General features: G+C 49.9%; 4 protein-coding genes, 1 long non-coding RNA gene, 1 other non-coding gene and 1 pseudogene across 8 annotated transcripts; 2 read left to right on the forward strand and 5 right to left on the reverse strand.

Annotated features, from left to right (window-relative positions):
• Window positions 1–270: 270 nt before the first annotated feature.
• On the reverse strand, window positions 271–380 carry LOC142427011 (U6 spliceosomal RNA). The gene has a single exon (XR_012779857.1). It is a non-coding gene; the product is annotated as a U6 spliceosomal RNA (small nuclear RNA).
• Window positions 381–17,579: 17,199 nt separating this feature from the next.
• LOC142426151 (uncharacterized) lies at window positions 17,580–49,369 on the reverse strand. The gene is made up of 3 exons (XR_012779728.1): window positions 49,261–49,369; window positions 25,940–26,181; window positions 17,580–19,758 (listed from the first exon to the last, which is right to left on the reverse strand). It is a non-coding gene; the product is annotated as an uncharacterized LOC142426151 (long non-coding RNA).
• SORD (sorbitol dehydrogenase) lies at window positions 38,700–70,802 on the forward strand. Its single transcript, XM_075531618.1, has 9 exons — window positions 38,700–38,863; window positions 52,109–52,142; window positions 54,203–54,367; window positions 57,178–57,337; window positions 61,825–61,943; window positions 63,565–63,630; window positions 64,924–65,099; window positions 69,527–69,648; window positions 70,493–70,802. Exons 1-9 carry the CDS (start codon window positions 38,801–38,803, stop codon window positions 70,656–70,658), a joined length of 1,071 nt encoding a protein of 356 aa, XP_075387733.1. The 5' UTR covers window positions 38,700–38,800; the 3' UTR covers window positions 70,659–70,802.
• Window positions 70,803–86,455: 15,653 nt separating this feature from the next.
• LOC142426743 (actin-related protein 2/3 complex subunit 5 pseudogene) lies at window positions 86,456–87,712 on the reverse strand (annotated as a pseudogene).
• A 13,961-nt stretch (window positions 87,713–101,673) lies between these two features.
• Window positions 101,674–120,149, reverse strand: DUOX2 (dual oxidase 2). Of its 3 annotated transcripts, XM_075530753.1 has the most exons (34): window positions 120,080–120,149; window positions 119,767–119,856; window positions 119,404–119,568; window positions 117,815–118,002; window positions 117,510–117,711; window positions 117,244–117,410; window positions 116,907–116,967; window positions 116,682–116,778; window positions 116,021–116,111; window positions 115,656–115,758; window positions 115,060–115,223; window positions 113,751–113,926; window positions 113,412–113,530; window positions 112,813–112,956; window positions 112,491–112,604; window positions 112,012–112,214; window positions 111,574–111,759; window positions 110,552–110,777; window positions 110,370–110,463; window positions 108,325–108,512; window positions 107,920–107,928; window positions 107,734–107,803; window positions 107,387–107,470; window positions 106,687–106,865; window positions 106,359–106,586; window positions 106,137–106,236; window positions 105,469–105,518; window positions 105,110–105,237; window positions 104,712–104,865; window positions 103,066–103,298; window positions 102,691–102,849; window positions 102,221–102,376; window positions 102,010–102,138; window positions 101,674–101,796 (listed from the first exon to the last, which is right to left on the reverse strand). In XM_075530753.1, the coding sequence occupies exons 1-34, from the start codon at window positions 120,147–120,149 to the stop codon at window positions 101,674–101,676; spliced, it is 4,650 nt and encodes a 1,549-aa protein (XP_075386868.1). The 3 variants fall into 3 exon arrangements, with proteins under 3 accessions (XP_075386868.1, XP_075386869.1, XP_075386870.1); XM_075530754.1 differs by lacking the exon at window positions 107,920–107,928 and having other exon boundaries at window positions 119,767–119,875; window positions 120,090–120,149; XM_075530755.1 differs by lacking the exon at window positions 107,920–107,928.
• A 976-nt stretch (window positions 120,150–121,125) lies between these two features.
• On the forward strand, window positions 121,126–124,489 carry DUOXA2 (dual oxidase maturation factor 2). The gene is made up of 6 exons (XM_075531620.1): window positions 121,126–121,272; window positions 122,433–122,490; window positions 122,762–122,896; window positions 123,137–123,350; window positions 123,785–123,999; window positions 124,296–124,489. The coding sequence occupies exons 1-6, from the start codon at window positions 121,126–121,128 to the stop codon at window positions 124,487–124,489; spliced, it is 963 nt and encodes a 320-aa protein (XP_075387735.1).
• Window positions 124,490–125,610: 1,121 nt separating this feature from the next.
• On the reverse strand, window positions 125,611–128,737 carry DUOXA1 (dual oxidase maturation factor 1). Its single transcript, XM_075532301.1, has 6 exons — window positions 128,591–128,737; window positions 128,199–128,256; window positions 127,451–127,585; window positions 126,960–127,173; window positions 126,482–126,699; window positions 125,611–125,867 (listed from the first exon to the last, which is right to left on the reverse strand). Exons 1-6 carry the CDS (start codon window positions 128,735–128,737, stop codon window positions 125,611–125,613), a joined length of 1,029 nt encoding a protein of 342 aa, XP_075388416.1.
• Between the last annotated feature and the right edge of the window lie 5,678 nt (window positions 128,738–134,415).

The following is a 134,415-nucleotide window of genomic DNA, read 5'->3' on the forward strand; positions in this document are numbered from 1 at the left end:
CCGTCCTTTGAAATAAATTCTTCTGAGGGGAGGAGCAGGTGTCCACTTAGTAGTTGGTATTGGGGCCGGCCCCCCAGACCTCTCCACTGGTTTCTTACTCCATGCTGGCATGTTGCATTCACATCTTGGAGCATCAGGTTGAAGTTTGGTCCCTCTTTCCCTGTGAAGACACAAACAATACCCTCCCCTTGGGTAGGTTAGTGCCCTGTGCCCCCGCTACCCTTTTCTTTTTTATTATTTTTTTTCCTTTCCCCACTTCCTTTTTTTTTTTTAATAATGGAACGCTTTACGAATTTGCATGTCATCCTTGCGCAGGGGCCATGCTAATCTTCTCTGTATCGTTCCAATTTTTTTTTTTTTTTAGTATATGTGCCACTGAAGCAAGCACTCCTTACCTCCTTGTTAGTTGTCTATTATGTATATCCCTGTATTTGGTCTGGTCCCTGCCATATTACCTGGTCCTCACCCCAGGAATATTTGTAGCTTTTTCCCTATGCCCCATTTGCCTTTTTTTTTTTAAGCTTACCTCAGCAGTCTTTCAAGGCTTTCTATATTTAAGTCAATGCTATCTTGAGGTCTGTTTTCTCTTTTTTGCCCTCTGGGTGAGGTTGTTCTATGTGGTGGTCTCTTATTTATGCTTGGTGAGTGTTGTTCTTCTGCCCATACTGGGTCGACAAAGATCTTTTGTAGGGCTGGGTTTCTTCTAACGTATTCTTTGAGTTTTTCCCTTGTCTGGGAATACTCTTACTTCTCCATCTATCTTGATGGATAATTTTCCTGGGTAGAGTATTCTTGGGTTTGCATTGTTTTCCTTCAATTTTTAGAATATGTTACTCCACTCTCGCCTCTTCTTCATAGTTTCTGCTGATAGGTCTGAGCATATTCTTATTTGGGAATCTTTATATGTGATTGCTTGTTTTTCCCTAGCTGCTCTCATAATTTTCTCCTTTTCCTCAAAGTTGGATACTTTAACTATTATGTGCCTTTGTGACTTCTTGGGATTCAGTCTAGCTGGTGTTCTTTCAGCCTCCTGAGTGGTTGCCTGGTTTTCATTCATTAAGCTGGGGAAGCTTTCCTCCAAGAATTCTCTCACTATTGTTGCAGATGACTTCTTTGTTTTGTCTTCCTCCGGTAAGTCAATAATTCTAATGTTGTTCCACTTCATAGTATCAGACATAGCTCTTAAGTTTCTACAGCTTCTCTGATGATCTTATTAGATTTTTGTTCGTGTTTGTTAAAGTCTGCTTGGCTGTCCTCCACATTACTGATGTGGTTCTCTGATTCCTCCAGTCGCTTCTCAAGGTCCATGAGTCTGCTACTGGTTTTTGTTATCTGTTCCCTAAGCTCCTGTATTTCTCTTTGATTTATGGCTTTTTATCTCTTCTATCATTTCATCCTTTTTCTGTATTGTTTCCCTCATATCCTCTATGACTCCATGTAGCATTCTGAAAATTTCTGTGGCAGCTCAATGTCTGCTTCCTCTATGCATGTCATTATGTTCAGGACATCTTCTGGCATTGCCTTCTGTTTCTCCTGTTTTTTCATTGAGGTCGTTGGGGCTAATGACTGTTTGTGTTGCGTTGTTTTAGATGATCCAGGTGCCATTTTCCAGGGAGTCGAAGAGCACTGGCTCTCTTTGGGAGACTTGTAGGAGTACTTCTTTGAACTGCCAATAGCTTATTTCACTATGGAATTAACCTACCACTTTATCCTCCTGTGGCTTCCCTCTCAGGGGAGTGATCCAGAAGGGTTGCCTGATTTGGTGTTGCCGAGGTTGGGCAGAGGTTCCTGCAGCAGCTTGGAATGTTGATGAGTTATGCTGCCTTATGCTTCCAGGCACACAGGCAGGAATTCCCAGTAAGAAGTTGAGCAGAGTATCCCCTGGTGGAGGTCAGCAGGGTCTTTTCCAGCCTCAGAGCTACATAGAGTGGAGCTCATCTATCTGGGTGTGGCACAGGCGTAAATGCCCCAGGCTAAGGGGAGTGGTCTGGAGGTTAGCAGTAGAGTGTGAGAGACCAAGAAAGAAGCAAAGAGGAGAGAAAAAAAAGTTAAAAAGCAAGCCCAATGAACCTGTGGGGGGAGGGGCGGGGAAGGTGGGGATACTGCAGCGGCAAGCTGTGGCTGTGTTGAGAAAAGGCCCCTGAGCAGCCCTCCAAGACCGAGGGGGTGGGGCAGAGAGGAGCTGCAAGGGTCTAGTTCCTGCCCCGAGGCAGGTGGTGGCAAACTGTGGCTGTGTTTAGACCAAGCCACCCTACAGGTTCCAAATGATCCAGGCTCTGGCAGAGACAGTGCCGGGGCCAAGATCAAGCCCCAGCCGGCCTCCACCGAGGTAAGCGAAAAGCCCCCAGCCCCTCAAAACCCCATGGGTCTGTGCCTACTTAACTTTATGATGCTCCTCCTGTATTCCATCAGTGTTGAATTTCTCTCTAAGCAAATCTCCTTGGCTGAATTCTGCAGAGTCCCTTTGGTATGTGTCACTCCATCGCCATCTTGCTGCAAGTCCCCCCAACTAAAATCTTTACAACTGGATAATAGATAGTATTGTGATCAACAAAGACAACATTGAAGATGTGAAAGATTACGTGTTACTTGGATCCACAATCAATGCTCCTGGAAGCACCTGTCAAGAGATCAAACAACGCATTGCATTGGATAAATCTGCTGCACAAGGTCTATTTAAAATGTTAAAGAGCAAGAATGTGACTTTGAGGTCTAAGATGCTCCTGACCCAAGCCATGGTATTTTCATTGCCTCATATGCATATGAAAGTTGGACACTGAATAAGGAAAACCAAAAGAGAATTAATATATGTGGATTATAGCACTGGAGAAGTATATTAAAAGTACCATGGACTACCAAATGAAGCAATACATCTGTCTTGGAAGCAGAACAATCAGAATGTTCCTTGCAAGTAAGAGTGGTGAAGCTTCTCTTATACTTTAGACATGTTCCTAGGTGAGAACACTCTTAAGAAGGACGTCGTGCTTGATGAAGTGGACGGGCAGTGGAAAAGGAATACATTCAACAAGATGGATTAACACAGTGGCTGTAACCATGCGCTCATATAGAACAATTGTGAGGCTGCTCCATGACTGCGCTGTGCTTTGTTCTGTTGTGCCTGGGGTCGCTATGAGTTGGAACTGACTTGATGGCCCCTAACAACAACAAAATCAACACGCCTAGCTCCTTTAGTTAATTATTGGGAGGCACTCCAGTCTACTCCAGCTTCCTGCCCAAAGGCACTCAGCTTTACTTGCTCTGTGAGCTGGGAAGTCACTGCTCTGCTTCATGCTCTGGCTCTTGGGTCTATTGCTGCTGGGCTTCTGTCACTCCTCTGGTGTCAAAACCGTTTCCAAAATCAAAGAGGTTCACTGTACAAGGATCCTGGGGTCTAAAGGACAAGCTCCACTTCCAGCTTGTCTCTCTTGCTGGTAGTACTTTAGAGCAGTTAACCACATGAGAGCAACAGGGCAGCATTCACCAAAATAGTCACTCAGAAGATACGAAGAGATAGGAGAGATGGATCAGAAATGATAACCAGGGAGGCAATGGGAAGAGTGCTGTTACATTGTGAGGGGTAATATGAATGTCACAAAACAAAATGCACATGAATTGTGGGATGGAATACCAGTTTGTAAACTTTCACCCACTTCACAATAAGTTAAAAAAACAAATGAGAGAGTAAGATTCAGTTGACACTATTTATGCATACAGGTCTAGGTGCTGATACACTTATAATGTGTGTGCCCATTGTCCCCAACAGATTGTTGGGCTTCTTCCTAGCAAAAACTTTGTGGGACTATATCTGGTTTCTAGATTACCAGATACATGTACATCAGCATCTGTTTTCCACATCTCTTTCCCTTTCAAAGCCTTACTACTTAAAAACCTAGTTTGTCTCAAATGTTCTCTATTGGGTATTCCCTAAAGTCAACTCCAGGGAGGGTAGCTATGTGCTAAGTGTCTCTCCTGGAGGCCAAGGTCAGCTGTAAACCCAAGAGCTCCTGGCTGAGGACACCCCCCCACCTTCTGTAGCAGTAATTTGACAGCTGACCGATGGCTAGGTGCTCCTGTGGAATATTGGGAATGGTTCACCGGCATGACTGTACTACTACCCCTCTATTCTTGCCAGAAAAGTGGGCTTTTCTCCCCATCTCCGTGTTGAATCTCTCTCACCTCATAATTGACATGCCATCTCCACCTGCTTGGTAGACAACTCAACTCTTCCCAGTTCTGCTCCTTTCTCCCTCGATGCCCCAGGTCCTTCCGCACGTCCTTGCATTGGGGTCCCAGTCTGCATTTACATAAGTAGAACCCCTGACCAGACTGTCCTTCCTTACAAGTCTCCTAATCTAACGTTTTCCGGTTAGCTGCACCCCACTGTCACCACCATCACCACGCTCCAAAACACCCATCACACATTGATGGAGGGTGCTGGCTCGACCTCAAACCGACCTGGTTTTAAATCCCAGCCTCCCTAGTCAGCAGCCACATGATCTTGATGAGCTGTGTAACCTGTTTCTCCATGTAATATCTGAAAATATATAACGCCTTAGGTAATTGTAGGGATTAAAATTGACAAAGTCTGTGAAAGTGTTTTTATACCTGGTTTAGCTCTTAGCATTTCCTCCATGTATGCCAGCCATTTTCAGTCTTCTTTTTCTTTTTCTTTTAACATTTTCACACAATTTTTATATGTCAGGAAATGGCATGGAGGTCATATCTGTTGTCTCTTGTTTAATCATTTTATTGGGGGCTCCTACAACTCTTATCACAATCCATACACATATCCATTGTGTCAAGCACCCTTGTACATTTGTTGCCATCATCATTCTCAACACATTTGCTTTCTGCTTGAGCCCTTGGTATCAGCTCCTTATTTTTCCCCTCCCTCCCCGCTCACCCCTCTCTCATGAACCCTTGATAATTTATTATTTTGTCATGTCTTACACTGTCCGACATCTCCCTTCACCCACTTTTCTGTTGTCCGTCCCTGAGGGAGGAGGTTATATGTCAATCCTTGTCATTGGTTCCCCGTTATCAGTCTTCTTCATAGCTCTCACTGTACGCTGCTGAAAGCAAAGCATTCCTTCCTTGGGATCATGTATATGCATCTGCTGAAGAGTAAAAGGGCCTGCCTTTTCTTTGCAATAAACATACTCAGAGGCAGTAGGTAAATGTAAAAATAAATTTAAAGCAACTCAGTCTTATCCTTCCATTCCATTCTCCTGCCCGTTCTTTCCCATGTGTGTGCTGATTCCAATCTTGGAAGATTGTCTGCTGTTGTGGGTCCGAGTTGTTGGGTATTCACACAACCACAACCAGGGCTCCAGGCACAGAGCCTCACCTTAGTGGCTTGGAAAGATGATCCCAACTTGTAGTTCAAGCTCCACCCTAATCAGTGTCCCACCTAGCCTCAATCTGCCTCCTCTGGGGTGGTTTCCCAGGCCGGTGTTGCGTTTCCTGTTCCAATTGAGGCCTGTAGCACTCACTGGCTGGCCCAAGTCACCTCTGTCACACAAGATTTTTTCAGGCTTATCTGATCTCATCTCATCCTTTCTCTGTCACTTTGGGGTTTTGCTCAAATCTGGTTGTGTCACATTCTTTAGGAAATTCCACCTTCCTTGATGAGAGGTATTGCTGTTCCTCCAGTCTCTACCTCTGCAGCCTTGCGTGTGGCACACACCTCTCCCTGGAACTCTCCAGTAAGCTCCCAAGAGTGCTGACTGAAAAGGGGTAGGGTGGGGGGCGGCTCTCTGTGCTCTCTTCTACCTTGCTCGGTCCTTTCCGTTCCCTGTCCTAACTAGGCCTTCACTACCCCTCTGCTCCATTCTGTTTGTTCATTTGCTAAGTTTTTAAATTCTGTTTCTTTCCCTCTCCCTGTTCTGATCTGTCCAAATCCTGCCTTTCAACAAGCAGCATCTTAAAAGGTAACTCTGAACGAAGCCTCCTGTTCTTCTGTCTGTCCCTTCTCCCCCAGGACTTTTATTCCACGTACAGCAAATACACTACTCAACCTAACAGTACAATAATTATCTATACCTGTTCAACTCCCCCCACCCCGCCACTAGATTGTTAGTTGTTAGTGATATAAGGGCCATGGTTGTTTCTAAATCATCATTGCAACCCCGAGCGCACACTGGGTAGTGCTGGGGATATGTACTGTTCAGGAACTATGTGTTGAAGTGATCAAGGCAATTGAGTCCCTTATTTTTCAGGCTGGGGACAGTCTTACCATGAGGAAGCAGCTTGAGTTTTTAGCAGTTTATTGCATATCGTTGCTAGATGAAGTACCTGCATCCATTGTACACGTTCATCACCTCACTACAGTTATTCAGTCATCCACTGATCCAACAAACGCTTATTGATGACAGAGATTTAAGACCACTGGGTTTGTTTTTATTCTCTTCCTGTTAAGGACCGGAGAGATCACAGAGAGACGCCCTGCCATTAAAATGTTTGTAATCTTTTTTTAAAAATCATTTTATTAGGGACTCATACAACTCTTATCACAATCCATCCATACATCAATTGTGTAAAGCACATTTGTACATTCATTGTACATTCATTTGTACATTCATTGCCCTCATCATTCTCATCTCTTTTAAAATCATTCTATTGCCTACAACTCTTATCACAATCCATATATATCCTTTGTCTCAAGCATGTTTGTAATCTAAAAAAAGACATCTGTAATCTAATTGGAAAGAGTAAAACACAAATCACTGACTGGAAGGCAAAATGAAGTGGGTGCCATATTATAGTAAAGCCCCAATTCATGTTTTCATGAACAGTTGTTTACTAGTTTCACAAAGCCAAGTTCTTTGAAAGCACTCATTCGTGATTCCAGGAAGGGAAGGAAGAGGGAAAGGGAACAGATGGGAGTGATTCAGAAGAGCAATTACATATTTCCTGTTGGACTCAGGACAATAACGAGACCCCTGAACTTTTCTGCCCCACCCCTTCAGATCTCTGGCACTGCCTTTGTCCCTGATCAGAGCAGGAGGAAGAGTGAGAGGGGGTGCAAAGCAAGTCATTCTAGACTCGTGGTACTCAGTTCAGTCGCCATGAGCTAGATGGAGCTGTTAAGGTGTGTAAAGGTGTTAAAATAGAAGGGAGACATCGGTCAGTGTAAGACATGAAAAAAAAACAACTTGATAAATTATCAAGGGTTCATGTGGGAGGGAGGGAGGGTGTGGAAGGGAGGGGAAAAATGAGCCAATACCAAGGGCTCAAGTTGAAAGAAAATGTTTTGAAAATGATGATGGCAACAAATGTAAAAATGTGTGTATGGATTGTGATAAGAGCTGTATGAGCCCCCAGTAAAATGAATTTTTTAAATGTCAAAATGCACACCAGATCATGAAGACTAGTTTTTTTTAATATTTCTACTGATGGTATATTAAAACAGTATTTGGGACATATTGGTTTAAATAGAATATATTGTTCAAATTAATCTCATCAATTTATTTTTACCTTTTATGTGGTTATTAGAAATCTTAAAATTGAATACAGTGTTTCAACTGTTTTTATGTGTCCAGGGTCTCTTGATCCCTCAAAGCGAAGAACAGACTCATAGACCACTAACGGCCAGTAGAAAGCAGAGTTTATTTGGAAAGGAAAGCGCCTGGCGCAGCAGGTAGGGAACCCAGTGAGTTGCCACTGAATGAACTGTGTATCTAACTGAACTGGGGTTTTATCAGGTGTCTGCATCTCCAGGTAATGAACAGACCAACTCCGGGACTCATCCTATTTCTCAGGTCCGATCATAAACCCGCCCTTGCTCGCCCCATGGCTGGGTCTTACCTGGGCCAGACAGGCAAGGAAGCATGCAAGGGTGAGCCAAAAGAGTCTGGTTTGATGACCCTGGAGTTTGGTGTCATCCTAGGGTCGGATGCCTGGACCCTTTCAGGTAATCCTGCTGTTCCCAATGCTTCCCACTGCTGGGCCTGTGTCCCTCCCGCTGCCTGCGGGCTCTCTATCTCCTATCAACAGGACTTCCATCTTGTATCATACTTCTACGGGACAGCACTACTCAGAAGGCTTCTCCTCAGGTTTGACCCGCCTAGGGTATTTGGAAAACCCTTGGAGGAAACAGATGTTGACATCGAGTCTGACCTAGTGATTCATGAGTTCTGATCTGCATGCAAATTTCCATAGTCATCTTTTAGGACTGTACTGAACAAGAACTGGGCCTCGGATAGGAAACTTGGTTCTTGCCCACGGTTGCCTGTGACTCAGGCCCACAGGGACACACGTGACAGGGAGTTGGTTTGTTTTCTGTGGTTCTTTCTAGCAGTTTCCTTGAAGCTCTCAGCAGCTTCTTGAACAGATGAAAGAACAGCTGATCTACTCGAGATTGCCATGACAACAAAGGAAGCTATCTGGTGGCAACCTGCTCTTCGAGATGGCGCATGATGTTCAATTGTTAGCTGATCTTTAGAATGCTAAAGAGGATATGAAGCATTCGAAAAAACTCCCAAGGGTGTCAGAACAGCAGAGGGGGCTTCGGATGGGGTTCTCACCCCTCAAAGAACTGCTGGCCTTGGGCATTCAGACTCTTCCTCAGCTCTGCCCACTGCCCCTAGAGCTCGGTTCGGGACTCTCCCAACCCCCTGACTCATTTTGCCACCTACCAATACTTGGACGCCCACTGAACCTGAGCCTTTACTCCTAAGATTCCCATTGCCAAGAATATTTTCTGCTGCCTTATGTCACACCGCCTCACGATCCATTTGGGGGACAAAATAAGATGTAATTACCACTCAGATTTAAATTTTTCTATTTAAATTCATTCTTTTTTTGGGGGGGGGGCAAGGGAAAGCTTCTTCAACTAGCTCAGGTAATGGATGTTTATATTAGGACTACCTGTGGCTCTCAGGGAGGTGGGGAAACTCTGGAAATCCAAAGAGTGACATTCTTCTAGACCAGAGGTTCTCAACCTTCCTAATGTCCTGACCGTTGAAACACAATTCCTCATGTTGTGGTGACCCCCAACCATAAAATTACTTTTGTTGCTACTTCATAACTATAATTTTGCTACTGTTATGAATCAGGCGACCCCTGGGAAAGGGTCGTTCGACCCCCATAGGGGTCACGACCCACAGGTTGAGAACTGCGGTTCTAAACCCAAGCTGGCTCTAGGAAACGCAGCCGCGGAAGTTAATGGTGATTCTCTCTAGTACACTAAGGCTCTGCTTGGTCTGGGAGTTCCCCATTTCTCCTGGCTTCCTTAGTATCTAATCTAGACTTTCTTCTTGACCTCACTGCTTTGTTTACTCATAGTTTCTACTTTCTCGTCACTTAGCCCTACTCAGGAACTACACCCTGCTTTTAGCCCCACCTGTCCTTCCCTCTTTACATCTCTTAGCTTAGTTCCTGCCCCTCCTTACCCCTCATCCTTATTTACTGTTTCTGCAGAGCAACCTGCTACCACCTTACTACCTGCTTCTACCGTGAGGCAGAACTTGCTGCACCCACCTGCATCCTTAGTTACTGGCCAGCCTGCAGAGTTAGCTGACCTTGGGGTGTCAGAAGCTTACACATGATTCCATTAACTATGGACCAATATGGCTTCCTGTACGCCCTTCCCAGCGGGGCCTATGGGCAGGTCAGGGATCCTGATTGCCGTGTCTAGGATATTTTCATTTCTATCAATCATCTCATTTAATCCTTAAAACATCTCTGTTAGTAGGCATTATCCTATCTTCTACAGATGAAGAAACTGGGGACCAGAAAGATTACCCAAGGCAAAATCATCATTCAGTCCCAAACAGAAATCACCATGCAGCAGCCTCAGTGAAGTATGTTAGCAGGATTCTTTTTTTTAATTATTATTTTTAATTTTTTTAAATTCTTTTGAAACAAAATTATGAGAGAACACCGAGAAGTAGGATGCCCATGACCCCAAACCAAGAAACTCAATCCGTGAGGATTTGGTATGTACATAAACAGCCTCAGCCACTCTTGTTGTGGTTGTAAATATATCTAACACACACTTTTGCCACTTCAGCTCTTCACAGGTGTGCAACTTATTGGGAGCCCTGGTACCACAGTGGTTAGACATTGTGCTGCGACACTAAAAGTCAGCAGTTTGAAACCACCAGCCACTCCTCGGGAGAAAGATGAGGTTTTCTACTCCCGTAAGCAGTTACAGTCTCAGAAACTCACTGGCAGTTTCTTCCGTGTCTTGTCTTTTTATATGAGTGAGGTCAGACAATAATTGCCTTTTTGTGATTGACTTAATCTTACTCAATGTAATGTCTTCCTGTTCCATCATATTGTAGCTTGTATCAATAGTTATTTCTGCTGCTGGCTGCGTAAGATCCTATCGTGTGGACATGTATGGGTCACATTTGGTTTATCCATTCATCTGCTGACGAGCATCCAGCATGTTTCCACCTTTTGACTATTGTGAATAATGCTGCAATGAGCATGGATGTACAAGCCTGTTTTCAAGTCTTTGGGGGCATACACCATGAGTCGATTCTGGGGGTCATATTTTAGGAGCCCTGGTAGCTTAGTGGTTATGTTTTGGACTGCAAACCACAAAGTCAAAACCACCCGCCTCTCCTTGGGAAAAAGATGGGACTTTCTACTCCCACAAGCACTTGCAGTCTGGGAAACTCACAGGGGCAGTTCTACCCTGTCCTAGAGGGTCACTGTGTGTCGGCATCGACTTGATGGCAGTGGCTTTGGTTTGTTTTTCTATGGCAGTTTGAGGAACTGCCCATGTGTTTTCCACAACACCTATAGCATTCTGTATCCCCACTAGCAATGGTGGTTTAGGGTTCCAGTTTCTCCACATCTTTATTTATTAATCTTAAAATCTTAGCCATCCTAAAAACAAAAACCCTACTGCCATCAAGTCAATTCTAACTCATCGCTACCCTGTATAGGACTTCTTAGGCTTTAGATCTTTCTGGGGAACAGATAGCCCCATCTTTCTCTGGGGAAGCAGCTGATGGGTTTGAACCACCAACCTCAGGGCTAGCAGTCCAACAGTTACCTGACAGCACCACCAGGATGCCTTCAACGGGTGCGTTCCTTGTAGGAGGGAAATGATATCTCATTTGTAGTTTTGATTTTCATCTCTCTGCTAGCTAATGATGCTGAGCACTTTTTCCCGTGTTTGCTGGTCATTGAATATCTTCTTTGGTGAAATGTATCCCAGTCCTTTGCCTGTTTTGTGACAGAGTTATTGTTTTTTGTCGTTGTTCTTACTCACTGTCCCCGAGTCGATGCTGACTCAGGCTGAGCCTATGACACAGGGTAGAGCTGTCCTTTGAGTTTCTGAGAAGAATTCTTTACCTGGTGGGAAGCCCGTCTTTCGACTGCGTTGCTGGTGGTATTGTGCTGGCGATCTTGCAGTGAGCAGCCCAGTTCATACCCACTACCCCACCAGTAAAATGCTTGATGAACCAAAGTCTAAAAGTGTTATGAGGTCCCCTTTATTTATTTTGTCTTTTGCTGTGAGTGACTTTGTTATTCTATTTGATGATCCACTGTTCAAAGCTAGGCCTAATGGCATTTGCCCCTGCTTTTTCTTCTAAGATTTTTTTCATCTTAGTTTACATGCTTAGACCTTTCATCCAGTTTGAATTTGTTTTTGTGTGTGGTGTGAAACATGGATTCTGGTTCATTTTTTTTCCCTACGTGGAAATCAATTTTTAAAAAATCTAATTTTTCCAACATCATTTTCTGAAGCCACTCTTCTTTCTCCATCAAATAGAATTAGCACTCTTGTTAAAATAATAATAAATCAGTTGTTCATAGAGATGTGGTTTGTTTCTGGACTTTATATTCTACTGGTTTATGTGTCTACTGTCATATAAGTATAGGTTGTTTTACTTATTATAACTGAATAATGTGTTCTAATAATCGGGAAGTGGGAGTCTTCCTACTTTTCTCTTCTCTGCCAACATTGCTTTACCTATTGGGGTTCTCTTGCCGTTCCATATAAAATTGAGGGTTGTCTTTTCTACTTCTGTAAAGATGGCTGTTGGGGTTTGAACCTGTGGGTTGCTTTAGGTAACATTATAGTTCTCATTGTCTTGTCCCTCAGACCCTGGTTATATTTATTCGTTGGCATTTTAGTCTCGTGAGTGCGATTACAAATGGAGTGTTACTCTCATTTTAAAGCTGAAAACACGGATGGTGAGAGGCCTAGAAACTTCTTCAGAAGCACAGAGTTGGTAAAGCATAGAAATGTGTCTCTACCCCAAGTCAGTCTGACTCAGTTCAGACCACCTACACGATGTAGAGTGACAATGAAAAATCAAACTTCCAAATTAATATTTCCATTGGGAATTTACTATTACATATCCCCAGGCATGGGGACAAAGCTGGTTCTCAAAGCTGACTGCACATCAAATCTGGTGGTTAAGTTTTTCAAAATTGCATGTGTTTTATGTATTACTAGCATTAGACTCGAGAAGCTATGGTGGTACAGTGGTTAAGCACTCATCTGCTAGCTAACAGGTGGGTAGTTCAAAGCCACTAGCTGCTGGGTGGGAGAAAGATGTGGCAGTCTGCTTTGGAACATGAACAGACATGGAGGGCCTGGAGGGGCAGTTTTACTCCATACCTTATGGTCATAGTGAGTGGGTCTAATTCAATGCAAAAGGCAAACACACTACAAGCCAGTGGGTTTCACCTTATAGCAACCTTACAGGACAGAGGAGAACTTCACTAGTGGGTTTCTGAGGTTTTAAATCTTTTTGGAAATACGCAGCCTCATCTTTTCCCCTTGAAGTGGCTGATGGATTTGAACAGTGGTTAGCAGTGTGGTGAATAGCACACTAGTCCACCAGGATTAGATTTACTAAAAATAATAATAATGATACTTTTTGCATCTATACTGATAGGAGAGAGAGGCTTGTAATTTTCTCTTTCTTGAAATGAATGCCCTTTTCTGGTTTTGGTATCAAAGTTTTGCTGGTTTCATAAAACTAGTTAGGGAGTGTTCTCTCTTTAGCTGTCTTCTGGAAGAATTTGTCTAAGAATGATATTGGAAAAATTCGCTTGTGGAGCCATTTTGACCTGGAGTTTTCTCCAGAAGGTTTTAAATGATGTCTTAAATTTATTTAGTAGTATATAGGCCCAACCATATTTTTAAATCTTATGTCCATTTTGGAAAAATGTATTTTTATAGCAAGTTATCCATTTCTATATAAATTTGTTTGTTTTTAAAATCATTTTATTGAGGGCTCATACAATTCTTATCACAATCCATCCTTCCATGGTGTCAAGCACATTTGTAACATTTGTTGCCCTCATCATTCTACTTGAGCCCTTAATATCAGCCCCTCATTTTCCCCCTCCTTCCCTACTGCCCCCTCCCTCCCTCATGAACCCTTGATAATTTATACATTATTTTTATTTTGTCATAACTTACCCTGTCCGACGTCTCCCTTCACCCACTTTCCTGTTGTCCATCCCCCAGGGAGGGGGTTATATGTAGATCCTTGTCATCGTTTCCCCCTTCCCACCCCACCCTTCCCCTCTTATGATCTTTTTAATGTTTATATAAGCTGCAGTGGAATATTTTACACTTCCAAGTTGATTGTTTGTGCCTCTTCCTCCTCTCTCTCTCTCTCTCTCTCTCTCTCTCTCTCTCTCTCTCTCTCTCTCTCTCTCTCTCTGTTTTATCCCTTGATTCATCTGACTAAAAGTTGATTGATCTGTTAGTCTTTTAAAAGAAGCAGGTTTTTAGGTTTTTCACTCCTTTCATTGTGTGTTTGTTTTTCATCTACTATGAACTTTTCCTTCATTTAGTATGTCCCTTCCTTCTGCCTTCCTCGGGTTTGTTTCTTCTTTTATGTCCTGGACAGGGCATTTAGTCATTCTTCTTATCTAATAGGTGTATTTAAGACCTTTTAATTACTTTATTTTTGGTCTTATTTTCTAACATAGGCATTTCATCTGAAAGCATCCCCTGTTAGCCCCTACCCATGCTAAAGTGGCTATGAAAATCAAACTTTCATAGCTGAGCATTTCACCCTTAGCAGTCCACCCTATATTATTATGTATGGGAGCAATTCAAACAGGACAGAACCCACAGTCATCTGGTGGGGAGGTTTGACACATGTCCTCTGGGAATCTCATACTGCTCTGGGATGGAATGCCAAAGGTGGTCCCCCAAAAGAGGAATTCTACCACTGTTTTATCTTCAGTATCTAAAACAGTATGTAAAATCACTGAAGATAAAACTGGGTACATGAACAAATATGGTCAGGAGAGAAAATGGTGCCCAGCTATTAAAAGATACAGCATCTGGGGTCTTAAAAACTTGAAGCCAAACAAGCGGTCATCTAGCAGAGAAGCAACAAAGACCACATAGAAGAAGCAACCAGCCTGTGTGATAATGAGGTATCTATGGGAACAGGCATCAGAAGTTCAAAAATAAACAACCTCATTCAGATGATGGAGAGAGGGGTCAAGGTAGAGACCAAAAGCCCATCTGTGGATAATTAGAACTTCCCACACAGAGGGGCTTCATGGAGGAGAAAATGCATCCAGGGGGAAGTTTAGCGCTGATGAAACACACAACACTCCTCCAGTTCTTTAATCCTTCCTCCCCCCACTATTATAATCTCAATCCTACTTTGAAAACCCCTCTAGACCAGTGTATATACAGTGGCACAGAGGAGAGCTTTCAATATATGGAATTCTGGAAAGAAAAGCCTCAGAATTAGTAATGAGAGTAACGATTCCAAGAGGCTAGTAGAAGGGAAGGGGGAGGAAGGAAGGGACGGGGGACAGGTAGCATTGATGGCAGAAAACCCTTCTTGAGGAAGATACTTTCAGGATAGGATTCCTGATAGAAGAATGGGCAGTGGAAAACAGGTATAAATAATAATAACACTACATAATATATTAAGGGTTCACAGACATGCCTGGGGGGGGGGGAGAAGCTGTTATCAAAGGGCTCAAGAAGAAAGATAATGTTTAGAAATTGTTGACACCAACAATTGTATATGTCTGCTTAATCTAATGGACGTATGGATTATTATATGTAAGAGCTCCCAATAAAATGATTTATTAAAAAAACAAATACCTCACTGACCCATAGGCCTACAGGGGACAACACTGGAGACACAGTGTGGGAATTACACCTGATCTGATCCCACAACACCAAGGCAAAACACTAAGGGTGTGCAACAGAACAGCAAGAGGAACATAGCAATAAAGTCCCCAGGGAATACCAAAAATAGACCTTGGGTCAGGGCATGGTACCCCATCAGACTTGACTGGAAAACACTACTAAAGGCCAACAAACAGTCCTTGAACTAAGCCTTGAGGCTTTTCTTTTTCGTTGCTGTTGTTGTTTTGTTTTCTTTTTTTTTCACAAGAGAAAAGCTTGTAGTTAGTTCAGGGATCGTTTGCTGGCCCTTAGGAGCGTTTTCCAGTCCAGTCTGTTGGGGCACCACGCCCTGGCCCCAAAGTCCACTTTCAGCATTCCCTGGGGACCTTGCCACTCCATTCCCTTGCTGTTCCGCTGCACTCCCCCAGTGCTTTGCCTCCGTGTGGTGGGATCAGGTCAGGTGCAATTCCCACACTGTGTCTCCGGTGCTGTCCCCTGTATCGCCCTTAGTCACTGAGGGGCATCATGTCTCATAGTGGGGCCAGCCATGTTGTTCTCTCTGTGGACTGGCTGCTCTACTCAGGAACATCATCCTCACGGCCTGGTGGGCCAGGCTGTGCTCCACTCTCTCCTCCTGCCCCTTCATCTGCTCCCATGTGCTCTGATCAGATATGTTCATCTCCCAGAGCTGCAGAGTCAATGTCGTCCTTTGGAACAAATTCTTTTCGGGGGAGGGGCAGGAATCCACTTAATTTATGGTGCTGGGGCCAGCCTCCCAGACCTCTCCACTGGGTCCCTACTCCACGCCGGGATATTGCGTTCACACCTTGCGGCACTGGGTTGAAGTCTGGTCCCACTTTCCCTGTGGGTTTTGTTTTCTTTTGTTGCTTTATTTATTTTTTTTTCCTCTTTTCTTCTTTTACATTTTATTAGGGACTCAAACAGCTCTTACCACAATCCATACATATACATACATCAATTGTATAAAGCACATCTGTACAATCTTTGCCCTAATCATTTTTTCTCTTTTCTTCTTTTACATTTTATTAGGGACTCAAACAACTCTTACCACAATCCATACATATACATACATCAATTGTATAAAGCACATCCATACATTCCCTGCCCCAATCATTCTCAAGGCATTTGCTCTCCACTTAAGCCCCTTGCATCAGGTCCTCTTTTTTGCCCCCCCCTCCCTCCCCATTGTTGCTTTATTTTGCTCTGTCTTGTTTTGCTGCATGTTATTATCTCTGGAGGTCTGTCTAAATAAGACAGGCTGGATGAGCAATCTGAAGGAGAAAGTGGGACTGAAAGTTCTGGGGGGACATGGGAGAAGGGGAGGTGGGAGAAAAGGAAGTGGTGTTAACAAACCGAGGGACAAGGGAACAACAAGTGATCCAAAATCGGTGGTGAGGAGGGTGTAGGAGGCCTGGTAGGGCATGATCAAGGGTGATGTAACCGAGAGGAATTACTGAAACCCTAATGAAGTCTGAGCATGATAGTGGAACAAGAGGAAAGTAGAAGAAATAGAGGAAAGAACTAGGAGGCAAAGGGCATTTATAGAGGTTTAAATAAAGAGCATGTACATATATAAATATATTTATAGATGAGGCTGGGGAAATAGATCTATGTGCATATATTTATAGGTTTAGTATTAAGGTAGCAGATGGACTTTGGGCCTCCACTCAAGTACTCCCTCAATGCCAGAACACTTTGTTCTAATAAACTGGCATTCCATGATGCTCACCTTTCCAACACGATCACTGAAGACAAATGGGTGCATAAGCAAATGTGGTGAAGCAATATGGTGGTGCCCAGCTATCAAAAGATATCGTGTCTGGGGTCCTAAAGGCTTGTTTACCTTCAAGCCTTTAAAACCCCAGATGTGATATCTTTTGATAGCTGGGCACCACCATATGGCTTCACCACATTTGCTTATGCACACATTTGCCTTCAGCAATTATGTCAGGAAGGTGAGCATCATGGAATCAACCTAGTATATTTCTAAGGAGTCCTGGTGACATAGTGGTTACTGGTAGGGCTGTGATCCCAGCAGTCAACTGTTTCCCAGGATGAAAAAGGGCATTCTACTCTCATAAAAAGCTTGAGGGTAAACAAGCGACCATCTAGCTCAGAAGCAACAAAGCCCACATGGAAGAAGCACACCAGCCTATGTGTTCACCAGGTACCAAAGGGATCAGTTATCAGGCATCAAAGGACAAAAAATCATATCATTGGGGGCACACCTCCATGATATGATCGCTGAGGAAAAATGGGTGCATAAGCAAATGTAGCGAAGAAAGCTGATGGTGCCCGGCTATCAAAAGGTATAGTGAGTGTCTGGGGTATTAAAGGCTTGAAAGTAAATAAGCAGCCATCTAGCTCAGAAACAACAAAGCCCACATGGAAGAAGCACACCAGCCTGTGCGATCACGAGGTGTCGAAGGGATCAGGTATAAGGCATCATCAGAACAAAAAAAATCTTACCATAGTGAATGGGGGGGATGCACAGTGGAGACCCAAAGCCCATTTATCGGCCACTGGAGATCCCCTTGCAGAGGGGTCTAGGGGAGGAGACGAGCCAGTCAATGTGTGATGTAGCATCGATGAAAAATACAACTTTCCTCTACTTCCTAAATGCTTCCTCTCCTTCCCCCGCCCCCGACTATCATGATGCAAATTCTATCTTGCAAGTCTGGCTAGACCAGAGGATGTACACTGGTACAGATAGGAAATGGAAACACAGGGAATCCAGGGCAGATGATACCTTCAGGACCAGCGGTGTGAGTGGCGATACTGGGAGGGTAGAGGGAGAGTGGGTTGGAAAGGAGGAACCGATTATAAGGATCTACATGTGACCTCCTCCCTGGGGGATGGACAACAGAAAAGTGGGTGAAGGGAGTCGTCGAACAGGGAAAGATATGACAAAATAATAATTTATAAATTATCAAGGGTTCATGAGGGAGGGGGAGCAGGGAGGAAGGGGGAAAAAATTGAGGACCTGATGTCAAGGGCTTAAGTGGAGAGCAAATGTTTTCAGAATGTACAGATGTGCTTTACACAATTGATGTATGTATGGATTGTGATGAGAGTTGTATGAGCCCCTAATAAAACGATTAAAAAAGAGTCACAGTCTCAGAAACTCATGAGTCTACCCTGTCCTATAGGGTTGCTATGAGTCAATATCAACTCTGTGACACTGAGTTGAGTGTATTTCTAGTTTACCTGCATATGTACACTTATCCATGTTTCCATTAACACTATACTGGATTTCCTAATCAGAAAAGATGATGTAAACACAAGAGCATATAATAGAACTGTTGAACTGCACGATATGTGGGTTGTGTGCCAATAAAACTGTTATCAATAAATAAATAAGAGATATAAAGGTAGGAGAGTGTTTTAAAATTTTGTTTTCATTACTCAGAGATGACATGATGATTTATTTTATGCGTCTAAGACTATTAGGACTAATAAGAGAGATCATGACATGTAAAATTTAGAATCTTTCCTCCTACAAGTTCAGGTTACCCAAATAAAAGCAACTTAAACAATGAGGAAATTCTCTAGATCACGTAACAGGAAGTCCAAACTTCTAAAAGCAGCTTTGGGTTTTATTAATTCACCAGTGTGTGTTTCTCTGAAAGGGCTATTGATTTATGTGTTTGTTTTAAGTCATTAAATTATCTTGCCTTTACTAATTCCTTTCTTCTTCTTTGCTTTATTTGTGCTGTTCCTTTCTATCGTCTCCAGTTAAGTTAAGTAGAATTTAGAAACAATAGATGAATAAATCTAAAGTGTACGGTCAATATTGCACGTCCCTTTGTGAGTAGCGTTCTTGGAGTCCTGGTAAAGACTGGACTACTCATTTTAAGATTGTTAGTTCAATCTCACCAGCCGCTCTGCAGGAGAAAGATGAGGCTGTCTGCGCGCATGAGGATTTATAGTCTCAGAAACCCTATATGGGGTCACTATGAATCAGAAATGACAGGATGGCAGTGGACAGGGGTGATAGTGTTCTTGGACAATGCAAATGATCAACCTAATTGGTCTCTAACAGAAAGGTTGGAGGTTCAAGTCTACCCAGAGTCCACCTCAAAAGAAAGCCTTCTGGGTCTCCTTGTAAAGAACCAGCCTTGGAATTTCCCATGAAGCACAGTTCTGCTCTGATCCCCAGGGGCCAGCCATGAATTCCACACCAACTGGCTGTAGTGATAGCCTTCTCCGAGATCGAGATCCAGCGCATACTTGTCAGCCCAGAATTCTTTTGTACCTCGTTACTGTGAAGTGCTCTCGAGTCAGCTGCGACGTAGCGACCTTACAAACAACAGAGTGAAGCACTGTTCAGTATCCTGCCAGTCCCACAGTGGTTGCTGGGTTTGAGCCCATTGTTGCAGCTTCTGGGCCAGCCCATCTTGTTCAGTGTTTCCTCTTTGGTGCTGTCCTTCCGCTTTGCCAAGCATGACAGTGGTCTCTCCTGACAACACGTCCAAAGCATGCAAGGACAAGGCTCACCATTCTTGCCTCTGAGGACTATTCTGGCGATGCCTCTTCCAAGACAAACTTGTTGGTTCTTTTGGCAGCCCATGATGCAGTCCATATTCTCCAGCACCATAATTCAACTGCATCGATTCTTCTTTGGTCTTCTTTATTCTATGTTCAACTTTCACCTGCACAGGAACAAATGGAAAACATTATAGCTTCTGTCAGAAACAATTTAGTCCTCAAAGTAGCCTTCTTGCTTTTCAACACTTTAAAGAGGCCTTTTGCAGCAGGTTTACCCAATGCGTTGTGTTGCTTGATGGCTTGGCTGCTGCCTCCATGAGCATTGAGCGTGGATCTGAGTGTGATGAGCTCCCGAACAGCATCAACCCTTTCTCCATTTATCATGATGTAACGTACTGGTCTACTTGTGAAAAGATGGTGGTCTTTTTATTATTATTATTATCTTGGTCTTTTTTACATTGAGTCATAATCCATCATGAAGGCTGCAATCCTTAATCTTCATCAGCAAGTGCTTCAAGTCCTCACTGTCAGCAAGCAAGGTCTGTCATCTGCATACGTCAGGTTGTTAAGAAAACTTCCTCCAATCCTGAAGCTGCGCTCTTCTTCCTATAACCTAGCTTCTCTGATTATTACTTCTTAGTCAATATCTGTTCCCAGGAGAAATCATTCTGACTTCTGTCCTCACAGAGTGCTTTTACTGGATTTTGGAACTTATATAAATAAAATCAGTCAGGATATATTCTTTTGTGGATTATTTCTTTAAATGCATGTGATTAGTCCATGCGTGATATTAGAATTGTGTACTTTTATAAGAGTTGTACAAGCCCCCAATAAAATGATTTTTAAAAGTGTACTTTTGGGAACCGATTACAAGGATCTACATGTGACCTCCTCCCTGGGGAATGGACAACAGAAAAGGGGATGAAGGGAGACGTCAGACAGGGCAAGATATGACCAAATAATAATTTATAAATTATCAAGGGTTCATGAGGGAGGGGGAGCAGGGAGGAAGGGGGAAAAAGAGGACCTGATGCAAAGGGCTTAAGTGGAGAGCAAATGCTTTGAAAATGATGAGGGCAAAGAATGTACAGATGTGCTTTATGCAATTGATGTATGCATGGATTGTGATAAGAGTTGTATGAGTCCCTAATAAAATATTTATTTAAAAAGTGTGCTTTTTTTCCCCCCATTCTTATTTTTTTTTCTTAAAAAAAGAGATTTTAGTGGGAGCTCTTACAACTCTTTCTTTCTGTTTGGAATTTGCTTATTTTCCTTTGTAAAATTTTATTCAGCTGTAATTAGCATATCATACAATTCTTTTTTTTTATTAAAACGTTTTATTAGGGGCTCATACAACTCTTATCACAATCCATACATATACATACATCAATTGTATAAAGCACATCTGTACATTCTTTGCCCTAATCATTTTCTTTTCTTTTTTTTTTCCTTTTCTATTTTTACATTTTATTAGGGACTCATACAACTCTTATCACAATCCATACATATACATACATCAATTGTATAAAACACATCCATACATTCCCTGCCCCAATCATTCTCAAAGCATTTGCTCTCCACTTAAACCCTTTGCATCAGGTCCTCTTTTTTTTCCCCCTCCCTCCCCGCTCCCCCCTCCCTCATGTGCACTTGGTAATTTATACATCGTTATTTTGTCATATCTTGCCCTATCCGGAGTCTCCCTTCCCCCCCTTCTCTGCCGTCCCTCTCCCAGGGAGGAGGTCACATGTGGATCCTTGTAATCAGTTCCCCCTTTCCAACCCACTCACCCTACACTCTCCCAGCATCGCCCCTCACACCCTTGGTCCTGAAGGTATCATCCACCCTGGATTCCCTGTGCCTCTAGCCCTCATATGTACCAGTGTACAACCTCTGCCCTATCCAGCCCTGCAAGGTAGAATTCGGATCATGGTAGTTGGGGTGAGGAAGCATCCAGGATCTGGGGGAAAGCTGTGTTCTTCATCGGTACTACCTCGCACCCTGACTGACTCATCTCCTCTCCTAAACCCCTTTATGAGGGGATCTCCAGTGGCCGACACTTGGGCCTTGGGTCTCCACTCTGCACTTCCCCCTTCATTTAATATGGTATATATATACATATACACATATATACACATACATACACACACTTATATCGTTTGTTTTTTTTTGCATGATGCCTTATACCTGGTCCCTTGGGCACCTCGTGATCGCACTGGCTGGTGTGCATCTTCCATGTGGGCTTTTTTGCTTCTGAGCCAGATGGCTGCTTGTTCACCTTCAAGCCTTTAAGACCCCAGACACTATCTCTTTTGATAGCCGGGCACCATCAGCTTTCTTCACCACATTTGCTTATGCACCCATTTGTCTTCAGCGATCCTATCATGGAGGTGTGCAGTCAATGATATGATGATTTTTTGTTCTTTGATGCCTGCATATCATACAATTCAATAGTTCAAGCATATCAAGAAAGGTTGCATAATCATCTTCGAATCTTCCTCATTTTCCCCCTCCCTCATGAGCCCTTGATAATTTATCAATTTTTTTCACCCACCCCTATAAATTATTATTTCGTCATATCTTGCCCTTAACCCTTCTCCCTTCACCCCCTTTTCTGTTGTCCATCCCCCAGGGAGGAGGTCACATGTTGATCCTTGTAATCAGTTCCCTCTTTCTAACCCACTCTCCCTCTATCCTCCCAGTATCATCACTCACACCACTGGTCCTGAAGGGATCATCCACCCTGGATTCCCTGTGTTTCTAGCTCCTATCTGTACCAGCCAGACTTGCAAGGTAGAATTGGGATCATGATAGTGGGGGTGTGTGTGAAGAAGCATTTAAGAACTAGAAGAAAGTTATATTTTTCATCATTGCTACTTACACCCTGACTGGCTCATCTCCTCCCTGAGACCCTCTGTAAGGGGATGTCCGTGGCCTACAAATGGGCTTTGGGTCTCCACTCTGCACTCCCCCTCTCATTCACTATGGTAACATTTTTTGTTCTGATGATGCCTTATACCTGATCCCTTTGGTACCTAGTGATCACACAGACTACTGTGCTTCTTCCATGTGGGCTTTGTTGCTTCTGAGCTAGATGGCCATTTGTTTGCCTTCAAGCCTCTAAGACCCCAGATGCTATCTCTTTTGATAGCCAGGCACCATCAGCTTTCTTCACTACATTTGCTTATTCACCTGCTTTGTCTTCAGCGGTTGTGTCAGGAAGGTGAGCATCATAGAATGCCAATTTAATAGAAGAAAGTGTTCTTGCATTGAGGGAGTACTTGAGTGGAGGCCCAATGTCCTTCTGCTACCTTAATACTAAACCTATAAATATATGCACATAGATCTATTTCCCCATCCTCATATATAAATATATTTACATATATATATATATATGCTCTTTATTTAAAACCTCTATAAATGCCCTTTGCCTCCTAGTTCTTTCCTCTATTACCTTCCCAGTCCCCTCCTGATATAGCTACTCTCATTATTGGTCCTGAGGGATTCCGTCTGGATTCCCTAGCCAGGGACTTTAAAGGCTATGGTGAAGTTAAATTTCTTTTTTTGTTTGTTTTTGAAGCGACATTTCTTAAGGTGGACTTTCTATGTCATTGTAACTCCCACCAAATGATTGGGTGGTGTCAGGGGAAGCCAGCCCCTAACACATCATTACGGGTCCGGTAGGCGCAATTGTACAGCAATAATAAGTAAAGATCATGGTAAAGTTATAGAGAGCATGAGAGATAGAAGTATTGAAATAAATGGGAGTCAGACACGTTTCATGGTAGTATGCTCACCTCAGCCCCACTCGATAGTCCACGTGGAGGGAGAGAGAGAGAGCTTAATGCTAGCCCAGGCCCCTTTTATATTCTCTGGGGACATGCAAGCCCCCTAATTACAGGTGAGGACATTCGTCACTGGAAGGGGCTGTCCTATAGGTAATACAGTAATGAGAGGGAGGTGGTCTAGGGACATACACGCAATAGAAAGAGGAGGGATTGGGGTTATACATGTGACAAGATGGGCAGACCCTAGGTTTAGGATGGTGGCTTAACTTTGACCTATTCCCTAGATCTCCATAGGAACCATTATCAGTAGGGTGTAAACTCCACCTACTGTAACCAAATAGATGACTGCAGGCATCCATTGTCTTTAACAGCAGGGAGTGGGGCCTGCCATATAGTCTGGCAACTGATCTGTGCTCTGGGAGGATGTCTCAGCATCTGGCCTCCCCCCACAGGGTGGGATTATGCAATGCGGTGCATGTAACAATATTGGAGGAGATTGGTCAGTTTTAGTCACTCCGTGGCTATAAGGAAGAGCTGTCTCAGAAACAGGAACAGAGAGAAACCCCAGCACCAACAAGGAAGACAGGCCACCAGCGGAACACCGTCAGCTTTCTGTCTGCAGGAATGGAGGCCAGAGAAACCAGAGACTGTAGCACAGAGACCATGGAACAGATCCAAGGCGCCTGGTTGAGATCAGAGACCAAGACAAGAAGATGATGAGATAGGACAAAAGAGCAGTGCTCAGATGTGCACCAGTGGGGCAGAGGGGGTTCCTGGTCCAAGGAAGCAGAGGTCAAGAAATCACGTGGTTGGGAGGCTCAGGAGGGGTGGGGGTAGGGTGAGGGAAGGGAGACTTGGCTATTGGTTAAGGAAGCATTGCTGTGGACCAATCTGACAGTGATGTAATGATAAAACAACTGGTGCAGTCTGTGAGCAGGATGGCATGGTCATGACCACTGACTTTGGATCATCTCATGGTGAGGGCTACTCTTGACTTGCTCATTGGTCCCAGTCCACCACGAGAAGGTCTTGGGGTGGAATTGTTGGCTGGTGGTGAGTTGTACACTAGCCAGTATTGCTTATTGCCGTGTCTGCATGTCTCTCCAGACCAAGAACACTCCTCCAAAGGAACAATGATAATTGGCTAAACCAGAAGGCTAAAAATAAGCCCCAGCTCGGGCTCATTTTAAAGCAACAGAAGCGATGGCTTAAGCTGTGCTTTTGTGGGCTTGGATGCTCTGGCGTATTTCTGGGAACAGCCTGTGTTTGGCAAAGTTCTATTCCGGGGAACCGTCACTTCTTAAGCATTGATCTTTATTATAATTTGGGCAGAACCCTGTTTTTGTTTTGTTTTAATGGGTTCCAGGTGTTCTTTGTAATTGGGGGTGTCAGTTGAGTTCTAGAGAGACTCAGAGGGATCACGTGGATTAATGATCTACCCCCAGAAATCCCACTTGAAGCCCTTGTGACGTCTTGGTTACGAGTTGCGCTGCTAACTTCAAAGTCAGCAGTTCCACCAGCCACTCCACAAGAGAAAAGTGAGGCTTTCCACTTCATAGAGAGTTACAGCCCCAGAAACCCACAGGGGAAATTCCACCCTGTCCTATAAGGGCACCATGAATTGAAATCAACTCAATGGTAGTGAGTTTGGTTTTTAATAACCCATTTGGGTTGTGAAAGGTTTGGGGGTGATGAAATGTCAGGCACAAATGGGCTGCATACTAAATGGGCAGGTGCCTGATCTCCAAGACAGTATGAGTCCCAGGTCCCAGGAAAGGATTCACGTTCAATCTGGACTCCCTTATGGAATGGGTGAAGGATCAAACATTCTTCAAGATAGGAGTAGACTCATCTTTGTAAGCAATTACATCCTTGAAATTAAGTACAACCATAGCATTGTGAATAAGGGGGTGTGTGAAGTGGGGACCCAGGGCCCATCTGTGGGAAACTGGACATCCCCTTGCAGAAGGGCCCTGGGGAGGAGACGAGCCAATCAGGGGACAGTATAGCAATGATGAAACATACACTTTTCCTCTAGTTCTTGAATGCTTCCTCCCCCCTCCCACCATCATGATCTACCATAAACCCAGCTGGACTGGAGGATGTACACTAGTACAGATAGGAACTGGAAACACAGGTAATCCAGGACAGATGAACTCCTCAGGACCAGTGGTGAGAGTGGCGATACCAGGAGGGTGGAGGGAAGGTGCGGGAGAAAGGTGGAACCAATTACAAGGATCTACATATAACCTCTTCCCTGGGGAATGGACAGCAGAGAAGTGGGTGAAGGGAGATGTCGGATGGTGTAAGATATGACATAATTTAGAAATGATCAAGGGTTCATGGGGAATGGGGGAGTGGGGAGGGAGGAGAAAAAATAAGCGCTATCAAGGGCTCAAGTAGAAAGCAAATGTTTTGAGAATGATGAGGGAAACAAATGTACAAAAGTGCTTGACATAATGGATGGATTGTGGATTGTGATGAGTTGTACGAGCCCCCAATAAAATGGTTTTTTAATTAAGTACAATCTAAATATGCTAAAAGATGTTGGACTTACATGTCCTTTCTGAGGATGTCAGATGAATCTGCTGGGAGGCTGGCTGTCAGCAGTGGAATGCCACGCCTGTGCTCCTGGAGAAAGGTGGATGCAGGTGTCTGTAAAGATTGTTGGTCATGGCAAGGCTGCCTAGGTGGCCCGTATGTAGCCTGGTCAAGTTGCACCGTGTTCCATAAGAGGTGAAGGCAAACTGCAGCTGGGAGGTTGTTGAAATGGACACGGAACAGAACATCTCAGCCGATCTGTAAGAACCAAAGATGAGCTCTGGTGGTGCAGTGGTTAAGCACTCAGCTGCTAACTGAAAGGCTGGCAATTCACACGTTCCTGGGAGAAAGAGTTGCTGCCGTCAATGTACTCAGCGTTGGAAACCCTGTAGGGAAGTTCTACTCTGTCTTGCACCGTTGCTATGAGTAGGAACCACCGCAGCAGCAACAGGGTATGAGTTAATAATAAAATACGTAGGGGTTGCTGATTGGCTATAGGCAGCGACTTCAATGATACTGGGCTTTGGGCATTGGGGGTGGGGATTTTCCTGGATGAGACCATAGTATGATTAGAGTGAGTCATCATTTTTTTACCACAGTTTTACAAGTCAGGAAGGTTGAGCTGTCACATGGAAATGCAGTGATAGTAAGTGATAACTTTCAAGTCTTAAAGACCCTGATTTAATTCACATTTGACCGTGCTATTTTAACTGGAGACCCATGGGCCCCGTCAAGGCAATCTGTAAGTGCCAGAGACATAAATATTGACTGATGCAGGAAGCATCAAGAGAAGATGGGAAGGATACCAGAGTTACTGAACCAAAAGGAACCAGTCGACAGTCCACCATTTCAGGACGGAGGCAGCATATGAGCCAGAACCTGCTCCTATGCTGAAGGAAGAAGTCCAAACGGCATCGAATGCATGAGTAAAAAACAAGGCTCCAGGAATTGACAGAAAGCTCGTCCACATGTTTCTGAAAGCCGAAGAAGCACTGGAAGCATTCCCTCATTTACGCCAGGAAATCTGAAAGAGAGCTGGCCAACTGCATGAAGAGATCCCCATATGTGCCCATTCCACAGAAAGGCACCAACACCATGCTCAGACTGTAAAACGATATCCCTGACCGCACAGAGTGAAATTTTGCTTAAGCTCGTCTGTGATCGTTGAATAATTTCATGTCAACTTGAAGGTAGAAGAGAGAAGGGGGGTGGGCTATGATAGGTAGGGTTTTTGTGCCAACATGTGGGTGGAGTTTAGCCTGTCAATCAGGCCACTGCTTGATTGGAGGGCAACCGAGATAAATGGCTGTCCAAGGCTGGCCTCTCTCCCGGGAGGCAGGTCATACTCTCTCTCTGCTTCCTCTTCCTGTTGACAAGCCACATGGAGCCACACTGAGACCTGTGAGAGCCCTGAACATGCTTCCACTGCCACGGGATCCATAAGACTTTGCGCCCACTGGCCTGTGATCTTCCTGCATTTTGCATCATTGCATGTGCTGTGTGAGTCCGATGAGGAATTTTTAAAAATCATTTTATTAGGGGCTGATACAACTCTTATCACAATCCATACATACATCAATTATGTAAAGCACATTTGTACATACATTGCCCTCATCATTCTCAAAATATTTGCTCTCCATTTAAGTCCTTGGCATCAGGTCCTCATTTTTCCCCTCCTTCCCCACTCCCCCCTCCCTCATGAGCCCTTGATAATTTTTTTAATTAATAAATATTTTTATTGAGGCTCATACAACTCTTATCACAATCCATACATGCATCAATTGAGCAAAGCACCCTTATACATTTGTTGCCCTCGTCATTTTTTTTTTCTTTTCTTTTTTTACATTTTATTAGGGACTCATACAACTCTTATCACAATCCATACATATACATACATCAATTGTATAAAGCACATCCATACATTCCCCGCCCCAATCATTCTCAAAGCATTCGCTCTCCACTTAAGCCCTTTGCATCAGGTCCTCTTTTTTTTTTCCCCTCCCTCCCTGCTCTCCCAATGTGCCCTTGGTAATTTATACATCATTATTTTGTCATATCTTGCCCTATCCAGAGTCTCCCTTCCCCCCCTTCTCTGCCGTCCCTCTCCCAGTGAGGAGGTCACACGTGGACCCCTGTAATCAGTTCCCCCTTTCCAACCCACTTGCCCTCCGCTCTCCCAGCATCGCCCCTCATACCCCTGGTCCTGAAGGTATCATCCACCCTGGATTCCCTGTGCCTCCAGCCCCCATATGCACCAGTGTACAACCTCTGCCCTATCCAGCCCTGCAAGGTAGAATTCAGATCATGGTAGTTGGGGGGAGGAAGCATCCAGGATCTGGGGGAAAGCTGTGTTCTTCATTGGTACTACCTCGCACCCTGACTGACCCATCTCCTCTCCTAAACCCCTCTATGAGGGGATCTCCAGTGGCCGACACTTGGGCCTTGGGTCTCCACTCTGCACTTCCCCCTTCATTCAATATGATATATATGTGTGTATATATATACATATATATAGACACATACACATATATATACATATACACACAGATATCTTTTTTTTTTTTGCATGATGCCTTTATACCTGGTCCCTTTGGCACCTCGTGATCACACTGGCTGGTGTGCTTCTTCCATGTGGGCTTTTTTGCTTCTGAGCTAGATGGCTGCTTGTTCACCTTCAAGCCTTTAAGACCCCAGACACTATCTCTTTTGATAGCCAGGCAGAGCCCTTAATAATTTATAAATTATTATTTTGTCATATCTTGCCCTGTCCCACGTCTCCTTTCACCCACTTTTCTGTTGTCCATCCTCCAGGGAGGAGGTCACATGTAGATCCTTATAATCAGTTTCCCCTTTCCAACCTGCTCTCCCTGTACCCTCCCAGTATCGCCACTCACACTGCTGGTCTTGAAGGGATCATCAGCCCTGGATTCCCTGTGTTTCCAGTTCCTATCTGCACCAGTGTACATCCTCTGGTCTAGCCAGACTTGCAAGGTAGAATTCGGATCATGATAGTGGGGGAATGGGGGTGGAAGCATTTAGGAACTAGAGGAAGTTGTATTTTTCATCAGTGCTACATCTCACCTTGACTGGTTCGTCTCCTCCCCCTGAAGAGGAATTTATTAACTAGTACCAGACTTATGGCTAATATTGGACTTAGGACTTGATCTGGACTGGGCTGGCATGTTTTCTTAATATACACTTACTCTTTGATGTCAAGCTCTTATACACCTATGAGTGTCACTGAATTTGTTTCTCTGGTCCACCCAGCCTAACATATCATCCAGCAACAGTAGTTGCAGTCCATTGACAGGGAGCTGCCAGAAGTTCAGGCCAGATGCAGAAGAGGGCGTGGAGCAAGGGCTATCACTGTTGAGGTCAGATGAGTCTTGGTTCAAAGCAGAGAATACCAAGAAGACGTGTACTTGTGTTTCCTTGACTATACAAAGGCCTTTGACTGTGAGGACTATAACAAACTGTGGATGACCTTGAGAAGAAGGGCCTTCCAGAACACTTCACTGTGCTCATTCAGAACTTGTACACGGACCAGGAGGCAGTTGTATGAACAGAGCAAAATAAGGGAGTATCGTATCGTAGGGTTTAAAATGAGGAAAGGTGTGCATCGGGGTTGTATCCTATCACCATACGTGTTCAATCTATATGATAAGCAGAGAAGCTGGATCATATAAAGAAGAGTGCAGCATCAGGATTGGAGGAAGGTTTATGAACAACCTGTGTGCGGTATGCAGCGGACACAACTTTGCTTGCTGAAAACAAGGAGGAATTGAGACACTTGCTGATGAACATCAAGGATTGTAGCCTTCACGTACGGATTAGGACTCAATGTAAGACCCAAATTCCCCCAACGGCATGACCAGGTCAAGTCACGATCACCAGAGACAAGGTTGACGTTGTTGAGCATTTCTGCTTACCTGGCCTCACAATCAGTGCCCCTGGAAGCAGCAGTCAAAGATGCAAAGATGGGTTTCGTTCGGTCAATCTTCTGCACAAGATCTCTTGAGAATATTGAAGAGCAAGGATGATCCTTTGAGGTCTAAGCTGTGCCTGACCCAAGCCTTGGTATTCTCCGTGGCATCAAATGCACGTGGAAGTTGGACATTGAATAAGGAAGACTGCAGAAGAATCGATGCATATCAATAGTGGTGCTGGAGAATATTGAAAGTCCCATGGACTGCTAACAGGACAAACGGACTTATACTGGAAGAAGTACAGCCAGAGTGCTCCGTGGAGGCAAGGATGGCAAGGCATTTTTTCCGTGCTTTGGACTTACTGTCAGGAGAGAGAGCAGTCCTAGAATGACGTCATGTTTGGCAAAGGGGAGGGGCGGTGGAGCAGAGGAAGGCCCTGCAGGAGATGGTTGCCACAGCGGCTACATCAATGGGCTCAAGCACAGGAGCAATTGTGAGGACGGCACAGGACCGTGCAGTGTTTCCTGCTGATGTGCACAGGGCTGCTCTGGGTCACCCAACAACAACAAAGACATAAGTTAATGTATTACTGGTTATGTCGAGGTACCCATACCCACTAGAAGATATTTTAGGAGTCTGTGACTAGGGGAAATTAAGGCAAGACGATAGTTAAAGTGACCAAATGGAGAAAGATTCCCTGACTTTTGGGAAACACAAGGCCCAAGTCACACGGATTTTTCTAGTGAGTACAGCACCTGGTAACACAATGTCTGAGTGGCATGTCTCTTGGGGTAGTGTCTCCCTCCTAGATAGGTGATCCCAGATGAATTCACCTGACCCAGGTGGGCTAATCCAGGTTTAGCACCCACCCATGCCTACCGGCGGGAAACCTGAGCCTCTGAGCATGTGCAGTGCACCACTCCTTGTTCCTGTGCTTGGCTCTCTGGGAATGCTTTAACGGACATTCCCATCCCTGCGCTAGTCTGCCTACCAGTTTTCCCAGCAGAAAGTTAGTGAGAGTTTGGTGAAGTTGATGTATTCAAGGAAGAGAGTGTCTGAGAGTGGGGTGCTGCTTGTGAAAAACAAGCAGTGGCCCAGAGAATCTGATAGTCACCCTATATGCTCGAGTATAAGCTGACCCAAATATCAGCTGAGGCACCTAATTTTACCACAAAAACGGCACCGAAAAATACTCAGAAAAACTCTGCTTATACACGAGTAAATGCAGTAAGTGCTCCACTGCTAACTGAAAGATCAAGGGTTCAAACCCACCAACACCTCCTTGGGAGTGTATTAGAGCACTGGGTGTGTGGAGGATGTGATTTACTTGGAGAGCCCAAAATCCAATTTGGGGTTTCTGTAGATTCCGTCTCCATTGAATTCTTTTTATGGTTAACCTCCAATGTGAAAAAACCTTGTCCTCAGGCAGAGTGTATTTGAAAGCGGAATGTTATCACGCCCCTAGCTCGCCCAGGGAGGGTTGCCTTGCCTTGCCTTAGGAACTTGTCAGGGGATGTCCTTGATGGAATTTGGGCTCCTTGGATCCATATCATCAACCTAAGTCAGACCCTGACTGCTTTGGTCAGTGGGCCCTGAACCAATCTTGTGTTTCCATCTACAGTGGTTAGGTAGCCCCGTCATGGCCCCTTTCCCACTTCTGTAGTCCCACCTGCAGCTGTGCTCCCCTGCTCTGCCACCATCATGATGTTGTGCCTGCTTCCTCTCTTGTCCATGCGCTATTTCAGTGGCTGCACTTCTCTCAGCCCTGGGACATGATTATAGCCTGTTCTTGGACGTCTCCCTCATCCCAATGATGTATTATTGTCTTGTTTTTCACCTCCTTAAGGCTTTACAATGTGTCTCCTTAAATGATGCTGGAAGTAAGGGTCTCTTCCTCCCCAGCAGGGTGCCCTGGTGGTGGAGTGGTTATGTGTTGGGCTGCAGTTCAAAGTCCCCAGCCTCTCCTAGGGGAAAGTTGAGGCTTTGCTAGTCCTGTAAAGAGTTACCGTCCCGGAAACCCACAGGAGCAGTTCTGCCCTGTCCTACCACCGAGTGGCTTTGAGTCAAATCCATTCAATGGCAGTGAGTTTGATTCCTCCCTAGAACAAGAGTCTTGCAAACAGTAGAGGCAAAGATGGTGAGACTTCTTATGAACTTTAGACATGTTTTCAGGAAAGACCCGTCCCTGGAGGAAGACATCATGTTAGGTAAAGTAAAGGGGCAGCGGAGGAGAGAACAGGCAAAGTTTTGTTCGGTTGACCCTATGGTTGATGTGGGTCAGAACCGACAAGGGCACCCAGATTCCAGCCTTGGAAACTATGGGGTAGTTCTACTTTGTCCTATAGGTCACTGAGAATCCACATCCACTCAACACACAACACAACACACACAACACCAGTAGGCTGCCTGGACAAGTTTGTTTGTTTTTTCTCACCACTGTGAGTGAATGGTGTTCTCTGTTAGAATATTTATATTATGTCGAATGTGATCAGTTGTTTAAGTAAAGTATGCCAACTTAGCTTTTTCGTTGTAAAAAGTCAGTTTGTTAAGAACTCTCACCAAGTCACCCTTTAAAAAAAGCACCCCAAACCCCCACCAATTGTCATGGAGCCCATTTCAACTTGGAGCCACCCATAGGTCCCCCAATGGTGCAACTGGTCACAGGAGCAAACAGTCTCATCTTTGTCCTGCAGGGTGGCTGACGGGTTGAACTGCTGGCATTCCGGTCAGTCAGCCAATGTTTACTCAACAGCCGCACACAGGGACTACCCGGGATAGTGAAGGAGGTACACACAGAAGAGAAGAGTGATGACTGGGACATGCTGACATTGGACTAAGCACTACGATGACCTTGGATACTGGCCTTGCAGGCAGCCTGGCATCCGCTAGGGGCCACCCCAGAGGCACTCAATATAGAGGCCCTGTCTCCAAGCTTGCTGTTCCCTTGGACTGGTGACTGGGATACTCTGATGGGAGAGGAAGCAGAGGGTGGCCATCCCGGGCCTGGGGAAGTGGCGACCACTGGACATTGTTTGGCACCCCTGGACTGGTGTGTGTCAAATGGAAAGGGACACAGAATCACCATATATTTAGTATCTTGACGCTCCCCTGGCCTTGATATGACAGGTTTGGAAATGTTGGGCAGGAATCTGCGCTTGTAGGAATTGGTACAGGGAATTTTTCTCTGGAACCAATCCCCATTCTCATTGTAAACAGAGTTCAGTCCATTGGGAGAGTGACCTGTGTAGGCAACAGCTCCTGGGTTGCAGCTGACAGAGACTCCTCATATCGAGTGTCTTAAGTTCTGTGTAATTAAAAAAGTTGTTGATGTTATCAATGCAATTGCCTTATACCCCAGGGGGTGATTGACAATGTGTTTCTTTTATGTTTCTTTCGGGTTTTTTTGTTTTGTTTTTATGCCTTTGTTTGTTGGTTTGTTGCTGTTGTTGGTTTTCTGGGGTTTTGTTTTTGTCATAACACATCTGCCAATGTAAACCAGAGTCATTCCTAAACCGTGCACAAGAAGATGGGTGTGGGGCTCCCATTCAACTCTAGCCCCAATCCAAGAACAGTAGTCAGTTCTTACAACATGACCCTGCTCGATACTAACGTCTATGAAATGACTACTGAGGATAAGGGTGCTACAGCAAAATGTGGTGAAGAAAGCAGATGGTGCCCAGCCATCAATCGGAATAGTGTCTGGGATCTTAAAGGCTTGTATTCAAACAAACAGCCATCTAAGTGAGGAGTCAACTAAGTCTACATGGAACAAGCACACCAGTCAGTGATTCAAAGACAACAGTAACAAAATCCAAACAATGAAGGGAAAAATCCAAATATGATGAAGGGAGAAGTATCAGAGCTTAAATTATGAATACCTAATTTGTAGAAGGCCTATGGAGGACAAAGGGAACCCAAAACGTATCTGAAGACAAGAACAGCTTTACAATCAGCTTTACAATCAGCCAGAGCTCATTGTAAACTTGATTCGCTGGATTTAGCTTGATACTTGGTCAGTTGACCTCCCTCTTGACCCAACCTGAATTTGTTCTAGACGCAAGTATTTTTGCTTGTTTCCACGACAAAAATCTCTTCCCTGAACAACTCCATGGATGAGGGAACCACTAGGGAATTAAAATCAACAACAAGGAGGATGTAGAGATCCTGGGGGTGTTGGAACAACAGCTACAGGAAAGGAATTACTAAGAGGCAGAAGAAGGGCAATAGTGATGGTGTTGCAGGAGGAAAGTAAAAGGAAACAGGAGATATCTAGGAAGCAAAGCTATGGATAGAGGTATAAACATAGGTGTGTACATATATAAATATATTAATTCATTAAAATAGAGGTATTGGCCTATGTACATATATTTATATGGCAATCCATTGAGGAAGTGGATGGACTTTGGGCCTTTGCTCAATCCTCTCTCAATGCAAGAACACTTTGTTCTAAAAACCTAGCATTCTGTGATGCTCACCCTCCTGACGCAATTGCTAATGGGTGCATAATCAAATGTGGAAGAAAAACGCTAATGGTGAACAGCTATCAAAAGATATAGCATCCAGGGTCTTAAAGGCCTGCAGTTAAACAAGCAGCCATCTAGAGAGAAGCAACAAGCCCACATGGAAGAAGCACATCAGCCTGTGTGATCCTGAGGTGACAACAGGATCAGGTAACAGGCATCAGAAGACCCCAATTAAACTAACAAAGAAACCATACTGTTGAGAAGGAGGAAGTTTGGAGCAGAGACCTAAAACCCTTCTGTAGACAATAGGACATCCCCTCACAGAAGGGTCACAAGGAAGGGATGAGTCAAACCAGGGTGCAGGATAGCACCAATGAAACACAATATTCCTCTGGTTCTTTGAGGCTTCCTCACCCCCCACTGTCATGACCCCAGTCCTGCCTTTCAGTTCTGGCTATACTGGGGCCTGTGCACAGGTACAGATAAGAGCTCACAGCAAAGGGAATCCAGGTCAGATAAACCCCTCAGGAGCAGAAATTTGGGTAGGAAGACCATCAGAGTAGGAGGATGTGGGGGGGGGGGGGGAACCTGATTGCAGTGATAAACACATACCCTCTCTCCCTTCTGAAGGGATCGAATAACAGAATTGTGGGTGAAGGGAGGCAGCAGTCAGTGTAAGATATGAAAATAATAAGAATAATGTATAATTTATCAAGGGTTCAGGAGGGTTGGGGAAGAAGGAAGGAGGGTAAAAAGAGGAGCTGATACCAAGGGCTCAATAGAAAGTAAAAGTCTAGACAGTAATGACGGCAATGTATGTACAAATATGCTTAATACAATTGATTGCTTTAAAGCTGTAAGAGCCCCCAGTAAAATGGTCTTTAAAGAAAAATGAAAGAAAATACCATGGCTTGGGTCCGGCTCACCTTAGCCTCAAGGTAACTCCTTTGCTTTCTAGCAGAGGTCTTTTGTCGCAGATTTCCCTAATACGTCCTTTGATTTCTTGACTATCACTTCCATTGATGGTGACTTCTGGATACAAGTAGAATGAAATACTTGACAACTTGTAGGTAGATAGCTAGATAATAAATAAATAATTATTGGTGTGTGTGTGTGTGGGGGCGGTCTTTTCTTTCTTATTCTTTATGTTTTTACCTTTATTTATTTTTTGTCACTTTATTTTGTTTTATTCTTTTATTGCTTCTGTGGGTTTCCCAGTTTTTGAAGCACATAAGGTGTAGGTGCGTAGAGGTAATATCTGATGCTAGGGTTTATTGGGGATTTAGCAGGCGGAGATAGGGAGGTGAGGGGATTTGGAGAGCAAACAATGAATGTAGGAGGGAGGAGGGAACGCTAGAACGGATTGTGATGATGTATACAACTCATTTTAAATGCAATTTAACCAGGGAAGTGTATAATATGTGAATATTATATCAAGAAAACCACTTATAAAAAGAAAAAGAAAGAAACCACACCTGACCAACAGTTACCATGGGTGAAGGGGAACGAATTGTTGCTTAGGAGACATTGAGTTTATGTCAATAGTGGTAGAATAATTTGGAAAAAGATATCAATAATGATCATACAACACGAAGAGTATAATCAATGGCACTAAATTATACAAGTAAAAGTTGTGTAATTTGAGAATGTTTGTTGTATATATTTTGCCACAATTAGAAAAAATTACATGAATAACAATGAGCACAGGAAGAAGAAAATGCCCTAGAAATAAATATGGTGACAATTGTACTACCTTTCTTGATATGACTGAATTATTGAATTATACGACATGTGAATGGAGTGCTTATAAACTTGTTTGTTTGTTTTTTAAAAGCAAGCACATTGTTGTAGATGTAGTTAGGTTAAAATTTAGCACCTATTATTTGATCTTCTTTATGATCCATTTAAACTTGTTCTAGTTTTTAATATTTTCGCTTTCTTTTTTATTGAAGTTTTTAATCTGTTTTAGTTTGTTAGTGTTGCTTTTTGTTTTAGTTAGTGTTTTTCTGTGCATGAAATCCAGGATAGGGAAATCTATAGAGATAGTAACTGGATTGATGGTTCCTTAGAGGTATGGCAGGGGAGGTTGGGGGCAAGGGGGGAGCTAATATTGATGAGCACAGAATGAAGAAAATGTTCTAAAGCTGATTATGGTCATGATTGTACAACTCTTCTCTTTTTTTTCTTGTTCCTATATAATGTTCAACTTTTCTTGATGTGATCAAACTATTGAATTGTATGATATGTGAATTATATGCCAGTAAAACTTTTGAGGAAGAAAGGAAACCCACAAATTCATAGTTGGCAGAACCCAGTTAAAGGTGGAACTGCAGGAGCAGGGACAGGACCATGACTGTATCACCATTATGTTAGAAGGGCTTACAAGATTGGTTCAACTGATGAAGTCAGGGTGAGACTGATAAGCCATGACTCATGACTATGTGACCTCCCTGCTCCCTCTGTCCCCAGTACGGTGACCTCCATCAATGACACACCCAGGCAAGCCCCTAAGAGAGAGACTGCTCCTCTCTGCCCTTGACTGGCTGGAGAGGGTGGAAATAATCTACTTTCCAATGCACTCTGCCTGAGGGCAAGATTATTCGTAGCCTTGGTTAAAGATCAGGAAGACTCCAACAGAGGCTTCATCTGCTTGGGAACCCTGCAAATGGATTTGGGGCTGCCACTGCCATCCACAGCCTTCTGCAAGCCGGGCGCTCAAAGTTTAAGTCTAATACATGACCCACAGCTCCTAAGCTCCTGGGGCCTTTACCATTCTCAGTTTCACCCATGGAAAAGACAGGACTGGAAGACAAGAAAACTCACAAGGCAAGGAAGGGAAACGGGATTTTGTTTTATTTATTTTTGAAACTGAATTTTAAGTTTTAAGTGCAAGAGTGAGGCCCAGTCCACAGCTTCTTTTTACTGATGGGATGATTCATTGATGAAATTCATTCACTCTTACCCCTGCCTAGATCTCAGCTGGATGCTGGGACAGTCAACCAGAGCTCTGCATCATCGTAATGCAGAGTGTGGTCTGTGCCCTGGTCTGCCTGCAGCCTCAGCATCCCCACTGTTAGTAGTAGACCCTCCCACAGACCCAGGGCCTTGACCATGTCGGATCTCAGAGTCTGCATTCTCATGAGCTCCCATCCCCATCCTTCTGTAGCTCAGGTATCAGAGCGCTGGCCTGGTGGCTATTTTCTAAGTTCTCATCTCAGAACTGGAAAAAGATGAGACTTTCTACTGCCCTAAAGATTTTGCAGTCTCAGAAACCCATGCAGCGGTTCTCTACCTTCCTAATGCCGCGATCCCTTCATACAGTCCCTCATGTTGTGGTGACCCCAAACCACATTGTTCTGGTCGCTGCTTCTTTTTAAAAAAATCATTTTATTGGGGGTTCATACAACTCATATCACAATCCGTATATACATCAATTGTGTCAAGTACATTTGTCCATTCACTACCCTCATCATTCTCCAAACATTTGCTCTACACCTAATCCCCTGGCATCAGCTCCTCCCTCCCCGCTTTCCCCTCCCTCGTGAACCCTTGATAATTTATTATTTTGTCATATCTTGCCCGGTCCCAAGTCTCCCTTCACCCACTTTTCTGTTATCCACCCCCCAGGGAGGAGGTCACATGTAGATCCTTGTAATCAGTTCCCTCTTTCCAACCCACTCTCTATCTACCCTCCCAGTATGGCCCCTCACAACGCTGGTCCTGAAGGGATCATCTGTCCTAGATTCCCTGTGTTTCCAGTTCCTATCTGTACCAGTGTACATCCTCTGTCTAGCCAGATTTGTAAGGTAGAATTGGGATCATGATAATGGTGGGGAGGAAGCATTTAAGAACTAGAGGAAAGTTGCATGTTTCATCTACACTGCACCCTGACTGACTCGTCTCCTCCCGCGACCCTTCTGTAAGGGGATGGCCAGTTGCCTACAGATGGACTTTGGGTCTTCACTCCGCACTCCCCCTCATTCACAATATGATTTTTTCCCTCGTTGCTACTTCATAGCCGTAATTTTGCTACTGTTATGAATCGGGCGACCCTGTGAAAGGGTCATTCGGCCCCCAAAGGGTTTTCAAGGAGGCAGTTCTACTCTATTTGATGAGTCTTATGAAGTCGGAGTCGACTTGTTGGCAGTGAGGCGGTTTTGCTGTTGTTATTCAATTCGGAGCAGCTATGTCAGCTTGAGTGTGAAGCAGGGAGAAGCTGCACGGATGGCCGAGGCCAGGCACAGGCTGGGTCCCTGGCCACCAGGCTCCCCAGCTGCTCGCAGCTCCTGGGGCTCAGGCTGCCGGGAAGCTCCGCCCCCGTTGGCCCCGCCCCGTCTGTCAGTGGCGTGGAAGTCCCGCCCCGCCCCGGCGCGCGCCGCCGAGCTCAGGCCCCGCCTCCCGCCCCTTACCCTCGACCCTCGGACCCGCGGGCATCCGAGCCACGGTACCCTGCAGACTCCAGCTTGGACCTCCGAGGGGTCGCACGCCATGGCCGCGACCCGAGCGGAGAACCTCTCGCTGGTGGTGCACGGAGCCGGCGACCTGCGTCTGGTAAAGCCGGGAGGGGGATGGGAAGCCTAGCGGGACCCTGGCACTGTGCCCTCCCGGCTCAGTCAGTCCCTACCCAGCCCCCAGTCCCAGCTCCGCTGCAGCCCCAACCTTGCACCCCGGGCTCCCCAGACCCGAGCTGGTTTCCACGGCGGGTGGGCGGTGGTCGCTAAAGGCAGAGACCTGGCGCGTGCCTGCCAGACCCAAAGCCCGTGTCTGGCACGCGGCGGGCATCCGGGGCGTGCTGCAGAATGACTAAAGCCTGCTCCCCACCTTGCCAGCTGCACGTGCGGGTCCATGGTCTTGTCATGATGGCATTTTAGGATCTGCACTGGGGGATGGGGGGTGTCCCAAAGGGATGCCTAACAACTGTGTGACTTCTTGGTACCGATAGAAGTTCCCTAGAAAGCCTGCGATCAGTCAAGTGCCGCGTGCTTAGAAAGCGCTGCTCTCTTGCAGCGCAGGCCTCTGGCCTCTAACTAGCATCTTGCACATTAGAAGTCCTCAGAGCGCCTTTCCTCCTGAGTGTAGTTTTTCCAACGCGTTCCTTTCAGGTCCTGCTCTCTGATCCCTCTAACACTGTTATGCAAGTCTCCGCCAGGGTTTGTGGGGCCAAGGTTCAGTGAGCTGCAGTCAGTCAGCTCATGCCAGGGCTCCTGCCCCTTGACCAAGTCCCCCGCAGAGGGGCCTGTGGGCAGGGGTCCCTCAACCCTCTGCTGCCCCCAGGGCTTCCTCACCCACCCCTCAGAGAGCTCATACACAGGATCTAGACTGGAGGAGCATGGACATAAGCTATGCAGGTCACAGTTCTTGACTCTTTGGGAGCCTTTGAGGAGGCCGGGAGCCCTGGTGTCGTGGCTGGTACACACGCATTGGGCAGCGATCCGCCTGGGTCTGCTTGGTTGGCAGTTCGAAACTACCAGCAGCTCCATGAAAGAAAGACTGGGCTTTCTACTCATTAACAGTTACAGTCTCAGAAACCCACAGGGGCTCTGAGTCAGAATTCCCTGGATGGCACTGAGTTTGGTTTCTTTCTTTGTTTTTGGTGTTCTGGTAAAGGAGCCTGGTACCATAGTGGTTACCGAAACCGCCAAGTCGGCAGTTCCAAAGCAGCAGCGGCCCTACTGGCCAAAGACAAGGCTTTCTACTTCCGTAAAGAGTTACTCTGGGAAATGCACAGGCCTTCCACCTTGTTGTGTAGGGTCGCTGAGTCGGCATTGACTCAATAGCAGTGAGACTTTCAAAAGGAGCTCTGGTGGCCGAGTGGATTACTCAGCAGTTCGAATCCACCAACTGCTCCACTGAAGGAGCGCTGAGATGAGGCTTTCTGCTCTCGTGAAGAGGTACAGCCTCAGAAATCCACGGGCAGTTCTTTTCTGCCCTGAAGGGTAGCTATGAATGGCGAGAACATACCAGTGAGATTGCATTTTCTCCAGAGTGTGCCGACTGACTTTGGTAACAATGTTGGAGAATTCATGGACTCCCTAGGTAGTGGTTACCTGCTGGCCCGCTAACCACGAGGTTGGCAGTTTGAAACCACCAGCTATTCTGGGGAAGATGAGGTTTTCCACTCCCCTACAGAGTTGCAGTCTAGGAAATCCAGAGTGGCAATTCTAGTCTGCCCTATAGAGCCTTGGGTCTCCATGAGTCAACTGAAGGCAGTGAATTTGGTTGTTTTTGTTGAAGATTATCTAGCAGTCTGGACTTTAGACTAAGCATGGCCATGAACCAAATCTTCATTTCTCAGATAAGGCAAGTGCTCCCATGACATATTCTTCTTCCACTTATCTTAGCGCCTGTGCCCGAGGCCCTGAAAGAAAGCAACTTTGGTGGTACAGTGGGGCCATGTACCCAGCTGCCAACCACGGCCCGTGGTTCAAATGCACCAGCTGCTCTGTGGGAGAATAAGGCTGTCTAGTCACATAAGCATTTAAGTCTCAGAAACCCAAAGGGGTTTCTAAAAGCAGAGAGTTAAGGACTAGAGGGTTTACACTGTGGGGTTGGTATACTAGCTGGATAAAGGGTTCAAGGTGTCGTGTAGGCTGACTTGAGGCTGGAGAAAATTGGAGGCGTTAAGGTTGCTTACTAGATACCAAGAAGGGTCCACCAATTTCCTTGATCATCCTGAGGTTAAGGTGTCTTTGGCACAGGGCCTCAAGGTGCTTTTGAGGAATGACCTTGGATGCAGATATCATAGATATCTGGGATGGAAATGTGTGGGGTATCAGCCCCCACAATCTAATGGGTCCAAGGCGCGGTTGTGTAATTGGGTAAAATTAAAGAGACATCAGATAAAGCATGATGCCATTGCTCACAGTCATGACTTCATGAGGCAGGTCCCTGCAGAGAGAGGCGTAGTGTAATTTCATGGATTTATATAATCTGGGGCATGCAGGCCATAGTAAGCACATGTAACAAGAGCAAACATATATGTAACAGGAAGGGATTGTACAGTAGGCATATGTGTAACAGAATGTGAGGGTGAGCCAGGAGTATAAAGGCAATGGGAAGGGGGTGCACTAGGGGCACACACGTGACAGAAGGCATACAAGTAACAAGGTGGGGGAGGGGCTGTAGAGTCAAGATGGCAGCCTAACCTTGGTTGTCCCTGAGTTGGTTTGACTTTAGGAGTCTTTGGGCTCTCCCTCAAGGGAACAATCCATTATCAGAAGAGCCCTACTTTGGGTGGGACAGACAATAGGGTCTGATTGCCTTAGATGACTGACAACTTCCAGGCAGATAACCTTCAAGCAGTTGACCTCCAAGTGATTTTGCAAATAGCACCTAGATTTGGCATTGTTGGGGGGGGGGGGGACATTGAGGGGAATAACTTTTACATAGGAGAATGTGAGTGGAATGCATCTCCAACCACGAAAGTGAAGGTTTCCTCCACAGGAGCCTTGGCCTCCCAGACTCCTTAACGTATGAATGTTGAGCATTTGTCTGCATGCACTCTCTTGGTCTGTTTCCCACAGAGCTGTAGCTTCTTTGTTGAGCTGTGCTGTTGTCTCTCCTCCCCTGCCTCAGGGAATGTTTGGAAAAGGGGGTTGTCTTGGTGACTAAGGGGCACAGTTGAGGACATCACTCAGTACATGGCACTCCCCCGAAAAACAAAGAATTGTCCTGTCTGAAGCTGGGTGAGCTTGCCTTGGCTGAGAGGGACATGGAACGTGAGAAGAGGTGTTGAGAGCATTGTTGGAAAGAGTCCCAACAATGGTGGGAAAGAGGCAGAAATATGCTTCTGCCCCCCGCCCCCACTATCATGATCCCAATTCTACCTTACATATATATCCAGCTGGACCGGAGGATGTACACTGGCACAGATAGGAGCTGGAAATACAGGGAATCTAGGACAGATGAACCCCTCAGGATCAGTGGTGAGAGTGGTGATATCGGGAGGGTGGAGGGAAGGTGAGGGAGAAAGGGGGAACAGATGACAAGGTCTACATATAGCCTCCCTGGAGGACGGACAGCGGAGAAGTGGGTGAGAGACGTCGAATGGTGTAAGATATGATAAAATAATAATAATTTATAAATTATCAAGGGGAAGGGGGAGGAGTAAACAGGAGGGGAAAAATGAGGAGCTGATACCAAGGGCTCAAGTAGAAAGCAGGTGTTTTGAGAATGATGATGGCAACATATGTACGAATGTGCTGGACACAAATGATGTACATACAGATTGTGAAAAGAGTTGTATGAGCCCCTAATAAAATGATTTGGGGAAAAAAAATGACCAGAAAAAAAGAGGCCTGCACTGGCTGGCTCAGAGGTATCTCCAACCCAATACAGACCCTCGTGGGCCCTTGCCTGCCCCTGAGGGGTAGCAGCCCCTAGGCTTTCTTGCACAGGGTGGGTAGGCTAAGTGGCTTGGAGGGTGGGAGTCTGTGTGGTACCAGTAGAAAAGGAGAGATGGCAAGACTGGACAGCCCTGGGGAAGTTTCTCCACCACCCAACTGGGGTGGCATCCTCTCTTGAGAGAACCAAAATAAAAACCAGGATTTTTGGAGCCATATAAGTTAAGTCAGTAGCTGCTTTTGAAAACTAACTGGATGTAAATTACAAAGGAAAAGTACTTGGGCAGAGGGTTGAGAGAATGAGAATGTTTTCTTCACTGTTGGGTTCTATGCCCACTAACTAGTCCCCTTCAAGTCACTTCTGTTCATTGCAACTTCACAGAGAACAGTACTCCAGAGTTTCCAATGACTAGTGTTTTTTCTCCTGCAGTTGATCACCAGGCCTTTCTTTGGAGGCACCTCTGAGTGAACTTCTAACCTTTTGGTTCCTGCTGAGCATATTGACTGCATCACCTAGGGACTGCAGACCTACCCAAGCTCAGGTTAACAACTTCCACTCCTGACTCTTCCCTGTGACCTCGGAGACCCTTGGAGGTCTCCATGTGTGTTGACATCAATCTTTCCTTGAGTCTAGCAGGTTCTCAACACAGAGACCCTGGGTCAAGAGACATGTTCCCCTCCTAGCTCTTCTTTTTAAGATAAGAGGTGATGTCATGCAGGCCAGGCCCCAAGCAAAGTCCTCTTACATGGGATCAGTTGCAATCCCCTCACAAGTGATTGATCACTTCAGATCACACCATAAGAACAATCATACCACTTATATAACTAACAAATCACTGAGAATCATGGCCCAGCCAAGTTTATATATATATATATATATATATATATATATATATATTGCTGGAGGGAGGGGGGAGAGACCATCAATCCATGACAGATCACATGCCAGTGCTTTAGAAATAGGCAAGTGCAGGCACCCAAGTGTTTATTGCTGTGAGCAGCCAGTGTGCCATAAGGCAGCCCTGCCCAGTCCTTAGAACTGATATTCCTCGTTTTACTGCCTGTGACAGTGAACCTGAATGTGCTTGGAAACCTTCATGTTTGCTGAGATCTGAATGTGCACTCAAGAGGAAAAAGCAGGTCCAATTTTAAGGGACTCGGCCTTACTTCTCCCCAAATCTCTCATTAGATTGTGGGAGAATGCAGTCATAGCCTCACCAAACTGAATCGGGAGCCCTGGTGGTAGGTACGGTGGTTACGCCCTGGGTTATGATCTGCCTGTCCAAAGGTTGAAACCACCTGCTCCACAGGCGAAAGACCGGGATTTCAACTCCCATGAAGAGATAGTCTCAGGAACCCAGAGGTTCGCTATGAGTCGGCATTGACCTGATGGCAGTGAAAGAAACTGAACCTGGGGATTGATTCACAAAACTTTCAGCGCATGAACTGGGAATGAATGGAGAAGAGGTGGTCAACAGTAAGCTTGAAGAGTGCCAACACAAGAAGGCGGAGTTCCGTTGGAGAGGCTGCTTACTGGCGATGACTCCCCGGAGGCTAGGGAGGAGGAGGGCCCCCCCCCCCCCCCGCCCCGCAAGGACACCCAGCTCCACGCTCCTGAGACAATGCACTCTGCAGCCTACATAGCCGGCCATAAACGTGTAAGACGAAGGACACGTGCTGTCTTAAAGTAAAGCAGAGATATAATACAGGCTCAGAACAGTTCCAACCAGGGGTACTCTTGGTCTCCCAAATAAACGAAGCCGGGAGCCCCCGAGGTTGAAGCAGTCACATGTACAGTAAACTCAGGAGCTGGAGGTGCGATGTCCTGGTGGTCTACAAATTCGGTAAGTTAGGGCAGGCCAAGATGAGACAGGGCTTTGTACTGATTGGCTTACAGAGCATATGTGGGCTTTCTAGATTGGTTACATGAGATAATTACAGAAGTACTTGACTAAAGGAAGGGGGGGGGGAAAGCGTCCAGGTTGGTCACAGGGCAATGACGGTTGGAATCTTTTCTGAGAACATTCTATGCAAGTAGCTTCTTAAGTCAACCAGTTTCCATTTTCCAAGGGCTGCTCATGCTGGAGAGTTACGTGTCTGATGTCAGCGTGCCCTCAGGAAAGCTTCATTGTCATCCTCCTTAGCTTAACTACAGAGGGAACCTTTCCTCAGGTACATGCTGAAGTCTACACACCAGTTAATAGTTAGTGGGGCAGGGAGCAGGCTTCAGATGGACTCTCGACTCAGACTCAGGTTCATTTTACTAGGACCAAGTGCCAGTACTTTGGAGCCCTGGTAGCCTAGTGGACAACCTCGTGGGCGCCCTTGAGTGACCTTGATCACAAGGTCAGCAATGAGTAAAAGCAGTGGGCTTTGTACTCCCACAAAGAGTTACATTCTCAGAAGCCCAAAGGGGTTGACCTATAGGGTGGTCCTATAGGTTGCCATGAGTTGGAATTGACTCAAGGGCACTGATTTTGTTGTTGTCGTTGTCGTTGATGTTAAGTTCCAGTATTTGAGGGCTCTCGCAAACGGGCAGCTCAAGCAGTCCTGAGCATCATGTCTCCTGTGGTCAGTATTGCCACCAGCTGTTTGAGCCAGCTGCTTCTACCTTATCAGTTTAAAGGGCTCAGTAGTCATTAATGAGCAATTGAACTTAATTACAGGTTAAGGAGCTCTGGTGGTGCAGTGGTTATGGGTTGGGCTGCCAACTTCAAGGTCAGCAGTTCGAAACCACTGGCCCAAGCACATAAAGATTATAGTCGTGTTAAACCCACAGGGTCAGTTCCATCCTGCCCTACCATGGGCTCACTGACCTGTTAGTGAGTTTTTTTGTTTTTGTTTTTGAGAGATTATCTGAAGGAGAGAGCACAAGCTGCTTAACCCCTTAATGCCTGGAGTAGACTTACCCTAATGTCTAAACTAGACATACCAGGCAGAGAACCTGGGATTGAAAATAAAATGAAAATTCCTTCAGGAAATAAGAAAACCAGAAAGTAGCCGGTAGCACCAAAAAACAGCTCTTTATATTAATTGGGTTTTTTTAAATCATTTTATTAGGGGCTCATACAACTCTTATCACAATCCATACGTACATCAATTATGTAAAGCACATTTGTACATTCATTGCCCTCATCATTCTCAAAATATTTGCTCTCTACTTAAGCCCCACCCGGGCATCAGCTCCTCATTTTTCTCCTACCTCCCCGCTCCGCCCTCCCTCATGAACCCTTGATAATTTTTAAATTATTATTTTGTATATTAATTGCTTTGACAGCAAAACAAAGCCCCAACTTGATAAACCACTTCAAATTTGTCCCAAGGCAGAAAATACAGGCCTCTCTGCCAGCTCTAGTGGAGAAGCAGGCCTTTGTCTGCAGAAGGTCAGCAGGCACAAAGCTAACACTGATCTCCTCAGAGTAGTCCACTGATCTCCTCAGAGTAGACAATATTACAGAAAAGATTTTAACATTTTCTGTAAGAAATTTGAAAAAAATACAAAGAGATAGGCAAACCAGTCTGGTTGTGGAGATATTTTTAAAAATCATATTCCCAATGAAGAAGGGTGAAGACAATGTGTTGCATATATCCAGTATTGATATCCAATTTAGAAGTCTTTTAGAAAACTGCTAAAACTGGCCATTTCCCCACAACCAGATTCACAAGAATATTACCAAAAACCACAGCAAACCCACTGCCATCGAGTCGATGCTGACTCATAGTGACCTAATAAGGCCGGGGTAGAACTCTGAACTGGCCCTCTGAGTTTCTGAGACTGTCCTCTTGCTGGAGTAGCGGTTGGTGGTTTTGAACTACTGACCTTGCGCCCACCACACCACCAGGACCCCTGAGAAACATTAAGTATGTTTGAACCTCACATAAGTGATAATCAGCCCCAAGAATGAAATAGCAAGCAACACTGTAAATCAAGGTTTCCGATACACCGACCTATCACAGGGTGACCTAGCACTTCATATTACCGACAAGTGAGAGCATCCAAATAGAGCTCAGAAATGAAATGGTTTTTTGTCTTTATAAGTTACTTAAAAGTCACTGAATGTGTTGTAATGCTTGTAATTTTAAGTTAGGAAATATTTGTAAAAAAATAAACAGAGTCCTTGGGGCTCTTGGAGTAAGGCCCTGGTCTGGTGCTCGGCTGATAACTGAAAGGTCAGTTATTCCCTTCCAGCAGCCACTTCCCATCAGAAAGATGTGGCAACAGCCTTGGGAACCCCTTGCTGCACCTGTACTCTGCCCTGGGGTCCACCTGAGTCAGAGTTGACCCCATGTCAGTGGGTTTGGTTGGGCTGGGAGGCAGCGCTTGCTACCAGGGAAGCTCAAAGGGGAGGAAGTATCACTTACCCAACCTGGTGAGGGCAATGAAGGCTTCGCTTTCTGCTCCTGATTCCCAAGGCTCTATCCCCGATCAGCACCTGGCCATCCATTTTAGGAATAGAGCCACATGTTGGACACCCCTGTCTAGATGTCCCATGACACTTCAGTCCCAGCACATCCACACACCTGTTTCCTTGAGTTCTCCCTGGAGTGCTAGCCCTGGGTTCTCAGGGCCAGGAACCAGGCCTTCATCCCAGATGCCACCTTCCTCCTCACTGCCTGCTCCCTAAGGGATCTTGAAGGAGAGGGATTAGCCGGCCAAATGGCATTAAGCAAGCTCTGGTGAGTCCGGGAATTGCACCTTGGTCTAAGTTTAGGGCTGCTCACTACAAGCTTGGTGATTCAAACCCATCAACTGTTCTGAGAAGTCTGCCCCCATAAGGATTTACCATCTTGGAAATCCTCCACAGGGTCACCGTGGCTGTGGGTGGATCCAGCTGGAAGGCAGTGGGTTTGAAGAGACAAGGACCCCTGCTGACTGGGTTGTAGTTCAAGCCCACCAAATGCTCCCTGGGAGAAAGACGAGGCTACCTGCCATACCGATTTACCGTCTCGGAAACTCGAGGCACTAGTTCTGTTCTATGGGGTCACTGAGTTGGAATGAACTTCGTCGCAGGGCTTCTTGGTTCTCTGGAGATAAATAGAAGGGAGGGGAGTGTGCCTGGATGATTAGAGGATTTTCCAGGGTCACTGGGGACTTTAAGCCGATTTGCATTTTAGAAAGATTGTTGTTAGCAGAGCAGGGGCTAAGTAGAGCCTGGAGATCATGTGGTGGGAGACTAGCCTACAGGGACTTTGGGGAGAAGGTCTGACCTTTCAACTTTGACCCTGTGTTTGCCAACACTGGTGTGGCTAGAACAAAGCCTCTTACGACAGAATTGCCAGTGGTGAAACCTTTGCTGATTGAGGAAGCTTTGAGGTTGGCCAGAACCGCTGGCCAGCAGGTTCCCGGGAAATAGGTGGGGAAGGCAGCCTGTCGGGGCCCTTGAGGAAGGTGCCATCACCAGGCCTTGCCCAAGGCAGGGGGCCGGTGGTCTCTCCCAGAGTTGGCTAAAGCAAGCCCATCCTTTGCTTTCTTCCAAATCCCAACCTTGAAGGGAACAGAGGTGGAGCTCTCCCTTCCCCCTACCCATCCCCCAGTAAATCTAAGCAGCTGTTGCAGGACTTATTACAGAAAAAAGCTCTGGCGGAGCAGTGGTTATGAATTTCACTGTAATCAGCAAGGTCAGCAGTTCAAAGCCACCAGTCACTCAGAGAGAAAAGCCAGGGCTTTCTATTCCCGTAACCATTACAGCCTGCAGACTCAAAAGTAGCAATCCTACCCTGTCCTGTCCTGTAGGTGTTAGGAGTCAATATCCACTCTGGCAGTGAATTTGAAAAAATGTGGAATTACAGAAAGTAGCAGGGGGAGCAGACCACAAAACTTTGTTAGACACAAAAGGAAATTGAGAGCACAGAGAAGTTATGTAATTATGTACACGGGGCCTCAGCTGGGCTTGCACGTGCACAGGTGAGTCCCAGTCCCACTGTGCTTCTTTGAGTTTCTGGCTTGACACTGTGGCTGCAACCCAGGCAAGAAGCGTGGGATGAACGGAGGACCCGATTTAAACCTATTTCTGAAAGATACATCTAGCCAAGTTTGAGAAAACCTATTTTGGAAAACAGGCAAGCTCACTTTTAGGGTGAAAGGGGTGCCTGAGATGATTCCGTGATTCTGCAGAGAGTGCTCCCCAAAGCGCTCACCTGCGGCAGAGCACAGGGAGGAGAGAAGTGGGGGGGGGGAGAATGGGTGGGAAATGCTAAAAAACAGCAGTAACAAACAGTTCCTCAACTGCTCCGCCCCCCCCCCCCCCTCGTTACACCACTTCCCAGAAAGAGCGCCTGCTCAGAAAATGGCGACTGTGCTGGAGATTACGAAACCTCTGGGAGTGAAAGTGTGGGGATTAAAGTGGAAGTTGGGGATCTCAGAGGCGCTCAGAAACCTTCCCAGCTGAGGATCAGTGTACATGAAAGATGACCACCTCTGAAATTTGACCCAGAGAAGGAGATTACGTGAACGGGCTTGTAGCCAGTGCCACCCGAAGCCTGCACCAAGGAAAGGACAAGTGGTTTGTTTTCTAGTGACCACGTGGGGATAGCAGTCTGAAACGTCCACTGTGGACTCTGGGGCTGTGCGCACCACAGTATTTACAAACGTAATAGACTACTCACCGTGGGTGGAATAGCTGACACAGAGAGGAGGAGAGGCAGGAGAAGGACGAAGTAGCCACAAAAACAACAGGAAAGGAGAGTCGGCGCTCTTAGACGGGTCTGGTTTACTGTTTTCTTAAGTCATCTGCTACTCAGGACCAACCAGGCTGTTGACCCAGTTCCCTCTAGTGTTTGGGAGAGTCACTGCAGCCTTGCATGATAAGGGCAAACAGTCTGTGAACTTGAGCACATCATTCAAAAAGTCATTCCTAGGGACACCTGGTCTCCTTGCTGTGTCTGACTATTGCTTTGAGTTTCACCACATCTCCTCCCCTGGATGGAGTGCTCTGGGCTCATGTGGTTGGAGGCAAGGCTACAGAGGAGTATGTCTGGGTAACCAAACTCGACCCTGTGTCTTTAGCTGGGAAGGCAGGGTGCTTTTTCATATTGAAAGCAAAGATCTCGGGCTTCAAATTAACTTGCACTCTGAAGTCTCACCCATCAAAAACAGAACTTTCCATTGCAGTCCCTGGTGCTCTATCATGCTACCGATGGGGCCAGCGACTCCCTGGAAAAAGGTTTTTGTAGCAGGCAGCTGTCTATCCTGAGGTGACTGACTCCTGGCCAGGGAGGGAGTGGTGGTGGGGGGTGTACTCCTCCTGGCCTCATCCCCTCTGGCAGTGTAGCCTTGCCCAGATTATTTAACTTCCCAGCCTCAGGCTAGGCTTCTCATCAGCAAGCTGGGTTGTGAGGAGCCTGGTCATGATGGAGCTGGGAGAGTGTATCTCTTCTGCCTCCAAAGAATTAGTCAGCTGAGCAGCCGGGCTGAACCATGGAGGGTCCTTGCTCTGTGTCACCAGGACTTGCCAACTGTTGGTAATGGAGGGCGGGCAGCTTTAGGAAATGAATTGTCCAAATCGGATAGGTCTCGTGAAGTTTGCCATGTTTCAGTATACTTTGACGTTGTTACTGCACTCACCAATCTGCCCTGCTACCATCACCACTATCCTTTTCCAAAATGTCTCCATCACCCCAAGCAGACAACCTGTGCCCAGGAAGCAAAACTCCCCACTGCCCCCACCCCCAGCGCCGATTGCTTTTTTTCTGACCTGTGTATCCCTGGGGGTGGGCTGGAGATCAGGCTAGCACAGAGCTGGGTGCTGGTGGGAAGGAAGGAGGACAGCTAGTGCAGACATTTCTCCAGTCTATCCCAAGAGAAAGGCAACTTCTAGGAACACCTCCTGCTTCTCCCGAGGGAGCTTGCCAGGTCAAACAAATCTCTAAGAACATGTTTTGCCTGGAGGGAAAGGACATGGAGAAGGCAGACTAGAGACCCAGAAGCAGCCCAAATATCCTTCCAGCTGGGTCGCTGAGTCACTGGCAGGCTCTGGCCTGGCTGGAGTGCATGAGTGAGTGAGGCAGTGAGGCCATGGGGCCTGCGGACGCCCGCAGCATGTTGTCTCTTGATTAGTCCTGGGCAAGTTACACTCGTGGCAGCCCCACCTGGAACCTGAATGACTGGGGTGCCTGGCTTGTGACACAGTTGAAAGGGAACCCATGAATTAGTCCTTTGTACACCTGTATGTACAAGGGGGTAGCCCTGCAAAAAACAGAATTTTCCCCCTAAAGCTGTGTATTTATGAAACACGCTCACCCCCTTCAACGTACTCTCCTTTATACTTAATACATTTGTCAAATCTGTGATTCCATTCTTGGAAACGTTTTCCAAACTCATCTGTTGGGATGGCTGACAGCACCTCCCTCGTTTTCATCTTCACCTCCTATGTCATCAAATCACGGTCCTTTCATGTCCCCCTTCATTCAAGGAAACAAAGGAAAGTCACATGGAGAGTGAGGTCAGGTGAATCAGGTTTGTGGGGGAAAGAGAGACCTGCTGGTTTTTGCCCAAACCTGGTGCACTGAGATGGCTGCGTGAGCAGGTGCACTGTCAGGGTGGCAAAAACACTCCCTGTCTGCCACACATCAGGCCTTTTCTGTAGCACACTGTGGTGCAATCTTTTCAGAACCTCTACATCAGAGGTTCTCAACCTGTGGGTCGAGACCCCTTTGGAGGGTGTCGAATGATCCTTTCACAGGGGTCACTCGATTCATAAAAGTAGCAAAATTACAGTTAGGAAGTAGCAATGAAAATAATTTTATGGTTGGGGACGGGGAGGGAGTGGTCACCAGGACAAGAGGAAGTGTATTAAAGGGTCACGGCATTAGGAAGGCTGAGAACCACTGCCCTAAATAGAAAGCTTGACAAGCAGTCCGAGTTGGTGTGCTGAACTTCAAATGCACTGCAAGTCACATTTTTACCCGTTCCGGAAGTTGACAGACATCCAGAAGAGGTCATTAATTGACATTTCACCCTTGTAAGCTGTGTTCAACATCACAACAGTTTCTGCCGAATTTTTCCTGGGCGGGAAACAAAATGTCACAGCTGCATGCTGTTCTCTTAAATCGCCCATCACAAAAACAAACAAAACACTGCTTTTATGAAAAAATTCACTGTGACCAAAGAGAACTTTCCCAGGCAATGCTGCTGGCACACTAGAACGAGTTACTCGATGCTCTCGGAGTGGGGGGAATGTGTCCTAGCGCTCTGCCCAGTGCAATTCTGGTGTGTTTTGGGGGTACCCCCTCATGTTGTGTGCATTTGCACTGTTATTCAGAAGTGTTGGTGAGCTAGACGGACTTCTGCATACCAATGTCTCCTCAGGCATGCGCCCAGCAGTAGTGTGGGCTGAGGCTGTGTTGCTTTTAAGAAAAGATATGGGAATAAAAAGTAATTTTCAAAACTTGGAAATGCTCTTTATGTAAAGTTATGATGCGGGCTAATTTTTTCTCTCTATTTTGTTTCCTTTAGGAAAACTACCCCATCCCTGAACCGGGGCCAAATGGTAGGTCCTCAGGAACTGTGTCTCATAGCTGTGGATGTTCTGGTTCCCTTGGAGATGCGGGTGCCACTGTTGCTGCCCGGGCCTGCTTCCCCCCTTCATCACCTGGCCCTCCACAGGAGGCTCAGCCGGTGTCAGGCCCAGAGCCGCTCTGCTGGCCGCTGGGTTTAACTGGCTGCTACAAGAAATGAGAGAAGCAGGAAGAATCCCCGGAAGTTCCCGAAGCAGAGGAGTTTTTGACAGTGTTTTGTTGTTTTGTTTTGGTCACCCCTACACCTATGGCCCAAAGGCAAAATTGTTCTCCTTTGACTTCACCACTGTCATCTACCCACTGTAAAAGGCAGATGTGTGTTACCAGGGCCACGTCTTTTCCACCTGCCTTTGGAAAGGAGTGTGTACAGACTGTCAAACGTCTTTTCATTCAAAAAGAGAACACGGGGTCTCTGCTGCCTCCTCCACTGCAGAAGGCCCTTTAAGGAAGAGCAGGGCTGCCAGGGCCTTAGGTCTAGAGCAGTGGTTCTTGCCCTTCCTCCTAATGCCGCTACCCTTTCATACAGTTCCTCATGTTGTGGTGAGCCCCCCCCCCACCACAAGATTATTTTCATTGCTACTTCATCACTGTCATTTTGCTACTGTTATGAATGGGGCGACCCCTGTGAAATGGTCAGTCGACCCCCGAAGGGGTCTCGACCCACAGGTTGAGAACCGCTGCTCTAGAGGGGTGGGTGGGGCTGCCGCACCGCCCTCATCAGCCAAGCTCAGAAAGTGGGTAAGTTCACTAGGGCAGGGTTCCCCACACCTTTGCTCCACTCCTGGACTTGCCGAACAGACTCACACATTTCCTGGAGAGGTGTCTGCACCTGGACAGTCATGCCCCGCTGGGGCTACTGGGCTCATGGTTTCCATCCCTGGAGTTCCACATCTTCCTAACCTGGAGGAGGAAGGAGGAGGAGGATGGGGGCAACGAATGGGCAGAACGTCCATCGGCAGCTCATGTTGCCCAGCCAGTCCACCCTCGCCCCAAGACTGCGGCTCATTCTTCAGACGGTCAGGAAACAACAGGTTGAAGGCAGCTCTTGTATTGGCTCCGGAGCTGGGCTCTGGACTTGGGCCGCTGAGTTATTGATTTATAGTGATAAGACCGCAGACAATAGCTGATCTTTTATCAGGGCTGAGCAAGTAAGGTGTATTTAGAGTTGATGTACATTCACTGAGGCATGTCCCTTGCCTCGAAATGAGACAGGCAGCTCACTGGGTCCTGAAGAGTTAGTGTTGATTCTAGAGGGGTGAGGGGGTGGGGGCAAGCATGTCCTATCTTGGAGGGAAAGCATATTCTGCTACATTTGGAGTGTGTTTAGCTCTCCCTTTCACGGCTGCCCGGGAACCAGCACAGGCTGAGATGGAGGCTGTCAGCCCCGAGTTCCAGCATGTCCAAACATAGTCTCTCATTACGACAAGCAGGCAATTTCAAGTGAGCGGATTTTCCTAACTTAAACACACTTTTCCCTACCTTTCCACTCAGAATTCATCCTGTCCACTTACCAAAACCGAGGACAAAGAGAGCTCTGCAGGGCCACTCTGGTGAGGGACACGAGTGAGCTTGGGGGATCTCCATGTCAAAGACCCGTTGGTATTTCGCTCAGTGAGGGGGTCAGGCCCTCAACAATACCGCCAAATCTTTGCTTTTCCCACGAGGGGGACCACTGGGCAGTTTAAATGGAAGCTTCCCCTTTTTGAGAGCAGCAGGTGCGGAGAACTGCGCCAGGTTTGGCCAGGCCATACTGTCAGGCTGTCTTTCACTAGATAAGAATATTACTTGTCTGGAAACCAGTTCTGTTAAGTGGTGGCTCTATTTCCTCCTGCTAATAATAGCTTGTGGAAGCAGTTCCTGTGCTCGACGGGGGCTGTTTTCGCCTAGCGGGCTTAGTTGGAGGCTGTCTGCCTTGTTCTCTGGGGTCTGAATCTCACCCTGGGCCTCTGTCTGAAGGGACATGGCTGGGGCACCTCTGAGTGCCTGAGGGGTCCTTCCTGTCTCATGTCTCCCCCTCCTCCTCTTTTTCCAGAGGTGCTGCTGAAGATGCATTCTGTTGGCATCTGCGGCTCAGACGTCCACTACTGGCAGCACGGTCGAATCGGGGATTTCGTGGTGAAAAAGCCAATGGTGCTGGGGCACGAAGCTTCGGGAACAGTCTTCAAAGTGGGTTCGTTAGTAAAGCACCTGAAACCAGGTCAGCAAACTCTCTCCGCTAAGCCAACTTATTCATTCATTCAACGCAAATGTTGGGGTGTGCTTTATCTAAGCCAGGGACGCAGCAGCGAGCCAGGCAGCCTTAGCTCCTGCGAGCCAGGGCCGTGCCTTCCACGGGGTAACAGACTAGAGACCAGCAATGGCGCAATCACAATTATTTTAAGGGCAGGGAAGGGGAAGACAGGTGCTAATGGTGTGTTTGGTCTACACCCCTGCTCGCCTGAGGAAGGAGCAATTAATGTGACACCTGAAGTCAAGAAGGAACCACGCCAAGTAAAAGGGCTGGGGAAATGCCCAGGAATTAAAGGAACCACAAACGGCCTCTAGACTCTAAGAACTAGAGCTCTTGAGCATGGCCTTTGGTTCTGATTGGATGGCTGGGAAACCACTCCTATTTTTGGTCGGTTCACTTAACTCTTTCTCCCCGAGGGAAGAATTCTCCAAGGCAGCACATTCCCGCTTGTTCCCTGACACAGCCCCTTAATTCCAGTTGTGTTGGCATATCCTTCCTTTGTGACGGAGGGGCTCACTCGCTGCACAGCCGATTTCTTGAAGGCACAATGTGGTCTTGGTGGAGCTGCCTCTGGCGGGGTGGTTCTGGGTTGGCTTCTAAGTGTAAGGTCAGCAACTTGAAGCCCCCGCCTCTCCACGGGAGAAAGACTCCCTTGAGTCCTGCCTGGTCTTGGAAAGTCACCGGAGCAGTTCTGTGACCGTGCCGCGCAGGGTCGCTGTGATAGTAGTGAGTGGTGGTTGCATGCGGTGCGAGCCTGTGTTGGTTGTCAGGTGTGCGAAGCCCACCCACACAGCGCAGGATTGGCCCGCTCGGAAGACACTGGATGTGTGCATCCTGTAGGAAGGTGACGTCGTCGTTTGTGCCCATCGTTTCCCAAAAACACCGAGGGTTAATTCCTAGCAGGGGGATCTAGGTGTGGGATTCTGATCTAGGTGTGGGATTCTCACATAGGAGTTCTACAAGGACTTAATCTGTGTCTACAACGAGCTGAGGGCCCTGCCAATGGGCCCTGCTCTAGGCTTGTGCTTCTTGCCTGGCCCACGTTCAGCTTTTATGGGTTTCCTACTTGGTGGTGGCAGTCCGAGGGAAGGGGTCTGCTCCTTGCTGTGGAGCTGACTGCATTAGCTCAGGGTGTCTACGCTGGTATTTGGTCAGCTGAGATGAGTGACTTCCAGCCTCAGCTGGGTTTGAACTTCAGTCATGGCCATGTTTAGCTTGCAGCAATGCCTGAAACAATAGTATAGGCTCCTGGAAGGCTGCTCTCTGCTCTTTAAGCATGGAAGCCACCTGCTTCCCTATGGATCCAGCTAGTTCTCTTCAGGACTGGGTGCCAGCCTGAGGCTGAATCGTCAGAACTATCGCCCCAAGCAAACCCTTCTAGGTCCCAATGCCACGTGTGACCCATGGTTTCTTTCCCCTCGATTCAGACATCTTATTTTAACAATAAAAATGGGTCTAGTACAATGCCAGTCATAATCCCGAAAGCGAAGATGAATTCCGAGGCCCTCTGATCCTAGAGGAGCAGGCAAAACCCTAAAAATCAAGCAACTGGAACATGGGAAACAATCCACGCGCTTATCAACAGGAGAATGGCTGAACTGCCTGTGGTGAATTCAATGCAGTGGAACACTACTCAGCCGCCTGAAGGAGTGGGTGACTGCTACCGACACAGCACACATGCGTCAGAAAGCAGGGAGGTGCACATACATACACCCTGTACGATCCACATCTTGGACAGTCTGGGACAGGAAACACTCATGTTAGCACCAGGGGTGGAGGTGGGGACTGATGGGGAAGGAACACGGAACAGAATCTGCGAGGGTGCGGTAATGAACGTGCTGCCTCTTGAGGGGTTTGCATGCCTGATGTTTACTGACCGTGAAGCGATACACTTTAACAACATCCACCTGTTAAGCCCGTTGGAGATTTGTACCTTCCATTGTGTCTAAATCTTATCCCTCCAAAAAGAAAAGGCTCAGTAGCAGATATTCCATGCTAGTTCATGGCAAGTAGACCCAGGTGTTTGAATGAGACGTGTACTCCCGTACGGCAAGCGTGCTTCAGACGGAACGATCGGAAAATAAAGGATGGGGCTGGCCGGGGGACGGGAAACTGCATGAAGGATGAATGGGTAAATCTAGAGTAAAGTGAGCGGAGCTATGTGTCAGGAAGCCCGGGGATGTAGTGCTTGGTTATGTGTTGGGCCGGGAACCAGCAGGTCAGCAGTTGGAAACCATGAGCCTCCCCCCAGCGGAAAGACAGGGCTTTCTACTCCTGTGAAAAGAGTCACGGTCACTGACAGTTCTGCCCTGACCTATAGGATTGCTAGGAGTCTGAGGTGACTTGATGGCTTTGAGTTTACTTGGGAGCTAAATGTTAAAATCAGTTACATAGGCAGAGGGTGTCTGGGGGTTCACAGTTCTTTCACCTTTTCTGCCTATTTGAAATGTTTTATCATAAAAAGATAGGAAAAAACACAACAGGAGGGCAAGTCAAGCTCTGTACTTCCCAGCACAAGCACAGAGAGTGAGGCCCAGTAGAAGCTTGCTAGTCTGCGCATCCCGCGCCTTGAATCTTCTGTACCAGAATCTGAATCCTTGGGAGATAGATGGTTGGGCTAGTTGGTAATTAATCGACCTGTAATTGATTTTTAAACAATCAGATTGGCCCTGTCCTAATTATAGCTTGCATCTTTGTAAAGACTGCATCTTTTCAGAACAGGTGAAGAAGACGCTGCACATGCCACACACTAACTTCATTTCTGTTTTCTTCTCCAGGTGACCGGGTGGCTATCGAGCCGGGTGCGCCCCGAGAAACGGATGAATTCTGCAAGATTGGCCGGTACAATCTGTCACCAACCATCTTCTTCTGTGCCACACCCCCCGATGATGGAAACCTCTGTCGCTTCTACAAGCACAACGCAAACTTCTGCTACAAGTGAGTGCTTCCTGGGATCCCCCTTCTGATGCTGTGGCGCTGCTCCTCTAACTTCCCATGGTGGCTTCTTTTCCCACCCCAGCTCACAATGCCCAGCAAAAGGCTGCCCCTGGCAGGCCTGCTCTGCTTGCTAGCAGTCTCCCTCGGGCTAATTCCTCTCGGTCTAGTTTTCCTTCACCTAGACTAGAATTTGGCAGCTTGGCCTCTTCAGCCACCCTGGAAAGAAGTTGGTATGATTCATGCTCCTCTGTTAGTTCCCAATGCAGTCACCAGAAAGGGCCCCCATACAATGACAATCGTAACAAAATCAGCCACACTGGCGCTTCCTGAGGCCAGCCAGCGCGGGGCCGCGGCTTAGGCAGCGGGGCCAGGCACCCTGGACTGGCAACCTCAATTCCCTCCCTCCGAGCAAGTGACATTGGGGAAGTGACTTAACCTTTCGCTGCCTCCATCTCATGTAATAATCTAACTAAAACAGTGCATGGAGAGAGAGCCTTGGTTATTTTTACTACATGCCTGGCCTTGTCCCGAGTTCTTTGCGTGCCTTGTGTCACTTGACATTGGCAATGGTTCTGTAAGGTGGCCACCATGATCGCAGTTGTGCGCACCTGTTAACCAGGCAAACGGAAGCTAGTTGATTCAGTCCCGGAGCATAGTCCAACCTGGGTCTCCCACCCTGTAACCATTGTGGCTAATCGCTGTCTAATTGCCTAAGCCTGCTGGCAGCCCCGGGCCAAACAGCAGAATGTTGCTCCAGCCCATTGCTACCGCCATGCTGTTGTTTATTCACTTGATTTATTATTATTATTAGCTTATTTTTCTCCCACTCTATCATCAGGCCCTTCTAATGGGATCCTTTCCAGAGAAGGGGGCATCATCTGGTGCTAGTCTCAGGGTTTGGGAGCTGATGCTGTGTACTCGTTTGGTCCATTGCACTGTTTCCGTGTGTCTTTCAATGAGACGGATAATCCTTGCCCCTTAGATAACTGCTCCTGAGCTTTTTTTTTTTAATCATTTGATTGAGGTCTCTTACAACTCTTATCACAGTCTATACATGCATCCATTGTGTCGAGTACATTTGTACATTTGTTGCATTTGCTTTCTACTTGAGCCCTTGGTATCGGCTCCTCATTTTACCCCCTCCCTCATGAACCCTTGATCACTTATAAATTATTCTTTTTTTATGTCTTACACTGACCGACATCTACCTTCACTCACTTTTCTGTTGTCCATCCCTCAGCGAGGGGCTTATATGTAGATCATTATGATCGGTTTCCCCTATGTTTCCCCTATCTCCTCCCACCTTCCCCTTCCCCTTCTTGTATCACTATTGGTCCTGAGGGGTTTATCTGTCCTGGATTCCCTGTGTTTCCAGCTCTTATCTGTACCAGTGTACATGCTCTGGTCTAGCCGGAGCTCAATGCTCACCAAAGTAGAACAGAGAATGTTGTCCATGTGTTTTTTGAGTGCCTTTCATCCGAGACCCTTCCAATACCCTTGACCCTGCCTCAACTCTAGACCAAGATGGTTTTTCAGTGAAAATTTGTGGCTGGCAGAAGCACAGTTCTTCTGCGTGGCTCCCAGCCTATGGAGCTTGTTGGAGCTGACCTTGACCTTATCGCTCTGACTGGACCCGGGCATGTGCTCCTTCCACCCAGCCAGGCCCCCGTGGTGGCTCTTGTGGCGGAACTTGTCTCAGAGGAGCCCCGGTGCCAGTCACATGGTCAGTCGCATATGTTTGAGGGCCCTTTCCAAGTTCAGGCATCCATTACTGTTTTTATGACAGGCAGGTGAGCTTATTGGTTAAAACTCAAGACTAGTGATTGAACCCTGCCGTTGACCAACTCTGTGAACTTCCACATCCTCACCTACACAATGGAAATGGTAGCAGCCCATCTCATAAAATTATTGGCAGGATTTGATGAGCTACAAGGCCTAGAAATTACTCAACACAAAGCCTGGAGCATGATAGGTGCTCTATAAATGGCAGGTCATAGCCATTGTCTTGTGATCTGGGGACAAAGACACATTGGCTAGAGAAGGGGCGTTGGGCTGGGGGCCAGGGGCGGGTGCTGGTCAGTACTGAAAGGGGCAGAGGAAAGGATTGGGGACCATGCACATGCTGCTCCTCTTAGACACTTGGTGCCTGTGTCCCCAGCCCAGCGCCGGGCCCGAGCCCTCATCTCAGGTTTCCCTGAGAACTGTCCCACTGCTTCTCTTGGCGCTCACCTTACTGTCTAGCCTCCAGCTCCCCCCGGGTTTCTTGGTGAGCCTTTATTCTCTTGACTGTCCTGTCAACTGTACTGTGAAAACCACCAGGGTGCTTTGTCATCGTCTATGTTTATGAAGTCACGGAAGGTCAGACTGGGGAGAGACATGAAGTCCTCTGGTCTTCTCTCACTCAGTCCCCACTGAAAAGGGTGGGGGACTTGTGACTTTCCCACGGTCGGTGACAGAGAGAGTTGGATCCCGGGACTCTTTGCCCATTGCAGCCCCGATACCAAGCTGGTTGCCTTGCATTTGGCTATGCTGGGTGCAGCATCTGCTTAATCCCTGGGTAATCTTCCTCTCTTGTGACCATCCTCACACCCATTTCTCTGTAATGTTCTGATGCCAACAGGTCAGGGCGATGAGTAGAGGAAAACATATGGTTCCCGACCAAAAGCCACCTTCAACTTAGAGCCACCACAAGCTATGGGGGAAGGCCCCAGTGTGCAGGGGCCAGGCGTCTTGAGAGTATGGTTGTGGGTGTCAATGAGAGAGCGTGCTCATCTTTGTTATTTCATTGCAAACGTCCCCCCTTATGTAGAGGGTGCCTGGAGGCCTGACCACAGCAGGGAGAGCAAGTGTGGGTTCACCTGCAAGGGTCCACCTGCAGGGAGAAGAGTAAGGAGGGAGGAGAGAAGGAGATGGGAGTGGTCACAGCCTCAGTCAGCCACCGACCCTGTGGTTTACTCTGTGGAGGACCATAAGCACCTGCAGGAGAACCGACCCTAGGGGTGGCTGAACTGCCCACTTTGCTGCTTTTGCGACTTGAGGGCTTTCGTGTCGTGTAGGGAGACTTGAGGCCACTGCTTGCACACTGAGCTGTAAGTAAGGAAAGAGGAGACATTGGACATCAGTTGCAGAGATAGGTGCCGCTAGCTGGTGTGGGCCAGGCAGAGCAGCCCCTGGAATCAAGAGACCTGGGGTCAAGTCTTGCCTTTCCACTCAGTAATCTTAGAACCTTGGGCAAATCTCTTAATGTCATCGAGCTTCAGTTTCCTCTTGTGTAAAACCAAGGTAAAAATAGAGCTTACCCTTCCTGCTCGACAGGGTCATCCTCCTGAGGATTACATGAGATAATGGATGGGAAAGCCCTCTAATCTGTAAAGCCTTATACAGATGTTTGCGGTCATCAACACTGGGGTCATTAGCACGATTGAGAGGTCAGGAGACTCGGAAGTGTAAAGCAAGAACCCAATGGGGAAGGTGACGTCACCAGCATTGCACCCATGCTCTGACCGCTCTTGGGAGAGCCAGGCAGCCGCTGTCGTTCACTGGGCTTCTTCTGAACCGTGTAAGATGGGCATTGATGAGCAGAATGGCTCTGGGGAGAAGAGGCCAGCTTCCGGACAACTGGTGGTTGGGATGGTGATAGCCGAAGTATTCTGTGTGTGAGAAGCAGATGGGAGGCTGGACTACGTCAGCGCCTTGTGAAGGGAGCACTTTGCTGATGACAGTCCCGCCACAGCTCATCAAAGATCGCAGGATTGTGCTCACATCCACTGGCGTGATTTCTCCAAAGAAACCCCTTCCCAGAAGGGATGAGCACGGCACACATTCTGGGATCAGACTTAGCTGGCTTAGCTGATTTGAACACTGTATTCGCTTTGAACCTTCAGAGCACGAGTAGGACCTTTCTTCTGCCATGAGTCGTCTGACTATTTTTAATCTCGCATCAGACAGGCCAACCACTTACTGAACCCACTCCTAATGTGATGGCTGGGATGACTTCTCTTTGGGGAGACCGGTGATGATGGCAGCCGGTGTTGATGGTTACTCAGGCCAGACCTTCCCCGCCCCTGTGTTAGAGCATGTCCCTAGCCCTCTAAGCCAGTGGTTCTCAACCTGTGGGTCGTGACCCCTTTGGGGGGGTCAACCACCCTTTCAAAGGGGTCGCCAATACATAACTGTAGCAAAATTACAATTATGAAGTAGCAATGAAAATAATTTTATGGTTGGGATCACCACAACCTGAGGAACTGTATGAAAGGGTCTTGGCATTAAGAAGGTAGAGAACCACTGCTCTAAGCCTCAGATTCCTCATCTGGGAAATGGGAATAACAGCACTCTTCCACAGAGCTGTTCTGAATCTCTGCATAATAGAATGAATTTAAATTGCTTAGCACCCTTCCTGCACATCAATAAATGTTCAAGCAGTGGTTGCTATGGTCGCCCTGATTAACCCTGAGGAGCTAAGTTGTGTTTGTTAAATGACACGCCAGACTTCCTGACAATGTCACCTTTGAGGAAGGAGCCCTGATTGAGCCACTGTCAGTGGGGATCCACGCCTGCCGCCGAGCTGGAGTCACCCTGGGCAACAAGGTCTTTGTGTGTGGAGCTGGTAAGTAACCTAGAACGTGGGCACTCCTTTGCCATCCCCTCTCCCCTCCAAGGTTGGTTCTGGAATCTTTCTGGGTAGGGGGAGATAATAGTCTTCCATTTCCTCAATGGACAGAACTTTTCAAAATCAGCTAGGAACCACAGACATGGTGATCATTAAGATCGTATATCCTAAGCAACACAGCCTATTTTCTTCATCAAAAGAATTAATCTTGGGAGGATTCTGAACTGTGTTTTTGGTGGTGAAGGGAAAGGCACCTTCAGGGTCTTATAAGTCACACCCACTCTGTTCATGAATGAGGAAGACCCTGCCCAGAGCCAGTGGGAGGAGAGTCCAGCCCACCGCGGACCAGCACTCTGCCTGCATGTGGGGTGCAGCTCCTTGCCTTCTCACCGGCTCCCAGTCACCCAGAACGAGCCCCAGCTACCTCAGACGGAATCAGTCTAGGCTTCTAACAGCTGGCAACCCAGACAGAACGCCGGGTTAGAGGAGGAGGAAGAGGTGGGCGAATAAAGAGAAGGCGTGATCTGGTGTTCCCCAGGTGCATTTGTAAGTGGCATTTTTTGGCAAGGCCAAATAAGTGGGGGCAAAGCTATCTGTAATAGCTTTTTTCCATGGAAAATAAGTCTCTCTCATTCACACACATGCACACACGTGCATGCAAATGTACCCATCACCCATCAGCCTAAGAGTAACACTGTTGGCATCTTGGAATAGAATCTTAATTCTTTTTACTTTAATGAAATCATGCTGGATATATGGCACATTTTACCTACTCTTTCTCCACCCTCCACCGATCAATATATTGTCAGCATTTTTTCACGTGAAATTATAAATAGTTAAGGCACAATTTTTAATAGCTTCATTATAGGATTTCATTGTGGTTTATTTAACTAATCACTCCTTTGTTGGACAATTCATCTATTTTGCAGTTTAAGATTTTACGTGTTTTCCCCCCCTTGATTTCTTGAGAAGTCAACAAAATTGTCTTATTAAAAAAAATTTTTAAGGGAAAAAAGCCAGTGCCCAAAGAGGATCTATGTAGCATCAATCTGTAGGTCCGGATTTTATATGAAAACTAGGACAGATGATGTAAGGAAGAAAGCGAGTTTCCAGGCTAGGTCTTGGGAAACAGAACCTCGTAGACCAGTGGGGGCAGCACAGGGCGCTGGCTTCCTTAAGGACTCCTTCCAGGGTGGCGCTCAGAGGGCACCCAGAATAGAGCTCATAGTGGGTTCTCAAGAGGTGGGCATCTAAGAGAGAAGAAGAAAATGCCCAGACCGCCGAGATTGCTTGTTCTCTGAACAAATCGACATTTCCTTGAATCTTCTGGTTCTTTGGGCTTATTATTCTCCAAGCAGTGTCCAAGAGTGAACGCAACATTTCTAGCTCCGAGGTTTGTAAGGGATTCACAGTATATAAGGGTCCCATGGAACCCAGCTCCCATGCATTACTCACCCACGCATGCGTTCTACAGGCATCACTGTGTTACAGTCTCACTGCATACCAGGCATTGGGATAACTGCTAGAGCTACCTGAAAGACATGGTTCCTCTCCATGGCCTGGGCATGGGTCTAAATATGAAATAGTTCACAAGTCTCCCATTTTCTGCTTTGCTTAGGGCCCATCGGACTGGTCACTTTGCTTGTGGCCAAGGCAATGGGAGCGGCTCAAGTGGTGGTGACTGGTAAGGAGGTTGTCTTCTGTTTGAATCTCTTGGAGCAACTTGCTGGGCCTAGGGCTTGTGCCAGGGGCGCGCAACCCATCTCCTTTGTGGGATACTGGGCTCCTCGAGGAGCGCCTCCACCTACCTTAGAAAGCCCAGGATTTAAAAACTCACCTAGGAGCGACCAGGGTTCAGGAGGAGGGCCTGTCTGGTTTCTTCTGAGGGGTGGGGTGGGGGGGTTGCTATAGAGAAGGGCACCTGTCTCTTTAAGTGGGGACCTCAGATGCCCTCAGGTATACCTAGGAGATATTGAGGGCTCGGTTTCTAGATCTTTGCAATCAAGTGAGTCCCGTTAACTTTCGTGTCCTAGGCATATAAAAGTTTTATTAACACTGTGCTGCAGGCTATTACATCTGTAGTAAATAAACCATCAAGTTTGCTGCCATCAGTCAATTCGAGTCTGACATATTGTGGGAACTGTGGGTACCTGGCATAAAGACAGGAAATGAGCAGAGGCCATTGGGAAAGGGCACGGTGACCTTGTTCAACACAGGGTCGACGCCAACCTTCAATATGTCTTTAAAAAATCCCAAAAAAACCAATTCTCTCCAAAATGCAATGAAATGGAGTATGGCCACACTGGCCTCTGAACTCTGAAAAAGGAGAGTCCGCTTTTGGTACATTGGACCGAGCCTCTGGGGCAAAGCGGGCGTGCTTGTGTGTGGAATTGATGGCGTGTTGGGGTGAGGGTGGGGTGTTGGCGGGTATGTAAGCAGGGGGTCTATGTGCAAGAAGCCCTGTTAGTGCTCTCGGTTCAATGTTGGGCTGCTAACCACAGGTTGACAGTTCAAGTCCCAGGCACACCTCCAGAGCAAGAGGAGGCTAGCTGCCCCCATAAAGATGTGCAGTCTGGGAAACCCGCTCGGGTGGAGCCGAGTCGGGATCAACTTGATGGCGGCCATAGGGACGGGTGAGGAAGGCATGGTGCGTGTGGGAGATGTGGGGACAGCCTTTCTGTGAGAGCGAGTGTGCGCGGAGAGGTGTCTGTGAGCCTGTGTGCATGTGTAAGAATGTGTGGTAGACTTGTCTGAGATAGATGGGCATAGGGCATTACAAGGGCCGCGTGTGTGTACGAGAGAGAGTGGCTATGGTAATGTATGGGATCCGTGAGAGAAGCATGTCTATGTGGAGGTGGGGGTGTGGGGTGGGGAGCATGGGGATGTAGAGAAGCCCCCCACAGCCTCAGAACTGTCCCTCCATCATCATCTCTCCGCCTTCTCGGTGTGAATGAAAACCTGTTTGCTTCCTCTTTAGACCTGTCTGCCTCTCGGTTGGCCAAAGCCCAGGAAGTCGGGGCAGATTTCACCCTCCAGGTCTCCAAGGAGAGCCCCCAGGAAGTCGCCAGCAAAGTGGAGGGTCTGCTGGGGTGCAAGCCGGAAGTCACCATTGAGTGCACAGGAGCCGAGGCTGCCATCCAGGCCGGCATCTACGTGAGTGGGAGGAGGGGGCTCGGGCAGCTTTGGGAACCCCGGGTGGTGGGCAGGGAGCAGAGTAGAAAGGGGGATTTCTGACGGCCAAGCTTCCCACTGACCTGCTCAGTGAGCTCAAATAGAACTGTTCTCCTATCTCTGTAGGGACAGTCCTTGCCTGTGTCCCCCTCAGTGTTCAGACGAGGGGGCCTTGTCAGGATGGGGCAAGCCTCCGGGTGGGCTGTGTGGGGGAGCAGCCAGAGGGAATCTGCGAGACCCTACAAGCAGGGCGCCTGGAGAAAGGACGCAAGGGTCCTCAAGTTCTTGAACAGGGGGCCAGTTCACTGTCCCTCAGACCTGTTGGAGGGCCGGACTATAGTTTAAAAATAAACTATGAACAAATTCCTATGCACACTCCACATATCTTATCTTGAAGTAAAAAAAAACAAATGGGGCAAAAACACCTGGCAGGCGGAATAAATGTCCTCGGTGGGCCGCATGTGGCCCGTGAACCATAGTTTGAGGATGCCCGAGAGGAACAGGGAACTGGGGCTGCATGTGGGAATTCCCATGCTTGTTTTATTGAGGAAAACTGCCGTTTGGGAGCCTACGTGAGAATGTGGCAGAGGCTGCAGACTCAGTCACAAAGGTGAGGTGATTGCTCAGAAAGCTGCCGGCTTCTCCCAGATAAGCTGCCGACGCCCCATTAGTGCTGACCCACCAGCAGCTTCTTGGAAGTGGGCAGGGAATTGAGGAAGTAGCGTGAGCCGATCAAAGTATGATGGAAAGAGGGAGAGGGAATTCCTAGGTTTTGGATCCTGTCGTGTGTGCCAAGTCTTCAGTGAGATACTTTATAAGGGTGATCCCCCCACCCCCCACCCTGCATCCTTCCCCAGGGCACTGAAAAGTATTGACCAGCTTCCCTGTGGACAATACCAGAGTCCGGGAGCTGGCAAGTAGCCAAGTCAGGCTCCAGCCCAGCCGGACCTGGCCTTGGGACCTGTAATTCCCCTACAGCGTCCCCACCTTCTCTTCAGGAACAGAGGGCCAGGCATGGGTTACTGTGCTGGGGGGAGGGGCCTGCAGCCACCCCCAGGGACTCTCCTGTCCTGTACCTGCTTCCCCATGATGCTGCTGGCTTCCTCCTTCCTTCTGAGCCAATGCTGATTCACACGCCAGGGCACTTGGCACCACACAAGGCATTCTGGGGGGTCGTGCCTCCTCAGGCTGGGTGGCCGCCCGGCCCTCCTCCTCCTCCTCCTTCTCCCTGGGCATCTGGGGACCATGCAGGGGTGCGAGGAGAAGTACATGCCACCTTTTCTATGTCCTGAGCGTCAACTGGAGTCAGCCACTTCCCTGCGTCATGGTCTGAGACAGTGACCACCAGGGGGGAAGGGTCACAGGAGACCCCTGCTGTGCCTCAGGGACCCGCTGCTTGCCAGCCTTCATGCTGGGCACTGTGAGGGCTGTGAGAAGGAGGAAGGGGGCTCCTCCGTCTTGGAGCAGCTGATGGGTCAGTAACAGAGAGGCCGCCTGAACCAAGACTCCCGAACAGCATGGCTTCCAAAACAAGACTTGCCTTCCTGCCCTGCCCTGCCGTGAGCACTCTGGGGACAGTGGGCATCTCTTGCTGTGGGTGGTGGGGCTCTACTGGCCAGGCTGTCGAGAGGTGGGTGTGGAGGTGAGTGTGAGTCCAAGGATGTCACCAGCCCTGACACTGGTGCCCCTCCTGAGGCGGGGAGCAGAGCCATCACGCATGACGGGCACTGCAGAATGCTCCAGGCTGCTGGCCACCAACAGGCAGCAGAGGCGGAGGCACTTCCTGGTCCGGTCAGGTTGTGACGGATGCTCTGGGGCAGAATTGCTGTCATGTTCCTGGTGCCGTGCACACACCCGCACCATGCCCAGCTGGAGGGGGCATGTTTGCCCCGTGTGCAGTCAGCAGACAGCTAGCCTGGCCAGGTTAAGATAGCTCCTCTTCATCACCAGACGGAGAGGAATGGCTGATGAGAAAGGATTATTCATAGAAAATCTCTCAATCGACAGGATTGTGCAACATAGTCCACTTTAAACACCCCCTCACCCCACCAGTTACCAAAATGGGGATGGTAACATTTTCTACTTGGGAGCTACCGAACCTGTACCAACAGCATAGTGTCCCTCCGAATGAGGAGCCCGGCCAGCAGGGAAGCATCCCGTCCCTGAGTACTGCCCCTTGCTCACCACATTGCGTGGGGGAGCCTTCACCTCGGGGGTGCGGACTGTGCAGGTGTCTTGTGGTAGCTCCACTCTCTAGCACTGAGAAGGGTCTGAATGAGTGCTTACCACCAAGGATGGCTGTCGTGGAGGCTTTGAAGCGAGGACATGTTCACCGTTCTGTCTCTCATAACATCCGGCACCGGATTTTCAAAAACCTCCAGAGTGGACAGAACCCCCAGGTAGAACGATGTGGCATTACCAGGAGAAATCTCCCTGTCAGCCCTGGCTCTCTCCAAGGAGGGACTTCACAAGACCGGAAGGCAGAATCCATGATGGCTAAGACCTACTGGTGCAAAGTCTTTGGGAAAAGAAACCTTTTTTTTTTTTTAATTTCAAAGATCATGTTATTGGGGCTCCTACATCTGTTACAGCAATCCATCCATCAATTGTATCAAGCATATTTGTACGTATGCTGCCATCATTCTTTTCTAGACATTTGCTTTCTTTTGAGCCCTCCCTATCAGATCCTCGCCCCCGCCCCGCCCCCATAACCCTTTGATAAATTAGAAAATATTCTTTTCATACCTTAGGCCAACCACTGTCTCCCTGCCCCCATGATTTCTGTTGTTCATCCCCCTGGAGGGGTGTGTGTGATAATGTGTCGATCACTACAATCAGTTCCCCCTTCTTTCCCTCTCCCCACCTCCCCTCTGCCCTCCTGGCATCGCTGTTCCCATTCCCTGTTCCGGGAGTCCGTGTGTCGTGAGCCCTTATCTCTTATCTGCACATGCTCCAGTCTAGTCAAAGTGAGGCAGCGCTGAGGTCATGATGGGGCCGGGAGTGGGGGGTGGGGTGGGGGGGCGGGGTCAGAAGTCTCAAGGAACCAGAGGAATATTGTATGCTTCATCGGTGCTTTACTGCGCCCCGGTTGACTCATCTGCGAAGAAACATTGCTAAGTTTAAAACAGTATTGAACCCCTAGCCTTCTAATACCACAACATTGGAAGGACCCCTCCCCGTTTATATAGAGCTTGATATCATTTTCTCATTTACCTCCCCACCAGGGATCTCAGGATGGTCCTTAGAGCTTGGACTCTGGGCTCTCTTGCAGAGGGAGGGGCCCTGGAGGAGGAATGGGGCTGAGATGTGGAACTGGCTGAAGCCAGTAGCTGGTACCCAGTTAGCAAAACTCCGGAAGATGCCAGGGTGCTGCTGGATATTCATCTTGTCTGTAAGGAAGCTTCTCGTTTGCGGCCCCAATGGTATTTGGCTCAATGTTGGAAGAGACTCCTTCATCTCCATTGACAAAGAATATCATTTTAGCAGGAGCCCTGGTGGGCTGGTAGGATTGGAATTGGGCTGCTAACCGAAAGCTCAGCAGTTCAAACCCCTCAGTTGCTCCCAGGAGAAAGCCGAGGGGCAGCTGTGCTTTGTCCTATTTGGGCCGTGATGAGTTGTCATCAACTCAGTGACAGTCAGCTTTTTGTTTTATCATTCAGGATTTTTAAAGGGAATACCATTTATTCTGCTGTCCATCAAGTTTGCCTAAAATGTTAGAGTCCAGCAGCAGTCTAGAATCTTTTCTCCCCCCTTCCTTTTCTCGTTTTTTAAAGAACTTTTTGCTATGCATTACGTGAAGGTCTACAGAGCAGACCATGCAGTTTACATCCAATAGTTCATACACCTCTCGTGCCAGCTCACCTGGTGATATATCCTCAGTGCCCCACCACCTCCTCCTCCGGTCTCTCGTTTCCATTCCTCCTTTCCCCTAGCCCTCTGGCCCGGTTTCCCTTGGGTGGATGCTGCCCTGGTGCTCACAAGTGGTTGGTTATTCTAATATGGCAGTGAGCTCAGTTGCAGACCTGCAGGATGGCCGAGGGCCCTCGTCTTGAGGGTCTCACTAGTCTGTCTGAGCAGTGCACCTGGTCTCACTTAGGATTTGTGAGTTTGGGGTCCACGCTATCCAGGGCCTTCTAATGTGGTGCTCTTTCAGAGCAGGTGGTAGTGGCAGTCGGGCACCATCTAGTTCTGGTCTCAGGGTAATGGAGACTGATGGGCGTGTGGCCATGTTGCTTCCATATTGTTTTCACCACTCTTCCTTCTTTGAACCGGGAGAGACCACTGTTCGGTACTGGATTATGAGATACTCACCTGGTGCAGTTTGGATACCTTTGTGTGACTACGGCCTGGCAGCAAGAGTGGGAACTCTGTCTTATCTTTTGAATGCCCTTGTTTTCACCCCTCTTCAGGCAACACGTTCGGGGGGCACCCTGGTGCTTGTGGGATTGGGCCCCGAGATGACCACTGTGCCCCTGGTGCATGCAGCCATCCGAGAAGTGGACATCAAGGGCGTGTTTCGCTACTGCAACACGTGAGTGGGTCATGGGTAAGCCGGGGGTGGTGAGTGGGCAGCAAGGCGAGGGCAGGCTCCCCAGGGCCTCTGGGGCGGAGACTCTGCCTGTTTATTCACTGACCACATTGACAGCCCGGAGATATGATAGGCATCCCTAGGGGAAACACCCACTCTAGCTGAGAGGTTGGGAAGACAAAGATGGGAGGGGAGGGAATGGGAGGGGAAGGCGGCTGAGGCATTTTCTCTTGTTGGTTGGCTACCACGCATCCCCCAGACCCCGCTCTTTGATATAAGTAGCCAGATCTCTAAGGGACCAGGAGACAAAAAGAAAGATCCCAATCTATTGGATTCCTCTCCTGAGTCCCCGGGCCCATCTGGGGAAGTCAGAGGGTCTTCATTCACCCTGCCCCATCCTCTCCCTGGGTAGGACCCTCTGTCTGAGACATCTGTCCCCACCAATGCCCTTTTCTCCTAGCTGTAGTCTCACGTCCATTCTCTCAGCACAGGCCTGGTTTTCCAGCAAATTCTACGGAGCTCAACTGCTGTGATAGGTGGGGCTGGATTGTCCTGGGGTACCACCTAGAATTTTATCTGCCTTTTCCCAGAATTTGACTGCCTTGTGCCTTATGCCTTAATGCTGAAAGAATTCTAGGCTTCATCAAAGACACTGGGGGTGGAGGGGCTTTTGGAAGCAGGCTCTGTATTTCCAAGTCACAAGTCAAGGTCATTTTCTCCGTGACTGGTCTGTGGAACCACAGTGCGGTTCCTAAATCTGGCTAAGCTGGTCCTGCACTTGGGTAACTTGGGGGCCTGGTTCTTTCCCTCCTGCCGGTTCAATGCAGTTGCTCATGGTCTTTTACAGGTGGCCCATGGCGATATCCATGCTGGCATCCAAGTCCGTGAACGTTCGGCCCTTAGTCACCCATCGGTTTCCCCTGGAGAAAGCTCTGGACGCCTTCGAAACATCCAGAAAGGGATTGGGATTGAAAGTCATGCTCAAATGTGACCCCGATGACCAGAATCCCTGATGTTAATTGGGGCTCTGCCCTCATCCTCACCCTGTCAGCTTTGGGGGTTGGGGGGACTGAATGACCAGGCAGGAGGTGCGGTGGGGTGGCTTTGATACAGAAGTTTCTTTTGAATGATAAGAACCATTAAAACAATTCGTTGTAAACAGAAATCTCTACACAGAGGAAGAGATGTGTCTTAAAAACACAAATGGAGGGGGGAGGGCGGCACAAATGAGGATTGTCTGGGGGAACGTGCATCCGAATGAGCTGTTCGGGCTGAGCAACGTCCAGCCAGCAGTGCAGAGCTTGGCAGGCAGGTCGGTCCCCGGCACTCCCTTCTCCCTGGAGCAAGGTGGTGGGGCAAGGATGGAAATCCACCACTGGGTGCCTGGCTCCATCTTTAGGGAGGCCAGGTGGAGGGTGGGGGTGGGCTGTGAACCCCAGCGTCATCAGGATCTAAGTGTCCCAGAAGCTGACGGGCAACCGTTGGGAGATGGCTGGCAATGTACACTCACAGCACGTGCTTCTGGAAATAGCGACGATTGGACTTCAGGATAAAAGGAAAACAGAAAGGGACTGCCCTCTCCAGGGCTGGGATAATTGAAAACTAAGCAAACGAAGAACACCAAACCGCAGCTCAGAGCAGCTTACGGCCCCACATGTCAGCGCCCCCTCATCCCCGTGTGAAGGCTGCCCCTTCAGTTCTTCAGGATTCTTCACGATTTCATTGGCAAGGTGAAGAAACTTCTCCCCACCTGCACGCACTGGCAAGCTCAGTCCGGGGCAGCCTCTAGATGCCCCTGTCACTGGGCACCAGGAGAGCCCTCCCTAAGGTCGTCCCTGGGAGACTGCCGGGCACCATTTTGACGTGCCCAGTTGGGTCTGGTCCGGTGAACTTAGCTCTCCTACCCCGCCGCATTAGCTTCCCAGCCAGGGCTCTTGTTTAAACTCATAGACAAATCCACTTTATTCCAGCCATTTTATTTTATTGAAATACTTCTATTAGGGTTCTTACATCTCATCAAAATTCATACAGCCAGTGTGTCAAGCACATTTGCACATATGCTGCCATCATCATTTTCAAAACATCCTCTTCCCACTTGAGCCCCTGATATCAGCTCCCCATTGCTTCCCCCTCACTCCCCTGCCCTTCTTCACGAACCCTTGATAAGTTATAGATTATTATTTTCACATCTTACATCATCCTCCGCCCTTCACTCACTTTTCTGTTATTGTCCCCCTGGGAGGGGGTTCTAGATTGATCCTTGTGATTGATCCTCCCCTTTCTCCTCCCACCACCCCCTAATTCTGGTATCTCTACTCCTCGGTGACCCTGAGGGGTTTATCTATTCTGGGTTCCCTGTGTTTCATGCTCTTATCTGTGGCAGTGTGCATGCTCTGGTCTAATTGATTTGTAAGGCAGAATTGAGGTCATGATAGTGGGGGGAAGGAAGCACCAAAGAACCAGAGGAAAGTTGGGTTTCATCCGTGCTCATCTGCACCCTGACTGGTTCATGTCTTCCCTGTGCATTTTTATTTCTGGCCATTTTAAACAGCAAACCTGTCCCTTAGAACTGGTGGAGACTCTTGGTCTCTTTCTGCTTGAATGGCGTCTCTACTTCTTATTTTAATGGTGGGATTCTCTGTCTCCGATTTGGCTCTAAGTCACCCTGTGCCCATTTGTGACTTGGAGACTGTTTCTCGAGAATGAGGATGTAGCAGCACAACACAACTCCGGGGACAGACACCCTTTAATCTCTCACCTCCCGTCAGGGTCCGATGGGCCTCAAAGGTTCTGGTTCTCTTGTGACGAAGGAGAAGGCTGGCCAGAGCCTGGAATTCCTCAGACACAGGTCATAATTCTGATGCTGATGTCCGGGTGGCTGCTACGGCCTCTGGGGAGGAGCAGACTGGCTCCCCATTTCAGAGAAGGAAGAATCCCAGGGTTTTCTGAGGCGGTGACATGTTCTGTGTCAAATGTCATTGCACTGATTTCCGATGGTCCTAGGAACCGAGACATGCCCCTCTATCCGTCTCCAGGCGGGTCTGCCCACATGCAGATACGCCCACAGACTACCCGCGTGAAGACTTACCCGTGCTACACCATGCTTCAAGACAAAAAAATCTCATTTGTCATTAGAAATCAATATTTGACAATAGATAATGACATGTTTTTGTGATTCATCACTGCTTTCATGATCAATTTGTAACAATGAAAATACATCCTGCATATCAGCTATTCCCATGACGATTCCTAACAGCTGCAAAATGACAGTTGTGAAGTAGCTAGGAAAATAACTTGATGGTTGGGGGTCACCACAACATGAGGAACTGTATGAAAGGGTTGTGGCACGAGGAAGGTGGAGAACCACTGCTCTTGGTGATGTGGGGTGGGGGTGGCTGTCGGTGGCGGGGATGCTGAGAGAGTCACGTACTTCTCAGCTGTGCCTGAGTTCACTACTCTTCGGTTAGCCTCTTGGAGCTCCTGTTTCTCTGACTTAGATGGGCTTTCTGATGCCTCCGCTCAGCAAGAGCGCAGAGCGAGTGGGCTGATGAACTCCGCAGCCCAGAGAGTTCTCCCCAGTCCTAAAGCCGCAGTGTAGCGCCCAAGACACCTTGGTGTTTCCCAGCCTCCCCAGCAGAGACAAGAAGGGCGGTGGAAAGAGAGGGCAGTAGCCCGGTGGCTGGTCTTGGAGTCCCCAGGCTGGTGAGAGGGCCCAGGGAGTCCTAGTGAACTGATAAGGAGGGCTCCCTGCCCTCCTTCCTGAAACCGTTCAGCCCACTGCTTGGAAGAAGCTGTAGGAAGCGCTTGCTTACGTTCCGTAGCTCTCTCTGCCTCTTCATGAAAACTCAATATTGATCAGTTTGAGTGACTCAGTCCCGGAACCAGCTTTTCCCTAAAAGTGCTCCAACCTGGCGAGGGCCAATGGCCTTGTGTGCTCTGTCACCAGTGCCTGGCACCTCGTATGTTTTCAGTAAACACCCAGGGGCCCCACCCAGCCAGCCCTCCTGGACACGGGTGGAGTGGAGTGTAAGGGTGAAGAAGGGCCCTGCAGGAAGTCCAGAAGGGAAAAGGAGAGAGGTCGCACCTGAGGAAGGGGACAGCTGGAGGCCCGGGCAGCTCCCTCTCTATGACAGGTGCCCATGCGAGACCACTCTTCCTGCACTCCAACCCCCGACTCTCCAGCCGCCTTCCCATCCTAAGTCATCCTAAGGCCCTTCCCCTCAGTGCCATCCTGACCCCCACCCCCCCACACACACACTGCTGCTTGCTCTGCTCCCCTCGGGAGAGCAGTGGAGGTCTGTGGAGAAGTTGGTGAGGCCAGAGGGAAGTAGTTGGGGTTTCTTGGCTCGCCCCTGCTTATGACCTCAGCCCAAAGGTAGGGAAGCAATCTTGTCTTGGCAACCAGCCAGGACCTGAGGCCCCATCCCCGATTCTTCCCTGTCCCTCTCCACTGCTTTGAGGACTTGGGGGTTGGGTGGGGGTGCTCATGGAGGAAGCAGAATGGAGAAGGGGTGACAGTACAGTGGTTTAGCTTGGAGAACATCACCTTGGAGAAGTACCCCAATAACACTGGATGGTACACTTGAAAATGACTTGCCGTGACAAATTGTGACATTATGCGCTTTTTGCCACGATAAAATTTTCAAGCATCGAAAATGAAAGGTACGTTCCATGTCCTGCACCCCCAGAGGCCAGGAGCAGACTAACTCTGTACCTGGGCCATCCTCACTCCTGGCCCTGGCTTAGCTTGCCTCCTGGGCACCTAGAAGTGGGCATAGGGTGTGCAGCTGGTGCTCCTGACAAGACTGCTCTGTGGGTCTTCTAATCAGTAGGAGCTGCTCAGAGGGAGTGGTGGGGGTGAAGGGAGCCTCTGTCCTCTGGGTCTGGGCCCATCAAGTTGACGGACATGTTGTAAAGGATTTGATCCCAGGGAGCCCCGGCTCTATCTAATCTCATGCCACTAACTCCCAGTCACCTCTCCAATCCCAGCATTAATTTCCTCCTCTGATAATGAGAGGCTTAGTCCAGATAATCACAAGGTCTCTTCTCGCACTGGCCCTTTGTGAGGCTCCCAACTCTGCGGAGGACCTGAGAGTGAGGACCCCGCTGGGTATTCCATAGGATGGCGGTGTCAGGGGCTTTCTCTGGTTTCATGCCAGTCCTATGTACGTGCACATGCGTGTGAAGGGCCTTGCCAACACCGGATGGTGTATGCGCACTGGTTAAAATGGCATGGTTCATATCGTATGTATCCTGCCACCATGAAGAAAGGTAAAAAGAGGGTATCACCCTTTTCTCCTTGGTCGTTGGCTCCAAGCGTGGTCCTGAGAGGGCACAGCCCAGAGCCAGGCCTGGGTTCCCACTGATCGATTGTTGGGAGACCCCACGAGGTAGGGTGAGCCTCCCCTGGCCCAGCACTACTGCTGTGGGCAGGTGGGCAGCTCACTCAAGACCAGCTCGGGGGTTCTGCCCTGGCCTGACTGGCTCCGGAAGCACAGGCTCCCCAACTGCCAGCCTGCCTGGGCCTCCTCACTCCTGGTGTCTCCTCTCTGACCGGCCTCAGCATCTCCTCCCTGGCAGGGATTCCCAAAGGGCTCCTTGGGTCATCTGTCTGCAGAGACCCTGGCTCCCGGAAGCTCACCAGTGCCTCTGGCCCAGGAGATAGAGTGGCTGGGGTTTCCCTTATCACACAAGTCTACACATTGTAAATAAATAAAATAAACTAGCAAGCAGATAAGCAAAAAGAAAGGAAAGCCAGCCAAGGTTATTAAAATGTGAGAGCATTTCCTTCCAGCTTTCCCCTATGGATTTCTATAGATAAGATCTGGGGAACATAGTTATAAGCATAAGTGGGATGTACTTCACAGACGACTTTTCTGTTTCCATGCATATCACTCAACACTAGCACTGATTCTGGTGTTAAGATCATCTGGTATATAATCAGCGTCTAACTTTCTGAAATCATCGAAAAATCGAAGAAGACAAAAGTCAACTCTTCACTCTTCATTTGGATCTGGATCTAAATAAATATGTTGCTTAAGTCTTCTCATGTATTACCTGGCTCCCCTCCATTGTTGTTTCGATGCCATGCTTCTGTTGAAGAAACTTGGCCATTTGTCTCCTATGTACTCCATTAGAGGCATGCTTCTTTTCCTTCGATGCGTCTTTCTGTGTCAGGAGTGACACGGCCTCACCCGGCCACCATATTCCAGTGCAGGAGTGCGCTATCCTTCATGAAGCAAACGCTCACCATAGTTTTGGTCTTCGGACCCTTTGCCGCACTTGCACTTGGCTCTTACGGGAGCGTTGAAATGGCTAGTCTGGTGCGTCCCTGCTTGTAGTCTCACTTCCTGAAGTGATCTTTCAGAAGGAAAATAGAGGGGTTAAAGAGCAAGCACTTTTTTTTTTTTGAGTAGGCACACTTTTTGTGGTGGTCTAGTTGGACAAGAACATGGCATTGACATTGAGACTAAGAAAAGCTGAGACGGGGGTGCCCCAGGCCATGAACAGTGTGAAGACGCGGGGTCTGGGGTTCTGCTACTGGCTCCGTGGGTTCAGGCCAGCCTTGGGAGAGCTTGGGTTTGGACTTGTCCATTCACAAATCCGACAGGTCGCCTCACTTCTCTGGGCTTCAGTTGCTCTGTTAATACAATTGGGGCCATTTCCAGGTCCAGGACTACTTGCAGGGCCATGAGAAGCAGCAGCCCCCTGAAGGGCTGACGTAGGACTCATGGGAGCTGTGACTGGGTTACTGTGGAGCAGGCAGCGCTCCTTACCTCAATGCTTGGCGACTGGCTATCATTCCCCAAACTTTAATACCCACTGGCATGGAGAGCGGGAGGTGATGGTGTGTATAGAATGTTCCTTTCTGGCTCTGGTCTCCCTTACTTAGGTGCAAATCCATGTGGCATAAAGTGGATTGGCTTAGCTATTAAAGATCCAAATCATGGCTTAGACGCCAAGAAACTTGACCATTCGTAGGACTCTTGAACTCTGTCTTCTGCATAAATGAGTCAAATGCAATTGTCCTGTGACTATTTCCATCTCTGGTTTATACAGCTGATTGCCATGCATAGAAGCATATCATTTAGCGGTATAGATGTCAACGTGGGTGCTTACGCATTTGTTTATGCTGTCAGGTTTCATGAAAACCAAAGTGAATCATCTCCCTGGTCGCCCAGGACATGGACGGGTATGGAATTGTCCTCGGTGATCGTGCCAAAGTTAGATAAAGAATTCTCAGGAACTCCCAGACAAGCGATCAGCAAACAGTGGCCAGGCCAATGTGACTGAAGAAAGTGAATAGGGACAGAGCTGAGCAGTGACGGCTTAGTGCAGAAAATGACTCAGCTGTGACCTTTGGGGGAACAGGGCTGCTGACTCTGGAAGCAGCTGTGCGTTCAATATGGCCCGGGGACAGACAGGCTCTGGCCAGAGCTCTCCTGGGCCATCCCCGGATTTGCCTTCCTCTGGTACCAGGAACTATATTCTCACGCCTTCCTGTGCACTCAGTAAAACTAGGGCCCAAAGGAAGTCATTTAACTTTTCTCTGGTCGCCCAAGGTCATTGCTGCCTTCTCTCAGAGTGAGGCTCCAGAGGGAGTAAGGTTTCCAAGGAAAAGACTGGGGTGATCATTGCTGTCATCCAATGGATTGATTTATTGACTCAAACCCATGGCTGATGGGAGGAAATCCTCTCCTGCCTTGGGAAAAGGGGTTAAAGGAAGAGTCCGGGGGGGGGGGGGAGTTTGGATGGCTTGGGCTCTCTAGTGAGAAAGGGGTGCATCCACAGGAATGCAAACAAAAAACTCACCGCCAACAAGTTTGTTCAGTCGAATGCTTAGTCACCCATAAGGAACTGTCCCTGTGTGTTTTCCGAGGTTGAAACTCTATGGGAATAGAAAGCCTTCTCTTCTCCTGGGGGACTGGAACTGCTGACCTTGCGGCCCAGCTCATAACTCACTGTGCCACTTGAGCCCCTGGTAAACAGCGTAGCCTGTCCTATTTCCTGATAGCCTTGGGTAGTGAGTGCATCAGTGTCTTCAAGCCTCAGGTTACACATCCTAAAAATGTTAATAATACCCAACTCAGAGTTGTCCTACGGACTGATCATGAGGTCAAAGTTCTTAGCAGGGTGTGGCCCTAGGATTGTGCCCCATCCTTCCCTCCCTGAGCTTGAGAAGGGGGTGGACCGCAAGATGTTTCCCGCTTGGACCCCTGAGTCCGATGGCTGGCAAGTATGGGAGAAGACCTCCAGGTGGCAGGAAAAGGTTCCATTGGACGACAAGCCTGCAGCACCTTCCCATTCGCAGCTCTTCCCTGACCCTGCCGGGGAGATGGCACCAGACTGAGGGCAAGTCAGGTCCAAGGAGGTGAACACCTTCAGGAGCTGCACTGACCTCCTGTCCCCCCCTGGGCCCAGGAGTCCCGAGTGACTGGTCTTTACTGCACACCACCTCTCAGAGGCCTTGCCCACGCCTATGCTGGCGGAGATCATGGCAGACGTAGAAGGAGCTCTGGAAATGCTTGTGGCCTGAGAAGTAGCCACGAGGCTCACCCCTGGACCTCGCCCATCCTCCCCATCAGCCGACACTAACCCCAGAGCAGCTGGTGGTCCTCGGCAAGATAGTCTACGTCCCTAGTGAGTTATGGAAAAGGAAGGACCAAGCTGCAGGGACCAGGAGGACACGTCCAGAAATCATGACAAGAGGAGGACTCGCCTGGGGCCTAGAAGCCCCAGAGACAATCTTGGGGTCTAACCACTAGGGTAACCGCTGGGGTAGAGTGGCAGTGAACGACAAGGAATGGAAGCAGCTGCCCCCTCTCCCGATCTCTTTGGCTTTAAGGAATGTTGTCAGGGACCCAGTGGTGTGATAAGAACACTGGACCAGAGGCAGAATCCAGGGTTCCAGAACCAACTCCCCACTGATTTTGGAAGGGTCCCTTAATTTGTATGTCTTCTTGGGCCTCTCTATACTCCCTGATGGCATTCTTGCCATCTTTATAAATCAATACAAAAAGAATGAGTGAATATTGTAGCACCCACCCCCAGTTTGGAGAACTCACATCTTAACTCAGTCCTCAACAGCATACCTAAGAAGTCAGACGCGCTATCCTCTCCCTCTTAAGGCTGAAAAAGAAAACTGAAATAGGGAGAGATTAAATCATTTAATCCCCTTCCGACATGCAGATATATGTTTGAATATGTGTAGAAAAAATTGGGGGTCGGGGGGAGGACAAATGCTACATGCTTGATAGTAATTCACTCGAATGGAGAGATTTTTGGCAGGGTGAGTGTGTGTGGGCGTCATCATGGGTTTATTCGGCTCCTACTGCTGCTGAGCCCCCTTACCTGTTTAAAGAAGACAAATGTATTACCATTCGGTTCTGGAAATCAGACGTCTGAGATGGATTTGATGGGACTGAGGTGTCAACAGGGCTGCAATCCCTCTGGAAGTTCTAGGAGAGCCATTTCCAACTTCTAGAGGTCGCTTATATTTCTGGGCTCCTGGACCCTTTTCCCACCCTCCAGGGCAACCATTTAGCATCTTCAAATCTCTCTTCCCCTGCCTTCTGTTGCCATTGTCACACCTCCTCCTTGCCCCCCTCTGGCTTCTATTGTGATGGCATTGGGCCCACCTGGATAATTCAGGGCAATCTCCCCATTTCAAGATCGTTAACTTAGTCACATCTCAAAAGGGCCCTCTGGTCATCTAAAGTAACCTTCTTATGATCCAGGGATGAGGATGTGGGTAGATTGGGGAGTCATTCTTCTGCCTCTCACGGAGGGGTAGGGAAGTTTTCATTGTTTCATAATTCATTGTTTTCATTGTTCTGCATATTCCGGTCTCAATTGAGACTGTTTAAAACATCAGGATCCAGTCACAGCCTACCGTGGATCTCCCAACCAACTCACGCACCCTTCCCAGGCAGCCGATTCCTCTATCTAGGCAGCACACCCTTGGCAGCAGCTGTTTCCTGGGTGTTGTGGGAAGGAGCCAACTGCCATGGGATCTATCCCTACATCGACCCATCACAAGCATAACCAGGATGACCCCCCCTCCAGCAGACTCCCGGGCAGACAGGACCGAGTCATCTGCTATGTCATGGGCCAAGAGGGCCCGGGGTGAAGCCCCAAGGATTGTGCGTGATGGTGGGTGTGCCGTGCAGATGCCGTTCCAGGAGGCCAGTCGCTTGCCTGCGTCAATCATGTGGATGCATTCTTGCATGATCTCATTAGTAGGAACTCTATTTTCTCAGATGATCAGCAAAAAATGGGCCTACGGTGGAGCAGTCCTAGGTGCCTCCCTTTACTTTGCATACTTCTGACCTTAAGGGCTTAGTCATAGTGTGTGTCCTGAATGCAGCTGAGTTTTGATCTGGAACTAGGCCAATGACTTTTCTGTTTTCGCAGGAATTCCACTCAACCTCATTTATGGCCGCTCAGCTGATGTCTGGGCCGCCCTCCTCCTTTGGACTTACCTTTGTGATTTCTGCCTTTGGCTTTCCTCCCTGGTAGGTGATTTCTCTAGAGGAATTTTGCGTCTCCTGAGTCCTTTGAAATGCAGATAGGAGAACATCTTACAAATCTTTCTAGTTTTTAAAGCTGGGTTTCAGGCTTTAATGGAGTGCTTTTTATATACATATATGTACATAATTCATATTACTAATTTTTGCATGAACAATTTTGTCTTTTTAAAATTTTGTTTTAGAGAAACGTGGGTTTGAGTTTACTCCTCCAGCCTTTCTCACCTCTTGGCATAATTTCCCTGTGCTAAAACCCGAAATAAAAACACCCCTGGTCATGAAGTCAATTCTGAATCATAGCAGCCCTCTAGAGAGGAGAACTGCCTCTTTGGGTCCCTGTGTAAAGGACGTTGCTACTGACCCCTCTGGGGAGCCCTGGTGGTGTAGTGGTTACCAACGGAGCTGCAAACTGCAAGGTTAGCAGTTCAAAACCACCGGCCAGCTCTGAGGGAGAACTATGGGCTTTCTCTTCCTGTAAAGAGTTATAGCCTCCCCCAATAAAATTATTATTTTTTTAAAAAGTTAAAGCCTCAGAAATCCGCAGGGGACAGTTCTATCCTGTCCTATAGGGTCACTATGAATTGGCATTGACTTAATGACAGTGAGTTTAGGTTTTTGTTATTTATCCCTCCCAGAGTCCCCAAGAGGTACAAAAATTAAGACGCTAACTGTAAAGGTGGCAGGTTTAAGCTCATCCCTAGGAGCCTCAGAAAAAGAGCTGGCCCTCTACTTGCAAAATCTCAGTCATTGAAACCCTGCGGAGCACTGTGCTCCTCTGTCACACCTGAGCACACCCTGAAGCCGCGTCGACGCAACAGCGACTGCTGATGGAATCTTCTAGAAGCTCATTGATGACCTCTCATGAGGTAGACGTGGTCGCATTAGACTGGTCCTCACTGAGTCTTTGGAATCCCATCTTCACGCTTTCATGTCCCCGGGATTGCTCGTGAGTATGGCTACAGCCCTGTTGCTGCATTCGCCCCAGGCTTCCCTAGCTTGGTGTCTCTTCACAAAAAGTGAGGAAAATCTACTGGGATCCCAGTCTTACTCTGCTAATTCCCTTTCCTTTCTGTTTGTAGGGGTTCTCTTTCAAATGCTTTCTTTTGTTTGAACGGTGAAATTGAAAGGGATTTCTAGCCTAGCGTCTTAAAAGATCTCTCCCCAATCCCCCACCACAACCCACCACTCCTATTTGATCTCAGTTCAGAGGTTATGGAGTTGGCAAGTCCATGTGTAGGGGACTGTCTAGAGGATCAGATTACTTTCTGAGGTTTGCAGACACCATCTCATTTTACCCTCACATTCCATAGAAATTGAGGCTCAGCGTAGTGATGGAACCCGGATGTAGATAACTGACACGCCGGTATTGTCCGTTCTTGGCAGGATGCTGGGTCCAAAGCTCACACCCTCAATCACGATGAAGCAGCATTTTCTTCACGATCATCTTGATCACCGTATTATCTTTGTATCTTGTTATGCGCATTGTTCAGTTGCTAGGCTCATTGGGTTTGGGATTATTTATCCTGTGTTTTCTTTTCCATTGTGATCATCTCTGTTTAATTTGGCTCAATTCAGGTTTTCGATGCTAGTTTTCTTGGCATTACAAATTATCTGCTTTTCTATGCTAGAGCTTTTATTCTGCTAAAAAATCAAAAAGCTCCTGGGAGGGAGGGGGAAACATGAGGAGCTGATACCAAGGGCTCAAGTAGAAAGCAAGTGTTTTGAGACTGATGATGGCAACAAATGTACAAATGTGCTTGACACAATGGACGGATGTATGGTGACAAGGGTTGTATGAGCCCCCAATAAAATGATTTTAAATAAATAAATCGAAAAAGAAATAAAAAGCTCCTACCTCATGTTAAACTCTCCTCCCACTTTGGAATATATCTTTACAGATATGATATAAATACTATTCAAATTTGTGCGCACCCACATCAAAGCATCTACACATAGAAATTTAATTTTACAAACATGGAATCATGTTCTGGCTATGTTTCCATGCTAGTACATTAGATGGTTTTTATTCTTTTTAATAGAAACATATTTCATTGTGCAGATGCACCGTATATCACACATCATTCATCTTTCAATGGGCCTTCGGATTTCTTATAATGTTTTGCAATTATAAATGCACACATTTTTCTACATAATTTTAAATCATTTTTTAAAATTCTGAGAAGTTAAAACGAGTGTGCTGGAGGAGGTTCATAAAGGTTTCAAGCTTCATCCACATGCTCCCTTGGGAGGAGGGTAAAAACTATTTGCCCCCTTCAGAGTAAGTGTTATTTCATTAATTGGATTTTTGTTTGTCATTCTCCAGCACTTCCCCAATTGTTTCTCTTTTGATGGCAGAGCGTTGATTTAAAATGTTTACTGCGCCCCAATCAGTCATAACGAACAGAATCCTTAACTGGATAAGTGTCATCGCTAGACAACACCAACTTTCCATTTTTTGTGTTGTCAAAAAGTTTGTGACAAATTTCTGTTCTCCTTCAATTATATTTTTATATTATATTCCAAGCTTTTAGAAGTCCCTTCACACATAATTATAATTTTTTATGTGTCTAATTAAATGTCGTTAAAAAATGAGACCTCTTTAAAGTATTGAAAAGCGAGAATGTCACTTTTGAGGACTAAGGTGCTCCTGACCCAAGCCATGGATTTGTCAATCACCTCATACGCATTTGAAAAATGGACATTGGGTAAATGAAGACCGAAGAAGAATTGATGCATTTGAATTATGGCGTTGGCTAACAATACCGAACGTTCCACAGACTGCCAATAGAGCAAACAAATATGTCTTGGAAAAAGTACAGCCAGACTGCTCCTTAGAGGCAAACATGGCAAGATGTGGCCTCACATGCCTGGGACATGCTGTCAGATGAGATCAGTCCCTGGAGAAAGAAGCCGTGCCAGATAAAGGAGACGGGCAGAGAAAAAGAGGAAGGCCTTGGACAAGATGGACTGACACAGTGGCTGTGACGAGAGGCTGCAACATAAGCATCATTGAAAGGATGACGCAGGACCGGACAGTCTGTCATTCTGTAGGTGGACAGGATCACGGTGCCTCTGGACCAACTTGACGGCACCTAACAACAACATTTAATGACTCTATGACGGCAGTACAGATTTGTTTGTTTGTTTGTTTGTTTGGTCACAAAATGAATAGCCAAAGCAATCGTTAAAAAAGAAGAAAAACGTGGGAAGACTCACACTCCTTGATCGCAAACATATTACAAAGCTCTCCTCATTCAAGTAGTGTGGTCCTAGTTTCAGGATAAGCCAATGGAATAAAACTGAGAGTCCAACAATGAAGCCATACCTCTATGGCCAATTGGGTTTCCTTATTGTGGTAAATAACAAGGCATGTGGCATTTCAACAATCACACATGTACAGTTCAGTGATCTACATTATGTTCATTTTGTTGTTCAACCACCCGATTGATTTTCCAACAAGTGTGCAAGGCCCTCCAACAGGGAAGAGTAGTCTCTTCAGCAAATGACACGGGGATGATTGCACTTCCACATGGGCTCCTGCTTCAGGCCATGTACAAAAAAGAACTCAATATGGATCAATGGCCCAAGTATAAGAACAAAAACCATAAACTCTTAGGGGGGGAAATGGATAAATTCCCGGCCCTGCTAGTTGACAGTAGCTCCTCAGATATGACACCAAAAACATAAACAACAAAAAAAGGAAAAATAGATGACTTTATCGGTGAAAATCTTCTACGCATCAAAGGACCTTAGCAAGAAAGCGCAGTCGTGGGGTGATTTTGCAATCCTTGCCTTCAGGGTTGTGAGAGAATAAATTTCTGTGCTTATAATCTTAAAGGGGATAAAAAAGGTGAAAACACAAGGTACAGAATGAGAGGACATTTTGGAAGTCGTATGGGATAAGGGCTTAATATCCAGAATATAAATAACTCCTACAATTAAATCACAAAAAGATCAACAACCTAATCGGAAAGTGGACAAATTTCTTGAGTGGAACCTTCTCCAGAGAAGCCACGCAAGCATGTGACCATGAAAGCATGTGACAAGATGCTCGACATCATTGGCCATTGTTCTTTCTTAGGTACCAAGAAGTTGGTTCCGATCCATAGCAACCCGATATACAGCAGAAGGTGCTCCTGACCCCTCCTCACAATTTGTTGTTGCCTGTGAGCTCATTGTTGCAGCCACTGTGTCCATCCAGCTCATCAAATATCTTCCTAGTTTTCGCTGCCCTTCTACTTTACCGAGCATGTTGTCTTTTTCCAGGGACTGGGCTCTCTAAGACCATTGAGACAAAGTCTCCCCATCCTCGCTTCTAAGAAGCATTCTGGCTGTACTTCTTCCAAGACAGAGCTGTCTGTTGTCTGGGCAGCATTTTCAATTTCTTGGCCAGCACCACAATTCAAATGCATTGATTCTTCTTCGGTCTTCCTTATTCAGTATCCAACTTTCACAGGTCTATGAGGCCATTGAAAATACCTTGGCTTGGATCAGGCACATCCTCAACCTCAAAGTAAAACCATCCATGCTGTTCAACCCTTCATGGAGGTCTTCTGCAGCAGATTTAAGGGGCCCTTAAATCATGGGGCTGCTAACTATAAAGTCAGCAGTTCAAAACCACCAGCTGCTCTATGAGAGGAAGATTGGACTTTCTACTCTTGTCAAGAGTTACAGTCTTGGAAACCCACATGGGCGATTCCGCCCTGTCCTAGAGGGTTGTTATGAATCAGAACGGACTTGGTGGCAGTGAGTTTGGTTTGGGTTTTGTGTAGCAAATTTACCCAACACAATGTGTCCCTTGAGCTGTTGACTACAGCTTCCAGAAACACTGTGAATCCAGGCAAGATAAAATCCTTGACAACTTCTATCCTTCCCCCCTTTATTATTATGTTTCTCGTGGGTCCAGTTGCGAGGATTTTGGTTTTCGTTACACTGAGTCGTAATCCATATTGAAGGCTTCAATCCTTGATCTTTATCAGCAAATGCTTCAAGCTCTTCTCATTTTCAACAAGCCTCTGATCCCGAAACCACGTTCTTCCTCACATCATCCCGTTTCTCGTGCAATGTTCTCAGCATGCAGATTGAATAAATACCCCAAGGTACAACCCTGATGCACGCTTTTCCTAGTTCTGTTCACACAACGGTCTCTTGATCCACGCTCAGGTTCCGCAGGAGTTTCCATTCGGGGCTCTGGAAGGCCCATTCCTCTCAAGGCTAGCCATCATTGGTGACAATCCACACAGCCGGATGACCTTTGCAGAGTCAATAAAACACGAGGGTCAAATGGAGGGTGGTCGAAGATATGGGGCAAGTGGGACCCTCCCATGATGCTGGTGGGAATGTAAAATGGTGCCGGTTACAGGTGGCTCCCCAAAAAGTTAAACATAGAACTTGCTCCAGAATGTCAGTGGTAGGGATATAGCCCAAAGAGTTGAAAGAAGAGCTCATTCAGATACGTGTGCACCAATGTTCAGTGCATGGTTTACAATAGGCAAACGGCGGGGAAAACAATTTGTCCATCCATAAATTAGGAGACATCTAAAGCAATGTATTATTAGTCCATCATAAACAGTTCATACTTTGCAGAGGTTCCAGCCTCTCTGAGTCCTTACCAGATGAGACCAGTTACTCAAAAAATGATGTGCAGAAATTTTTTTTAAATATTCAACACTGACATTTTATTTTCTGAAATTTTATCATTTTTACAAATCAAAAAGACAAAGCGTTATCAAAAACAGCAAAGAGTTTACAGCACCTCTGCACCAGTGTTCATGTAAGCCAGTGATGATGAAACTGGTGGCCATGTGAATAGTTACAATGCAGGCGGGTTTCTCTCTGGGCCTATGCATTAGGGATCTGTTTTGGAGCTACTCAGACTAGTTTTGGAAAAGCACCAGTCTTTTTTTTTTTTTTTTGAGAAAGCAGTTTGGTCTGTCCAACAAAGTAAACACTTTTTGCTGTGTGGCTTTAAAAAAAAAACACCACTGAGATAAAACATGGAATGTGTAATTTGTTTGGATCAGAACCAAATCTTTTGAGATTCCAATTACCCTGAAGAATACTGAAAACATTTGGAGGGCATACTGTACTAGTTCTGCACCTCATTTTGTCTGAGGCAGATATGAGATTCCTATGGAAAAGAGCATTTCATTCAGAGGCTACCCAGTTGTAATTACACCAGTTTCTGCATTCTTTCTGTTAAGTTCCAATGGTTATTTAGTTGTTGCTCTTATTCAAATAGGGCCATTGGAACAAAAGTGGTATGCTCATGCTAAACAGGTTCTTTATTTAATAGATTCATTTGTACAGAGCAAGAGTCCTTGCTCTGGACCCTGGGTGAGGACGAGAACCGGAGAAGCAATGAGTGATGGATGCTAAGGGGAAGCAGCGCATTTACACTCGCCGCAGAGATGGTCTGGGGGGCAGCGGACATGGTGGGCACTTGGTAGTGGTGCTCACCCACCGCCTATTCCAGAAATATAGTTTGCTTAAATTGGAATTATGGTCCAGTTTTGTAGGGGTAAAAGTAGCCAGCCATTCGTGTGTGTGCATGAACCACTGCCTGGCTAGCTAGGAGTTAAAATGCTGGCCTCAAATTCAGATAAAATCTCTCAATATTAGATTCAAACTAAAAAAAACCCCAGCCAATAGCAGTTGAAATTGTACGTTTCAACCTAAATGTACCTGATCCTACCAACAGACAGGTATCTACATCACTGAAATGGTTTTGAGAAGCATGAAACACTTCAGCTCTGTATTGTCTCCATTGTCATGAAAAACTGGCATGTGTAATTTTCATCTTTAGAGAGACGGAGAAGGAGAAGCAAGAAGGTAAAGCTGAGAGACAGACACAGAGGCTGCCCAGCGGGCAGCGGGGGCATTCGGTGGTTTTGGTCTCGGTACCAGCAGCTCGCACACCTCGGCCAATGCCCGGTGCTGGCTGGGCTACACCGTCTTCCTTGCAGTCAAGACTCGGACAATGGACCCGACCCCGCCAGCAGCCAGTGCCTTTTCATGCCACTGCAGCAGCACAGCACTGCTGTTGTCGGAGGGGCTCTCAAAGCCTTTATAAATATACTTCAATAGGAGATCCACGCTGCTCTTGTCCAGGGACTGAACCGCCTTTTCAATATCATTAGCCTTAAAAGAGATGAGCACCTTCAAGACAATGCTGCCTGCTCGGTCCTTGACCGCCTGGCTCTTGGTGTTGATGGGGGGGGGGGGGGGTTGTTGCAGAGCAGCTGCCATGTTTCTTTGCCGCAGGCAGGAGTCCACCTCGCCCTCGTCGGGCCCAGCCTGCCCGTCGCCGCCCTCTTCCTCGTCCACGAATTTGTTCTCCTCGTACTCATCCATGTCCACCTTCCGGAAGTGGGCCGACGACACCGGTTTCTTCGACTTCCCGGATCCCGACCGGTGGCCCAGGCATCCCCTCGGTGCTACCTCGGCCTCCTACAGCCGCCTCAGCCCAGCAGGAAAGGTGTGCAGAAATTATAACCCGTACCCGGCCACTGACACGGAGGAGGTAGCTATACCAACGTCATCATTCCAGATCCAAAAGTAAAAGAAAGTCGGGTATTTTTCCCCCCTTTGGAAATGCCATCTTTAGGAAGGGTTGGCCAGAGAACAGCCAAGTCTCAGGACTGAACCAATAGAATGTGGGTCCAGCCTAGAAAGGAGTCTGTGCAGCCGTGACCCAGACCTGTTAACCTTCAGGGCTCAGCTGGCACTTCCCTCCTCTACAGCTCTCCCCTCCCCTGGGCACCTAGTTAATCGCTTAGCATGTAAGATCATCTAGTCACCAAATGCCCCTTGAGCGTGTCCTCTACGCCGCCCAGCACTGTGGCAGTAGGGAAGCATCCGAGAACAGGAAAGGCACACGTCCTGCCTTCTAGAAGGTTACAGCACAGCATGTGTGCAAGCACGTTCTCCCCAAAGCTGGATTGATCGCGCCCTCCTGCAGGGTGGGGCGTGAGTCTTGCATGCCTTTGGGACTTTGTGGGATTTAGCATGATCTATGGTCTCTGGAAACAGCACTTGAACAACTAGCAGTGGGCGCTAAAGTCTGAAAAAAACTGATTGCTTCATGAGCTTCCTCCCTTGCTATCTCTTTAGAAGCATCAGGATGGAGAGATCCCAGATTCTGACATTCATGGGTTCTGAGTTCAAGCCCTGATTTTCCCGGACTGGATGGATGCCTGTGGACAATTATTCTCTGGACCGCAGCTACTTCCTCTAAATAGTAATTATAAGGATTAAATTAGTTACTTTGTGTAGAGATGTTATAGGATCTGTGTTAGTCTGGGTACTTTAGAGAAACAAATCCACCGAAACTCATGTATAAGAGAGTTTTATGTAAAGGTTAAGTGTGCATCAAGAAAACATCCCAACCCAGTGCTGCCCCAGCCCACAAGTCCAACATTAACCCATATGTCCAACACCAATCCACAAAGTCCTCCTCCATCTCACAGAACAGACGCAATGAGGCCGACTGCAGGAGGAAAGACGAGTCAGTGAATGTGTAAGCATCTCAGCGCTGGCAGGGGTCTCTACACGGTTGCTCCAGCATCCAGGGCTGCATCGAGGTAGGTCCATACGGCTTCTCCTTGGGGATCTCTTGCAGGAAGTGAGCCTTGCCAGCTAAAGCAGGGAACTGGCTAAGGCAGCTGCACCCTGGTCAGACCATCACAAAGCAAGAGACCCGAGAACTAGAAAGGTGAGGCTCACTGAGCCATTTATCCCTCTGCCTTTCAATTAACCCCACATGTGTTTACTGGCCAGGTTGGCACAATAAACTAACTAACTCACTCAGGGTCTAACATGGAGTAAATCCTTAAATGTTAGTCTTCTTTTCAGAGGTCATTAAATCTTGGATGAGAAGCCAGGGAAGTTGTTTTCCAAATATCGGGGAACCTTCCATTCGTTTGGGGCCCTGAGTACAGAAGGAGGAGTGGACTTTTCATCTGGGCAGGAAATTGGAGCCCCAAACTACAGGTGACTTCCCCTAAAATCTCATCAACTTGAGATGCCCAGTGTATTTAGGCAGCCCGCCAAGAAGTTCATGGTAAGTCTCTCTCTCTCTCTCTCTCTCTCTCTCTCTCTCTCTCTCTCTCTCTCTCTCTCTCTCTCTCTCTCTCTCTCTCTCTCTCTCTCTCTCTCTCTCTCTCTCTCTCTCTCTCTCTCTCATGTCAACAGTTCATGTGAGGTCATCGTCCAGGGAAGATGTAAGAACTCCTGAGAAAGTGTATTGGAGTGATTCCCAGACTTTTACAACTTCCTAAAGACTGGGTGGGGAGCAGTCGGCTTGCTTTGTCCTGTTCCATTCTGGCAAAGTGAGGAAGGAGTAGTGAGTTGCAGATATTCTGGGGCTCGGTGTCCTTGCGAGATGGGAAGGGGTATTGAGCCCAGGGGACAGGCTAGGACCAGGAACAAGTCACGTAATAGCACTCAAGCCCCAGACCTCACAGACTCCTCCAAAGTGGAGCTCTGCCCTCCTTATTCAGCTTCTCTAGAAAACAAATAAACAAAACGCATCACCATGGTGGCCGCTCTGACTCAGCGTGTCCTTCCAGGACAGCCTGGCACGGCCGTGTGGTTCCGAGACAGTCGGCCATTACGGGAATAGAAAGCCCCATCGCCCGCCCTCTCTCAGTAACAGGACCACAAATAACAACATTGCTATCGTCCTTACAAGGTGCCAGGTGCAGGTAAATGCTGTCCACACACTCTCTTTGTCTGAACATTTACATTCTGCTTGTGGGAGACAGGATTAAGTGGTGGCCAAGGGCAGGGTTTCTGGCCAAAAGGTTCCGGGTTCAAACAGTCCTTGCCCCACTAGACTGGCTAACTGTGGGCAAGTCATCGCAGCATTTCTGTGCTTCAGTGTCCCCATCTGTGGAATGAAGATGGTAGTGTCTGCCCCAAACGGTGTTCTCAGGGTGGCAGTTGGCTCCCCTGATCGATGGCGACTGCGTGCACAATGGAGCACATCACTGGCTGATCCCGTGCCATCCCCGTGGTGGTCTGGGTATTCGATCCTTGGGTCTTTATAGTCTTGCTTCCCCGCCGCCCCCCTTAGTCTGTTCAGCATCATAGCAACACGCAAGCCTCCCCTGACAGATGGGTGGTGTTACCCATGAGGTCTACTGGCCAGAAGCTGAACTGGGGTCTCCCCCAATGGAATGTGAGGATTCGACCCCCAGACCACTACTGCTTCATGTTCTACTGACTAAGGGACTTCGTTCACTTGCAATAGCCCCGGGCACATAGCAACCTGTGCCTGTATTTGTTGTTACAATCTGATTAGCACCTCACAAGGAACTTCATCTCTTCTAAAAGGTCCCCCTCAGGTACTCGCCATTATAATATCATGTTTTATTTTCTTCAAAGGACTCTAGCATGATCTGGAATTTATATATATGTTTTGTTGGTTTATTCTCTGTTTGTTTCCATTAATAATTAAGCTCCATGGGACTTGGGTCTGTGTCTCCTGGGACATAAGAGATGCTCAGCACATATTCCACGGCTCACCGATCAACTGTTTGTCATACTGTGGTGGCCTGCATATTGTTGTTATGTTGGAAGCAAATACCAGCAGGGTGACCCATGGGGGAGCTGCAGCCTAAAGCACACCAGGAAGAAGAAGTAGCCTGTCCACTTCTGAGGCATTAGCCACTGAAAGTCTCATGAACTTAAGTGACTTTGGGAGGCCAGGAGATGAGCCCGCTTAGGTTGGAAGGTAATCAAAATCCAAGCGAGGAAGAGCTGCCTCCTCAGAGCAGAACCAGCCTTAATTATACAGAGGGAGCAAAACCTGTAGGACTTTTATTTGCTGATGAAGCGCAGCCAAAAAGGAGGAAATGGGAAGAAAAAAAAACCCACATCAGCACATATTCATTAATGATCAGACTGTGAAATATCCAAAGTATGAATCTAGGAAAAATGGAAATTGTCAGAAATGAAATAGATCTCATAAAGACCAGTATCCTCTGGACTGAAAATAAACCTCATGACCATCAAGACAATTCTGACTCAGCGGGATCCTATGGGCCAAAGTAGAACTGTCCCTTTGGGTTTCTGAGGCTATACATCTTTTTTAAAAAATCATTTTATTGAGGGCTCGTACAATTCTTATCACAATCCATACATCTCTCCATTGTGTCTAACACATTTGTATATTTGTTGCCATCATCATTCTCAAAACATTTGCTTTCTACTTGAGCCCTTGATGTCAGCTCCTCATTTTCCCCCTCCCTCCCTGCTCTCCCCCTCTCATGAACCCTTGATAATTTATAGATTATTATTGTTTTGTCATATCTTATACTGTCCAATATCTCCCTTCACCCACTTTTCTGTTGTCCATCCCCCAGGGAGAATATTATATGTAGATCCTTGGAATCAGTTTCCCCTTTCTCCCCCACCTTCCCTCCACCCTCCCAGTATTGCTACTCTCACCACTGGTCCTGAAGGGGTCATCTGTCCTGGATTCCCGAGACTATAAATCTTTATAGGAGCAAAAAGCCTCATCTTCTTCCTGTGGAGCTGCCGGTGAGCTTGAACTGCTAACCACGTGGTGAGCAGCCCAACGCATAACCCACTACCAGGGCTTCTATTCTAGGAGCTAGTGAGCTGAACTAGACACCAGCGGTGGCCCTTTGGGTTCAGGCAATCGTATGGTTCACAGTCTATGAATGACAAAGTCAAGAGGAATACATTCATCATCAAAAGAATATTTCATGACCGATCTTCAAGTACAATGTTACCTGTTATAGAATAATAGGCAAACATCTACAAGGACAACTAGTTAATACAATGATTATTCAAATGTACACGTCAACCATAAAGCTAGTGATGACTTCTACAAACTTCTTCTGTCTGAAATTGATCAAATATGCCCTCAAGAGGCAGTGATCATTACTACTGATTGGAATTAGAATGTGGGAAATAAGAAGGAAATAGGAGCATGGGGATAGAAGTGACGGTGGGGATGTCCTGATGGGATTTTGTAGACCAGCGGCTTCTTCATTTCAAATATTTTTCAACAATGTAAATAGCGACTATCTGCCTGGATCTTGTCAGATGGAATACAGGAATCGAATTGATAACATCTGTGGAAAGCAGCTCAGTATCATCAGCTGAAATAAGGTCGCAACCCAGCCAGCAATTGCTCCCAGGCAAGTTCAGGTTGAAGCTAAAGAAAAATTCAAACAAATCCACAAAAGCCAAATATGACCTTTGAGGATCTCTCATTGGAATTCAGAGTCCATCTCAAGGACAGTTCTGACTCATGGAACCCTGATGATCAAAGACCAGAGGAGTTGTGGGATGACATCAAAAACATCATACATGAATGCAGTGTAGTGGATTTTGGAATATAGCTCTTCTACCCATAGTCTTTGGTACACCCACCAAACAACCTTCGTTTTCCTGAAGGGTCTGGGCGGAGGTGGGTACTGAGTGGAGGAGATGGTTCAGCTGTAAGCGACTGAGCACACTTGTGATTGCCATCCTGCCGGGTATAAAATGAAGCCACTCAGAAGCACAAAGGAGACATCACTACCAGTGGGAGGGGTGAGCTAGGAGTGGAGCCTGTCTTTTGGACCCCAAGGTCCCTGCACATGGTACCCCCTTGATCCCAGAAACAGCTGTGACATCAGAAGAGCGGTAGCAACAGAACCAGGCACCCACAGAAAAAGGGAAACTGAGCGTTGATCTCTGCCTGTGGCAGTGAGCCTTGGGAGCCGGAGGAGGTCGTGTGTGGCCCCACACTGTCCTTACAGTTGGTATCAGGAGTGGGATTCATTGCAATCGCCCCAGAATCATGGAAATGCAAGACTTCATAAGACAAAAAATAAGGGTGTGGGAATAGAAACTTTTTATTCTTAGATGATTTCTTTGAATGTTGTTCCCTGTAAGGGTTTAAATAAAGCCTGGGTTCCCCAACTTGGCTGGTCATTGGAATCACATGGCAATCTAGTGACATGGCAGATCCCTAGGTTCCCCCTCCTAGAGTATGATTCATTTGGTTGCAAATCGAGGCCAGGAATCTGTACTTTCGCCAGCTCCCCAGGTGATTTCAGTCATCAGCCAACTGTGGGAACCACAGGTTTAAAAGGTTGTGAGCTATGCTGCAGCTGAGGGGAGAAAAGGAGGATGCTGGAGGGACTGGGGCAAAAGCCAGGCTGATGAACAATGCATGATTGACAGGGGGGAAGTGGGGCTCAGGGCCTACTGGATCTCCCCGCCAAAGACCCAAGGCCACATGCACATAACTAAAGACCCAGTCCAGGAGTGGAGAGAAGATTGAATGTGGGTACTATTAAAAGGATTGAGGGTTGTTTGCTTATTGAGGGTGCCGTGGATAGTCCCATGGGGCTTGTGCGGCAGTCTCTTGTGCCTCTGACCTTGGCCGCCGTTACTTTAGGCAGGGAATCTCGAACGCGCTCCTCCAGTGGCTCGCTCCTCTGGATGGCCCCAGCATGCTCTCTCCCTGCTTCTGAGATGACGCGTACACAGAGCATTGGCAAAACTGACCAATCCCCAAGTTAGAGCCCGGGACATTCAACAGGCATGGTTCTGCCCAATCATTCGTACAGAAGAGCCATACTCGGGCATTTCAGGCTTCTGGTACAAGAGGGCAGTGTAGACAGACATGTTTTGTATTCCTCTACAACAAAGGAGCCAGAAAGCGCAGGCAGACAAGAAACTGAGAGCCCTGATTCACGGAGGAGGAGGAGAGGGTAGCTGAGCGGGCTGCACACACCTACAGGGAACCAGAGCAGAGTCTCCGTTTGTCTGAAACCAAAGGCTCTGCCTGCCTCGCTGGCCAACCTCCCAGAGCCCTTCCTCCCAAGGCAACTAAGTGCTAGTGGAGCAACTGCCACATTGCAGAGACAACGAGAAGAGAGGGGTGGGGGGATGGGTATCCCCTGGTTCGGAACACCTTCCAGATGAATGAGACAGTAACCAGGCCACACCTGGGGCACCCAGTAGCTCCCCATGCCCCTCACTTTGCCTGCACAAGGTAGCAGGGGCAGCCTGGCAAAGGTGTGGGCCAGGGAGGAGCCCAGCGCAGCGAGGGAACTAGAGTGAAGCTCCCAAAGGGCGAGTGAACCGTCGCAGGTTCGCCAAGGCTGCCTCACAGGTGTCCCAGCAGTCATGCACTCCGGCCGTCAGAGGCTGGAGCCACCCGTGTGACTCAAGCCCATGTCTTTGACCTCCTGCACTGGCCTGGGGCAAAAAGCAGCCACTGGCTGGGGCTTTCTTCCACCTTCCTTGGCACGGATCGACTGCCAGTCACACAACCGGGCAGAGAGCCCCAGCGGAAGACCTGCGCTCCGCCGAAGTCAGTCACAGGCGGAAACAGCGATGTGCAGGTGCCACACCTTGCTTGCAGAAAGCCCAGGTAACTTGACACATTACTGAAGACAGCCTTTAGTGTGAATCACGCCGCCATGTCCAGCAGTGCTTCTCAACCTGTGGGTCGCGACCCCATTAGGGGGTCCAACGACCCTTTCACAGGGGTCGCCTAAGACCATCAGAAAACACCGATTTCCGATGGTCTTAGGAACCGAGACAAGGCTCCTCTATCCGTCTCCAGGCGGGTCCGCCCACATGCAGATACGCCCACCGACGGGTACCCAGCGTGAAAAGTTACCCATGCTACACCAGGCTTCAAGACAAAATATCATTTATTTGTCATTAGAAATAAATGTTTCACAATATATAATTACATACTGTTTTTGTGATTCATCACTGTTTTGTATCAATTTGTCCAATTTGTATCAATGAAAATACATCCTGCCAATCAGATATTTACATGACGGTTCATCACAGTAGCAAAACGACAGTGATGAAGGAGCAATGAAAATAATTTATGGTTGGGGTCGCAAAGGGTGGCGGCATGAGGAAGGTAGAGACGCGCTGATGTAGAGCGACCAAACGTCTCACAGCTGGATCAACAAACCACATCATGAGCAACACAGAAAAGATTGACGGTGTCAGGGATTTCATTTTACTTGGATCCACAATCAATGATCAATGGTCACGATAGCAGCCCCAGGATATTCAGACAATATGATGGACGAATCTGCTACACCAGACCCCTTTAGAATGCCATTTTTAGAATTAACCAAGCCATGGAATGTTCAGTGGCTTCACATGAGTGTATAAGTTGGACAACTGATAAGGAAAACTAGAGAAGAATCGGTGCATTTAATGATAATGTTGGTGAAAAATATCTCTTGGAAGAAGTTCGGTCAAAATGCTTTTCAGAAACTAGGATGACGAGACTTGGTCTCTGTGTTAGTCTGGGTATCTTAGAGAAACAAATCCACAGAAACTCATGCATAAGAGAGAGGTTTTTTTTAAACATTTTATTAGGGGCTCACTCATACAACTCTTATCACAATCCATGCATATACATACATCATTTGTATAAAGCACATCTGTACATTCTTTGCCCTAATCATTTTCTTTCTTTTTTTCCCCTTTTTTTTAAAAACATTTTATTAGGGGCTCATACAACTCTTATCTCAATCCACACATATACATACATCAATTTTATAAAGCACATCCATACATTCTTTGCCCTAATCACTCTCAAAGCATTTGCTCTCCACTTAAGCCCTCTGCATCAGGTCCTCTTTTTTCCCCCCTCCCTCCAAGAGAGAGTTTTATATAAAGGGTAAGTGCACATCAAGAAAACATCCCAACCCAGTGCTGCTCAAACCCACAAGTTCAACATTAGCCAATATATCTGACACCAATCCATGAAATCCTCCTCCATCTCACAAAACACACACTATGATGCCGACTTCAGGAGGAAAGCCGAGTCAGTGAACGTGTAAACATCTCAGCACTGGCAGGGGTCTCCACATGGCTGCTCCAGCATCCAGGGCTGCATCGAGGTAGGTCCATACAGCTTCTCCTTGGGGATGTCCTGCAGGAAGTGAGCCTTGCCAGCTGAAGCAGGGAACTGGCTAAGGCAGCTGGACCTTGGTCCGACCATCACAAAGCAAGAGACCCAAGAACTAGAAAGGCGAGGCTCACTGAGTCATTTATCCCTCCGCCTTTCAATTAACCCCATAGGTGTCAGTTGGCACAATAAACTTTAACTGTACCAGTCTCACACAAGATGGATATATTATCAAGAAGGGTCAGTCCCTGGAAAAGGGCATCGTGCTTTGTAAAGTAAAGGGTTAACAACAAAGAAGACCCTCCCTGAGACAGATTGGCACACTAGCTGCAGCAACGGGTTCAAGGCCAGGGACGACTGTGAGGATGGCAAAGGTCCAGACAGTGCTCCCTTCTATGGGGCAGAGGGTGACTCTGTGTTGGAAATGCTACTGTGGGACAGGACCGAACATCAGCAGCAGCAGCCCATACCTGTTGAACGGTACTGAACCGGATCGCTGGGTCTTCCCAGCATCTGGGAAGCAGATGCTGGATGCACATTTTATGGGTGCACAAACAGAGGGAGTCAGAGTTGGCTTGGCTTGCTCAAGGTCACACAGCTGGGACACGAATCCAATTTTACTCACAAAAAATCTCATTCTCTGATGAGGGCAATGAATGTACAAATGTGCTTTACACAATAGATGTACGGATGGATTGTGATAAGAGTTATATGAGCCCCTAATAAAATGATAAAAAAAATTCTCATTCTCTTTAAAAAAATCATTTTATTGGGGGCTCTTACAGCTCTTATCACAATCCAGCCATATATCCATTGTGTCAAGCATATTTGTACATATGTTGCCGTCATCATCTTCAAAATGTTTTCCTTCTACTTGAGTCCTTGTATCAGTTCATTTCCCCCTCCTCCTCCCGCCCTCCTTCATTATCAAGGGGTGACCCTTGATAATTGATTTTTTTTCATGTTTTACACCGATAACTGTCTCCCTTTGCCCACTTTTCCATTATCCGTCCCCCTGAGAGGGGTTTATATATAGATCATTGTGATCAGCTCCCCTTTTCTCCCCCCACCTTTACTTTAACCTCCTGGTATCGCTACTCTCATTGTTGGTCCCGAGGGGTTTATCTGTCCTGGGTTCCCTGTGTTTCCAGCTCTTATCTGTACCCGTGTACATGCTCTGGTCTACCGGATTTGTAAGGTAGGATTGGGGTCATGATAGTGGCGGGGTGGAGTGGGGGGCTGTCATTAAAGAACTAGAGGAAAGTCGTATGTTTCATCAGTGCTGTACTGCACCCTGACTGGCTCGTCCCTTCCTTGTGACCCTTCTGTAAAGCGGTGTGCAATTGCCCACTGTCTACAACGGGCTTTGGGTCTCCACTCTTCCATCTCCCTCATTCACACTGAAATCTCTTCTTAACGACCCAGCTGGATTGGCTCCTCTTATGCAAAAATTCTTAGCAAGTTGATGGGAAAGCTGCCCCATTTCGTTGCCTTACTCCCCTTTCAGTTGCGGTAGAGAACGGACTGGACTTTGGAAAATGAGACAAATAATGCAGCTTTCACTCCTTCTACGGATCCCAACCTGAGCACCTCTCTGTCCTCGTCCCACGTGGCCTGGATCCAACCCATCCCACCCCATCTCCATCCTTGCCTTCGCTCCCAGTCACGGCAGAATTCCAAATGGCCCGATGTCTTCGTTGCTCATTCTGTCCTCAAGCTCGTCTCTGAGGCAAGTCTGAGACTGTGTCCCAGGTCCCCAAACTAAAATCTGTGACCCAGGATAGATGCTTTATCAAACACTGTTCACAAAATATATCCTGTGAGTCATTCTCCTTCAGTCCCCTTTTTCTGGGACACTTGCAGCTAGTTCTGTGGGGTCTTTCTCTCTCTTCCACATCTACTTGTTCACCCAGGGGACCTCCTTTTCTCAACCCCAAGGGCCACCTTGCAGGATGACTGGGTGACATTTGTGGGAGTCAGTCCACATCCAGATGAGTCCTGAGGGACCATGTGTTTTTGAAGGGAAGAATTAAACCGACACAAGACAAGGTACGCAAGGGCTCACCTGTTCATCACAGCAGGAACCAGAGAGAGCGCGAATGTATTCTTTCAGGAACTTATATAGTCTCGGGGCAGGCATGCCCGCCCAACCACACGCACCTACCTATGTAACAAAGTGGGCAGTATCTTAAACCTGAGTTCATGGAGGTCGTAACCTAACACCAGTGCTGGGGGCAGGTAAGGGGGAGTGACTGTCCCCTGAGTGGGGAGAACAGTAACAAGGCATCTGCTTCTATAGATAAAGCTGCCGGCCAAATAGCAATCAGCCATGTGCTTGTGACAGGGTAGCACTATAATGGGAGGATATTGGGGGGATGACTTTAATAGGAAGAATGTGACTGGGACTCTTCTCCAACTCACACATGTGAAGGCCTCCCTCCACCCAGAATCCTGCCTGCCAGGCTTCTTTAATCCTGAGACTAGACAATCTGTCTGCATACGCTCTCTTCCGTTTCCCATAGATGTTGACTTCCAGTCTGCTTCCAAAGAGAAACTAACCAAAGAAACAAAAACTTATTGCCATCAAGTCAATTCCAACTCATAGTGATTCTACAGGACAGAGTAGAACTGCAGCAATGGATTTCCAAGGCTGTAATCTTTATAGAAACACACAATCTTTTTTTTTCTACAAACAAAATAAAACAGGATAACACAGTATTATAAAAGGCCATACTCCAACAGTGGAGACCTGGTGGTGTAACGGTTACCCATTGGCTGTAATTCACAAGATCAGCAGTTCAAAACCACCCACAGCTGTACGAGAGGAAGACTGGGCTTTCTACTCCTGTAAATAATTACAGTCTCAGAAACCCATCTTTTTGTCTCCGTGATGGTTTCAAACTGTCAACCTCGTAGCAGCTCAACACATAACCACTAGACCACCGGGGCACGAGGCTACAGAAAAGGACAGCAAATTCCGGAAGGAACTCTTTTGATGAAGGGAGTATAGGCTGACACCAAACCCAGACACAGCCATTACCGAACAATTCATGCAGTCCACCAGGAAAACAGAACTACATGATTATATCACTTGGTGCGAGAAAGGCTTTTGACAAAAGCCAACATCCATGAATGGCTGTTGGGTCCAAACTGCTGACCGTTCCGTTAGCAGCCCAGTGCTGAACCACTGAGCCACCAGAGCTCCTTAGAAACAGTCCCAGGGTCCTAGAAAAGGAGGGACCAGTCAAAGGTCCTAGCAAGGGACACGTCGCTCCTCTCTGCAAGGCCTTCACTTGTATCACAGAGATGACTGGCTTACGGGAGGTCTGGGCGGCGGTGGGTGGAGCACTTGGTGCCTGGGATCTGGGCAAGACTTGGCTGGAGAGACCCCTTCAGTGATGATGGAATCATCAGAAGGCCCTTCCTTGGGCCCTAGTATGGGGGCGGGGGGAGCGCTTGCGGGGCTGGGGTACGGGCAGGATTGAAGAGGGAGGTTGTCGGTAACTGTGGCAGCGGTGTTAATGACCCTCCTTACTCTAGTCATTAGAGAGAGGGATTAGAATGGGGACGAGACATACTTTGAGCAGTCAGTAGAACGGGATGCTGAAGGCACTAACAAGCTGCATTCTGGGATAAAGATAAGGCTGAGACCTAAGGGGGTGGAACTTAGGGTCAATGATGTTGCACACCTGGCAGGAGGACTGTAGGCATGGTGCGGTCAGGGAACTGGCGGATTCATGATAATCACGTATTGCAACTGTGTAACATATCCTCATACATTTTCTGATCGGTATGATTGCCCAAGTCGATGTCAGTTATTGGAGTCCCCAACATCTGCAGACATTTCACATGGGACAATAGACTCCAAGTGAAAGGATTGTGCACAGTGGCTTAGATAGGGGTAACAACAACCGGCTTCCATCGAGTCCGTGCTGACTCATAGCCGCCTCCCCCTGTGGGTTTCTGAGACTGTCACTGTTTATGGGAGTAGAAAGCCTGTCTTTTTCCTGTGGAACTGCTGGTGGTTTCGAACTGCTGACCATGCAGATCATAGCCCAACACGTAACCACGACACCACCAGGGCTCCTTTAGAGAAGTCTAATCCCATGACTCCTAGGCCAGTGCTCTTCCAGCTATGAGAGAGGTTCTTTTCCATAGAGAAGGTTGGGAGCCAGAGACAGTTGGCCTGGCCGAAGAAGTCGAGCAGGAGCGACCAGGAGAGAAAGCTGTGCAGGCATGGGGAGATGGGCTGGGCGCTCCCTGTTACAGGGCCTGCTGGCCGAAGACCCCAGCAGTTTCACTCCGGCATAGCTATCCAAGAGACACGAGTGCAATAAATCCCCCAAAGACAGGCCAAGAATGCCCACAGCAGTTTTATTCTCAGTTGTCACAGAAACAAGTCAAACGGATAAGTAAACTGCGGTCCATCTGTGTCCCAAAATACTACTGTGAGACACAAAGGGGGTCACTGTTTGTGTACACAGCCCTGGTCCTGAATCACAAAACCTCACTCACTCTGCGCAGTGACAGTGGCCAGCCTCAAACGAGCACATTCAAGACAACCCCAGTAACCTGGAGGAAGGGGGGGCAGAGTCGTGGTTGCCGCTGCGGAGCTGGGGGACATGGATTGGGAAGGGCCCAAGGGCATTTTCCAAAGTGGTGGAAACATTTCTATCTCGACCGGGTGGTCATACATATGTACGTCTCACTGTATGTAAATCACACCTCAGGGTCTGAAACATGAAAGCCAAGCTCTTTAGGACAGCATCGACAGGAGCAGGAGCTGGATGGGCCTTGAGCAGAGTGGATGTGCCTTCCAGAGCTGGCTTCTCGGTGAGATGACCAGCTGCCCTGGTGTGCAGGGACAGGAGGCTTTCGGTGCTAAAACCAGGAGCATCCTGGGAAAACTGGACTGCTGGTCACCCACTTCCTATGGCAGAGGTCACTTAGAAGAGGGGGCTGGCTGCCTGGGAGAGAGTCTGCTCCCCTGGCCTGTGGATCTAAAGGCTGCTCCAGAAAGCTCAGAGAGGGGCTGGCCCCAAGGGCAGGTGGCCGGCATTGTTGGTCAACACCAAGAAGGTCAGGGCTGGGGAGACGTCTTTGTTTCCTCCTCGGAGTTCCTGCCCCTCTGGGAGCAGGGAAGGTTGGGATTGGGGCTGCTCCTTTCTGGAACAGGCGTTAAAACATCTTCGGAGACTGAGATGAGTCTGACCAGTTCTGCCCATTGTGGCTTCTGGGCTCGGCTCAATGGGATCCTCTCTCTAAGCCTTCTCTTTGCATCCAATATTGCACCCCCCACCTAATCCTCTCTCAAATGTCTTAGGCCACAAAAACTAGATTTGGGGGCTCACAGGAGGCAGGCACTCTTGAATCTCTCCACCTTCCCCCCATTTCGCTCATAACCACCTCCTGTGACCTGAGCCGGGGGTTCTTCTCTGCTTTCTCGGATCATGGGGCAGAGGGGTAGGGTGGGAGGTACTGCCTCAGGCAGACTCAGGCAGAGCAGTCGCTGTCAGGACTGGGCACCTTGGGTCTGCGGAAGGGAGGAGGCGGTGGGTGCTGGTGCTGGCCGCAGGGCAGGAAGGTGGCTCAGAAGTTCTCAAAGTGGTGCATGAAGTGGACTCGGTCCTGCTGGTTGATGAGCTGACAAGCCTTCTCCACATTCTTGGTCATGCCAGGAGGGCCACAGCTGAACACCCCGACCTTCCGCACCTGTCAGGTGAGGGGACAGGCCTCCACTTCAGGTACTCCCTCCCAGGAGGAAGCACTCCTCAGACCTGGCTGGTGGGGGACTAGGGGGCAGCACATCTGCTCCAGGCCCTGGTGGGCGGGGAGCAGCTTAAGTGGCAGCGCTTTCCCTGGGACCCCCATCTTGGGGACTGTGGGTGGGGGAGGGGAAGGCCAAGCGCATGGAGCAGTACTGACCTGGGGGTGGACCTCCTGCAGGGAGTTGAAGAAGCGCTCGAAGGGGGGGCGGCCAAAGTGCGTGATGGAGCGCAGGCCCGTGAACAGACTCCGGTTCAGCACCTTCTGGAAGTGCCGCTCACAGATGTACTGGGGGGAAGATGGGCGGGGGGTCACATCGGGCACGGCCAGGCCCGGCGTCCAGCCCAGACGGCGGCCGGCCCTGACGCACCAGCATGGTGGTCCTGAGGTCGAACTTCTCGGCCAGCTGCGTGATGTAGATGTGCACCGACACCAGGTCCTGGCGGTCGTTCTCCTCCACCTCCCGGATGATGTCGGCCAGCCACTCGAACTGCCGCTGCGTCCGCGTCACCCAGATGAAGTAGATCTGGGGACACGGACACGAGGCTCCAGCGTGGGACCCGGTTCAACTTTCATCTGGGAGGCTCAGGGACCCCGCACCCCTCACAAGACACCCCGCCTCTAGCAGGATGCTCTGAAGCCAAAGCTTCTCGCCAACAGATGCTCTGTCGCCCAGCCCCACCTCAGACAGACACTGGCTCTGGACAGCTGTGGGTGAGCGGTCTTCAGAAGGCCCTGCGGGAGGGAGCCCGGGCCCCGTCCCATGCTGGTCTGCTGTGACATGGGGACACACTCTGGGCCACCCGTCCCCAGGGCTTTGAAAGGGGGTGGGGCACTCACCTTCTTACAGAGCATTTGGCTGCCCAGAGAGGACTTGAAGACCAGGTCTTTGAGGATGGAGGCAAAGGGGGTGACCCCAATGCCCCCTCCCACCAGCACGGACACCTCAAACTTGTGCCACTCCTGGTGGCCCTCTCCGAACGGGCCGTCGAGGTACAGCTGCAGAGGGGAGGAGAGGGGAGTTGTGCCGGCCCTGCCCTCACCCGGAGGCCAGAATGGAGGGGGGTCATAAGAAAGGAAGGTGCAGAGACATCCCATCTTAGTCCAAAGCCCCCTTCCCACTCCCAGCCTGGCCCACGGGTAATTGGACAGGGCAGGGACCCACCACCCATGCCTGAGGCCCAGTCACCAGATTTCCAGGGATGGACCCAGTACCTTTGGGTAGCTGGCACTGCCGCCGCCCGTTGAGGGTGAGTAGATCTCCCTGAGGCGGGTGGTCCAGGGCCCCGCGGCCCGGATGTGCAGGCTGAGTGTGTCCTCGTGGGGGGCGGAGGTGAGAGTGAAGGGGTGGTACTCGGTGGTGCCCAGGGCCAGGCAGGCGATCCGCACCCACTGCCCTGACTTGTACTCAAAGGCTTGGGGCCGCTGGAACTGCAGGTGGGTCACTCCTGGGGGGGGGGGGGGGCAGAAAGTCTGCTTCTGTCACCTGCGGATTACTGGGCACACTTCCCTCTCCGCATGCCTACAGCACAAGCGAAGGGACTCGGGATCTGAGCTAGGCGCCACTGCTTCTCGATTTCCTGGCACCCAAGAGCAGGTTTCTGGTCCCCATCTCGCGCCTCCACTCCTCTCTGCACCCTCTTCCAGCTGGACCCTGCCAGCTCCAGAGAGCTCAGCTTCCCCACGGGGTTCTGGGCTCCCCAGGGGCTGTTCAAGTGTCTCAAGTGGAAGGCAGCACAGGGTCTTCTCAAATTTGAGCTGAATCTTTCCTGCCTAGCCACAGCCAAGCCCAGGGCCAATGCTCTCCGTGTTGATCAGAGAGATAGGGAAGGGCTGGAGCTAGCCCGCCGCACACTGACACTGGGAGGTGTCCGTAGGGCACTCTTGTTGGAGATGACATTGAAATGAGGTTGATTTTTTTGCTGCCTGTGGGAGTCCTAAAAGCTCGTGGTTCTGGGACACTTAAGCCTGCTCATCCACTTCCAAATAATCAGCCACCGAAAGCCCCAAGGGACACAGGCGTGATCAGACACGCGTGGAATCTCTGTAAGTCATGGTGGCCCTGGTGGCAACTGGTGACACTGAAAACCATCTCCTGCCTCGCTCCACAGGGAGCCAAGTCCTGCCTTGGCCAACACTCAGCTCTCCCACCTTCTGGGCCATGTTTCCCTGTCTTGGAAGCAGGTTATTCGGAGAGGATAAGTCATTGAGTTGACGTGAGCTCACAGAGACCTTGTGGGGGTCCGTGAGACTCTGTATCTCTACAGGAGCAGATGGCCACCTTCTCTGGGATGGCTGCTGGGTTTGAAACACAGATCTTGCCATTGGCCACTCAAGGCCTGAAACTACAATGCCACAAGGGCCCCTTAAGAGAAGATAAAAATCCAAACTAAACTCGCTGCCATGGGGTCGATCCCGACCCAAGGTGACCCTACAGGACAAGGTGGAACTGCTCCTAGGGGTTTCCGAGACTGCAACTTCCCCGGAGTAGAGAGCTTTGTCTTTGTACTGTGGGTTCCAACTGCTGGCCAGTAGCCCAACATGGAACGCCTCTACCACCAGGAAGGGATATAATGTTGGTGCACTGCTCTGGCCACCAAGGTGGAGGGTCTTTGGGGACCTTGAGCCCCTCTGCCTGCCCTGTCAGTGGGCTCTTCCACAGCCACTGCTCTCTGCCAGCAAGACTTCCCAGGGGCCCGTGCAGCCCTTTCCATGGCTACCTTTCATCAGGAAAGCCTCGGGAACCCAACAGGCTATCAGGGTCCATGATGGGATCGGGCAGCTTGGGGAGCTATCTCCCCAAGTTCCAAGGTTTGACCTCTAGGACTCTGCACCTGTAAGGTCAAGCCGGGCCCTGGTACCTGAGGGCAGCAGCTCTGCCTTCACCACGCAGATCTCCACCTTCTTCCGGCTCAGGCTCACCAGCTTGTCTCCCCCATAGATGAGTGCCGGGACCAGGAAGAAGATGTGGAATCGGGGCATCTGAATCAGTGCCAAGCTGCCGTGGATGATTATCTGGGGACACGGTCAGCGAGGACAGCTCAGGCCCAGCCAGGCTGGGCCCACCCTGCACCCTACTGCCCTGCCTAGGCTACACTCCTGGGTGGGACTGGGTCAATTGGGCTGACACGGGCTCAGGGTCTGGGATCTCAGCTGTAGCTAAAATGAGATTCAGCCCACTCCTCCGCCTCCCATCACTGGTGCTCCCCACCCCCACCCCACACCCCGTGGCCTGGCTCTGTCCAGAAAAGCCCCTCACCAGGATGTAGAGCAGGATGTAGAGGTGGTGGGTGAGCCAGAAGCCCCGGAAGCTGCGGCGGCGGAAGTGATGGGAGGCGAAGACGTACATGATGGCCAGCACCAGGAGCAGGAGCACCCCTGTCATGCCTGGGGGGGAGGGGGAGGGCGGGGCAGGACGACAGAGTCACCAAGGAGGACCTCCGACTGGGTTGAAAATCCCCTCCATTTGTCCACTGCTCAGCAGGTGGTACAGCAGGGCTGGAGCTGGACTTAGTTTTAAAAATGGAAGTCCTCAATCTCTATAGACAAGCCCGCTTTCCCAGGAGATGCTGAGGTCCTCAGACGGACAAGGTCCCCCTCCAGATCACCATCGCCTACCTGGAACCGTCTGGAAGAACCACCAGTAGAACTTCTGGGGAAGCAAGGACCTGGGAGGCAAAGGCACTCTGAGCCTCTGGCGTGGGCCGGAGAGGCACCCTCACCTCCACCCAGCAGCACGACTCGGCTCCCACCAACCCAGGCTTATGCTGGGGAGGCTGGGGTCACCGAGCTCAGTCCTCCACCCAGACGGCCTGTGGCCCTTCCAGCCTCCTGCAAGTGCACTCCCCACCCTCTCACCACTGTCTCCTCCCACGCTACCCTGACCTTGACCGCTGGGCTCAGTGTGTTTTGCTCACTGCTGTGTGCCTGTGCCTGGGATCATGCCGGGCACCTAGGAAATGCTCAGTTGGCAGACTTGGCCCGCTGGCTGACGTGGCAATCCTCTTCTCAGACACCTGGCTGCCAGGTCAGATGTGTTCCCTCACCGTACGTCAGCACACCCGGGGAGAGTCTCTAACTTCATCTCCCAACGTCCTCTGCTGGCAAAGCACTGCCGGCTCTCATCCTCAAAGGCTACCTGGACATCTCTTCTTAGCTTCCCGAAGTGAGGCTTCTCCCTATTGCTCACAGAGGGAGCTGCCTTTCTAGGGCTGCCTTTTCCCTGCTCCTTGGCCTCTCAAGTCCCCTCCCAGGTGCCCCCCAAGAGAGCCTTTCCCGGAACTGACCCATCATTGACAAAGACGGTAGGGAAGATGCAGGAGAGCAGGCTGAGGGGGCTGACCGAGAAGATGTAGACATTGACCACGTGGCCAGCACTGTGCAAGACTGAGAGAGATGTCGTTGGTTAGAGGGGCCACCCCGGAACCGCTCTACCTCCAACCCAGAGCGTAGCCCGGGGCTCGACCTGGCAGAGGCCATGGTGGGGAGGGTGCCCGGGAGCCACGTACTGGCCAGGACAACAGCCGCCATGGCGATCCACCGGTGGAAGTCCACGGCGGCGTCAAAGGGCACGTAGCGGTTGAGGAAGGTCTGGCGCAGGAAGGTGATGAGGTTGCGGCACATGGTGAGCAAGATGTAGGAGAACATGAAGGAGATGCTGGCTGCCGTGCCCCGCGACAGGATGATGCCCACAAAGGTGGTCTCAGATATGCCCGAAGACGAGGTGAAGGCGTAGTCTGGGGAGGGAGAGAGGAGGGGTAGGCAAGGCACTGGCACTGGGCGGTGCCTTGGGTTTCCCACCTGGATGCTGAGGTCCCCCCCACCCCAAGCCCTTACAGTAAGCCCGCTCTGCGAACAGGCCGGCGCAGACGGCCGAGAAGACGGCGACGCACACGATGTGCCGCAGGTAGTTCTCCACGAAGCGCTTGTACTGCTGCAGCTTCTGGGCCAGCAGGCCCCGGCGAATCCTCTCCCGCATCGCCTCCGTGTACAGTCTGGGAGGGGGTCCCACCGGCCTGCTGTGGGGGAGACAGGGTGGCTGTGAGGTCAGGGCACTCGGGTCTCCCCCACAGAGGTCGCACTGGGCCCTCAAAGGAAGAGCAGCAAACACTGAGGAGCAGACTCTCCCCAAGTCCTCTACCCTCCTCTGGTCCACCCTGTCCCCCGCCCTGCCCGGGCCTGGCTGCTCTGCTCAAAGCAGGCAGAAGCCAGGACACCCTGAACTATCCTCTTGGTGTTACTTTGGAGCGCAAGGCGAAAGAATGGGGTGCAACCTACTGAATGTAAAGCAATGGCCTGCCCTGCAAACCCCGACCGATTCACAGTACGAAGAGAGGCACAAGATGAGGAGACGGAAGAGAAGGTCCAGTGGGGAGGCAGAGGCTGAAGAACACTTTGACTGCCTTCTATCCACCCCCCCAAACACACACACCAGGCCAGGGACAAATGTGAGACTCAGATGGTCCCTGGGTGGCAGGGAGTAACCCTGACACTCTGTCCCAATCTCCCTAGCCTCAGGAATCTAGGAAGCACTCACTTTTTGCCAAACCTCTTCTTCAACCCAGAGCCTCCCAGCTCTGGAGCTTCTAAGACAGGAAGGCCCAGTCCATTGGCACAGGAGCTGTGAGAAGGGCAGGGGGGTGGGGTGGGGGAGACAGCAGAGCCTAGTGACTTCATGTACTCTGAACTTCTGGGTTAACTCAATGCTGGCCTAGAGGGGCAAGGAGCCAGCAAGCTCCTGAGTGGCCTAGGGTGTGTGAGGCAGCTGGAATGGGGGCTAGGACTACTTTCAGAGAGCAACTGCCTGGCTCCTGGGGCTGACTCAGCAGCCCCACACCCTGCATTTCTCTCCAGGGGACCTCCCGACACCCAGTGTCTGCTCACCTTTCCTTGGGCGTCCGAGAGATGAATGAGACTCGGGAGTTGATGTTTTGCTTCAAAATGTCTTGAACACCTGCGGAGGAGAAGAAGCTAGACAGGCTTCCCCACAGGGCAGTTGGGGCGGGGGCGGAGACCAGGGCTTTCCCCTGCCCCACCAGAAAGATTTCCAGGGCCCTACCAGTGACTTGCCTGTTCCCCCTCGCTCCCCATTCTGAGTACGCCCCCCTACACAGGGTGGCCACTGCTAGACAACTTGTGAAGGGTAGAAAGGGGCACCCCTTCTGGGGGAGGCCCCCCTACAGGTCCATGACCCCCAACTTGGTGTCAAGAAGACAGCATTCTTCCTCCAGGTAGATACAGTCCACACTGGTCAGTGCGTGAGTCGTGGTGAGCAGCAAGCAGGCAGGATTTCGGGCCACCCCTGACCCTGCCGTTGACAGCTCAGTGCACATTGTTAAGTGACACCTGAGGGCATGGGCACGGCTCCGTGCTGAGCACGGAGGAATGGACGAATGTAAGCTCTGGATCCTGTTCACCTGGACCTCTTCAGTTTCGAAGCCACTCCCCTGATTCCTTCCTTGCATAGCCACACACCTCCACCTCCACCTTTGACGCAGAGCTGCGTATGGCGGAGCTCGCTGTCATGGTCCCTCAGCATGAAGTGGAAGTCCTCCCACGTCAGCTCCTCCTTGTCCTCGAAGCCTGCCTCCCGGAACATGGACTCCACCACTTCGGCCAGCTGGGCCTTGGTCAGGCAGTTGTTGGAGATCTCGATGAAGGAGCTGGGGTTGGAGAGGGAGGGAAGAGGAGGGAGGGACCACAGACAGAGCAGGCTGTCACCCGGCTGGGCCAGGTCTAGGCGGGCGCAGGGTGAGGCAGGGCCAGATGAGCTCATGTGGCTCCCAGTGACCCGGGAAGTGGCACCAAGAAGGTGCTCACCTAGCCCGCAGATGATATGGAGCTGGGTGCGGTGGCCACAAGCTCAGGAGGTAGAAGAGAATTGAAAGTGACCTTGAGCCATGGGAGAAAGCAGCCCAGAGACCTGGGAGACTGCAGCCCAGCTAGAGTGTCACTTCATGCTGGGATGTGTCCAGGGCACACGCTTGTCAGGGCAGGCTCTCTGCCCACTTTCCTCTGTGGGCCCTGGCTCACTTTGGGCCCCTGGACCCCCATTTTCTCAGTGAAGCTGGAGCATGAGGCAGTGAGAGTGGGGAGGAGCTGGAGCTGGACTGCCCACTGCTTCCTTGCGCCAGCATCTTGGCAGGCAGCTGGGAGTGTCTCCACCCCAGACTGATGGTGGCAGACCACGCTGTGGCCACACATTTCTTGGGCTGTACTTGGGGAAAAAAGCAAACAGGCCGTACCCATGGGGATAAGCCCAGCAGGAAAAGACCCAGTCCGCCCGGCACAGCCACCAGTGCCGTCACCTGCCAGAAAAGCATCCCTCTGTGTGACAGGACCTGGGGGTGGGCACTCAGCCTTTGGTGGCAGGGACCCTCTCCTACATTCCCTCGAGCCCTGCCCAAGGCTGAGCCTGCAGCGACACACCCAAATGGCTGTTGACTGCCACCAGTTTTATCCTAGCCCTTTCAGAAGACCCGTTTCTAATGATTAACAATAAATAAATAGTCACCCCAAAAAAAAACAAAAAACAGGAGGGAGAAGGCCAAAAAAAGGAGTTGATACCAAGGGCTCAAGTTAAAAGAAAATGTTTTGGAAATGTTGATGGCAACCTATGTACAAGTGTGCGTTAATACAACTGAATGATGGGTTGTCATAAGATTTGTAAGAGCCCCGCCCCACCCCCGGGATAAAATGATGATGATGATGAAGAAGAAAAAGGAGAAGGAGAAAGAACCAGAAGCCCCTGTCCAGTGTGGTCCTTGGGTGCTAAGAGGGATGCGTAAGGCAGTAGAAGTGGTGCAAAGGGAGAGGTGAGTTCGATCCATTCACTCATTCACGCCCTTTTATCTTACTCAGCGACTATGTGTTGGGCGCTTCTATGTCCCAAGCACAGGGCAGAGGGGACAGGTTCAGCGGGGAGCAAAGAGCTATGAACCTTTGTGGTTGGGCACTGATTTCAAGAACACAGAACCTGAAGTTCAAAGCTGACCTTTACCAGCACACCAGAAACAGAAATGGCTTAAGATGAAGGAAGAATGAGTTGGAATGGAAAGGAGCTGCCAGGTTGCTACTCCGATTGCATGTCATGGGATGTGTGTTAGAAGAATCCATCCATCCATCCATCCATCCTTTTACTAGGTGTGTGTCAGACAGTGTTAGGCGTGCTGGATTTTGCAAACAGAGTTTGTTTTCAAGGATCCAAAGGCACCCACAAAAGTCAGAGAGCATCACCGGGGCTTTGCTGTTGGCTGGGCTGGGCGTTTGGGTGGTGGCGTTGGCCTTGTTTGAAACTGAGGAGGCGCTGGATGCTTGCAACAGGGCGGCTATAAACCCGCCTAGAGTCCGAGGCCTGGCAGGTAAACTTTTGGAACCGGGCACCCTGAGAGACGTCCACTCTGTCTGGACCCCTGCCTCTCACAGCAGATAGCCACCTTGCCTGCCCCCCTCTGACCTGACCTGTGTCCCTCTGTAAAACATCAGGAAGTTGCAAGCATGGCCCACCCCATACCCCGTACCCCATCATGTTGAAGAACTCTTGCTTGGAGAGAAAGCCATTCGCATCAAGGTCATACATGGTGAACATCAGGCGGGACTTATCCTCGGGGGAGCCTGGGTAGAGAAAGGTGGCTATCAGCTAGCTCCCTGCTGAAAAACATCCAGGGCCTTGGATGAGGCTTGCCACCCCACTGGTCCCCACCTTTCATGAAGACCACCAGGATGTCCAGGAACTCCCGGAAGGACAGGTACCCATTGCCATCCTTGTCGGCCAGAGAGAACATGGACTCCACAAACATGTCCTGCGGTTTCAGGCCCAGAGACTCGGCAAACTCAGCCCTGCTCAGCTCGCACGACAGGGCCTCCCGCACCTTCTGCGAGGAGTCCAGGGGCAGGGTCCCTGCATCTGCCTGGTTAATGTCCAGCACCTGCACTTGGACAGCGGCCGGGAGGGAGAAGGGGAGAAAGAGAAGAAGGCCGGTCTGGAAGCAGTTCCGTGACACCGCCCCCTCCCCTTCTCATCTCCCTAAAATCCAATCAGAAAGGTTGAGCCCTGGTAGCTCCTTGGTCCTCAGACAGACTTCTGGCTCAGGCATCGACTCTCCTGCAGAAGGGGTGAATCAAGCCTCTTGCAACCAGCCTTCTCTGCATCCCCCCCCCATCACCCCCCGTCAGCAATGTTACATAGGGAGTCTGGGAGTGGAGTGAGAGGGGGCGGGGGTGGGCCAAGTGTGAACATGTAAAGTAAGAGATACAAAGACACAGTAGACACAGGTGGACCAGCAGGAAGAGGCTAAGGACATGCTCATGTCAAGCCGCATGAGGCTGCCCTGTGCCCAGAAATTGATCTCTGTTTGTGCGTGTAAATGGAAAAAGGCGTGCCCTTATCAAGTGCACACGGAACGGGAGCTAAGCCCTGCCCAGTGTTTTTCTAACAAGTTCCCAGGTGAGGCTGAGCCTTCTGGGTCCAGACACCACTGGCCTAGGAGAAGGTCTTAATGAGTCCACCCACCCAATAGGGCGGATGCTGTCTGAACCATGGTTTTCTAGACAAGGAAACAATGGAGGTAAAAAGCAGAGATGTGACTGGTGACTCCTCAGTGACTAAGCACGAGAGAGCTCAGAGATAAGTTCGCCCCCCCATGGGGTCGATCCGTCGTCCCTGGTCCCCTCGCTCCACAGCACCAGACGGACCACAGGCTCCAAAGGCCCGGGTCACGGTACCTGGGCAAAAAGGTGCCGGAAGAATATCTCGAGGATGCGTCCCCGCTGCTGCTTGGTCACCGCCTTCCTGAACAGCTCCTTCTCATCCACCGCGGCCATGTGGACGCCCAAGCCCCAGCCGCTGCAGGAGTCCCGCAGGTGCTGCACAAAGGTGGCTCGCTCGGTCTCACAGCTGAACAGCAGCACCTGGGTGAGAGCAGGGGCGCACTGATGCTGGGAGCGTCACATTGCGCCTCCCCTGGCAGGGGGTGGGGGCTAGCATTGAAGAAAGGATGGAAAGACTGGCCCCGCCCCCCCACCCTTTCAGGATGGGTCCAGTGTCTGCAGGGAGTCTCTCTCCCCAGCTTCCACGGGCCGCAGGGCTGCTCTGTAGCAGAGGAGAGAGTAGCCTAAGGGGACTTCCCAGGCTGGGGCGATGCGGAAGTCAGGTGGCCTCACCAGGTCATACTCCTTGGGGATCTTGAGCAGCAGGGCCCGGCACCCTCGGTCGCTGGACAGGATGAGGTTGACCTGCTGCTCGGGCCGCAGCTGGATGATGCGGAGCACGGCGAGCTGCCTGTCCAGGACCTGCAGACCCCTGTCTGTGAGGAGCTGGATGATGATGGGATAGCTCTTCTCCTTGGGGCCCGGCCACTCCGTCGCTGGAGGAGAGGCAATGGGGCAGAGTGATCCTACGAGGTTCTGGGGCTCACCCTCTACCAGGGCCAGCAGGTACCCCGAAGCCTGACTTTCCCCCTGAATCAGCAATCTGGTTTTTTAATTATTTTATTGGGGGCTCGTACAATTCTTATCACAATCCATATATACATCCATTGTGTCAAGAACATATGTACATTTGTTGCCATCGTCATTCTCAAAACCTGGTTCTTTCTCCTAGGGGCTCCCCCAGCCCCCCACCTGCCCTCAGCCCAGCTCACCTGGCACCCCATCCTTGGCTGTGTCCTTCCGCATGCTCTCTTTGCTTTTCTTCAGCAGCTTCTTGCGCTCTCGTCCCCGGAAATGGGCCACCACGGCCGCGATGAGCAGACTCACTGAAGACAACCAGAAGAGCCCGTGGGGAGGGGCCTTGCCTGCAGCTTCCCTGGGCCTTTGGCTGCCTCCCCTCCCTTCCCAAGACCCTTGAGCCTGGCCTCGAGCCCTGTCAAGGTACCAAGGACCTTGCCCTACAGAACAACGGGACTAGCTGTGGGGAGCAGGGAGGCCCCAAGAGGGAAGGTGGGGTGAGGGTGAAAGGCTCACCTAGGGGAAGCAAGCAGAGAGCCACAAGGGTGATTCCAAACCCAAGACCACTGCCCTCAAAGTAGTTCACCACGGTCATGGGCACGCAATTGGGCAGGCCTCTGGTTGTGGTTGTGAGCTGCTGGGGCTGAGGGCAGGGTGCACCTGAGGAGAAAACCCCACACCTCAAAACCCAAGAATACATTCCTCCACCGAGCAGCCTTCCCTGCGGTCTTTTAAAGGCCTGCCCAAGCTGTCCTCTTCCTCACCCCTGCCGACTGCCCCGACACGTGTTTCTCCCAAAACGCCCCTTCCACATTACACATCCCTGGAGACGTCAACGTCACCACGGAATTGTGCGCGCTGAACGTGTAGAAAGTGATCGATCCTCGACTGGGTAATGTTGCACAAAATGGTTTTGAAATGTTTTCAAGTTCCGATCCATTCTTTGCCCCTCAGCATCCACCTCGCTTGATCACACAGTGAAAGCCAGAGACCCGGCTGGGCCAGGCCTTACTGGGGGAGTGGCCACATGGGGCTTCTGCCCCAGCCCTGAGGGAGTCCTCTCCGTCTTGGCCCTTGCTCTGGCCACTGTCACTGTGTTTTCCCTGGATGCTCACCCTCGTGCCAGACAAAGACGTTGGCCTGCAAGGCGCTGGGGTCCACTTTGGTGACAGCCACCAGCACGTCCCGCAGGGTGGTATTTCTGATCTCCGCAATCTCCTCCTCGGAGAACAGCCTGCGTTGGGGACAGATGGGAAGTGGCTGGAATCAGGACAGAGATACAGACAGACCCTGCAGCAACCTCAAGCTCTGGGACTCAGCCGAGGAAAGAGACATAGAGGGGCTGGGGCTCATGGGGGCTGCCTGGGGCCAGAGAGAGAGGGTCTTGGGCCCAGGCTGAGGCAGAAGCTGAGGCGGGAACAGGGGCTGGGGGCAGGGGGGCAGGCAGGCCTTACCCATTCCTGGTGTTCTCAAACCAGTAGCGGTCACCATCCCGCAGCCGTACAAACTGGTCCAGGACAATGGCAGTGAAGAGGGGTCCGGGCCCCCCGTGGCTCTCTAGGAGCCCCCCGGGGAGCAGCTCCAGCCGGGACAGGTCGTGGTTGTAGAGCGCCGCTGTGGCCTCCAGCACCTGGGCCAGCAGAGGAGGTGAGGAGAGTGTGCCCGGAGGGCAGCCACTGCTGTCCCAGCCTTTAGATGTCGGGCCCCTGCCCTGTGGCTCTGCCCTGGCTGGGGGGCGGGAGTCGGGGGGGGGGGTGGAGGTCACTCCTCTTCATATTCCTAAGCACTTTGTCCATCTGGCAGGGGCTAGCCATTGGGGGTGGGGGGTGGGGATCTGCGTCCCTGCCCATGGTGAGGCGGGTGTCCAAGGACCTAGCCTGTGGTCATTGCTATACTGCCTACCTAATCCCTGCAAGCAGTTTCGAACACTGCAAGACTGGGATCATAGAAGGCAACCAAGAAGACCCCCTGTTGAAAAGGTACCATGTAGCGGCTAAGAACACACGCTGGAGTCAGGGGACCTGAGTTTAAAGCCAGCCTCTAGGATTGACTGGCTACTTTGTCCCTAAAACCAGGATAATGATAGTAGCGGTGAGAGCTGGGGCTCAAAGAACTGCCCGCCCCCCTACACCTCAGGTGCCGTGGACTGGAGCGGTGGGAGTCTTTTCTGTCACTCGTTTTAATGGGGCTCTTTCCATTCCTCCCATACAGGTGTCGGCTTTCTTGGGTTTTACTGTGTCTACTTTATTACATGCATGTAAAGGAGCCCGCATAGCACAGTAGGGATCCCTGTGGAGTAGGTACATGATGGGATGCTAACCTCAAGGTCTCCAGTTCAAAACCACCAGCCACTCCATGGGAGAAAGATAGGACTTTCTATTCCCCTAAGGAGTTACAGTCCTGGAACCTCAAAGGCCAGTTCTGTCCTGTCCAATTGAGTCACTATGAGTCCACCTCCACTCGATGGCAGTGTACTTGGTTTTTGCCTGTCTGTCTGTCTGTTTGATAGCACAGTGGTCAAGACCTCAGTTGCTAAACAAAGGTCTATGGTCAAACATACCCACCACTGTGCATGAGAAAGGTGAGGCCGTCGGCCTCCAGAAAGACCACAGCCTTGGAAACTACATGGGACTCCTTTGCTCTGTCCTGCGGGACCACTGAGTCAGAATGATACCTGGCACCATGGAACAGATGGAAGGAGTTGGTCTATGAATAGGAACACGTTAGCTGCTATTCTCCTGTGGCTCCATTCCTCATGCTGACCTGGGGCTCGTTGTGGGGACTGAGCTCACTCCAGTTCTTCGGGGTCGTTAAGCCGAAGGCCATCAGAGCCTGGTTGTAGCTGGGCAGCCCCATGTCTCTGCCACGCTGGATGCTGCTGGCCACATAGTCTGTGCGAGAGTACTTGCCGGGGCCAGGCCAGTAATCTAAGGAAAAGAAAAGGCCGGCTGGTGGGCTCTGCCCCCAACCCTTCCTCATATGGGGCTTTTTACACCGTCTCCACCATTACCCTGCTCAGCGCTCCTCTAGGTACAGGCTTTGCCCAGGTTTGCCCTGGCAATGGCCTTGATGTAGGGTCAGTGTCGCCATGTGTGATCAGGGACAATTTCCCTGGCAGGATTTCCTCCCTAAAAACTCACTTGTTCACTCACTCAGACATAAGTAATTTATAATTAAAACAACACTAGACTGTAAATTGTGTTTTTTTTAAAGTTTGAAACTCATTTTCTCCTAGTGGTTATTTGAAGTGTGTGTGTGTGTGTGTGTGTGTGTGTGTGTGTACTGCAGATGGTCCAGATTTGCCCGGTGATGAACCGAGAAGGATCTCCAGGCCCTGATCCTTGGGACTCAGTACTCACCCCTCAGGTCTTCAACCACGATCCTGTCCTCCAGCTCCGAGATCTGAGAGGCCATCCCCAGCAACAGGTTATTCACCGCCTCCGCACTGCTCAGGTTGGGATTCTGGAAGTAAACCCCACCTTCCAGGTAAGCCCTAGCTAGAGACCCAGCCCCTCGGCCTTCTCAGTGCCCAGGCTCTCACCCCAATGCTGTGACCTCCACAGGTAGGACACTCAGCCAGTCCTGGTCTCTTCCCAGATTTTCCCCTGCTCACTCCCTCCCTTGCCTCTCCCACCAGCCCTCAACCAGTTACTGCTTTCCCCAGCCTGTGTAGACATGGCCCTTGGCCCATCTTCCCCACACCTGTCTCTGCCCCCAGGCTGACCTCACGAATCCAGTAGCTGTTGCAAACCCTGAGAGCGGTCGAGTTGTCAGAATCCTTGCTCCAGACTTCCTGGAAATGACAACTGGCATTTCTGAAATGGAGACACCAAGGGGGCGGTGAAGGGATTCAGGCAAGAGTGGGACTGAGTAGGGCGAGAGACGCCCAAGGGATGGTCAGGTCAGGGTTGGGGCTTCACTACGTGGGGCATGCAAGGCAGGGATTTGGCAATGAACGTGTGAAGGTGGAGGGAGCTTGCTGTCTGCACCCAGTGGGGTAGATAGGCGCAGAGAAGGTGACCCCACTGCTGGAGAAACGTTGCTCTCAGCAGCCGAAGTTCAACCATTAGGAAAAATGGGACACAACTCAGGGCTACCAAGTGGATGTTGGCTCCTAAGGACCTTGTACAACAGGGTAGAACGGTCCCTGTGGCTTCCCAGACTGTAACTCTTAACTCAGGAAGAGAACGCCTTCTCTTTCCCCCACTTGTAGGGTTAGCCCCACATGGAACCCACTACCTAGCCCCCAACCCAGGGTCCCATTTCAGGATCCTAAACAGGGCTCTGAATTTCCTCTCACACTGGAGACACGAAAGACTCTAGGCCCCCCCAGGAGTATCTGGTGGCTGCCAGCCAGTGTCTCCCACCAGCAGCCCCTCCCTCACCTCATATAGACTCCCGGGGGCACCATGGTGGAGAAAAACTGCTCGGAGGCCGCCAGGAACTCCGGGGAGATGCTGGGGTCCTGGAAAGGGCGGTACCCTGGGGAGAGAGGCCACCATCAAAGAAATAGGCTCCTTACCCCACACCCTCCCCTTACGTGCACCCCGCTGGGTCATTGGAGCTTGATTCTGCCCCTCAACTAGCCCGAGTCTCCCCTCGACTCTCACCTTTATATTCAGAAGGCGTTAGCTGCAGGAAGCTGGGCAGCCACTCGTACAGCGCGATGTTCTGCGGGGTGGAGAGGGCAGAGAGGAGGGGGGCGGGGAGACTGTCAAGTGGCTGGGGGCAGGGATCCCCTTAGGTGGGAGATTAGTGCCTGGCCCCAGCAGCGCTGGGAGAGGCCAGGTGGAGAGGCCTGTTCCACAAGTGACTCTGGGTGGGTTGTTTGGAAAGGATTAGTGATGTGTGCTGGAGGACCCCCCCTCCCCCAGGCGGGCGCCCTCTGGGCAGGAGGGTCTCCCTGGAAAGGGGGAGGGGCGGGGCGCGGGTGGAGGCCGCGCGCACCTGGTAGGTGGCGACGACCCTCTTGCGCGCGTGCTGAAACAGCTCCTCGTCGCCCCAGTGCGGGTGCCGGTGCGCCAGCCTCTGCGCCCACAAGTTGTGGTAGCGGAACCACAGCAGCCCCAGCGCCTGCAGGAAGGGCTCGCGGTTGCCCCGCTCTGCCCCGAAGGCTGCGGCCGGGCAAGGGGGGACACACGCACGTGTTGGGGGGCGCCGCCGCCACCCCGGGACGCCCCGGCCCGCCCCGCCCCGGCCCCCAGCCGCCTCACCGTAGAGCCCCTGGGCGCCCCGCTGGCCCGTGGCGGGGTCGGGCGCTGCCCACATGAGTGGCGGCGGCGGCGAGTCCACGGGGAAGGCGGGATCGCGCCCGGTCGCCAGCTGCCCCCCGGAGAAGCTCCGCAGCGCGTCGCTCCGCGAGTGCGAGGAGCCATAGATGGCGCTGCCGTCCAGCCAACCGGTCACCTCGTTGGTCTGCGGGGCGGGGGAGGGGCGCGGGTTGGTGCCCGCCTGCTCCCCGCCCCCCCGGACCGTCCCCGGTGCCCCCCATCCCGGCCCGCGGCCCGCCGGGCCTCACCAGGTCCCGGGGGTTGCTGGGGCTCTGTCCGGTCTCGGGGTCCCAGCGGCTCCGCTGGAAGGGCAGGACCACGTCCCCGAGGCGGTCGGGGTCGAACACGGGATCTCCGGGCGGGATGCGGATGTTGAGGAACTCGGCGGGGCAGCCGGGCCGGTCCACGCTCACCACATCGGAGAGCAGGTGGTAGCCTAGGCCAGGGCAAAGCGCTGAGCCAAGGGGCGCAACCAGTGCTGCCCGAGCCCCCGCGGCTTCCTGGGGTTCCATGGAAACAAAGGCCAGCGAGTCCACCGGCCCCAGCTTCCCAACGTTTTGGCTTAACCTCCGTTGCCCTGGTGGAGTCGACTCAGCCACCGGAGTCTGAGCCGCACTGCCCCGAAGGGTTTCCAAGACTGTCGTTTTCCAGGGAAGCTAACCGCCACCTCTCTCTTCCTCAGCACCCCTGAGGGCTTGCAGCCAAGCTTTGGGGCAGCCACCTTGAGGCCAATCACTGCATCCAGTGATGTTACTGGGGGAGGGTGGGAGATGAGTCACACCCGCGTGTGGGTCGAAGGGGGGTCAGAAAGGGTGACACAAAAGTAATGGTCTATAAAAATTTTGTGCAGTTTCAGCAGAAATTCATTCGTTTTAAGAAAAATATCAAAAAAGAAAGAAAAGAAAAATACTCCATGTGGTTAGTTACAACAAAAACGATTGTTTGCTCGGCTTAGGTGTGTCAGGATACCTACAGGAGTAAAATTCTATGCTGTTTTGTTTTTTTTTTAAACCTTCTTACTAAATGACATTCATGCTTAGAATCGCATCGACACTTCCAAGCTATTTTCTTTGCTGGCAGAGTTTTTACAGTAGCTGGCTTATTGAAAATACCTAGTGTTTTAGCTACAATATTGTGGCCATTAGCATTATGACCCTAGATCCATAACTTTTAAAATTTGTTGTTCATATGCATGTCATCTGAGGAATGTAACATCTAAGCAATTTATAGCTATCAATCACGTTATTCTATGAAAATGGCTAACAAACTTGGCTGAGGATTCTGTATGGTCTGGCCCAATAGGGGACACTGGGGGCACATAGTGACAGTAAGAACCACCACACTGGGTGACAACCCTATTGGGACCACTGGCTGAGTGGTCAGGGCTCCTCAACTTCGTTTGAGCGAGCCTCAAAATCGAATTCTAAAAGTAATGAAAGAGGGTGCCCGCCACCAACTTCTTGGAAGAAGTACAACCAGAATGCTCCTTAAAATCAAGGCTGGCAAGACTTGTCTCACCACCTTGGACATATTACCGGGAGAGATCGGACCCTGGAATAGGATGCCATGCTTAAAATAGAAGGCTATGGGGAAAGAGGGAGATGGCTGGGCACTGTGACGGGCTCGAACATGAGGACCATTGAGAGGATGGCGCAGGACAAAGCACAATTTCATTCTCTCCTACACCGGGGTCACCACAGCACCCAACAAACTGGGGACACCGTTTCGAGGCAGCCTCCAAGGGCTGCTGGTGGATCAGACCCCTTTCCCTAAGCGCTGAGCTGGGCGCCAGGCGGACCCCGTGGTTTCCCTGGGTGGGGGGGCACCTCGCCCTCACCAAAGAAGAGCCCGAGCACCGTGCGGTTGCGGCTCGAAGGCTGTCCGGCTGTCCCGTTCGAGACCGCGTTGCTGAGCTGGCGCGGGTTGGGCAGCAGAGGCTCCCCCAGGGCCTGGTACACGCCGTCCGCGTAATTGGCCGGGACCAGGCGCTGCAGCCGCAAGCCTGCGGGAGGCAGCGAGCGGGATCCATCCGAACCGTCACTCCGTCGGGATCCACCCTCCCGGTCTCCCCGCGCCCCGCCGCCACCTCCTGGGCACCAGGAGTGCGGCGGACCGCGCGCTGCGCGGAGACCGGCCGCGCGCCCGAGCCCCAGCGCCCGGGGAAGCCGCCTGCCCTGTCCGCCCGCGCCCGGGGACCCACCGGCCGCGCCCCGCTCGTGATGCCTCAGGTTGTTGAACCAGCCGTCGTAGCGCTGCACTTCCCAGGGCAGTGACGGGGCCTCCTGGCCGCCTGTGGGCTCCGAGAGCAGCTCCGTCACCCCGCCACCCTCCGGAGACCGCGCGGCTTCGGCGCGCCCCCGGCCGACCAAGCGGCCCCCAACCACACCCATGGGGCCGAGCCGCGCGGCGGTCCCGCCCGACCTGGCCTCCCCGGAGCGCTAGCCCGCGCCTCCGGGCCCCCTTCCTTTCCCGGACCCCCGGGACCCGCGCGGTGCCGCCAGCCCGACACTCACCCGCTGGGGCCAAAGGACCGGTCAGCAGGGCGCCCAGCAGCACCAGAGCCTCTGGCCTCGCGCCGAACATGCTGCTCCCGCGGCCTGGGGAGCGAGGGACACAGAGCTGGCGTCCTTGCCCACGGCCTGCCTTGCGGGGTCGCGGAGGTGGGGTGGGGACGGGGGCGTCTGGAAGGCGCCAATGAGTGGAACGCAGTTCTCAGCAGCGCCGTCGCCCACCCGCCGCTCTTTCTAGGACTTCTAGCCGCCCTGAAGACCTCGGTGCCCTCAAGTCACCAACCCAGTAGGGAATACCCCCCCGCCCCCGCCCCGGCACGAAGCCTCCCTAGCCGGGCAGCCCCAGGCCGGACCTACCTCCAACTGCCCCGGGATCCCCCACCGCCTGCCGGCGGCACCCAACGCCCTGGGCACCTGCCACTCCAGAAGGAGACGCAGTCAGTCCTCGGGCACCTCACGCCGCGGTGAGAGTGGGGAGCCCCGAAACCCAGCTGCAGGCGGGCAGGGCGAGAGGGAGGTCGGGCCCCAACCCAGGTCTCTAACCTCTGAGATGGGCTCACACGTCCTTTGTCCGATGGGGAGCTCGGCCTCTTTGGTCCACTCTGCTCGCGACCTTTCACCGCCCAGCGGCCGGGGTCTCCGGAGGCCTCGGGCTCTGTGGCGCGCGGTGTCGCTCCGGACGGACCTGCGCCAGGTGTGGGCAGCTGGACTTGGGCTTAACCGTCCTGCTGCGGAGGCGGGGCTGCCCCATATTTACTTACTGCCCTCCGCCCCTCATTTGCATGACCCTTTCCCGCCCGGACGCGGGTGCCAAGTGGTGACATCCTGGCGGCCCTATAAAAAGGACAGCCGCACGCGACGGGGCCAATGCAGCCCGAGCCCTCAAAGTCCCGAAAATAACTCGCCTATCCAGACCCCGAGCGCCCCGCCTGAGAGCAGCCCGCGGGGCAGGGACGCGATCGTACCCCAGGGACCGGGAAGGGCAGCGGAGGGGCGCCGAGTTGAGCCCTCTTTACTACCGACACGTTCAGCCCGCCGGGCTCGGCAGCATGACCCTGTGGAACGGACAGCTTCCCTTCTACCCGCAGCCCCGGCATGCGGCCGGCTTCAGCGCCCCGCTGCTGGTGGTCATCCTGGTCTTCCTCTTCTTGTTCGCCACCTTTCTGTTCGTCTTGCCGGGAATCCGCGGCAACTCGGTAAGAGGGGCGCTACCAGGCTGGGCTGCAAGGTGGGCGCGCCAGTGGCAAAGGCCTCTACCTAGAGTCTCACGGGACATAAGTGGCACAGACAACGGCCAAGCGTTCTCCAGCCCTGGGAGCGAGCGCTATCAGTCCAGTACAGGAGAGGTATTCTGGGGGCTGCTACACCCCCTGGCTGCATCCAAGCTCCACACACTGGGGGGGGGGGGGCTCCCAAACTGCAACTCCATCCCTCTCTGGTCATCTGGTGATGACCTACAGGGTCAAGGCGCAGAGGACAGGCACAGTTCCACTGTGGATCAGGTTGAGGTGCATCTGTAGGGGTGCCTGGCCCCCAAAGTCTGGGATTTGTTTCAGATGGGATGCATTTCTTTAGCTTACCCATTAAGGCTCCCCAACCATCTAACCAACCAACTGCCACCAAATCTATTCTGATCCACAGTGACCCTAAAGGGTAAAGGAAAACTGCCACCCAGAATTTCCTATGCTGTAAATCTTCAGGGGGAGAAGACAGCCTCCCTTTCCTAAAAGCAGACTAGAGGGTGGAACTGCTGGCCGACAGTTAGCAGCCCCCATGGAAGCTGACTATTCCACCAGGGTTGTGGGGTTTTCCAGTCTGAGAGGACCCAGTATCCCAGCCTCTGAATCTAGGCTGGTTTTTCTGGCAGCTGGTACACCTGCTTTTAAGAAGCTGAGTTCTCATTTCCACCCCTGGGCCTCCCTCTCCAGGGGCCGGTGACCCCTGTCTGCTCAACACTTCTGGGCTCACTGAGCCCCACCAACCAGTGACCCAAGGAGGTGGAGGAGGAGAAGAGGAGGAAGAGGAAGCTGGACAGGAGTTGGGGGAGCTGGGCGAAGGAAGGAGATGAGAGAGCTTGGCCAGAGGTGTTCGGGCTACAGTATACTGAATGAAGCCTGGGGAATGAAGCTGAAGTGGCAGAAGGAACCATTAGAAGGGTGGGACTAGGAGGGACTTGCAGGGAAAGCAAGCGTGAAGTCTGGCCTTGACAAACTGGGAATGTAACTAGGGAAAGTGCCAGCAAAAACGGGGTGGGCAGGAGCTGGGCTCTGAAGCGTGCCAGTTGCTGGGGCCATGGGAGGCCTGGAGGCTCTGGTTGGTCCATGCCTGAGTCTGATGTTGGTGCTTCCTCCTGCAGCGCTGGTTCTGGCTGGTGCGAATTCCTCTCAGTCTCTTCATAGGCGCAGAAATTGTTGGTGAGTGTGCAGTACAGGTGGGCAGAGCACCCAGGTGAGGTGGGAGGTGGCCAGAGGTCCTCTGGGGAAATGGGGCACTGGGGTACTTCCCTGGTCACACCCCTACCTTCTCGGGGGTTCTTTCTGATACCCTCTCTTCTTTTGCCTCTACACCCACCACACACACCACCACCACCACCACCCTCTCAGTATGAATCCCATTTCCTACCATCACCCTCCTAATGCCTTCTCTTTGCCCCCATCCCCCACTCCACCCCCACTTTCCCCACAGCGGTGCACTTCAGCGCAGACTGGTTCGTCGGTGGGGTCAGCACTAACACCTCCTACAAGGCGTTCAGTGCGGCTCGAGTCAGCGCCCAAGTCGGCCTGCACGTGGGCCTGGAGGGCATTAACATCACACTCACAGGTGAGGGGGTGGACCAGGCTTTGGGGAAAGCGATGGGGGTCATTCCGAGGCCCTCCTAGGTCTCTCGCTTCAAATAGCTTTGGGCTCCCCTCTACCGCCAAACCCACTTTGCTTTTTCTCATTGGGTACACTGCGGTCCCCACTCTCCGCTCTAAATCTGCCCCTTTGCTGGGCGGGGGCGAGGGGGGCAGCACACAGACACGCAGGCCTCCACACACACACCCGCACTGCCCTCCGCAGGGACCCCAGTCCAGCAGCTGAACGAGACCATCGACTACAACGAGAGGTTCAGCTGGCGCCTGGGCGAGGACTATGCGGAGGAGTATGCGGAGGCGCTGGGCCGGGGGCTGCCCGACCCCGTGCTCTACCTGGCGGAGAAGTTCACTCCGAGCAGCCCCTGCGGCCTCTACCGCCAGTACCGCCTGGCGGGACACTACGCCTCGGCCACGCTGTGGTGAGGGCCGGCTGTGGGGGTGGCCCGTGTGTAAGCACACCTGGGGAGGGGATCGGATCGGGGCTGGGGAGGGGGGGATGCGGCTCTCGGAGGAGCGCTCCAGTTAAACCCAGCGCACCGGGGCGAGTATTAGGCCTCGCTGTTTCCCAATGTCACCTGGTCCTCATAGACCCAGACCTGGGGACACAGGAGCTCGTGTGGTCTAGAGGAATCCCGCGCGGTAATTCAGCTAAACCCACTGGCATCGAGTTGATTCCTACTCACAGCGACCCCGGAGGACACAGTAGAGCTGTCCTGTGGGTCTCCGAGCCTGCAACTGCTGATGCGAATAGAAAGCCTCCCGAGGCTTTGTCCCGAGGAGCGGCTGGTGGTTTCAAAGTGTCCACCCTGGGTTAGCTGACGGCGTCGCCCTCCACACACCCCCCCCCCCGCAGGGTGGCATTCAGCCTGTGGCTGCTGTCCAACGCGCTGCTCTCCATGCCCGTCCCGCTGTACGGGGGACTGGCGCTGCTGACCACCGGCGCCTTCGCGCTCTTCTCCGTCTTCTCCTTCGCCTCCATCTCCAGCGTGCCCGTCTGCCCGCTGCGCCTCGGCTCCGCCACGATCACCACTCACTACGGCGCCTCCTTTTGGGTCACGCTCGCTACCGGTGAGGACCGGGCCTGGGGGCCGGGCCGGGGCGGGGGGAACGGGGTGTGAACTCTCCGCAGTTAGTTCCGCAGATCAAGCGCACTGGACAGCCAACGATAGACGGTGGGCGCTGTAAGCGATGTCCTTCTCCAGTGTGTGTGTGTGTGTGTGTGTGTGTGTGTGTGTGTGTGTGTGTGTGTGTGTGTGTGTGTGTGTGTAAAGGAATTGTCAGAGCCAGCACCCACAGATTAGGGCGGGTCCTCCGGGAGGCCACCCCCTTCACTCTAGTCCCCTTTCTCTGTCATTTCATCGCAGGCCTCCTGTGTCTTCTTCTCGGAGGGGCAGTGGTCAGCTTGCACTACGCCAGGCCCAATGCTCTCCGCATCTTCCTGGACCGAAGCAGCAAGGGAGGTGACGGCCAGGGGAGAGGGGGCTCCCCTCTGGTCCTCAGCAACCCTCTGCACAGCCCGTCCGAGGACCTTGGCTTCAAGATGACCACTAACTTGTAGAGGGGACGCTTCAACCTGGGACTCCTATCCCGCCTGGGCCGGTGGAGGCCAGGAAGCAGTGCCCACTGGGCTTGGACCGGGGAACTAGGGCTGCAGCGACTGCAAGTTTGGCCACAGGGTGAATTGTAAATAACTCTTTTTTTAATAAATGTTTTTTTCTCTCTCTTTTAAAAAAAACAAACATTTCCCCCTTCATTTCCATGCTTCTCCAGGCTCCTGGGGACACGAACCCTGGGGAGGTCGCTGGGCTGGAAGCCCTGAGAGCCCAGTAAGCCGGATTTTCTCTGGAGCATCCAGAGTCGTCCCAGAAAGGCTCCGGGAGGGGCGCGCCCTCTAGTGGGAACCTAGGGCAACTGACCGGACCGAGCACCTTCCGGAGCCGCCTCTCGCTCAGTTGAGGGATGAGGAATAGCGCTTTTGGAATCTGTACGCTAGCTCCTCAGACTTGGCTCCTATTATAAGAGGCTGTTTATGGTTCCTAGCTAGATGTCAGGAGTGCATACACATATAAATCCTGATATTTTTGTTTTAAAATCCTTGACAAGGGTTATAATCTGAGTTGGCAAATTTGGAAACTGAAGCTCAATGAAGAATGTGTCCTAGCTGGTTCATGCTAGACCGAGGAGATGTTGGGTCTGGGTCCCTCTGTGCCTTCACGGGACCAAGAAAGAACGCAAATCAGGGGAATAAAGGGAAAACAAAAGAGATGACGGAAAACCACACTGACCTCTCAGAGTCTGGACAACTTCAAGAAAGGGCTAGAGTCCCTGCTTCAGGGAACAGGGGGTTCAGTCATTCCCCATCTACACACACACACACACACACACACACACACACACACACACAATGAAGCAGGAGAAGCTGGGTCTCAGTGAATGCCAAGGGCGCCGCCAAGAGGCAAGCATCCAAGAAAGGCAGGTGTGTTGTGCAAGAAGCAGGCTCAGCTCCCACCTGGGCTTGAAGGCGGAGCATATGTGCTGCTGAATGTCTATAGGGGGCTTTTTCTTTAACAGTGGCTACAGCCCCCTCTTTCCCGCCGCCTACAGACCAGAACTGGGGGCTGTGGTGCTTTGAGGGGCTCCCATGAGGTCTGAGGTCCAGTGAACATTGGACGAAGACCGTTAGAAGGCACAGTCAAACTCCTGGGGGCTCTCCTCCTGACAGCACGTCTCAGAGGAAGCCTCTGACAGTGGGATGTCCTGGGTCTTGGGGTTCTCATCCACGGACTGGTAGCGGGGGCTCAGGAGCCCCCCTTCCTCGGGACTCCACTCCAGCACAGCGTCCTCTTCGGCACTCTGGGTGAAGAAAGCCTTCAAGCAGCGGGGCTGCATCCTGTGGGCCACTGCCACGGCCAGGCCAAGCAGCACACACAGCAGTCCTGGGGACAAGGGCCAGAGGGATCCCACCTCAGGCCAGGAAACCTAGCCCATGGCCCTCTTCTCTCAGAGAGGTGTCTGGACAATTTCAAGAAAGACCTAGAGTCTCTGCTTCAGGGAACGGGCTGTCCAGACTTTGTGGAGTAGGAGCCCAGTGCTCTTCCCAGTCTGTGCCAGGAGAGAGACAGAGAATGGACTTCAGAAACAGCACAGAGGAGGATGCACAGAGCTGGGGACAAGGGGGCAGAGGCCAGGGCCAGAGAGGAGAGTAAAACTTCAGGCAATCAAGACCATGGGAAGTGAGGGGGGGCAGAGGAGGGTTCTAGGAATAGGGGACACAGAGGGCATGGAGTGGGTAGAAGGGGACATAGGAGTGTGAGGAAGGGGCTGGGTTGAGAGCGTAGAGATATGAGCATGTGGCAGAGACAGAGAGAAGATACAGGGGAGTGGGCTTGCATGGGACAAGGAGTGGAGTTGAGAAAAGAAAACCAGATGGCAGATATAAGAGGGATGGGACTTTTAGAGGGGAAAGCAACCCTGACCCCAGAGACAGAGCCTGAACCCCACCAACATGACAGTGCCCGGGCCTCCCACCCTCTTCAGGGCTGGGCCTCACCTGTGGTCAATGTGATCCAGAAGGCAGACCCATGGTGAGTATGCAGGGTGGCCGTGCCCAGGCGCAGGGGGCAGGAGAGAGCGAGGGAAGTGGCCATGGAGAAGAAGAATAGTGCCAACAACTGGAACATCCCTGTGGCCAGCAGCATGTAGCCACCATAGACCAGCACAGGCATGGACAGCATCACGTTGGTCAGCAGCCAGCAGAGAAAGGCCACCCTGGAGAGCCAGACCCCATGAGGACAAGTCCAGGTACTTCTACCTGCTGGCCGGGCTGGAGGGGCCCAGATGGAGGCTCAGGTACCCAAGGATGCTCTGAAGGTGTGAGGTAGGGATTCCTGCCCATGGGTTTCCCAGTCAAGTTCCAGGGTGACTGGTGCCAGCCCACCCTATCAGAGTAGAGGAGGGATGGGTACAACCTCATTGCCAGTTGGGTCTAACCAGCAGGGCCTCCACCCACCACCCCTTCCCAGACTCACCACAACAAAGCCGAGGTATAGTGTCCTGCCAGGCCGTACTGGCGGTGCAGGTCACATGGGCTGTTCGGGGTGAACTTCTCGGCCAGGTAGAGCACAGGGTCAGGCAACCCCTTCTCCAGGGCCTTAGCATATTCCTGAGCATAGTTCCCACCCAGGTGCCAGGTGAACTCCTCGTTGTAATCGATGGTCTCACTCAGTTGCTGGACAGGGGTCCCTAGTAAGGAGTCAGCCGTGCTCAGCAGGGACCCTATAACCTGAGCGTGGGCATGCCCCTGGACAAGTGCTCATCCACATTCAGCAGATGGACAACAGCCTCTCTCAGCTGGGAGAAGACAGCTTCCAAGACCTCCGAGCTTCCCTCCCTTCAACAGCACCCCTTTCCCCAACACCCACATATCAATGCCAGACAACTAACCTGGTGCTCTTTGGACCAAAGACACCGAGCAGAGCCCCCTCCCCACCCCACCCTCATCACAAGAGCCCTCCCTCACCTGTGAGTGTGATGTTGACTCCTCTCAGCCCAACCCGCAGTCCGACATTGGCACTGATCCACTCTGCACTGAAGGCCTTGTAGGACGTATTGGTGCTGACCTGGCCCACAGACCACTCAGAACTGAAATTCACCGCTGGGGTTGGAGAGGTGGGCACAGGGGTACTCAGCGGGGGTCATGACTCGGAGGGAACACTACAAGGGGCCCATGTTTATTTGGCTCTTAAGTGGACACTCAGAAACTTGCTGGGGTCCGCTGCAGGAGGGATGCAGGCATGGATAAGAGTCCTGGGTCTCCCTTGGTCACCCTCTGCTTGAACGCATCCTGCCCGCTCCCCGCCCCCACCCCCTAACTTAAAGAGAGTCACAGGGAGCAGAAAGATAAATATGACAAGTAAACATGAGCCAGGCCAGTTTCCACCTAGAGACCTCCCACCTCGTCTTTCTGTCTAAACATCAAAACAAATCGAGCCTCCCTACCACCACCCCCATTCCCTCTGGCCTCCTCTCCCTCCAGACAGTTATTTTGACCTGCTTGCGCCTGAGTAAAGTTAGAAAGTTGGGGGGGGGGGGGTCCTCCAGCATGGTTTCCCCAAGGGCCTGAACCCCTCGGGGTAAGAGAGAGGGGCATGAGGCCATGGGTCAGTCTGTAGCCCAGGCTGCTGTGGGGAAGCAGGCTTGGTGAGAAGAGACTTGGGGAGGCAGACGGGATGAAGGCAGCTGCCAGAGCAGCTCTGCTCAGCACTCACCCAGGATCACAGCCCCGATGAACAAGCTGGTCACCACCCGGAGCAGCCAGAACAGCCTCTGAGTCACAGGGTGGGTGGGTTTAGTCAGGTGTGCCCCTCCCCGCTGCCCCCCATGTCCACCCTTCCTCTGGCCACGTTTGGTGGGCATGCCTCTACAATTGCAGTCACTTCAAAGCAACCTGTCCGACCCTCAGTAGGTGCTCAATAATTCTCTCTGGAATCAGTGAGCGAGAAGGGGGTGCTATACTGGGGAGGGGAGGGGTGGGGTGGTGGGAGAAATTTTTTCAGGGGAGGAGTGTTTCTCTGTTGTCCTGAGAGAGACCAAGGCTCCCCACCCAGAGGCTGAGGTGTCTGGGGCTGGCGTCTCCAGGGCTGGGAAGATTGTTTCTCACCATCTTGCCCCGAATGCCAGGCAGGATGACCACGAAGGTGACCAGCGCCGTCAGAAAGATGGTGAGGATGACGGCCAGGGTGGTGTCCATGGGGAAGGTTGGCTTGGGGCCAGCATAGAAGGGGAACGTTTGTCCCAAAGCAGCCATCTCAGCAAGGATCTCCGACGCACAGGGAGATGCCGCCCAGAACAATAGATAGTCACGGAGTGTCCTCCTCGCTGTCCTGTTTCCTTGTGCTGGAGACAGACAGACAGACCAGGCCTCTCTTCTTGGGATCTGATCTGCCAGGATTTCACCTGACTCCACTGTCGCTGTCATTTCCCTGCTCCTCGCCACTCCCCCCACCCCGCCCCCACCCCCATCTGCTGCCTGTGGCAGCAGGAGGGTCTTGGTAATCAGTCTCTGTTGCTACTTGGTGGCTTGTGCACACCCAGGTTCTGTAAAGCAGCTTCAGTGGCCCCCAGGTGTCTCTGCTTCCCTTGGGACTCTTAAGAACTATCACTCTCCTCTGCCTCCCTGGGGCCGCACAAGTCCAGTTTTATGCCCTTGACCACAGAGCATAAAAAGTGCTTTATTTACTCCCAAGTGAAGGCATACGGGGGCTGGGGGGCGGCAGGAACGGGGAAAGACAATACAGATTCCAACAAGACTGGTTCTTCCTCAGCCCCCTAAAGAATAAAAGTCTGACCGCTTTGCTAAGTACGGAATCAAACAGGAGCATGGGAGGGCGGATGCCTAGCCCTGACATGGCCCACCCTGGTCAGTCCAGCTTTCCCGAGTAACCTGGCTTCCGTTTCAGCAATTCCACAACAGTGAGTCCAACTAATTTCACCGCAGGGAACACGGAAGGATCACCTGCCCTCCCCCAGGTACAGCACTGGGGCCAGGCGCCCTTCTGCCCCCCATATCACCTTTCCATCCAAATTCCCAAGCCTCGTTCATCTCAGTGCAAGGGTTGGCTGAGAGTGTGTCTGTCTTTTCCCCCGGAGTGCAGCTATTCTGAGCTCCAGCTTCCCTTTGCAGGGAAAGAGTCTGGAAAGGGGTCGCTGACCTTAGTATTACATCTAAGCCAGCATGATACAACGGATGCCGGGGTGGATCGTGATAAGAGCTGTAAGAGCCCCAATAAGATGATTAAAAAGAAATTCTAAACCCATAGCCCTATTGCAGACACAGTGTGGGAATTCTGCCCAATCTGATCCCACCACACAGAGGCAAAACAATAAGGGCGTGGAACAGAACAGCAAGGGGAAGAGAGCAGCAAAGTCCCCAGGGAATACCAAAAATAGACTTTGGGGCCAATGCTTGGCACCTCATCAGACTCGACCAGAAAACACTCCTAAAGGCCAACAAACAGTCCTTGAACTAACTACAAGCTTTTCTTTCTTGTTGTGTTTTGTTTTTTGCCATTGGCTTGTTGGTGGTATTGTTTTGTTTTATTTTGTTGCTTGGTTTTGCTCTGTCTTGTTTTTGTGCATGTTATTATTTCTGCAGAAATAAATAAGATAGGCTGGATGAACAATCTGGGGGAGAAAACAATGGGATCAACAGTTCCAGGGGAACATGGGAGAGGAGGAGGGGGAGGGGGAAGGGGGAATGAAGTGTTGTTAACAAACCCAGGGACAAGGGAACAACAAGTGATCCAAATTGGTAGTGAGGAGGGTATAGGAGGCCTGGTAGGGCGTCACCAAGGGTAATGTAACTGAGAGGAATTACTGAAACCCAAATGAAGGCTGAATATGATAGTGGGAAAGAGGAAAGTAAAAGGAAATAGAGGAAAGAGCTAGGAGGCAAAGGGCATCTATAGAGGTCTAAATAAAGGCATGTACATATGTAAATATATTTATATATGAGGATGTGGAAATAGATCTATGTGCATATATGTATAGGTTTAGTATTAGCCTCCCTGGTGGTAATCCCAAGTGTGGCTTGTGGTGAATGTTAACTGTCAGAAGAAGTTTATCATACTTGGAATGTCTACTAGAGAGACATATAACCACCTCCCTGGGGACGGACAACAGAAAAGTGGGTGAAGAGAGATGTTGGACAGTGTAAGATATGACAAAATAATAATTTATAAATTATCAAGGGTTCATGAGGGAGGGGTTAGCGGAGAGAGAGGGGTGGAAATGAGATGCTGATGCCAGGGGCTTAAGCGGAGAGCAAATGTTTTGAGAATGATGATGGCAATGAATGTACAGATGTGCTTTACACAATTGATTTATGTATGGATTGTGATGAGAGTTGTATGAGTCCCTAATAAAAAAATGTTTTTTTTTTAAAAAGAGTTGTATAAGCCCCTAATAAAATGATGGGGAAGAAAGTGCTTTATACAATTGATGTATGTATGGATTGTGATAAGAGTTGTATGAGCCCCTAATAAAATTTTTTAAAAAAGAAATTCTAAGCCAGCAAAGGTGACAAGCGCCGCTATTATATTGGGTGCCACTCAGAGGAGCGCGCTCTCAGGTAAGCCGTGAGAGCCGTTGCTTGTAAGCCACCCCCTACTTTCAGAGAGGTGAAAACCATGAAGGAAAACATGAACTGATGACCCCCGACTCTGCTCCTTTCCCTACGTGTAACCTAGACCAGTGCCTCAGTTTGACCAGAAGGTTCCAGAGTTCGTAACTAAACTGTGTAGCGTCCTGTTGAGCGACATAGTGAAAGAATAGGGGTCAGAGTCAAACAGCCCTCGGTTCTCTCTCTGCCTCTTGCAGGTCACTGAACCATGAGAGACTTGGCATTGTTGACAGATCGTGGTGATGATGATGTCCACCTCGTAGGCTCACGGTGGCTATGAAAAGGTAGTGTGTGTGCAAAGTGCTAAGAATAGGGCCTGGAACCGTGGAAACGCTCAGGTTGGGAAGAAGGAGGTAATTTCATTACTGCTCTTATCTCTTTCTCTAACCCTCCTTGGAGGGAGAGCACCCTAAACTGGAATTAGTTCTGGGTCTATTGGCAGTTACATCATCTCCTGTCAACTTGCGAAGGGGTGGAGTTTAGCCTGCCAATCAGGTTGCAGCCTGATGACCTCATTTGGAGGCGCTACGGAGATAAATAGCTCACTGGAGGCCAGACACACTCTCTCTGCTTCACATTCCTGCTAACAAGCCACATGGAGCTACACTGATGGAGCCAGAGCCCTGGAGCTGAAGGAGCCACGTGGAGACCTACACCAGTGCTGAGATGCTTCCACCGCCACTGAATCGACAAGACTTTCTACCCACTGGCCTACCTTACTGCATTTGGCGTCATTGCATGTGTTGAATGAATCTGCAGAGGAATTTACAGACTGATATTGGATATGTGGGCTAATGTTGGACTTAAGGACTTGATCTGGACTGAGTTGGGATATGTTCTCAATATACAATTGCTCTTATATATAAAGCTCTTTCTTACACACATGAGTGTCCCTGGATTTGTTTCTCTAGCCCGCCCAGACTAACACAGACTAGTTCCAGTTTTCCACAAATCCTTTTGTAACCTTGGACAGGCAAGTGACAATTTCCCTCACCCTCACTCCCTCATCTGTAATTGGTTCTCCAAGTCCCTACTAGTTCTACCTGTCATGATTCTCCAACATCACACCCTAGCTCCCAGCCTGCCCCTCTTCTTCTAAGCTGCCACCTTCCTGGGCTGTATCTGGGGACGGCATACTGTTACACGAAGAGACAGACACATTTAGGTATTAATTCTGTCTTGCTGTCAAGCCAAGACAAAAAAGATAGGTGTCTTTTTTTTAACATGAAGAAGTTTTTAATTTTTGACCAAAAAATACCTGTTCAGTGCTGAGATAGTTTATTGTGCCAGCCTGGCCGATAAACACAGGTGGGATTAATTGAAGGGTGGAGAGATAAATGGCTTGGTGAGCCTCGCCTTCCTTGTCTCTCACTCTTTGATCATTGGACCAGTGTGCGGCTGCCTTGCTTGTTCCTTGCCTCAATTTATAGGCTACACTACCTCTGGGACGCCTAGCCTGTGAACTGTGTCGCTGTAAGTTGAGGTCCCTTTAAGACCACATGATTGGTGACCTGCCTTGCTGTTTGCTGCCTGTGCTGGGATAGCCTAGTGCTCTCTCTACAGAGGACGACCTGACGGCCCTCAAGACTTGTAGGACTGCCAGTGTCTCATAACTCTCTCTTGGGAGTGAGTTGCACTGAGCCATTTGTACTGCTTTATCATTTAACTGTTCATTTCTTCTATGATCTATCTATCTCTATATAATTTAACAGTTCATTATTTCTTGTGTTGTCTATCATTATATATATATATATATATATATATATATATATATATATATATATATATATATATATAAAATTACCAGCAATCTGGTTTTGTCTCTCTAGTGAACCCTTCTAACACAAGTGCCCACTCCTATCGCAGAAGAATCCTTTCTTTCCCCGGGGCTGGAAGTCAGTCTCTTGGACTCAGAATCCTCCTCCCGCCTGCTGCCTTCTCCAGCAAACTTCTAGTCCATCGGCTCTTTTACCTTCCAAGACATTGGGCTTCTCTCTCTTTCTCTCTCTCTCTCTTTTTCTGCCTCCTTCTCCTAAATAGATGCTTAACTCTCATCTACTGAACTCCCTCTCTTGACACTACACTTCCAGGTCCCCTCCAGCTCCCCCCTATCTGGGACTCTCCTCTTGGGGCAGGGTTTGGGAGAATAGTCTATACCTGAGCTTTCACTGGCTTATCTCCCAACCCATTGTGGCTTTCTGCCACTTCTCCCTGGAAGTCACTTAGCATATCCAGGGGCAGCATTGGGGTTTGACCCTCCTTTTCCCCTCAGACTTCTCCTGGGAGAGATAAGAGATAAGGGTTAGAGAAAGCGATAAAAGCAGTAATGAAATGACCTCCTTCTTTACAACCTGAGTGTTTCCACGGTTCCATGTCCTTGTGGGTCTCCTCTCTCTGGCCACCCGATTCTTGGCTTATTTCTAGTTCTTCCCACCTCCTTCCCCTTAAATATTGGACCATGGAGAAAAGATCAAAGTTGTCAAGGATTTCATCTTTCTTGAATCGTTATTCGGTGCTCGGGAAAGCAGCAGCCAGGAGATCCAAGGATACATTGCATTGGGTAAATCTGCATACGACCTCTTTAAAGTGCAAGGCTGTTACTCTGAGGACACACCTGAGCCAAGCCATGTATTTTCAATCACCTCACACGCATGTGAAAATTGGACACTAAATAAGGAAGACTGAAGAAAACCTGATGCATTTGCACTGTGGTTATTGGCAAAGAATATTGAAAGTGCCATGGACTGCCAAGAGAACAAATAGATCTGTCTTGGGAGAAGTGCGGCCAGAATGCTCCGTAGAAGAGAGGATGGGGAGACTCCATCTCACGGACTTTGGGCATGTTGTCAGGAGAGCCCAGTCCCTGGAGAAGGAAGTCAAGCTTGGTAAAGTAGAGGGGCAGTGAAAAAGAGGAAAGCCCTCAATAAGATGTATTGACACAATGTCGACGACAACAACAACGATCAGCTCAAGCATAGGAACCATTGCGAGGAGGGCAGAGGACCGGGCAGTGTTTTGTTCTATTGTACCAAGGGTCTCCATGAGGCAGAACTGACTCAGTGGCACCGAACAAACCCTTAAATACCGATGCTCCCCAGGACGAGGTTTGGCTCACTTCTTGTTATCACTCTTCAGATTCCCTGAACCGTATTACCTCCGTGGATGACTGTCAAATGTATATCTCCATCTCCTACCTTGAATCATCTTGAATTTGAATCATCCACTGATGCCTCAAATGGGACAGCTCTCAGCTGGTGTCACTGACCTGAGCCTGGTTGTCATCCTTTGTCTCTGGTGCATCAAAG

Source organism: Tenrec ecaudatus, chromosome 14 (genome assembly GCF_050624435.1).
Source record: "Tenrec ecaudatus isolate mTenEca1 chromosome 14, mTenEca1.hap1, whole genome shotgun sequence".
NCBI classification, from domain to species: domain Eukaryota; kingdom Metazoa; phylum Chordata; class Mammalia; order Afrosoricida; family Tenrecidae; genus Tenrec; species Tenrec ecaudatus.

Excerpts from the sequence above, each read along its gene's own strand:
- SORD (XM_075531618.1), top strand. The coding sequence starts at position 38,801 with ATGGCCGCGACCCGAGCGGAGAACCTCTCGCTGGTGGTGCACGGAGCC. Across the intron at positions 52,143-54,202 it reads CCCTGAACCGGGGCCAAATG|AGGTGCTGCTGAAGATGCAT; the intron begins GTAGGTCCTCAG and ends CTCTTTTTCCAG. Across the intron at positions 57,338-61,824 it reads AACGCAAACTTCTGCTACAA|ACTTCCTGACAATGTCACCT; the intron begins GTGAGTGCTTCC and ends ATGACACGCCAG.
- DUOX2 (XM_075530754.1), bottom strand. The coding sequence starts at position 120,149 with ATGTTCGGCGCGAGGCCAGAGGCTCTGGTGCTGCTGGGCGCCCTGCTG. Across the intron at positions 113,927-115,059 it reads GTCCCCACAACGAGCCCCAG|GTGCTGGAGGCCACAGCGGC; the intron begins GTCAGCATGAGG and ends CTGCTGGCCCAG. Across the intron at positions 106,237-106,358 it reads GGCGGCTGTTGTCCTGGCCA|TCTTGCACAGTGCTGGCCAC; the intron begins GTACGTGGCTCC and ends CATCTCTCTCAG.
- DUOXA2 (XM_075531620.1), top strand. The coding sequence starts at position 121,126 with ATGACCCTGTGGAACGGACAGCTTCCCTTCTACCCGCAGCCCCGGCAT. Across the intron at positions 122,491-122,761 it reads CATAGGCGCAGAAATTGTTG|CGGTGCACTTCAGCGCAGAC; the intron begins GTGAGTGTGCAG and ends CTTTCCCCACAG. Across the intron at positions 123,351-123,784 it reads TACGCCTCGGCCACGCTGTG|GGTGGCATTCAGCCTGTGGC; the intron begins GTGAGGGCCGGC and ends CCCCCCCCGCAG.
- DUOXA1 (XM_075532301.1), bottom strand. The coding sequence starts at position 128,737 with ATGGCTGCTTTGGGACAAACGTTCCCCTTCTATGCTGGCCCCAAGCCA. Across the intron at positions 127,586-128,198 it reads CATCGGGGCTGTGATCCTGG|CGGTGAATTTCAGTTCTGAG; the intron begins GTGAGTGCTGAG and ends CTCCAACCCCAG. Across the intron at positions 125,868-126,481 it reads CTGGATCACATTGACCACAG|GACTGCTGTGTGTGCTGCTT; the intron begins GTGAGGCCCAGC and ends CCTTGTCCCCAG.